This window comes from Geotrypetes seraphini, chromosome 13 (assembly GCF_902459505.1).
Source record: "Geotrypetes seraphini chromosome 13, aGeoSer1.1, whole genome shotgun sequence".
NCBI lineage: Eukaryota > Metazoa > Chordata > Amphibia > Gymnophiona > Dermophiidae > Geotrypetes > Geotrypetes seraphini.
Window position 1 is genome coordinate 23,713,207 of NC_047096.1, and position 129,510 is coordinate 23,842,716.

The window sequence follows — 129,510 nt, forward strand, 5'->3', positions numbered from 1 at the left end:
TCCCGCTGCCAAGGGGAGTTGGGGGTGTTGGTTGGCAGCGGGAGAAATTGGGCATCTCTCCCGCTGTTGTGATATTTTTTTTAATTGTTTATTCTGTTCATGTGCCCATCATTATAACCAGCAATGGGCACATGCAAATTTAGCGAGTCTTCGATACTCTCCGCCAACCTCATTTGCATGAGCGTTTTTTTGGAGAATGGCTCACTTTTTTACAATTGCTACTATAATGGCTGCGATAGCAGCCCATTGTTTTTTTTTTAAATCTACTGCTGAGGCCCTCCAGACACGGCCAGGAAGTCGGGGCTTTCCAAAACTGGGACATATTACCAGGTTTTGAAAAGTCTGTCCGGGCACCCAGACAAGGAGCTGCAGGGAATTGAATTCACAAGCTCGAGGTGCAGAGACAGCTGCTGTAACCACTAGGCCATGCCTCCACTCCAGGTAGATCTGGGGAAAAAAACATTGCTCATCCCTGGGGGTACATATTATTAAATCTTGCTACCAGAGGAAGATCAAAGATGTCGTTGGAAGCAGACGCCTGAAAGGAGGCTCTGCTACTGAGCCGTGACAACTCTGCTAATAGTCTTCCCTTACCTGAGGACATGGGGAAGAGAAAGGGAGCGACCCGCATTGTCCCTTTGGCGGTGCCGGCAACCCAGCAGCGGTTGGTGCAAGCGACGATTACGGAGGCATTCTCCCATGTGGGCGAGTCTGTACTTCCTACTTCGGGGGAAAGCCTGGCTTCTTCGGGCAACCCCTTGCATACAGAAAGGGCGTTATTGAGCCCTGAGTAGCGGATGATACTGCTCCGACCCGAAAGTACACTGGTGGAGGGAGAGCTGGAAGCATCGCTCCTTAGATTGGAATCCTCACTGTCTGACTTAGGAGGGAGCCCAGATCGAGCCCTGTTGGAAGTGGGTGAGCCAGGAGAGGATCAACAGCTCCACACTGGGTCTGAGGTGAGAGGTATTTCGGGAGGGACCAGCATACAGCTTGGAGTGTTGGAGAAACCCGCAAAAATTGATATGGAGGCACTATGGCAAGCTATATCTGTTATGGATGCTAATCTTAAACTATCTTTTTCTACTTTAACTACAAACTATGGGACAGCTTTTTCCATAGTTGAGCAACAGGGTCTAGTTATTGCTCAAATGAAAGAAAAACTAGAGAAACAGGAAACAAAACTCTCCGAAATGAAATAAGTAGAGTTTGGACTGTTAAAAGAAAGAACTTATATGGCCAGAAAAATGGAGAGTTTTGAAAATCAGCTGAGGAAGAATAATTTGAGACTTTTAAATTTTCCTAAATCTCCGGTGATTTCTCCTATTGAGATGGTTAGAAAATATCTTAAGGAAATATTGTGTATCCCACCTGATAATTTACCTCCTATAGTTAGAGTTAATTATCTACAGTTAAAAAATTTTGGGGAGGCTTCTACCCCTAATGAGATTCAAGGAGATAAAGGAGGGGATTTGGATTTGACAACCTTCTTAGAGAGTTCACTAGAGGTGGTAACTGAAAGGAGAACCCTATTAGTTACATTAGCTTTGGAAAGTGACCGTGACTGTATTCCGCGTTTGTATTTTCGCCATTTAAATGATCAGTTTTTTTGGGTCAAAATTCGTATATTTCCTGATATGGCTCAATAGTCCTAGAAATGGAGAAAGGAGTTTTTGGCATTAAGGCCAAGAATCCTTGCCCTGGGTGGAACTTTTTTGTTAAAATTTCCGGTAAAATGTTTTATTACCTATCAAACTAAGAATTTCTTATTTTTTGAACCCAAACAGCGGTTAGAGTTTATTAAATCAAGAGAAGGAGGAGCATCCGTAGCAACTAATGTATAACTTGCTATAACGGCTGTAGGCAATTCAGAATAATGTCGCTTCCCTTTTGTTCTATTTCTTATGACCTGTTGATCTTCTCAAAATAGGGTGGACTAAATATCTAAAAATTGTTTTTCCTGTCTTTAGTTGTTTCTATTATGTTTTATTGATCTATTCAAGTTGTAATCGTTCTGCTTGATTGTAATAAGAAAGTTGTTATAAATAAAAAATTGAAAAAAATAAATCTTGCTACCTTTTAAGATCCTGGAACGCCCTGAGCTAGATAGACCTTTGGTTTGACCCAGTATGGCAGTTCTTATATTCTTATAATGGCAGTTCAAGATCCATTGACCCATCAGTCTGCACAGATTAAGACACTTCCTAATTTTCTACTACTTAGAGGTAAAGAAGAGTAGAGTCCAAAAGATGACTTCATACCCAGGTAAAGTATTCAACTATGCATAGTTATTATATCATCTTGTATAAGTCCTTAACGCAACATAGTAATATGTTTTGGTGAAAATACACCTTCTTCAGGGATTAATATTAAAAATCCAATTCTGTCTGAAATCATACAAATGAGCCAGGTAAGACTATGGGCTCCTTTTATCAAGCCACGCTAGCGGTTTAATGTGCGTAATAGCGCATGTTAAACTGCTGGCCGTGCTAGCTGCTACCGCCTCCTCTTGAGCAGGCGGCAGTTTTTGGCCAGCGCGTGATGAAAAATTGTGTGGTTTGATAAAAGGAGCCCTATGTGAAAATAAGTTGGGATAACTTAAATGATAGTTTCTGGTGGGAATCCCTATGCCAGATTTATAAGTTTGAAAATATTAATTCTTTACAGTTGGAACATCATAGTAAATTTAAGGAAATTTGGGGCCCATTAACAAAATATTGCAAGATATGATTATGAACTATTATCATTATTATTACTGCTATTATTTCCCTTTGTTTCATGAATGAACATCATACATATCCAGGTGGGAGGGGGATAAAACAGTTTTATATTTTATTATTGGAATAGAGTGCAATATGGTATGTTACTTGAATGTTCATGTGTTTGCACTTTGTATTTGATATCAAAAATGAATAAAGAATTTTTTTTTTAAAAAAAGAAAGAAAATAATCATCCCAAAAGCAACAGCTGGTGTTCTCAGTATAATCCCACCCTTGGATACTAACAATTTTTAGTGCTAATTGGCAAGTTTGGATTTGTGCACACATCTTGCTAAGCACTAGTCCATAAAGATGTGCATACAAATCTTTTAGAGTATAACTGAAAAAAAGGCATAGCCATGAAAAGGGCATTCACTAAAGATTCACACCGTATTATAGAATTTGAGAGATCTGCACTTAGGGCTCCTTTTACGTTTTAGCGCACGCACCGGATTAGCGCACATTAGCCAAATATCTATCGCCTGCTCAAAAGGAGGCAGTAGCGGCTAGCGTGTGCGGCAATTTAGCGCGTTAAATCCCTAACGCTCCTTCGTAAAAGGAGCCCTTAATTTAGACCAGATTTCAGTTGGGGTAAATCCTCATGCACAAAGTTGGGCACAGATCCCAGCACCAGTGCTAGAGAATGACACGGTGACAAAATTCATCACCGTTTCCGTCCCCGCGGATAACCGCGGGAAATAATCCCATGTCATTTTCTAGTGTCTATTTCAGCCTCAGTCCTTCTACACCAGCATTATTCAAAGCAAAGCTTGTGGGCCGGTGGCTGTGGCCATTCATACTCTGATTCTTATGTGAGCCAAGGATAATGAAGCCATTGTGACATCACTGATGTGATTGGCTCTTAGGCACTGGTGGAATGAGGCATTATGACATCACAATATCTGCTCTGGATACCAGAAAATGTCATTCTGTAGTGTCTGTTTCAACCTCAGTCCTTCTACACCAGCATTCTTCAAAGCAAAGCTTGTGGGTCAGTGATTGTGGCCATTCATACTCTGATTCTTCCCTCTCTCTTTAAAGAATTACATGAAGATGGTTTCCCACGGTTATCCGCGGGGACGGGAACGGTGATGAATTTTGTCACCGTGTCATTCTCTACCAGTGGCGTAGCGAGGGGAGGGTGGTGCCCTCTTCACCCTCGTCTCCGCCCCCTGTTCTTACCCTGATACCCCCAAAGTGCGCACTCCCCTTCCCTCCCCCGTACCTGTTTATCTTCAATGGCGTACCAATGTTGGCTCTCCTTTCGATGTCACTTCCTAGTCGTGGGACCCGGCAGTAACATCAGAGGGGAGCACCAAGAGCTAGAGGTACAGTGGTGGGGAATTGAAGGCACACGCAGTGGGGAAGGTGCAGGAGAAGGAAAGGCGCCAGCATCCCCTCCAAGACAGCACCTGGGGCAGACCGCCCCTCCCTGCCCATGTACTAAGCCACTGCCCAGCACTGCATGCTGTTCCATAAATGGCACCTAACTTACAGATTCATTTGTAGAATAGCTCCCAACGTTCATTTTTTCAGTGCCCAAATCTGAGCGCCATTTACTGAATCTACCCCCTCTCCTTTTACAAAACCGTAGCGCGGTAACAGCTCCAACGCTCATAGAATTCCTATGAGCGTTGGAACAGTTACCTCTGCATCCAGCACTAAAAACTGTACTATGGTTTTCTAAAAGGGAGGGGGGGGGGCGGCTTGTCTTATAGGTGTTTAGTATAAGCTGAAGACTTTAAACGAGGCTTCAAATTATTATTTTTTGCAAAAGATTTACAGGTCAGGTGCTGGCCAAGCAGTACAAAAAAAATCTTATGCATCACATTTCCATAATACTGTATACCTTTCACTGACTGACAAGTACTTTTAGATTTCCTCTTTTTGTTAGCACTAGAATGAACCGACCTCTTCAAAGACAAGTGTTCTACTGCCTCCCACTAGACTCTTCCTGTTTGCACTGTCAGTTCAGGGTTTGCTCAGGTGCAGAATGAAGCTTATCAGATCCTGTGCACCTCTGCTGCTTGCTTGCTTGCTCTTTCTGGTGCTTGACACAGATTTCGTTCATGACATATATAAGATTTTTTTTTGTTGTTGTTGCCCTCTTAGCAATACAGTTCTGTTGGTTTGTTGTTTTTTTTTTTTTTTTTTGCTGGAAACATTACCTTTGTGGTAAAGCAGCAATCTCAGTTTCAGGCTTTCGTTATTTTTCACCTCAGACTTTCTGTTGAGAGCCACATGAACCGCAGGATGCCTGTAAATGGACCTTTCCATTTCAGGAGTATATGCAAACAGCTATAGGTGTCGGAACTGGGGAGGCCAGAGGGGCCATAGCCTCCCCCCCCCAAAAAAAAAATTCTCAGTCACTGTTTTTAGTCCTCCCACCCACCTTTCTCCTGGTGTTATGCTTAAATCTTTGTGCAGCCGCCATGCAGCGTCAAACAGCAGGCCTGCCCCAGAACCCTTCATACTACTTCCGGGGGCAGGCCTGCTCGTGGACACTGCGCAGCGGCTGCTGAAGATTTAAAACTAAAGCACCGGGAGATGATGGGTGGGGGACTCAGGAGTTATTGAGTGGTTGTGCACCATGGTGGAGCTCCTGGGCCATGCCCCCAAAGTAGCATTCCGCTGCCTATGCAAACAGCTCTCAATGCTGACAATACAGCCCCTGTGCTAGAAGTGCGATTGACCAGAAACCTGATGAAGGCAAAAGCTGCTTTTCAAAGCATTCCCCTTTACAGACTCCTCTAGCCAAAGGTAATGGTTATAGTAGAAGAGTAAAAAGGGAGCAGAGTCCAAAATAAAAAAAAGATCAGCTGTATATAACTGATTCCCATACACTTGATGACAAAACTGGAGTTTTGCTTTGATATTTTTGTTTCATTCTTCTGTTTGTCATCGCACTACTGTCTTTTTACACTTTTATGTTCCACAATACAAATAAACTTGTTAGTATTAATGGGATATAGTCAATTAATAGGATCTGCCCCCTTTGAAAAATGAAGGTGGTGCCTCAGTCATATGTAGGGTTAGCACATGGCTCCAGAAAAAGGACGGATTGAGACATCCAGGTTTTACGTCCATTGCTTTCAGTGGAGCTACAACCCAGGTGTCTGTCTGTCCTCCTTACTTCCATTGCTTTCAATGAAAGTAAAATCCGAATGTCTCAATTTGTCCACCTTTTTCTGGAGATATACAGTACTATACAAAAAAAGATCACCCAATGCATTAATTTCAATGGTCCAAACAAACTACTAAGAAGTGCAGCAGTGACACCCAGGGCCCATCATATTTTTATACCCCTCCCCTCTCATCTATATGAAAAACATGATTTTTAGTAACAATCCACACATTGCACAACACGAATGTACCTAGGAAAAGGCAGCATCTTATATACTCACCCACTGTAAAACTAAACAAGCCAGACCAGTACAGATTGATCCTGCACAGTCAGTGTAACAGAGAACCATGTGTTTCGTACACACAGAAGACAGAAAACACCTTCGCCCAGTATGGAATATGTAATCACAAACTAACCCCCCCCCCCCCTTTACAAAACCATATTGTGGTTTTTAGCACTGGCCACGTTAGTAACAGCTCCGACACTCATAGAATTCCTATGAGTCCATAGAATTCCACCGAGTCCAGCACTAAAATCCACTCTATGGTTTTGTAAAAAGTGTGTGTGTGTTTTAAAATAGAAATATGCAGCCAAAAGTTAAACTGAATCACCAAGGAGCTGGATTCTGCAACACCACAGAAACAATAATAATAATAGTTTTATTTTTCTATACCACCAACACCCAAAATGTTCTAGGCAGTTCACAGAAGAAAGAGGACTGAACATTCCATTGATGATACAAAGCATACAAAAAGGCAGTACAATATTTCAAAAATGAAAAATACAGTATGAAACTATGAGATAGTCATCAGTCAAGTAATACATTTTTTTTGAACAAATAGGTCTTAACCAGTTTTCTAAAGGTACAATAAGATGCAGATTGTTGAATCAGACCGTCTAACAATACTTCAACTTTACCTGCTTGATAAGCCAAAGATTGATCAAAATACTTTTTATAATGGCAATTTTTGGGATTAGGAAAAGTAAATAAACCAGTACGCCGAGTAGACCTATGGCCTCTTTTAGAAAGCCGCGACAGCAGCTGCACTGTGCTAATGGCCCCGAAGCCCATAGAGATTTAAAGGGCTTCGGGGCCATTGCCGCACGGCAGTCACTAGCATGGCTTTGTAAAAGAGGCCGCTAGTCAAACAGTACAATTCAAAATGAGAAAAGAGATATACTGGAGCTAATCCAAATAACATCTTATAGCAAATACAAGTACATTTTAAAAGTACTCTTGCTTTCATTGGCAACCAGTGTAGCCAACGGTAGTAAGGGCTGACATGTTCCTGTTTTTTTAAACGGACCGCTGTATTTTGGATTAGCCTTAATCTTCCTAAAATGGTTTTATAAGCTCCCAAATAGATTATATTGCAACAGTCAAAAATAGATAAAATTAATGCTTGAACTAATAATCTAAAAGAAGTAGGGTCAAAGTATTTTTTAATGGAACACAATTTCCATAACGCAAAGAAACATTTCTTAACAAGCATATCAGTATGTTCCCCCAGGGTTAAATGGCAGTCAAATATAACTCCTAAAATTTTAAGAGAAGAGACTATTGGATATTCTTGTCCTCTAATATTGTGCAAAATATAAAAATAGCAGATGTAAATTTGAAAAAACAGAGAAATAGCAATCATCATTTTACAAATTAACAAATAATCCCACCCCCTTTTATGAAGTTGCGTTAGTTTTTATTGCAGGCTGTGGCAGTAAAAGCTACAACGCTCATATGAATTCTATGAGCATGCTTTTATCGCCACTGCCGGTGATTAAAACCCTAATGTGGCTTCATAACTCCCCCCTTTTTATGAAGTTGCGTTATGTTTTTTTATCGCCGGTCTTGGCAGTAAAAGCTCCGGTGCTCATAGAATTCCTATGAGCATCAGAGCTAATATTGTCGTGGCTCCTCCTCTTGATTCAATAAACTCTAACTGCTGTTTGGGTTCAAAAAATAAGAAATTCTTAGTTTGATAGGTAATAAAACATTTTACCGGAAATTTTAACATAAAAATTTCACCCAGAGCATTAATCCAGCCTTGGACCTTTTATCCATTAAGTTCAGCATTCTCTCTGGTAGTTGCCAATCCTGGTCACCTACAAATACCCAGCAGATGTTAACATAGGAGAAGGAACATAGGAGAAGGAAAAGCCTTCTCCTATGTTCATTTCCAAAAATAAGGGTGGGGGAGGGGTTCCTATGTCTTATTAAATAAATAATCATTTTTCATGGGGTCCTAGAAGTCACAGCTCCTCTGGAGTTACCAAATAAAACTGAAAAGAAGGCAGAGCTCAGTAGGTTACAGGTACAATGCCTGATGATGTATTTTGGTATTACAATATCAGAGTGAAAGGGGAAAGGGTAGCAGAGCCCTGGAAGTTAAAGGGGAACTAATTGAAAGCTGGCCGATCGGCAGGGTTCTCCTTAGAATCCTTCCTCGTGTATCATACTGAGCTCTATTCTGCATGAAGGGCTGCTCCTATAGAATTCCTCATCCTTGGATTTGCTGCAGGAAACTAAGGGACAAAGTGCTAGCAATGGTGGCCCATGTCACTGTCTTCCCAGTTAAGATTTTGATGTAGAGACTGAGCTGCACAGGACTCCCATGGGATTCTTATGGATGACGTTACCATGGGATTCCTGCAGGAGTGTAGTCAAAAGCGCTGGTGATACCAGAATGAGGCTTGGAATATACTGAGAGGCAATTGGAGTGCCAGAATGAGGCTTGAAATACCCAGAACTGAGGCATGGAATACTCATTCAAATGTGGGAGGCTATAGGGGGTCAGGAGAAAACGCAGGGCTGCGAGCAAGTAATAGTGTTGACTTCTGCAAATACGAGTGGTGATGGAATGGATCTTAGTAGGCACAGGCAGAGTGGATGAAATTTCTGTCCTATTTTGATGGCAGTGCTATACTTTAAGCAGCATCTCTCCCCTCCACTTTCAGAACCAAAATGTGACAGTCAAAACCTGGGAGCAGACAGGAAAGATGTTGCTTAAAGCTTATGGGCGACGATCTGCTGCAGAGAAGCATAAACGAGACAGTGAGTGAGAGATTATGGGGGCAAGCGAGAATAAGGAAGGGGGTGTGATAATTAGGGGATGAGGGCTAGTGATTGGATGGGAGCAAGAAAGTGAGAAAATTTGAGATTTTTTTTTTTTTGGGGGGGGGGGGGGGGCGATAAGAGGACTGAAGGAGCTATGGCAAGGTATGAGGAGATGGAAGGGGCGTGGGGGCATTGAAGGTTGAGTGGAGTGTGAGAAGGGATCAGAGTAGGGAAGAATGTAAATATTCTCCCTCTCTAAACTGATCCTGGATCCCTTCTTTCTTTTTTCACCCTTCTTTTCCTTTTTCCTGATTCTTCCCCTCTCTTATATACCTTTATCCCCTATCTCTGTTGCATGAACTCCCTTTTCTATAATTACCTTCTTCTGACATCCCCTTTCCCAGTCTGCTGCGACTTCCCTTTTTCCTTCCCCTTTCCATTACTATCACAAAGTCTCTTTCTCTCTAAAAATGGATGACCAAAAGTAAATGGGCTATGAAAAAGACTTAAAAAAACCAACAATGCAAGTTTTTGAAAATTGCTGTGTAATTTTCAAAGTCTTGGAAAATCTGCAGCCATTTCAGAAATCAGGGGTTGTGGGCCAAATCTAAAGATTAGGAACGATTCCCTCCACTCCCGCCACGCCTTAAGTTAGCGCCCCGAAGCTGCTAAGTATTTCACGCGAGAACCCGCACAAGTTTCATCAAGTAAAGCTTGATATTTAGGCGCGCAGCGTCCACTTAGGGTCTAGCGCGGCTCGGCCGCGGTGATGTCTATTGTCTTGGCCGCAGGGAAGAAACTGCAGAAGCAAAGTATCTTCCAGATGTGATGAACTTTATATTTAGAAAAGTGTCCGAAGCAAGCAAGGCCGAGGTAAAAGACGGGCTCCTCGGCGATTTCAAGGCTAAAAACGCTAGTTGTCTGGTGGTTAATTAGTCCGCGGCGGAGGCGGCGCTAACCGCGTCACCGGCGGTAGAATCAGCTGACGCGGCGGGGGAGGGTTTAAAGGAGGAAGGAAGCCATCTTGTAGCTTCGAGTCAAAATAAAGAAGAAAAGAGAACTTACTTAAAAAAAAAAAAAAAAAGAGAGAGCGCGGAAAAGACAACAAATGAAAAAATATATATATCTAAAACAAGCAAGCAACTAACCAGCTGGAGGCCGGAACTGCTCCTCACTACCTGACACGGGAAAAATTCGCGGAGCGAGCTGGTCCAAACCTCGGTAAATGTGCGAGAGGGTGGCGATGGGGCTTGGGCCTGGCGCGTTCCGGTCTAGGGTGTCCGACCCCCCCCCCCTCCACTCCCTTGCGTGCTTGGCTTTGTCCGGACCCGTTCGGTTCGCGGGCGGGGGGGAAGTATGTGTTCGGAGGATCCGATGGCCTTGCGGTCGCTCTCTGCTTGTGGTGTTTAATTGGGAGCTAGGCCCGCTCTCGGAGTGCCCGCCCTGTCCTGGGGTGGGAGCTCCTTTGTACGAGAGCTCTTGAGAACACACGGGCCCCCTTCTCCTTTGGAGAGGGGACTTGTATCGTTTCCTAAGTTGATTTACTTCTCTCTTGGTGGGTTTTTTTATTTTTTTTTTTCGTTGCCTATTTATAAGGTGGTTTCAGTTTCTGATTTTGTAAAAACCATGATATTAAAAGATAGTGGCGTATAACTTACACGTATAAGCTGGGGCATCATTGTCTTTTTTTTTTTTTTTCTAGGAAGTTGAAAACATCATTTAGGTTTAAGATCGGTCGAATTGCCGCTACGTGGGCATCTCCTAAGCTCTAGTGAAAACAGTGTAGATATGCCCTTTAATGCATAGTACAGTTAAAAAAAAAAAATCAACTTATTTCGGTTCCATTAGACTTAAGAAGCCTTATGTAGCGTATTGTGAATGATATAACGCTTCCAGAATTTCCAAAATCTCTTTAGTTTTAGTTCGAGAAAGTGGCGTTTGCTTACTATTTTCCAGATATTGGTTTACCTTTTTTTTTCTTCTCAGGGGAAGCTTAGTCATTATGTAGTATATAATTACTACTACTATTTGTCATTTCTAAAGTGCTGAAAGGAAAGGTGTACATAGCACTGTACGTGTGCATTTAACATGTAATTGATGGTCTCTGCTTAGAAGAGCTTACAATCTTAATTTAGGCAAACAGGACTTATAAGGGGTTGAGGAGTTTCTCGCAGAGAATGGTAAGATGGCATAGGTATCTTGTGGGGGGAGTTGGGCGTTAAAAGCAGCCCTGAAAAAGCGAGCTTTTTAGTTTGGCCTTCAATACTGCTGGGGATGGAGCTTGATGTAATGACACAGGCCAACAGCACATCAAGATAGAAGGGATGGAGTCTGGAGTTAGCATTGGGGGAGAAGGGAACGGATAGGAGGGACTTACCCGATGAATGGAATTTGTGGGAGGCAGCATGGGGAGGGGGAGATATTGAGGGGCTTCTGAGTGAATGAACTCTATATTGTCTAATCTTTGTAATGTTACTATTATGAATCCTTATTAATCTTATGTAAGCCACAATGGTTCCTAGCAGACAATTGTGGGGTATAAGAAACCATATGGTATGGTTTAGCATGTTTAATTTATGAGGGTCACTTAGGCCTGAAAATTGCTTGTCTCTGTGACTTGTTCTGTTCTAGAAATTAAAGGTAAACCTGGTTTTACACTTTGCACATGATTACCCTCAAAGGAGCTTGGCTGTTTTTCTTCTATAGTCTTAAGTAATTCTGTGATGGTGGCACTTAATTAATTTAAAATAAAGTCCTCACTTCAGGTACTGACAACATTTAATGATAACTGCTGTGTCGTGACTTGTCTTAAAAGTAAATTCTTTGTTGGTATTAATGCTGGATCATAATTGCATTATATAATTAATCATAAAGGTAAACTATCATGAAGGTAAACTTTTTTAAATTACATGTTAATTTTTGTTTAAGTAAAAACATGAGCCATGAGTAGTAGTGTTATCTGAAACAATATGTAGGGCATTTTAATTAAATAAAAAACGTAACAAAAAAAATGAACATTCACAGTTGATCACAATCAGTTATTCTAAATATTTGCGAAACAGATATGTTTTCAGACTTTTCCTGAAAGCTTGGTAAGAAATGGAAGTTGATATAAAGTTACCAATTTGTTTATCCCACATGCCAACCTGATACCATAGAATCTTACCAAAAATCATTTATAGACACATCCTTTAACAGATGGAAAATAAAAAAATCGTAGACCACACAAATGTTTCCAAACTCGAAAATCATTCTTGCCTCTATGGACAACCAATTCAGCTTATGATAATACTGTGAAACATGATCGTTGGTTTTTTTGTTTTGTTTTTTTCCAATCCAAAGATCAGGCGGATAGCAGTGTTTGGAATAAGCTGCAACCTTTTAGTGTATGGAAGTGTGTACAATTGTATCAAGAAAACAATTTGCAATTAGAACATATTTTACTACTGCTATTGAGAAAGATGTGCTACTAGTGTCAGATTATTTCATGGTGTAAAGAAAACATTTTCATTTTATCTAGGCTAGGGTACTATATTTGTTATTTAAAGGAGTATTGAGGAACTCAACACTTTTTTCTGAATGTTCCCCTGTTTTGTCGTTTTCTTCTTTGCAAAGATGTTTTTGGCATGTATGCTTTTTTTAACTGTTTAAAACTTTATCCTTTCCATAATCTCAGAATGGTAAAAAGCATACTCTCCATGATCTGAACACGTGGCTTATTTTCAAAGAGCAGTATGGTCAACAGAATTAATAATAAAGTCTGATGTTAGTGAGAGAGAACAGTTGAAAACCTGAATTATGTGATTATGGGACAGATGCTTTCTTGGCAGTCTTTATTACGTGAAAAGCTGATGCTGTACATAGACTTCTACTGGTCAGCATGCATTTTTATTGTTTGAGTATGGAAAATAATCTGAAGTGTGACTGAGGCTAGCCCACCCTGTAATTATGATATAGGTTAGCTATAAAGGCATGTTGTATGTTAACTTTACATAACATTGTAAGATTAAGTTCCTCATTCCTGATTTTCCCTATTATTAAATGTCACAAATATCTTAACAAAATTGTCGAACTGTATTTTACAAAGGGAACCTGAGTAAATGCAACAGTTCTTAGCTTTGTTACTTAAATGAAATAATATATTTATCTACACCTGTGGCGGGCCATAATAATAAAAAAAAAGCTTCTAAGTTTGATTTGGGTGTAGGGCGCTAGTTGCCCAAAGTCGGCAGTGGCAAAATGTCCATTCTCAAAGTATGTCTTAAAACATTTTTTTCCCCAAAATCAAATCTATACGTCCAGACGTTTGATCATCCAGATCACCACTATGTCATCTTTATACCACATTCTCGACCAAAAATTTGTCTTAAGTCCCAAATGCCCAGAGCAAGACCTTTTGGACATGGCTTCTGTGGAGGCTCGAATTAAATTAAAATTTGGTTGCCTTTGTTATAAAGTCATCAGCATGTCGCCCATCTACTTATCTGAATTATTTTCCTTTACTCAATCCAAGCATTCATGCAGTTCATACAGCCTTTTTACTTTTCCATCTGTCAAAGGCTGTCGTTAACACAAAATACCACCAATCTTTGCTTCTTATTAGGTGGCTTTCTGGGACAAGGAACTGAAACCTTTGTTACTGAGTTCCATGTCTTACAATCATTTTAGAAAGACACGTTTGTTCACAAATTAATCAATTCTCTCTAGTTTGTATTTGTTAAATTTTGTAAACAACATCGAACTTACCGGTTATGTGGTATAGAAATGACCTACTCTGTTCTGTTCCAGCATTGTGATGGACTGGCCTCCCAGACATGGTAACAGAGCAGAGGGGCACCTTATAGGGCACTCCTGTGAACTTCACATAAACATCTCACCAAAACTCCCTTATAGGTTATGGTGAGCACCCCAAAACCCACTTTACCTACCTGTTTACAAGTACAACCCCAATTGCTGCAGTGGCACCTATATAGTTTCGGAGTTTTTTGGTGGGCTCGCATTTTCCACCATTAATGTAGTGGTTAGAGTGGCTTATGGGCCTGGGTCCTCCTCTTTTTGGTTCAGTAGCCCCCTCCCCCGGACTACTTAAGCCACCTCTGTTCAGCTCTACTAGGCTTTCCTTTAGCAGGTGCTGATGTTCCAGAGGCAGGGATGTACATTTTTATTCTGGTGTAGAGACTGCGATTGGGATGAAGCAGAGATCCTTGACTCTGTGTAAGCAGAGAAGGAAAAACTGGTAGAAGATATGGCTCCCTGCTGGTGAGTTGGGAGTACCATGGTTGTACCATGGGAGTACCATGGAGCAATTAGAATCATGGTGGCATGATCGTTCTTCAGTTTTACTAGAGTCTTGAGAATGAGAGGGAATGGAGGAAATGTGTAAAGGGACAGATTCGTCCATTCCAGAAGAAACGCATCTGCCTCGAGGCGGTGAGGAGAGAATATCTGGGAGCAGAATCGAGGCAGTTTGAAGTTGTGGGGAGCTGCAAAGAAGTCTATCTGAGGTGTTCCCCACTATGAGAAAATGTGATGAAGAGACGAGGAATGGAGAGTCCATTCGTGAGGTTGCAGTATACGGCTCAAGTTGTCCGCCAACAATTCTGAGCCCCTTGAATGTAGACAGCTTTGAGGAAGATGTTGTGACGAATTGCCCAGTCCCAAACCTCCAGAGCTTCTTGACAGAGGGAGGAAGATCCCGTTCCTCCCTGTTTGTTGACATAATACATGGCGACTTGGTTGTCCGTGCGGATGAGGACTACTGTGTCGTGAAGGAGATATTGAAAAGCATGGAGAGCTTTGAGGATCGCTCTGAGTTCCAATTGATTGATATGATACTGACGATCCGTACTGGTCCAGAGGCCTCGAGTACGGAGACCATCGAGATGAGCGCCCCAAGCTTAGGTGGAAGAGTCTGTTTAAGGACTTTCTGATGAGGGGGCGTTTGAAAAAGCAAGCCTCTGGAAAGATTGGAAGAGAACATCCACCAACGGAGAGACTTCTTCAAGGAAGGAGTGACTGTAATGTGTCGAGAAAGAGGATTGCAAGCCTGCGTCCACTGAGAGGCCAGGCTCCATTGAGGAATTCTGAGATGAAGTCTGGAAAAAGGAGTCACATGTACTGTGGAGGCCATATGACCCAGAAGCACCATCATAATGATATGTAAAACTAAAATCACAGAGGCTACCAGTGCCTCACATCAAAAAAACTATAATCAAAATCCCATATTTTATCTTTCAGAAGAGGTGTTTATTCATCATTTTCTTAAAACTACTCAAACTTGTTTGCTGTTGTAAATATCCCAGAAGCTTATTCCACTCCTGAGGACCCACACACGAAAATATGCTAGCTGTAGACACAGCTAGCCGCAGCTGTAGACACAGCTAGCCGCAGCTGTTTCACTGTTGGAATATGTAGGTCATCGTGAGTCACCGAGCGCAATACTGTGGTTCATATGGCAGAATCCATCAATTGTTTTGATGCCTTATTGTGTATGCAAAGATGCACCATGACCAATAATTTATAAAGGATTTGATGTTCTACACTTCTCCCTCCGTATCCATGGGGGTTAGGGGCAGAGCCAGCCCGCGAATATTCAAAAAACCGTCAATATTCGGGCTGGCTCTGACCCACTTCCCGCTTCCCCCCCCCCGGCATCCCTTAAGCCTTACCTGGTGGTCTAACGGGTTTTCGGGGCAGGAGTGATCTTCCTGGGCTCCTGCCCCATGCAGATTACTCATAGGAAATGGCTGCTGTGAGCTCCCGTTATAGTCTCGAGAGGTAGCCATTTCCTATGAGTGATCTGCACAGGGCAGGAGCGTAAGAAGATCGCTCCTGCCCCGAAAACCCGCTAGACCACCAGGTAAGGCTTAAGGGGGGGTCTAAGAGGGCTTAAAAATAGCCTGAAAAATGAAAACAGATCTAAAAAAAAAAAAATTGCGAATAACGATTCGGAGGGAGAAGTGTAATTTTAACCAATACAAAGATATATAGCAAGTCACAGCAGCCAATTCAACAGTGGAGATAGCATGGGCAGCCCCTACAACCCACAAGACTACCAGGCCTAGGAAGAGGGGGGAGGAGGAGATTGAGCTCCTTCAGTTAATGGTGGGGTGGGGGGGGGGGTGCAGGAAGGAGTGGGGGCTGTTCCCATTTGGTGGCCAGGCCAGTTTCAGCTAAAACTAAAGCAGTGAATTTTGGCTGCCCTCTATTATTCCAGTTTTGTGGATCTTATGTTTCATATTGTTTTGTTTCAAACTTGATTATATACTGTATTTGGTTAGTTTGCAATTTCAATAAAATATCTTCCATAAATTAAATATATATACACTGCCACAGAACTCAGCTGATTCTTATGAAATTTATTGTGTAGTATCCTGAATGAAGCTGATGTAAAATGTTGTAAATATTTCCCACCATACCACAACACTACCTTGTGAAAATTAATTGTTGCTGCAAACAATACACTTCTCCCTCTGTATTCATGGTTTTAGCAATCGTGGTTTTGATTATTCACGGTTTTTAGCTTGCTGACTCCTCCCTCCAAATTACGTCAGCTTGCATAGAGAAATTGCTGATTCCAAGCGTTTACAGAGAAAATCTCAGATTACCATCACTTTCTTCAGGAACAGGACAGGGTTCATAGACAAAATCGCGTGAGACAACGGTGCGCCGACAACTGAGCGCAAGGTTGACGGCGCGCTGAAGAAAAGCACTATTTTAAAGGGTTCCGACGGGGGCTGTTGGTGGGGAACCCCCCCTATTTTACTTAACAGACATCGCGCTGGCGTTGTGGGGGGTATGGGGGGTTGTAACCCCCCTCATTATACTTGAAACTGAACTTTTTGCCTGTTTTTTAGGGAAAAAATTCAGTTTTAAGTATAATGTGGGGGGTTACAACCCCCACAACCCCAGCGCAATGTCTGTTAAGTAAAGTGGGGGGGTTCCCCCCACGCCCCCCGTCGGAGCCCTTTAAAATAGTGCTTTTCTTTGGCGCGCCGTCAACCTTGCGCTCAGTTGTCGGCGTGCCGTTGTCTCGCGCGATTTAGTCCCGTCACCACAGGACAGGTCTCCCACCATGTTCGCAGTTTCACCATATTCACGATGGTTTTTAATAGAAAACAGCGAATAACACATGAAAAAGTTATTTGCGGTTTTTCTGTATTTGTGGTTCTCTTAATCCCCTATCACAGCGAATACGGAGGGAGAAGTGTATAAAGTAATAGTTTGATGTAGTTGGGCTATTAAGCTTGGCTTTTATGAATATTCAAGGACCTTAAACTTTTATATTTATTTTGTAGGAAAAATGTCTTGGAACTCTATTCTGGCACATAGTCTGTCTTTACCAGTAAACTTGTTGTTAGGAAAGTGCAAGATTATATGTAAACTAAATGGGGATTGGTACAATACTACTGGAAAAATAAGATACTTTGGAGTACAGTGAAGGAAGCCTCCCCTTCCACCCCAGATAATCACACTGGATGAATATGTTTATAAAAGCAGTTAATAAATCCTGAAAATGATATCCTGCTATGATGGAAATATAACTGTTTTCTGTCCTGTTATATTTGAACTATAAAAGTTCTGAAGCTTATTAATATGCCCTGGTGAAAAGCACTCGGATATCTTTTATACTAATGCACTCTTTGTTAGAAAGCAGATGTTATGCTTGTCATTTCAGAAAGACTGTGTTGGGAATAGTGTGCTTGTTTTGAGTTCTCACCAAATTTTCCTTGTAAATTTCTACCACACTGGTGATTAAAAATAGTTTTTAATAATTCAGATGGTCTTGATGGGCCTCTTCAGCATTGGGAACTGTATAACTTGGTACTTAAAATACTTGCTATGACTTCTGGATACATGGGTTGATGTTTCTTTGGACAGCCTGCCCAGGTCAAGACCCCATTCACAGTCATGACCTACAGTTTGGGAAGTCCTGTTAAAACCATTTGGTTTAAACTTGCTGCTTTTGCCACTCTTATCTATAATTACGCCTCATGTGTTTTTTGTCTGAATTCAAGAAGGCATGTGATAGGCACGTTGGATCTCTTAAAGAGAGGAAGAGATAATGGTTTCTGCAGATGGGCAGACTAGATGGGCCATGTGGCCTTTTTATCTGCCATCATGGTTCTGTTAGTTTTCCTTTACAGTCTTGTTGGAATGTGATGGTAATCATCTGCATTTATAATAGCCCTTTACACCCAAATGTATTTTTCTTGAGTTAAACTATACAGAAATTCCCTTTCAGATTTGGTACCTTGATTTGCTTCACTTTTGAGAGGTGTATTGTAATCAAACTGAGGTGCAAAGAAGTTACCGTAAATGACTGTCCAATGTTACATAATGAATCTTTATGCAAGACTTTGCCTTATCTATTCATAAATTGATCTGATTTATAGAATTTGTTATGCTGCCTTTCTTTATATATTAGTTTAAGTCTGGGAAATGTAACAATTTTAGCTCTTCAGATTAATAGTCATTTTTTTCTGTTTCAGGTTGACCTGAATACGTTCAGAAATAATTCACTTTTGTTTAGAAGGTTTTTTTCCTTTTTTTAAAGAAAGTGGTTTTGGTGCATCCAGAGCAGGTGACTTGACTGTTCAAAGACTCGCAAGTACGCTTTGCCTGTGCTGCAATAAAAAAGGACTCATACATTGAGCAAGACTTATCTCTTCATTTTGAAGAGCCTAATAAACTGTTATTACAGTTTCTTTACTGACTTTCAACGTTTTGAAGTTTAAAATATATGAAAGATTAAAAGGATACATAAGAGAATGAGCACCACAAGAACCGAAAACCCTGTTATAATGGGTCTGACTAGTCAGAATGGGCAACTGCGAGGCCCTGTGAAACCCAGTGGGGGTCCAGGAAGTGGAATACAGACTCAGCAACAGATGAATCAGCTGAAAAATGCCAGCACAATCAATAATGGCACTCAGCAGCAAGCACAGAGTATGCCCACCACGATAAAGTAAGTGAATACTGTACACTCGGCAGTGTTCTCTGTTTTGTATACAGAGGTGATATATGTTGCCCATTCAGTGGCTTTAATGCTGCTCAAGTTTTAGCTGATAAAATGAAAGTATTTTAGTAATTAGTAACTTGAAAGAATACTCTGAAAAAGTTGTAGAGATCAAATATAATTTGCGCTATAAGAATTTCAAGAATTGGTTCCTGGTCAGTTTTCAGCTTCCATACAACATGATCATTAAAGAAGCTGTTACAAAACAGGTTTACTTCTTGGTTGAAGAAAATAGGTTGCTTTTGATTGGGATGCTATGTTACCAGAAACATCCATAAGCCACAGGAATGTGGAGTAAAACAGCCAATAGATGACAGAGGAAAGCAAATATCAGGTAGAATGCATTAATTTTTTTTTTTTTGTCTTTAGCATTAGAAATTAAGATGTCCCTCGATTATACAAGTATCTTGAGTGGGAGCATCAGTAGTTCAGATATTTCAGCTTTTATTTAAACCAATATAAATGTGAAATGAATACTGCTTGACGTGTAGCTTTCTGGACACACATACTTAAATCTGAAATGCCGTTTGTAGTGGTGTATAGAGGATAGATGCGAAAGGCTGGTCTGTATACTAAAGATTTCCCAGTTGGTAAAGCTGCATAAAAAATAATTTGACTGTCACAGTAACAGTCCATTCTAGAAACAAAAGTGCAAAGACTACACCAAAAGTAATAGTTCATAAGTGGATAAATGGCCATTCCAATGCAACAGGAGCAGTGATCCAGAACTAAAGGGTAGTCACCTTGAAACTGCACCTTGTCTTGCGGAAGCTGCCAGTCCTCTTCTTGCACGGCTCCATCTTTCCTTGCAGAGGGCTGTGCTGTAGCCCCTCAACTTCTCAATCCATTAGCAAAAGTGAAAACGATCTTCTGATCTGCTCTGATTTATTATTTTGTTTTTTGGGGACTTTCTTCCCAAATTGAGGCTTTTGTGTTGCAGAGGTTCCCAGTGTTCCTGGGACAGCAGTGACTGTAAGAAGACATAGAATCTTGGTGAAGGAAGTCTGTTGCTAGCAGGCATCTCTGAGTACCTACCTAGTCTGCTTTACCAGTTTAGAAGGCTCGGGGGCTGTTCCCCTGGGAGCATAGCTTGCTCCAGTCTGTCTGGATCTTGAGTGCAGGCAAGCTCTGTGGATCTTGGATCGGTCCAGAGGACTGAAGTGGAGCAGGCTGTTTTTCTCCCTCCCCCTAGTTAAGCAAGTGGATCAGTGGGGTTTGGAATCTCAGCCTACCTTTTTAAGGTCTGATTGGCAGCTAGAGTCCTTGCATGCCTGAGGCAGAAAGTCTTCTCTTCATAGCTACACTGGCAGCTAAGCAGAAAAAGCAATTCCTAGCACAGCAGGCACATGCGAGTATTGGCTATTTCAGCCTATGGAGAAATTTGAAGGGGAGAGGGGTCGGAGCATTGCAGTGTTTAGGTTTCCTGGGGTCAGATTTGAGGGTCTCCTACTGATTTCTGTGATTTTTTGGTGGAGTTTCTTTTTGGCTTCCACAGGCTGTGATTTTTTTTTTGTGTGTGCGCGCGCCAAAATCACTAATGCAGTGGCTATCCTGGATATCCAGATTTTTATTTTAACTTCTGTCTGCCTTAATATCCCTCACATTTTCAATAATTCAGCACAGATGGACTCTTGGGCTTGGATACACTGGATTCATGCCAGATGTGTGCTGTATGGCCAGCTGAGAAGCATCAAAGTGCCCATGCATGTGAGGGAGAGGTGAGAGCCTCAGGCTCTGCCTCCTCTGATCCCTTGAGTGTCCTAAGACTACAGGTTGGGCAGCGTGGATGGACCATTCGGGTCTTTATCTGCCTTCATCTAATATGTTACTATGTTACAGATGGGTCATTCTGGAGGGTCCAGGTTGTTTCTAGAAGCGACAGAGGCTAAATCTGCATCTGCAACGAAATGGCGCTACACATAAGAACATAATAGCCTTACTGGGTCAGACCAATGGTCTATCAAGCCCAGTAGCCTGTTCTCATGGTGGCCAATCCAGGTCACTAGTACCTGGCCAAAACCCAAAGAGTAGCAATGTTCTATGCTACCAATCCAGGGCAAGCAATGGCTTGCTCCATGCCTTTCTCAATAACAGACTATAGACTTTTCCACCAGGAAATTGTCCAAACCCTTCTTAAAACCAGCTACGCTATCCGTTCGTAACATAACCTCTGGCAAATGCGTTCCAGAGCTTAACTATTCTCTGAGTGAAAAAATATTTCCTCCTATTGGTTTTAAAAGTAATTCCCTGTAACTTTATGTATCCCCTAATCTTTGTAATTTTTGATGGAGTGAAAATCGATCCATTTGTACCCATTCTACTCCACTCAGGATTTTGTAGACTTCAATCATATCTCCCTTCAGCTGTCTCTTTTCCAAGCTGAAGAGCCCTAACCTTTTTAGTCTTTTCTTTATCATCTTGGTCGCTCTTCTTTGAACCTTTTCTAGTGCCACTATATATTTCTTGAGATAAGGAGACCAGAATCAAACACAGTTCTCCAGGTGAGGTTGCACCATGGAGTGATAGAGGCATTATAATATTCTTAGTCTTGTTAACATTCTTTTTTAATAATTGTTTGCTTTTTGGTTGCTGCTACACATTGGACGGAAAATTTCATCATATTTTTTACGATGATACCCAGATCCTTTTCTTGGGCACTAACTCCCAAGGTGAACACTAGTAACTGTGATTTGGGTTATTCTTCCCAATGTGCATTGTCCACATTAAATTTCATTTGCCACTTGGATGCCCAGTCTCCCAATTGCCAAGATCTGCCTACAATTTTTCACAGTCTTCAAAGACTCTGAATTATTCAAAATTTGGCAGTACGTCTGATTTTCGGTTTAAAAAAAATGGGCACATATAAGTCCCTATTATCGAAAACTTCATTGGCTGCCTCTGGAAGCAAGAGTTTTGTTTAAACTTTCTTGTCTCTGTTTCAAATCAATCTTTGGTTTGGCCCCTGTGTACCTGGTTTCCCACTTTAATTTGGGTTGTGCTATTATGCCCACACGTAGAATCCACATATTTACCCACCCAACAATAAAGACCTGCCGATACAAAAGATTCCTGGACAGAACTCTAGTTTTCCAGGCAGGTAAACTGAACGATTGGCTGGGTAACATTATCATGCACTCCTCATCCTATTTTAGTTTTAGAAAATTAGTAAAAATGAAACTGTTTAACCGATTTGTTACCTAAGAATTTTTTGTTCATTATCTCTCCTATTCTGTATACTTGTATTCGTTGATTCTACATTGTAACTATGTCGCTGATTGTCCAGCTCTTCTTATTGTAAACCATCTCAAACTACCATGGCTTTGGTGGTATATAAGAAAAAAATTATTATTATTTAACCCTACCCTCTGTTTTCTATCCGATAACCAATTCCTAATCCACAACTGAACTTTGCTACCTATCCCATGACTCTTTAATTTTCTCAGGAGCCTCTCATGAAGAATTTTATCAAAAGCTTTCTGAAAATCTAAATACACTACATCAACCAGCTCACCTTTATCCACATGTTTATTCACACCTTCAAAGAAGTCAAGCAAATTGGTGAGGCAAGATCTCCCTTGGCTGAACCTATGCTGGCTCTGTTTCATTAAAAAATCCCACAATTTTATTTTTTATAATTCCACCATTTTTTCCTGGCACTGAAGTCAGGCTTACTGGTCTGTAATTTTTTTAAATCAGTGTAACATTAGCCACCCATCAATCTTCAGGTACTACAGACAATTTTAGCGACAGATTACAGATCACTAACAAAAGGTCAGCAATTTCATGTTTGAGTTTTTAGTATCCTGGGATGTATACCATCTAGTCCAAGTGATTATCACCTCCACAGAAGAGGCAGAAACTTCAAAAATCTTGTTGTCTGTCCCACAGAAATCAGCAGTCTTTTTGACATGCTTTTAGAGAGCATGGCCTTTACTACCAACCAAGCCTCTTCCCTAACCTATCAGAGGTTGATTACAGTATTATCGATGTTAGGCTCTTATCCAAATGGATGTTTGGGTCCAAAAAGTCATTGCAGAGGGTTACTCTATTTCAAAATGATACCTCCGAATCACCTTCCAAGAGTGTTCTCTTTCACATCTCAACAGACATCCCTTCTTCAGGAAATCGAAGCTTTGCTTAAACTAAATGCCATTGAGCTGGTTCCTCGTTCTCAGAAAAATCAGGGGTTCTACAGGTATTTTCTAATTACAAAGAAGACGGGAGGTCTTAGCCCAATTCTCGACCTCTATAAATTGAACAGATGTCTAGTAAAAACAATTTTGCATGCTATCCCTGGGGACTCTATACCCTCTTCTAGAATGAAATGAAAGCTATGCTCTCTAGACCTCAAAGAGGCTTACACACATCCATACACCCGGCTTACAGGAAGTTCCTGTGGTTCTGTATAGCTCAACACTTTCAGTACAAAGTTCTGCTGTTCGGCCTGGCTTCTTCTCCAAGAGTATTCACCAAGTGCAGCAACTCTATGTACTTACGGAGTTCAAGTATTCCCATATCTGGGCGACTGGCTAATAAAAAGCCACCTCCCCTCAAGAAGTACTTTCAGCAACACATTTGACTCTAAAGTTTCTTCAACAGCTAGGACTCGGTCAGTTTTCCAAAGTCTCAACTTCAACCCTTTCAAACTCTGGAATTCATAGAAGCCTTTTTCGATACTATACAGCAGGTTTCTTGTCTAAAGACCATTTTAGCCGGGCAGACTCTTGGGGGTGCATAGCATCCACAGTCCATGTTACCCCTCTAACAAGACTTCACCTCAAACCAGTTCAATGGACTCTATCCTCTCAATGGTCCCAGTCTGTCAATCCCTTCTCTCAAAAAGATTAGTCGCCTCATCTCCTCATCAGTTTCTTCAGTGGTGGCTGAATCCAACCAATTTTTCCAGAGGTCTACTATTTCACATCCCTCCGTATCAGAAAGTGCTCACCACAAACGCATCCATGTATGATTGGGGAGCTCACCTGGACGGTCTTCGCACACAAGGTCATTGGTCTGTTCAAGAGAGAACATTCCACATCAATCTGTTGGAACTCGGAGCAATTCGGTATGCTTTTAAAATCTTTCAGAGCAGCCTATCCAACCAAGTCTTCCTGGTTTGCACAGCCAGTCAAGCAGCAATGTATTACATCAACAAGCAGGAGGGAACGGGCTCTCTCCCTCTGTCAAGAAGCCGAGTACATTTGGAACTGGACGATTGCTCAAAACACTTCTCAAAGACAGCTCTAAGAAGTGTGTTTTGAGCAATCGCCCAGTTCCAAATGTACATGCAAGGATCTCAAACACACTAGGCAACAAACTCGACAGATTTCTTTGACCACACGAGTGGATTCTCAACTCCAAAGTTTTTGCACCACGTTTTTTCATTATGGGGAACTCCTCAGATCTGTTTGCCTCTTCCCACAATCATAAGTTGCCACGATACTGTTCCAGGCCGTATTCTCCTCAACCTCTGGAAGCAGATGCTTTTCTTCTGGATTGGACAAGCAAGTTCCTATATAAATTTCCTCCAATCCCTCTCATTCTCAAGACGTTAGTCAAACTCGACAAGAGTCGGCCACCATAATCCTCATAGCTCCTTGAGTGGAAGAGGTGGATGGAGAGGCAGTGGATGGAGAGCAAGTGACTCTAGGTTTCTTTTGGAAATACAGCGATTTTCTCTGCATTACTGGGAATCAGCGATTTTCTCTGTACTGAATAATTGTTGGTAATCAGTCTCTGCAATTTGGAATCGGCGATTTTCTTTGTAAAAGTTGTGAATCGCAGATTTCAGTGATGTAATTGGAGGGGAGGAGCCAGCATACTTAAAACCACGAATAATCAAAACCGCGATTGACGAAACTGTGAATATGGAGGGAGAAGTGTACTTGGTCCTCAATTCACACATTCACATCTCACTACTGCCTAGAATCCTATTCAAGATGAGGTGGTCATTTTGGCCAAGCAGTATTGCAGAACTTATTTTCTTCTTAATGGCCAACTTTCCCTCCATCCTATTATGTTTAGCTAGGGAGTCCCACATGTGAAAATATGCTGCCTGCTTGTCCTAGGATAAAGCACAATTACTTACCATAACAGGTGTTATCTGGGAACAGCAGGCAGATATTCTCACATCCCTTCCACCTCCCCAGGTTGGCTTCTTAGCTTGCTTACTGAACTAAGGTACTGCGAGCCTATGTTGGGTGGGAAGGCACTCACAAATGCGCAGTGCGGGCAGTCGTGGAGTTTCTTAAAACTTAGTGACAGTTCACTTTTCATACTGTCTGTACCGGTCTCTGTGGATGACGTCACCCATATGTGAGAATATCTGCCTGCTGTCCCCAGATAACACCTGTTACGGTAAGTAACTATGCTGTATGTCCCTTTAGTTCATAGAAACATAGAACATGACGGCAGAAAAGGGCTACGGCCCATCTAGTCTGCCCACACTAATGGTCCACCCCCCTAACTACCTCCATGAAGAGATCCCACATGCCAATCCCATCTTTTCTTAAAATCTGGCACACTGCTGGCCTCAATTACTTGTTGTGGAAGATTATTCCAGCGATCAACCTTCACCCTTTCGGTGAAGAAATATTTTCTGGTGTCGCCATGAAATTTCCCACCCCTGATTTTCAACGGATGCCCTCTTGTTGCCATGGGTACTTTAAAGTAAAAGAGATACTCTTCCACCTCGATACGGCCTGTGACATATTTGAACGTCTCGATCATGTCTCCTCTCTCTCTGCGTTCCTCAAGTGAGTACAGCTGCAACTTACCCAGTCATTCCTCATACGGGAGATCCTTGAGACCATCCTGGTGGCCATTCGCTGAACCGACTCAACTCTCCGCACATCTTTTTGATAATGCGGCCTCCAGAATTGTACACAGTATTCTAGATGGGGGTCTCACCATGGATCTGTACAACAGCATTATGACCTCGGGCTTACGGCTGATGAAAATTCTACGGATACAGCCCATGATTTGTCTAGCCCTGGATGAAGCTTTCTCCACTTGATTGGCAGTCTTCATGTCTTCGCTAATGATCACCCCCAAGTCACGTTCTGCTACAGTCCTTGTTAGAATCTCACCATTTAGGGTGTAAGTCCTGCATGGATTTTTGCCGCCAAGGTGCATGACCTTGCATTTTTTAGCATTGAAACTTAGTTGCCAAGTCTTTGACCAATGCTCCAGCAGGAGTAGGTCCTGCGTCATACTGTCGGGCACTGAGCTTTTGTCGGGCACTGTGCTTTTATCTGTTGTGCGGTTGCCTACTATGTTGCATAGTTTGGCGTCATCGGCGAATAATGTAATTTTACCTCAAAGCCCCTCAGCCAAGTCTCTTACGAAGATGTTAAATAGGATCAGGCCCAAGACCAAGCCCTGCGGCACTCTGCTGATCATCTCCGTCGTATCGGAGAGGGTACCGTTTACCACTACCCTCTGAAGTCTACCTCTAAGCCAGTCCCTAACCCATGCGGTTAATGTTTCACCCAGTCCCATCGAACCCATCTTGCTCAATAACCTGCGGTGTGGGACGCTATCAAACGCTTTGCTGAAGTCCAAGTACACGACGTCCAGGGACTCCCCTATATCCAGCTTTCTTGTTACCCAGTCAAAGAAGCTGATCAAATTTGATTGGCAGGACCTTCCCATGTTGGTGGGGATCTCGTAGATTCTCCTTGTTTAGGATCGTATCCAGTTGGCGTTTGATTAGTGTTTCCATAAGTTTACTCACTATCGATGTGAGACTCACCGGTCTATAATTCTCAGCCTCCGTCCTGCATCCCGTTTTGTGGAGTGGAATGACGTTAGCCATTTTCCAATCCAATGGGACTCTTCCTGTACTTAGGGAAAGATTGAAGAGCGCGGATAACGGTTCCGCCAGGACGTCATTCAACTCCCTGAGCACCCTGGGGTGTAGTTTGTCCTGTCCCATAGCTTTGTTCACCTTGAGTCTTGATAGCTCCTCATAGACACTGCTGGGCGTAAACTCGAAATTTCGAAACGGGTCTTCCGAGTTTTCCCTCGTCGGCAGCTGAGGGCTGTATCACGGCGCCTTGCAAGTGAAGACCAAGAAGAAGTATTCATTTAAAAGTTTGGCTTTGTCGGAGTCCGATTCTACATAGTTCTCGTCGGGTTTCCTAAGGCGTGCTATCCCATCTGTGTTTCTTTTTCTGTTCAGGATCGATGCTCCTGTTGCATTGGAAAGAAAGATTAGGTTCTTACCTCAGTAATCTTATTTTCTATAAATAGGATCAGAGATTCTGAAGCCTCCCCTCAAATGTTACTGTCGCCTGCTTTCAAGCATTGTAATAAGATTGCAAGTTCATATTAACAGCTGTTTGAATTCCCCTTTAAAGTAGGGTCACAGAATGCTGAGGCTGAAGTCTTAAGAGCCTATCCATCTTTGAACTTAAAGGTGGGATATCAAATTTTAATAAACCTTGAAATTTTAATAATAAACCTTAACTGGTTGCACTCAGGTAGGTGGCTAATGTTCCACCTTGTTTTGCATTTAAATGTTTATATCGTATGGTTTATACATATTACAGAGCAGAACAGAGTTATAACTATTTTGCAGGGAGTTACACTGTTTCCCTCCTTTCTGTGTTAGCTTGCTCCATTGCTTTGGGACAAACTGAGGGACCAAAGCAGAGCCCTCTGGGAGGAGAGGTAAAGCTATGCAAAAAGATGATTGGTAGCTTTTGCAAGGAAATTTGCGGTTTCAGGGAAACTACCCATTAGTTATGGATGTCTGCTCCCATTTATAGGAAACAAGATTTATTGAGGTAAGAACCTAATCTTTCTTTACTATCCAGCTGGTATGTACTTGGGTGCAGGTTTGATTTGGTAATAGTTGAAGAGTTCTTCAAATGTAAATGGCATGAACAAAAGCAGAACTTTTTCTCCATATCATCCACAAGGTAAAAGTGCAGTGCAAATGATTAAACTTTTACAATTCATGATCTCAAGAATGTTAACGCAAAAAAACCCAAACCTGTAGGTAGAACCAGTTCTGGCAAACATCTATCTTAAAGTAATTTACTTAGCTCAATAGGCTAGTCTCCATGTAGCCTTATGATCTTTGAGTGAGATGCAGGAAAGCAAAGTGTATGAATGCAAATTAGTGTTCAATGTGAAAGGTAAACGAGGAATGTACAATTAAAAAAAATAAATAAATAAAATTTTGTATTTAGCCTGTGGTTTTCAAGAAGTAGTAGCTTAATGTTCAGGTACAGTAGGAATTTATTTCCCTATCTCAGAGGATTGGGTTTTTCTGTGCTTTCTTTATTTTGGGTTATGTTCAGGTTAGGGTAAAACTTATAAAGAGACTTTTTCAAAATTGAGTTCAGAAGTTTATACTTGCAGTTCTCTGTGTAATGGTGGCTGGATGTGAATAACATGTATGTGTACCGTATATACTCGAATATAAACAGGTAACCTCCCCTCCCCCCCCCACACACACACACAAAAAAGGAGGAAAAAGGGTTTATTCGAATATAACTGAAGTTAGAAATTTGGGTACGTGAGTGTCATCCCCACAGAACACCTGGCCTCAGTCACACATGCAGAAAACAGAAAAAAAAACCTTTTCAAATACAAACCCACAAACTAAAAGTACTATTGTACACAAATGAAACCTTAATATGCCAGACTCTGCACATAGTACACCACAAGAGAAATAGAAAGAAATGCATTTCTTCCTGAACAGTCCAAAATATAAAAACAGATGTAAATTTTCAAATATTTCAATCACTAAATTGAAAATAAAAACTATTTTCCTACCTTTGTTATTGGGTAATATTATTTTTCTGGTCATCTTGCTCCATCTGTGCTCTTAATTCTATTTCCTTCCATTTTTCTGTTTCTTTCCTCTCCTTCACTTTTTGCACTGCATCCTTCTTTGGCACTGATTTTTATATTCGGTTTCCTTCCATTTTTCTGTCTCCATCTCAAATCTATCTTTCCAACTCTTCCCCTTCCCTCCATCTGTGTGCCACCATCTCTTCCCTCTTGCTGCCTGTGGCCTCCCCTGCACCGTTCCTTTGCTGCGGTCCACCCCAGCAGAAACAGGAAGTTGCTTCAGAGGGGGGTGGACCGCGGCATAAGAAAAGTACAGAGGAGGCCACTGTCTTAGGTACTAGTACCCTCCACTATCCACTCCTCTGTGCCCCAACCAAAATCACACTTAGTCCCGATGCTCTGGACGCCAATGCTCTGAGCTGGGTTGAAGGGTCTTGAAAGTCTGCTCATGCTCATGGCTTGCTGGACTCCCTTTGAGAATCCTGGAGAGGGAAAGAGCCAGTAAGCCTTGAGCATGAGCAGACTTTCAAGGCCCTTCAGCCCAACATAGCATCAGCATTGGTTTCTGAAGCATCAGGACTGTGTGATGTCGGTCTGGAGCAGGGGGGAGCGGGTAGTGGAGGATAGGAGTACCGATCAACAAAGGGGAGAGGTAGGAGTGCCGGTCATCGGGGGGAAGTGGGGGGCCATAGCAGTGCTGGTCATTGAGGGGGGGAGGAGGTCATCAATGGGGATAGCTATGCTGGTCATCGGGAAAGGGGAAGAGATAGCAGTACTCATGGGAAAGAGGTGGAGGATAGCAATGCTGGGCATCTGGAGGGGTGGAAAATAGCATTGTTGGTCATTGAGTGGGGAGGAAAAGAAGCACCATCATCCAGAGAACCCCATTTTTGGGCCTTTTTTTTTTTTTTTTGCCCCAAAAAATCTGTTTATTTTCTAGTGTATATGGTATAAACCTGATGTAACTTGTTGCTGTATTTGTAAGTGTTAACAATGTAATGAAGCCTCAATTTAAAAAAGTGATTCATCCCAGGTTTCTCTATTAAATATTTAAGTGTATATAGACAAGAAGAACCTTAAAGCAAGTGCATGTGTATCAAGGCAGGCTTTTTTTTATAGCAACATGCTACTAAATTTAGTTCTGCAAAATATGGAGGAATGAGTGGTACTTTTCTCTTGCAGACCTGGCGATGACTGGAAGAAGACTTTAAAACTCCCTCCAAAGGATCTGAGAATTAAAACTTCAGTAAGAATCTCTTACACTTAAATAAAAAGGGCAGGTCAAAGTGCATTTTAAATGTAATTGAGCAAATTAGCTGCTTGTTAAATCTTTTCTTTTCCCACAAGAATTAATGGTGCCAGCAATACATTTTCAGTTCATATTGGCTATTTTTTCTTTTTGCATATCTTAGAATGCCAAGATAAGAGTATCCAAGAAAACATCGTGTATCAGTGGCAAACCAATCCCGATTTCCTCCATAGCAGGATCATATCTGTCTCCTCATAAGTCACTCCAAATGCCTCCCTGCCCAGTGAAACTAATGTTTCACTTAATCATGAGAATCTTATGAGCAATATCCAAATGGACACAGTGATAAGCCTCTAAGGAAAATTAACCCTTGATTATTTCTTTATGGCAAATACTAAATCTTACCCTTCCTTGTCATTCTAGCAGATGAATCCATACAAGTGGGAATTATATCCTTCCACCAGCAGGCAGAGATAGAGAGCACTGGATGCATTGGAAATGGCAGCTGAACACATCAAGCACTGCTCCTGTTGTGGGAAGCAGAGTGCCTTCAGGCTTCTGTAGTAGCTGTTCCCTGGTGGCAGGGCCATTAGGGGCACTTAGAGCCACTCTAGCATCAATTTCATTGGTGATAGGAGGCATGTTTAGCCTTCTAAAAGAGTCTCAGTAAGCCCAGTACTTACTTTCAGGGTCATTGGATAACTATGGGACTCCACAGAGCCCTTTGAGACAGCAACAGTTTGTGCAACAGGACAGTGCTATGGTGGCTGAACTGCTCAGGTGACTTCTAAGTCGCTGGAGTCTTGGTGGCCTAACTACAGGAACCCCAGGAGGTCCAGAGAGGCAGGTCCCCTTCTCCCCAGAATTTATTTTCCTTCAAGCATACCTCCTGAAGCAGGCTAACCTAGCTGGACGGTCTCTATTGCCTATACCATCACCTGTGGGTGACCCGGCATCCAAATTCCATAGATTGGAGGCTGACAAGGTTTGCAATGGTCGTACCATTCCCAGGGACAGTCAGTGGACATGGAGTCGGAAATTTCTGTGTCGCTTGTGGGGGCCCTGGAAGGTTCTGATGACCCTTCCACCATTCAGGTCTTTAAGAAAGAGAACTACCTTCTTTTATCCTCCAGGCCCAGGGGGCATGCAATATTTCATCTTCTGAGTCAGCTGCCGCTAGCTTGGCTAATCCTAAAATGGTTAGTACTAGACAGGCTTCCAAATGTTTTCTCATTCATGAGGCGATTCAGGATCTGATCACTGCTCAGTGGTCTCCTCCAGATACAGGTCTGAAGGTAGAATGCGCTATGGCATGCCTGTGTACCCTGTACTGCAGGAGGAATTGAACAAGCTAAAGTGGTTGAAAGTGGATACATTGGTGGCTACCATTACTAATAGAACCATCAGACCTGTGGAGGGTGGCGTAGCACTTAAAAATGTATAAGATCGTAAGTTAGAAGCATCCCTTAAACTTTGTTTTGAAGTTGCAGCCCTTTCCCTGCAGACTGCAGTGTCTGCCTCAGCTGGGCTCAACAGGTGGCAGATGAGATGACAGTCTAATTTGCCAGACTTTAAAGAGCTCCCGTCGATGGAAATTGGGCTTACCTATCTGGCAAACTCCCTCTACAACTTGGTCTGAACATTAGCCAAGCAAATGGCACTGTCCGTCATGACATATCACATTCTCTGGCTGCACCATTGGGCTGCAGACCTGCATCTAAACGTTACCTAACTAGGCTTCCCTTTAGAGGGTGCTTCTTTTGGGGGAAAACTTGGAAAAGCTGGTTCAGGTACTGGGTGACTCCAAGCTCCAGTGCCTACCTGAAGACTGGCCCAGAGCGCCAGGAAGTAAATCTTAGGGCTGTTTCCGACTGCATGAATCCAGGACATATCGTCCAGGCCATGAAGGTTTTTATTTATCTTTTATTTATTTATTTCAATTTCTAGCCCATCCTCCCTGAAGCTCAGAATGGATTACATCAGTACATTCACAATGCAGACATTATACAAAAGTGGGGACATGACAGGTGTTAGGGAAGTGGGTACAACGGGAGAAAATTGTTGAAATTTCAAAGAGACTAAGTTTGAGATTGGTCATTAAATACAGGAGCACAAAGGCGGGCTACAGAAAGGAGGGGGCAGTCTGTTTAGATGAAAAAAATGGTCTTTGCTGCTTCCCCGTCGAGAGGTTTCTCGCTCAATGAGATCTTTAGAGCGGCTACCTGGTCTTCTTTGCATACTTTCTCTAGGTGCTACCAGGTGGATCTTGCCACACAGGTGGTCGTTTCCTTTGCAGCTTCAGTATTATCAGCAGCACTTGCAGATTCCTGCCCTAATTGACATTTGCTATTGCTACATTCCACTTGCATGGCTTTATCTGCTGGAATGACAGGGAAGGTAAAATTATTTATCCCAGGACAAGCAGGCAGCATATTCTCATATGAGGGAGACGTCATCCATGGTATGGACAGTGTAACAGTGTACTGTCACTTTAAACTTATTAGAAGCCTTGAGACCGCCCGTACCACACATGTGCCAGTGCCTTCCCTTCCAATGTTGGCTTGTGGAACTAACAGTTCTTATTTTTCAACAGAACTAGGAAGATGTGCATCTTTGGAGTCAATCCAGACGCTCTATTTTTTCTCTAAACTTTGCCTTACCATATTTTTTTTCTTTGATATATTTTTTCTTCATTTGAGACATTTTTGAAGTTTTCTTTTCCTGTGTTTTTGGGCTTTTGGCTTTCCATCAGTTGTTTTTTGGCTGGGGGCATCGAGCCATTTTTGGCCTCAAATTCAATCGACCTTTGGAGAAAAAATTGCTTCTTTCGATCTTTCATCAGTGGTTTTCCCATCAATGCAGAAGCCTTCTAGCAGCTTCAAGAGGTGTTCTCGGTGCAACAGGCCATATCATTCATTGATATGCACAATTGGTGTCTTCAGTGCCTTGGTCCTGAGCACCAAGTTGACTCTTGTTCTTGCTGCTCAAAACTCCAAAAACACTCTTTGAAGGCTCGATGTCTGCAACAGGAAAGGTTATTCAGGACTCGGGAACCATCAACTGTGTCTGCTGTGTCTGATGTGAATAATGCTCACTCTCCAGCAGCAACACCAACATCTCGTGCGACGTCATCCTCCTCTGTACCACCTTCAGCACTGTCTACTAAACAGGCTAAGAAGCATTCCTATGCCTCACCTCGCCATACGCCACCGGCATCTCCAGCTTCGAGTAAGTCAATGCATGGCAAATGAAAATGTAAGCAGTCTTGCCCATCTTTGCAGGTTGTCTTCTCAGAGGCGTGCCGCCTTATCGAGGTCACCAATGCCTCAACATCCTGCAATACTAGCTGTACCGATGACATCCTCGGTACCAGTACAGTCCATCCAGGATCAGCTTCAGGAGCTGCTTCTGAAGGAGCTAGCCATAATGCTTCAAAAGCAAACGACATTGGCTGCTGTTCCACCTTCTTCAGTATCAGCCCAGCCTGAGCAGCACTCTGAGGCCTCATGGTACATCAAAGTTACCAGGATAATAGACGTCAAGTATACAAGGGAATCCCTCTGGGTGAACCTTGCCAGGGGCAATGACAAATGCCTGTATCTTGGTGTTGTGTACAGACTTCCAAAACAACAAGACAACATAGACAAAGAATTAGGGAGCTAACTTTCAGAGCATGGGAGATTTTGTCTATGAGATGCTGCAAAACCAGGACACGACGGACGATGTAGAGGTACTGTGGTCGGCTCTGAAATCTACCCTGCAGGAAGCAACCAACTTCTACATACAAACCGTGAGTAAAAGATGGAGAAGTAATAGACCCCAGTGGTTCTCTGCAGAGATCTCGGAACTAGTAAAAAAGAAGAAAAGAGTATTTGTATCCTACAAACAATCACAACAACCAGAAACTAAAAAAGCCTATCTGGTTGAAATCTAGAACTGTTAAAACAGCAGTCAGGGAAGCCAAACTCCGGATGGAAGAAAATATAGCTAGGAATGTTAAAAAAAGGGGATAAATCATTTTTCAGGTGTGTTAGCAACAGAAAAAAAGAACACGGATGGGATTGTGTACCTCAGGAAACCTGACTGTAACTATGTAGACTCGGATTCAGATAAAGCCGAACTACTCAATGGCTACTTCAGTCTTTACCTGTGAAGCACCGGGATCCGGACCAAAGATGCAGACAAGGGAGTGCTTGGAAGACCCGTTCCGGAACTTTAAATTTACCATGAGCAACATCTACCATGAGCTATCGAGGCTAAAAGTGAACAAAGCCATGGGACCAGATAATCTACACCCCAGGATACTTTGAGAATTGAGAGATGTCCTAGCATAGCTGCGATTTTCAATCTGTCCCTAAACAAGGGAAAAGTCCCCTTGGACTGGAAAATTGCTAACGCCATTCCGCTCCACAAAAAGGGTTGCAGGTCAGAGGCTGAAAATTACAGACCTGCGAGACTCGCATCAATAGTGTGTAAACTTATGGAGACGTTGATTAAAAACAGATTGGATATGATTCTGGATGACGAGAGGCTGAGGGATCCCCACCATCATGGATTTACGAAGGGAAGGTCTTGTCAATCCAATCTGATAAGCTTCTTTGACTGGGTAACGAAACAACTAGATAGGGGAGAGTCCCTGGATATAGTGTATTTAGACTTCAGTAAAGCCTTTGATAGTGTCTCACACCGTAGTTATTGAACAAAATGAATACGATGGGACTAGGAGAAACATTGACTGCGAGGGTTAAAGACTGGCTCAGTGGTAGACTTCAGAGGGTGGTGGTAAATGGTACTTCCTCAGAATCGTCGGAAGTGACCAGTGGAGTGCCGCAGGGCTCGGTCTTGGGTCTGATACTATTTAATATCTTTGTATGGGACCTACCCCAAGGACTTCGAGGTAAGATCACATTATGTGCTGATGACGCCAAGCCATGCAACGTAGTGGACAGCGCAACCGTGCCCGACACTATGAGGCAGGATCTTCTTTTACTGGAAAAATGGTCAAATACTTGACAACTGAGTTTTAACGCCACAAAGTGTAAGGTTATGCACCTTGGTAACGGTAATCCCTGCAAAACATACACCCTAAATGGTGAAACCTTAACAAGAACTGTCACAGAACGGGACCCGGGTGTAATCATTAGTGAAGATATGAAGACTACCAATCAAGTGGAGAAAGCTTCAACCAAGGCCAGACAAATGCTGGGTTGCGTCCGAAGAAGTTTTGTCAGCCAAAAGCCTGAAGTTATAATGCCGTTGTACAGGTCCATGGTGAGACCTCATCTGGAGTACTGTGTTCAGTTTTGGAGGCCACATTATCAAAAGGATGTGAAGAGAATGGAATCGGTTCAGCAAATGGCCACTAAGATGGTCTCAGGACTCAAGAATCTCCCATATGAAGAACGTCTAAGCAGGCTGCAGTTATATTCTCTCAAGGAACGCAGAGAGAGGGGAGATATGATAGAGACGTTCAAATATCTTACAGGCCTTGCTGAGGTGGAGGAAGATATCTTTTTCCTTACAGGTCCCACGGCAACAAGAGGGCATCTGTTCAAACTCAAGGGTGGGAGACTTCAGGAAGTACTTCTTCACCAAAAGGGTGGTTGATTGTTGGAATGGCCAGCAACGTGCTCGACTCCCAAGAGACAATGGGATAAACATGTGAGTTCACTCCAGGGAAATGCTTAGGGGAGGGTTCTTTGAGTGGGCAGACTTATTGGGGCGTCGGCCCTTTTCTGCCGTCATACTCTATGTATTCTATGTAAGTCCTGATCTCCTCGGCATCACAAATCCAGATCTCGATTTTCTCAATGCCTGATCGTCATTGGAAGCGAGATAGGAGGAGTTCTCAATGCTCCCATTGGCACCATAGCTGACATGCCTTACAGCGTCGTCCTTCTAAAAACAAATTTACAAAATCTCTGGGCATTGAAGAATTTGACTCAGACCTCTCTACTCAAGATTTCTCTGACCCAGGTTTGTTTTCTCCAGAATCATCTCCTCAGATCAGTCTCCTCCTCCACCTAGAGACAGATCACCAGAAAGCCTTTTCTCTAAATTTTTTTAGATAAATGGGTCAAATTCTTCTACCAGAATGGAGTCTGAATCTGAACCAAGAACTGAACTTTTTGATGCTTTGGATGTTGAACAAATCCATAAAGACTGCTTAAAGCTTCCATTCCAAAATCTCATGCAAGAAACCATGTTTAAAACCTGAGAGACTACTTTACTTATTCCAGTAGCTCCAAGAAAGTTGGACTCCTCTTTATAGGGTACAATCCTTCCTGTATTCAATAAAATCCAACTGCAGCAGTCAGAAGGTCTATGGTTAATTCTTGACCTCTGTGCTCTCAACAAATATAGTCAAGGAAAAATTCCAAATGTTCTCCCTAGGAATCTTGTATCCCCTCCTAGAGAAGAACTGGCTTTTCTCTCTGGATCGCAAAGAATCGTGTACACACATCCCCATTTTTCCAGCCCATACACAGTACCTGTGTTTTTGAATAGGCCAGCATCATCTCCAGTAGAGTGCTGCCCTTTGGTTTTGTGCCAGCACCCAGAGTATTCACACAGTGTTGTGGTGACTGCAACACTCCGCTCTTTGGCCTTCATGTGTTCCCCTATCTTGATGTCTGGTTGATAAAGGCATCATCATCTCAAAGCAGATTGGACTGGAGTGAGCTTTGACGGTGACGTCAGTAGTTGGAACCTAAGAATAGTATTGGGCAGAGCTTTGGATTCTTGCCCAGAAATAGCTAAGATGAAGAAGAAAACTCATCCAACAAATTTTTAGATTGAATCAGGTTAGGCAGACTGGATGGACCATTCGGGTCTTTATCTGCCATCATCTACTATGTTATGTTACAGTACACTTTTTTACACTGTCAGTACCGGGCTCCATGGATGTCATCACCCACATGTGAGAATATCTGCTTACAGTCCCTGGATAACATCTGTTACAGATAAGTAATTGTGCTATATTTTCTGACTTTCCCCCCCTTAATTACAGCATACAAATCCAGCCCCCCTCCTCTCCCAGTTGCGTATTTCTTTCCTAATAGGTGAGCATCATGCTATATTTGGAGAGGAGGGAGGACAGGCCGTGCCATGGTGTTACCTGCTGCTTTGATATCATTAATACTGAACTGCTGGGGAGAATGCCATCCTATGTAACAGAGAGAAGTTCAGTGCTTTCTCTCCACCTGCAGGTGGATGGATATAATTCCCACTTTCATGGATTCATCTGCTGTGATTAAGGGAAAGGAAAATTATCAGGTAATACTGTACATAATTTTACCACCTTCAACCCCTCTTTTTCCATTGTATAGCTTAAATTGCTCTCATTGCTTCTCCCTGTTTATCCCTTGGCATTAGCAGGATCCGTTTTTCAATAGCTGTATGTCTAGCCTTTCTCAGCCATAGATCCATCTTTGGTACTTTCACCATCTTCCAATTTGCTGCAGTTACCATAAGTGCCACCAACAGCAAAATGTTATCTGGTGCTTTTTGTGGTTAATTTCATCCTTGGGGGAGTATCTTCATATTCTAATATGGTGTAAGAGTTAGTGCTATACAATTTTTTTTTTTGTATCTTTAACTACAGAACTGGACAATCTCACCACATGTGTGTTAAAAATCCCCTTTCAACCCCTCCAGCAAAGTTTAGGAATCTTCTGATTAAACTGGCATATCCTCTAGAGTGTTGCATGTATCCTAAACATAATCTTGAATTTTGTGTCCTTGTAGTTAGTGCAGGATGATACCTTGCCTGCATTCTCTCATATCCGAGTCCATTGCCTCTTGGTTTATCAATATAGAGAATGACACGGGGACAGAATTTGTCCCCATTCCCATTCCTGCGGATAACCACGGGAAAACATTCCATGTCATTCTTTGTGTCATCTCAACCTCGGTCCTACATCAGCATTCTTCAATGCAAGACTTGAGGGTTAGTGACTCTGCCCATTCATACTCTGATTCTTCCCTCTCTCCTTAAAGAATGACACGAAGATGATTTCCTGTGGTTAATCGCGGAGATGGGGGACAAATTCTGTCACTGTGTCATTCTCTATACCTTACAACTCCTTACCCCACATTAATGCTAGAATGATTTCCTGTATCTTATTATAGAATGTGGTCAACAATCCCCTGTTTCCATTTTATGTGAAATATTTTCTTTCCTTCGTGTCAGCAGCAGATTAATCCAGACTAGTGGGTTGTGCCCATTTACCAGCAGGTGGAGATAGAGTTCAGACCTGCACTCTGGCTTATTGGATATCGAGCCTCATGGACGATTTGTATATTCTGTCTCCAGCAGGCAGATGGCTATTATGTTTTCTTCCTGGGCTGGCCTAGTTCAGATGAGCAGGGGGGTGTTCTGGCTGAGCAGTGCCAGTTTTAGGGTATACTAGAGAGCACGGGAATGGGGCAGACGGGAATCCTGTGGAATCTATGGAGATCCCCCCGCAGGTGTTTCCTCACTAGTCCAAGCAGCATCTCCTCCTTCCTGCCTTTCAGCCATACTTGCTGCTTCACAAAATCATGTTCAGCGTTTCCTACATGCTACCCGCAGCTGACCCAGAAGCTTTCCCTCTGACGTCAAAGGGAAGGCTTCCAGATGAGGTATGAGCAGCATGTAGGAACTTCCCCTACTTCCCTTCCCATGCTATCTGTTGTACCGGTTGCCTCCCTTGCTGCTTTTAATCTTCAGACTACTACCGTGTTTCCCTGAAAATAAGATCTACCCTAATATAAGCCCTAACCCAAAATTAAGCCCTAGTTAAATAGATCCACAAAGCCCCTCCCGAATGTTCCCGACACTCCCAACTCCATCCCTGATAATAGTGCTGCCCAAGTTGCTGGCGCCAGCGCTTTCTCCCCCCCCCCCCATGTGCAGCATCTTTCCGTCCCTCTCACCCATCCCCTTGCACAGCATCTTTCCATCCATTTCTCCCTCCCATCTCCCAGTGCAGCAGAACTCCACTGACCCTCTCACCCATCCCCTGTGTAGTATTTTTCCATTCCTCCCTCCCATCCCCCCCCTGTGCAGCAGAACCCCGCTGACCCTCCCACTGCAAGACCAACATACCTCTGCTCCAAACAGAAGAGGCGGCAGCACTCTGAACAGGCTGCTTCACTGCCTTCCCCACTGGAGTCTTCCCTCTGCCACATCACTGATGTCACCCCACTGGAAAGGTGCACAACTTGGGACACAGAAAGGAGGGAAGGAGTGCACATGAATTGAGGCAAGGAAGGGAGGGGGTGAACTTGGGACAAAGAAGGGAGGGGGCACAAACCTAGGACACATAAGGGGAAGTAGGGAGTGCATTTGGACACAGAAGGAAGGGACTGGTCACGAATGGGACAGACGAGGGAGGAAGGGAGCATGAACTTGGGATAGAGGCGAGGAAGGAAATGAGATGGGGAGGGAATAGAAATTGTTGGGCATGGGTGTGAGTGAGGGAAAGAGGTGGTGCACATGGGAAAAGGAAGAAAGAGGGCATAGGGAAGGAGAGAATTATTGGACTTGATGGTGGGCGTGAAGTAGAGATGCATGGGAAGAGAAAATGAGGTAGAAATGGTTGATGTGGTGGAGAGGGAGCAGTGGGACAGATTGAAAGGGATGCAAGAGGGAGGAATGTTGGACATGGTGGTGGAGGTAATGAAGGGAGAGATGTGGCATGGTGCTGGAGAGGGGTGATAGAAAGAGAAATGTTGGGTATGGGGCTGGTAGGCAGTGGTGCAAAATGCTGCACATAGTCCAGGGGATATGAGAGGGAGAAATGTTGGACGTGGTAGTAGAGAGGTTGGAAGAGATGCACCCTGGATCCCTCTTCTTTTTTCCCAACTCCCTTTGTAGCAAAAATATCAGATATTTAAAAAGAAGTCATAGCAACAATTAAAGCTTTATCGAAAAACAAGTCAGCTGGTATCGCCGGTATTCCAATTGAATTAATAAAAGGCTCAGAAGGTGATATCATGGCCCTCACTCGACTGTGTTAATAGATTTGGAAAGAAAAAACATGGCCAACCATTTGATGATCACTGTTCATACCTATACTGAGGAAAAGTGACGCCAAGGACTATCTAAAGAATAATTTCATTAATTCCACATGCCAGCAAATTATTGCTGAAAATACAATGAAGGCTCCAATCATAAGTTGAGCAAGAACTACTCTTAAGTTCAGGCTGGTTTCAGAAAAGATTGAGGAAAATGAGATGACATTGCCCAATGTTAGATGGATATTGAAGAAGAGCAAATAATATAAAAAAATCTCTATACCTTTGCTTCATTGACTACAGCAAAGCTTTTTACTGTGTGGATCACAATAAACTATGGAGAACTCTAGTGCAAATGGGAATACCCAGACACATAACTCAGCTGTTGGAGCAAATAAGAAAATCAAGAACCTGCATTGAGAACTGAATATGGCAACACGATTGGTTTCCAGTAAAACATGGTGTCGGGCAAGGATGCATCTTGTCACCTTACCTGTTCAACCAGTACAGTTAACAATGAAGGGGATGAATATGTAGAAGCTGATAAGAAAAGGCTGACTTGCTTAACAGATATTTCTCTTCTGTGTTCACGGCTGAAAATTCGGGAGCAGGACCGCATAAGACAAATGCAAATAGGGATGGTGGAGTGGTAGACTTGATCGATTTTCAGAGGGCTGTGTTCGTGAGGATCTAGCTAAATTAAAGGTAGACAAAGTGATGGGGCCGAATGGAGTACATCCAAGAGTGCTGAAGGAACTTAAGGAAGTTCTGGCGGCTCCGCTGAATGACCTTTTCAATGCTTCTCCAGAGTTGGGAGTAGTACCGGAGGACTGGATAAGGACGGATGTGGTTCCTCTACACAAAAGTGAAAGTAAGGAAGAAGTAGGGAATTACAGGCCAGTAAGTGTGACTTCTGTGGTAAGCAAATTAATTGAAACACTTTTAAAACAGAGAATGGTGAAGTTTCTGGAATCTAGTCGATTACAGGACAAGAGGCAACTTCACCATTCTCTGTTTTAAAAGTGTTTCAATTAATTTGCTTACCACAGAAGTCACACTTACTGGCCTGTAATTCCCTACTTCTTCCTTACTTTCACTTTTGTGTAGAGGAACCACATCCGTCCTTATCCAGTTGGTGGCCAAAATATAAACAACCTGTGCTATGCAGATGATATGACGCTCATCACCAACAGTAAAGAAGACATGCTGTATCTACTGAGAAAGTCAAAGCTGAAAATCATAACATGGAATAAAAACAATATAAGATAAAGATCATGAACACGGAAATGAAGATTTTGAGCTTGAAGGAGGAAACACTGCAGAATAGCACTTGGTCGCTTGTCAATGAAGTCTCGACAAAGTATTCAAAGGCAAGGAGGTAACACTCCCAACGAAGATCAGACTTGTCCATACACTCATTTTCTCAGTGGTCAGTTATGAATGTGAAAGCTGGACAATATGGAAACAAGATAGAAAGATTGATTTATTTGATCTTTGGTGCTGGAGAAGGATTTTAGGCGTGCCATGGACCACCAGAAGAATTAACAAATCAATTCTGGAAGAGATCAAACTAGCTATGTCACTCGAAGCCCAAATGATGAAGTTATGATTGTCTTATTTTGGTCACATCATCAGAAAAGAGAGATCACTGGAGGACATCATGTTTGGGAAGATCAAAGGAACGAGGCAAAGAGGGCGACCTGCAACCAGATGGCTGGATACATTGAAAACAACCATAGGGATGACGCTGGAGGACCTTTCTGGACTAGCACAAAACAGATTTCTTTTTAGATCTGCAATTAATCAAGTTGCTAGGTTTCGTGTTCACGAGTCGATGGCACCTAACAACAACATTGTAGAAAGGGAGGAATGAGAGAGAGAGGGAGACATGTTGCACAGGGGGGGGTGGAGGAGAAGAAATGCTGTGCAGGAATGGGGAGAGGAAAAAGAGGGAGAATGATGCAGGATAGAAGGGCGTGAGGTTGCTGTACAATTAGAGGGAGGGAAGAAAGAAATGTTGGACCATAGTAGGAGGAACCAATGGATAGCAACCGCTTGAAGAACTTGCTGAAGACAGGAAAGCAGAAAAGATGAAGTGGAGCCAATTTGAGTTGGGGCAGGAGTGATCTTCTTACTCTCCTGCCTGCGCAGTCTTTATGAAAAATGACTGCCGCAAGTTCCCACAGCACTTTCACAAATTGCCATGGGAACTTGCAGCCATTTTTTTCAGTGAGACTGCGGAGGCAGAAGCAAGAGGATAGCTCCTGCCCCAACCCCGCTGGACCATTGGTGATTAAGGTAGGCCCGGGGGGAGTCCTATGCTGCTTCTCCAAGAGAAGGAGGGAGGGGATGCTTAGTGATTCTACAGCAGGGAAGGAACGCATATTGATTTTACAGCAGGGAGGGAAGAAAGGAGTGCGTGGTGATTCTACAGCCAGTTGCCAGCCAGGACAGGACCCGATACCTCACCTTGGCAGAAGGAGGGATTGCTCCCATCCTGGCTTGACTCACCACATCACTGGACCACCAAGATTTAAAGTGGACCCGAACATAAATGGAGACCCCCTATTTTGGGCCATTTTTATTTTTAGCCCAAAAATCTTTTTATATTCAAATATATACAGTATTTGCAGAGCAAAATGAAAACATTTACTGGTTATGGCTACTTGGATCTTGGAAAATATTGGAGTAGAGCAGCTGTTTCTAATATCCCCTTTAGTCATCAGCCTCCCATTCATATTGCTTTTTTTGCCTGTCTCCTTATTTCATACCTTTTCTTCCAGGGCGAGTTATATTGAGATATACAATAGTAAGTATTTTCCTGGTCTCTGTTGGACTCAAAATCTATGCTAACACTCTGTCCCTGCTAGTTCTACTTACAACATTACTTTCTTTATTAATCAGGATGTGACCTCCACAAAAGGCAATGAGTTTGAAGATTACTGCTTGAAACGGGAGTTATTAATGGGAATTTTTGAAATGGGCTGGGAAAAACCATCTCCAATTCAGGTAAGTAGAGATTTTATTGTGCATATTAAGATTTGCTGCATTAGACTGTGGTATTTACTTAGCCAATGTAGACATAATAGAATGAATTTTTACAAAAGTCAAAATCATGACTCTGGACTTGCTAGATAATTTCAGGTGGTATTTTATTTTTATTTTGCTAATTTATAACCCACTTACAACTAAGCGGTTTACAGTTTAAAACATACATAATTAAAACAGTAAACACACATTACACTCCAAAGCACAGGTAATATTTACAAAAAGCAGTCAATATAGGTAAAAATGCTCCATCAGATCTTCAAAAAAGATGTTTGAAGATGGCCTAGTATGCAGGACATAAGTACATAAATTTGGATTTAGTGCTTTGCTAGAACAAATCATATACACAGCCACAAAAACCTGAAATAAACATGGTGGTATGTATAGAATTTCTACTACCCTAATAATGGAGATCTGCTATATTGTGCTATGCAGTTTGTGTTATGCAGTTTTAATATTTTCAAAGAAAATTTTGGGGAACTGATCTTATCAATTTTTATGTAAAAAAATTATATTAAGAGCAATCCTTTATTCCTTGAAATGCTTTCCTAATATCAAGCCATTTTTGGCTTCTTGTCTTGGTGAGGTTAAGTTGTGTAACTTCATTTTAGAAATGTATTCTGCATTTTCATACCAGTGTAGAGTATATTTTCTTACCAGTTGCAGTGTGTGTGGTTTTTGGTTTTTTTTCTGGAACTTCTCTAGAAACAATTTGCATTGAAAAGCCATAAATCTCTGTATAGTACAGACTAGTACCACAACATTGTCTTCTGTTTGACCATCTCAATTTATGTATGTTAGGATATTTGCCTAATAATTTCATACTATTTCAGGAGGAGAGTATTCCCATCGCTTTATCTGGTAGGGATATCTTGGCTAGAGCAAAAAATGGAACAGGCAAGAGTGGAGCCTACCTCATTCCCCTACTTGAACGGCTAGATCTAAAGAAAGATAGTATCCAAGGTCAGTTGGATCTAAAATAGATTTGAAAATATATTTTCATGGAAGCATGTAAACCAAGTGTACATCTGTTAGGTGACAATTCTTTTCTGTTTAATTCTTTATCCCAGGACAAGCAGGTCACATATGGGTGACATCATCGACTGAGCCCGGATGCGGACGCCTCACAAGCAGACTTGCTTGAAGAAACTCGAAGTTTCGAGTCGCCCGCACTGCGCATGCGCGAGTGCCTTCCTGCCCAGTGCAGGGCGCGTCTCCTCAGTTTTCCGCGGAGCCGAGAAGTCCGTCTTTGACTCTCTGCGTTTAACTTTGTTACTTTGTGCCTTCTCTGAACCGCAGTTTGTATTTTTTTCCTCACAAATCAGTGTTCTTTTATTTCTTTCATTTTCAGTTTAAAAAAAAAAAAATAAATAAATTTTTTTTCCTCTTCAGTCCGTTTCCCGGGACAGGCCGCTCAGCCGCAGCCCGAGGGCTTCGATCTTGCAGCGGCTATTTTTACTTCTATGTCCCGGCCTGTCACGGGCTTCAAGAAGTGTAGCAAGTGCCAGCGCGCGATTTCTCTTACGGACCCACACCATTGCTGTCTCAAGTGCCTTGGGCTGAAACATCATCTGAGGTCGTGCCTGCGCTGTGCTACGCTTCAGCCTTGAGCCTTCAATCGTCGTTGCATTTTGGTGGACAAGCTCTTCTAGATGGCATCTTCTGATCCCTCGACTTCAGAGGTGACCTCGGCCTCGACTCCTACCGAGGTTCCTCCTGCTTCTACTGCTTCCACCTCAAGCCTCATCAGACCTTCGTCGTTTCCAGCGGCTCTTTCTTAGACGACATCTGCTGTATCTTCCCCTGTTTCCTCAGATCAGATAGCTCAGCAGTCAGTTCCAGCGGTAGGGATTAAAGTGCCTAAGACTTCCAAGTCAAAGCACACCCACACTACCTCGAAGGAACCTCCAGCCAAAGCAGGTGGTCCAGTTTCAGACGTGGATCCATCCTTGCCGGCTTCTTTCCAGACCATGTTGGAGAAGCAATTCATTCAGTTCCTTACTAATATGGGACCGAAGCGTCTTCCTCTTATCTGACCTGGGCATTCAGCAGACTCCCGCGAGGTCGAGCTGCTTCCCCTGCCTCAGTCTGAGCTTACACACTCTTTGCAGGGAGCAGAGTCTCTGCGAGTGTCTGGTCTGGCATCAAAGCTCGTACAGCAAGGAGCAGATTCTTTGGGAGTGCATTAAGGTTCCTCCACCAAGCCTCTGGAGCCTCTGGTGCTTCTGAAGGAATCCTCACACTCTATACAAGGAGCAGAGTCTTTGGGAGTGCATTAAGGTTCCTCCACCAAGCCTCTGGAGCTTCGATCTACAGCCTCCAGTCCTATACATTCTTTGATACCATCGGCTGCTTCCATCTCCGAGGCGAAGTCTCCTCGATCTTTGAGATCTTCTTCCAGGTACAGTTCTTATCGATGATCGAGGCCTTCTTTGAGGCATCCTTCCAGGCATAGTTCTTCTTCTAAAGAAAGACCTTCTTCCACTAAGCCTCAATCTACTCCAACTTCGACTAGACCACCGACTCCTCGTTCGAGGTCTCCAATGCTGGACTTTGAGGATGTCCCGGTTTCGATTGCCTCGTCCAAGTCACCATATTCCTTTGATGCCTTTTTTCCTGCTGAAGCTTCATCTTTGATCCAGGCTGCCTCGACGTCCTCGAGTCCTTCTCGAGGCAAAGCATTGGCAGATCAGCTATTTTTCTCATCTTTTCTTCGTCAGATGGCTGTGGACTTGGATCTTCAATTAGATACTGGCTCCAAATATTCTAAGGATTATCTAGAAGTCATGCATCTTCCTCAATCTCCGGCAGAGTCTCCTAAGCTTCCTCTTCATAAGCTTTTGAATCAGACTTTTGGTCGATGCATGGAAACACCTTTTTCCATACCAGCTGTTCCAGGAAACTTGGACTCTAGGTATAAAACTGTGCATCGCAAAGGGCTTGACAACTCACAGTTATCTCATCAATCCCTGCTTGTCGAATCCTCCTTGAAGAGGTCCTATCCTTCTAAGGCTTATGCCACAGTTCCTCCTGGAAGGGAAAACTATGGACATATTCGGACGTAGCATCTATCAAAATGCCACGATGTCCTCTAAAGTCCTCAATTATAATTTTCAGTTTATTACTTATTTTGAATTCCTCATTTCTCTATTACCAAAGTTCTTGACTTATTTGGATACTCAAAAGCACTTTGAATTTCAAGAAGTCCTTGCTTCTTTGTCTCAACTTGGATTACATCTCCTACAGTCATCTTACGATGCCTTCGAGTTGTCTGCCTGAGCAGCTGCTTGCTCTGTAGCTATGCGTCGTCTTGCTTGGCTTCGTACCATTGACATGGACCCTAATCTTCAAGACCGCTTGGCAAATATCCCTTGTGAAGGCAATGACCTCTTTGATGAATCCATCGAGGCAGCCACCAAGAAATTGTCTGACCATGAAAAATCCTTTGCTTCTATTGTCAGACCCAAGCCAAAGCCAGCTCCTACCAAACCTGCACGCCCTGCTCCTATCTATCAGCGGCGTTTTGCTCCGAGGACGGCTCCTTATAATTGCTCTCCTCTATATAGCAGCCTCAGCAGCAACAGAAACCTCAACCTTCTACTGCACCTAAGGCTACTCAGCTTTTTTGATTGTTTAAAACAGAGCATAACCTCCACCGTTCTGACTCTGTCTTATTTTCCCCCTATAGGAGGTCGTCTCCATCATTTTTACCATCGATGGACGACAAGACAATTACATCCGACCTTTGGGTACTTTCCATCATCAGGGAAAGATACTCTCTTCATTTCTCTCAGATTCCACCAGAGCTTCCTCCAAGAGACTATCCTTCCAATCTATCCCAGACCGCCCTTCTTCAGGAAGCTCAAGCTCTGCTTAGTCTCCATGCCATCAAACCAGTTTCCTTGGAACAGCAGAACAGGGTGTTTTACTCCCGTTACTTCCTCGTTCCGAAGAAGACGGGTGATCTGCGGCCCATTCTGGATCTCAGGGCTCTCAACAAATTTCTAGTCAAAGAAAAGTTTTGAATGTTGTCCCTGGCATCCCTTTATCCCCTTCTCGAGCAGAACGACTCAAGGGATTATTGTAGTGACCCAACGGACTACCTGGTTCCTACAAAGTTTGGGATTCAAAATCAACTTTCCCAAGTCTCAACTTCAGCCCTCTCAGAATCTACAATTCATCGGAGCTGTTCTAAACACTGTCCAACTCGGAGCATTTTTCCCACAACAACGACTGGAAGCTCTTCTTCAACTCTGTCATACAGTGTCTTCCCGCTCTTCCATCTCAGCTAGACACATGATGGTACTTCTGGGTCACATGGCCTCCACAGTACACGTGACTCCTTTTGCCAGACTTCACCTCAGAATTCCTCAGTGGATCCTGGCATCTCAGTGGACACAAGTTTGCGACCCTCTTTCTCGACCCTCTTTCTCAGTCACTCCTTCATTGAAGCAGTCTCTCCATTGGTGGATGCTCTCTTCCAATCTTTCCAGAGGCTTACTTTTTCAAACGCCCCCCCCCCCCCATCAGAAGGTCCTCACGACAGATTCTTCGACCTACGCTTGGGGCGCTCATCTCGATGGTCTCCGTACTCGAGGCCTCTGGACCAATACGGATCGTCGGTGTCGTATCAATCTGTTGGAACTCAGAGCGATCCTCAAAGCTCTCAATGCTTTTCAACATCTGCTTCACGACCAAGTAGTCCTCATTTGGACGGACAACCAAGTCGCCATGTGTTATGTCAACAAATAGGGAGGTACGAGGTCTTCCTCCCTTTGTCAAGAAGCTCTGAAGGTTTGGGACTGGGCAGTCTGCCACAACACCTTCCTCAAAGCTGTCTACATTCAAGGGGCGAAGAATTGCCTGGCAGACAACTTGAGTCGTCTACTGCAACCTCCCGATTGGATACTCCATTCCTCGCCTCTTCATCACATTTTTTCATAGTGGGGAACGCCTCAGATAGACCTCTTTGCAGCTCCCCACAATTACAAACTGCCTCAGTTCTGCTCCAGGATATATTCTCCTCATCGCCTCGAGGCAGATGCTTTTCTTCTGGAATGGACGAATTTCTTCCTCTACGCATTCCCTCCATTCCCTTTCATTCTCAAGACTCTGGTCAAGTTGAAGAACGATCATGCCACCATGATTCTAATTGTTCCTCAGTGGCCAAGACAACCTTGGTACTCCCTTCTACTTCAACTCAGCAGCAGGGAGCCATACCTTCTACCAGTTTTTCCTTCTCTGCTTACACAGAGTCAAGGATCTCTGCTTCATCCCAACCTGCAGTCTCTACACCTGACAGCTTGGTATCTATCAACATAACCTCTCTTCAGTTTTCATAAGCGCACCCTAAGCACAAATAAAAAAGCCAAAAAGAGAAAACTGTTACTGTTGGGGCATTCCATCATCAGAGGCATTAACCTTGGAACACAAGGCGAGGAGACCAAAATAGTGAAATTTCTTCCAGGATCCTCAGCTACCAGGATTTCCAGGCAAATACTGACTATAATTAAGGAAGAAACTAAGGATTTTAACACTGATGTTGTAATCCATCTGGGAACAAATGACCTGGCCAACAACTCCACACTTGCAGCACAGAAAGCTTTTCGGGAGCTTGGTGAGGGCGTGAAACTTTTTGTACAGACTTTAGCTTTTTCTGAAATACTGCCTGCATATGGAAAGGGAGAGCAAAGAGTGAAAAACATAGAGGACTTTAATAGATGGCTCAATGTCTGGTGTCATCAAGAAGGCTTCAGGTACATAGGAGGATGGGGAAATACATGGAAGGCAAGAAGCTATATTGCACTGATGGGCTACATATTACTACAACAGGAAAAAGAAACCTTGCAGAGAAATTTAGACAATATGTTTCAAGGCATTTAAACTAGAAGGTGGGGGTGGTGTATGTATGAAGGACAATTAGAGACCACCCCCGGCAAAAGAAAAGATGTGATAGTAGTAAAGATTGCAACATAAACAATATCAGCAACTCATTTCTTAGTATTGCAACGGAAAGTGAAACAAAAATCTATAAGAAAAAGGAGATTACCACTGAAAAATAGCTGGAAAGCGATGACCATAAATGCTCGCAGTCTAAGTAACAAAGTTCAGGATCTGCAAGCCCTGATGTTAGAGGCAGATCTAGATATTGTTGCTATCAGAGACATGGTTCAGTGAATCGCATGGATGGGATGAAAACATACCGGGATATAATCTTTTTAGGAAGGACAGAGATGGTCAAAAAGGTGGAGGAGTAGCTCTCTATGTAAAGATCAATATCCAAGCAACCAAAATGCAAGGGACCTGGGGAGAGGAAGAAGCGATATGGATTGCTCTGAAAAGAGAAGATGGAACTTCTATCTACGTGGGTGTAGTCTACAGACCTCCGACTCAATCACAGCAAATTGATAAGGATCTGATTGTGGATATCCAAAAGTTTGGAAGGAAAGAGGAGGTTCTGCTGTTGGGAGATTTCAACCTGCCGGATGCGGACTGGAATGTTCCGTCTGCGGAATCGGAAAGAAGTAGGGAGATTGTGGATGCCTTTCAAGAGGCTCTGCTCAGACAAATGGTGACGGAACCCACAAGGGAAAAAGTGATATTGGATCTGGTCCTCACAAATGGAGAGAGTATCTCTAATGTTCGAATGGGTGTTCACCTGGGAAGTAGCGATCATCAAACGATTTGGTTTGATATAATGGCTAAAGTGGAGCGCGGCCACACGATACTTAAAATCCTAGATTTCAAACGTACAGACTTTAATGAAATGGGAGAGTACCTGAAGAAAGAGCTGTTAGGATGGGAGGACATAAGAGAAGTGGAAAGACAGTGGCTTAAGCTGAAAGGAGCGATAAAAATGGCTAAGGACCTTTTATGTGAAGAAAATCAATAAAAACAAAAGAAAAAGGAAGCCAATATGGTTCTCCAAACTAGTGGTGGAGAAAATAAAGGCGAAAGAGTTGGCGTTCGTGAAATATAAAAAAACCCAAGAAGAGGAGTGCAAAAAGGACTACAGGGTGAAACTGAAAGAAGCCAAGAGAGAGATACGTCTGGCAAAAGCACAGGCGGAAGAACAAATGGCTAAAAATGTAAAAAAGGGAGATAAAATTTTTTCAGATATATTAGTGAAAGGAGGAAGATGAAAAATGGAATTGCTAAACTAAAAGATGCTGGGAACTCATATGTGGAGAGTTGATGAAAAAGCAAATGTGCTAAACAAATACTTCTGTTCTGTGTTCACAGAAGAAAATCCTGGAGAAGGACCGAGATTGTCTGGCAAAGTTACATGAGAAAATGGAGTGGATTCTGCGCCGTTCACGGAGGAGAGTGTTTCTGAGCAACTTAAAAAACTGAAGGTGGACCAGGCGGGATCCATCCCAGTATACTATGGGAGCTCAGAGAGGTTCTGGCGAGTCCTATTAAAGACTTGTTCAACAAATTTCTGGAAACGGGAGTGGTTCTTGGGGATTGGAGGAGAGCGGATGTGGTCCCTATTCACAAAAGTGGTCACAGGGATGAAGTAGGAAACTACAGGCTGGTAAGCCTCACTTCAATTGTTGGAAAAATAATGGAAGTGTTGCTGAAAGAAAAGATAGTGTACTTCCTTGAATCTAATGGGTTACAGGATCCGAGGCAACATGGCTTTACAAAAGGTAAATCGTGCCAAACGAACCTGATTGAATTTTTTGATTGGGTGACCAGAGAGCTGGATCAAGGATATATGCTAGATGTAATTTACTTAGATTTCAGCAAAGCCTTTGATACAGTTCCTCATAGGAGACTGTTGAACAAACTTGAAGGGCTGAAGTTAGAACCCAAAGTGGTGAACTGGGTTAGAAACTGGCTATCGGACAGACGCCAGAGGGTGGTGGTGGTTAATGGAAGTCGCTAGGAGGAAGGAAAGGTGAGTAGTGGAGTCCCTCAGGGTTCGGTGCTGGGGCCGATCCTGTTCAATATGTTTGTGAGTGACATTACTGAAGGGTTAGAAGGAAAAGCTTGCCTTTTTGCAGATGATACCAAGATTTGTAACAGAGTAGACACCGAAGAGGGAGTGGAAAATATGAAAAAGGATCTGCAAAAGTTAGAGGAATGGTCTAATGCCTGGCAACTAAAATTGAATGCAAAGAAATGCATAGTAATGCATTTGGGGATTAATAATCGGAAGGAACCGTATATGCTGGGAGGTGGGAAGCTGATATGCACGGACGGGGAGAGGGAGCTTGGAATGATAGTGTCCGAAGATCTAAAGGCAAAAAAAACAGTGTGACAAGGCAGTGGCTGCTGCCAGAAGGATGCTGGGCTGTATAAAGAGAGGCATAGCCAGTAGAAGGAAGAAGGTGTTGATGCCCCTGTACAGGTCATTGGTAAGGCCCCACTTTGGAGTACTGTGTTCAGTTTTGAAGACCGTATCTGGCGAAGAATGTAAGAAGACTTGAAGCGGTCCAGAGGAGGGTGACGAAAATGTTAGGAGGCTTGCGCCAGAATATGTATGAGGAGAGACTGGAAGCCCTGAATATGTATACCCTAGAGGAAAGGAGGGACAGGGGAGATATGATTCAGACATTCAAATACTTGAAGGGTATTAACGTAGAACAAAATCTTTTCCAGAGAAAGGAAAATGGTACCAGAGGACATAATTTGAGGTTGAGGGGTGGTAGATTCAGGAGCTATGTTAGGAAGTTCTACTTTACGGAGAGGGTGGTGGATTCCTGGAATGCGCTCCCGAGAGAGGTGGTGGAGAGTAAAACTGTGACTGAGTTTAATGAAGCGTGGGATGAACACAGGATCTAGAATCAGAAAATAATATTAAATATTGAACTAAGGCCAGTATTGGGCAGACTTGCACGGTCTGTGTCTGTGTATGGCCGTTTGGTGGGGGATGGGCTGGGGAGGGCTTCAGTGGCTGGGAGGGTGTAGATGGGCTGAAGTAGGTTTTAACGGAGATTTCGGCAGTTGGAACCCAAGCACAGTACTGGGTAGAGCTTTGGATTCTTGCCCAGAAATAGCTAAGAAAAAAATTAAAAAATTTAAATTGAATCAGGTTGGGCAGACTGGATGTACCATTCGGGTCTTTATCTGCTGTCATCTATTATGTTACTATGTTTTAGAAGTTTCTAGGAAGCCTTCCACTAAGCAATGCTATCACCAAAAATTGACTAGATTTTCTACGTGGAGTTTTTCTCATCATAAGGAGCCTCAACATTCCTCCTTATCTTCTGTTTTGGACTACCTTTTGCACTTACCTAATTCTGGCCTGAAGTCTACATCTATTCGAGTCCATCTCAGTGCAATTGCAGCTTTCCATCAGCCTATTGAAGGAAAAACCCTCTCTGCTCACCCGGTGGTTTCCAGATTTATGAAAGGACTTTTCAATGTCAATCCTCCTCTCAAACCACCTCCTGTGGTTTGGGACCTCAATGTTGTCCTTACTCAACTGATGAAGCCTCCATTTGATAAGGCTCATCTGAAGTATCTCACTTAGAAAGTGGTGTTTCTCATAGCCCTCTCTTCTGCTCGACGAGTCAGTGAGCTGCAAGCTTTAGTTGCTGACCCACCATTCACAGTGTTCCATCATGACAAGGTGGTTCTTCGTACTCATCCTAAATTCCTCCCTAAGGTGGTCTCGGAATTTCATCTCAACCAATCCATTGTTCTTCCAATGTTTTTTCCAAAGTCTCATTCTCATCCTGGAGAAGTTGCTTTTCATACTCTGTACTGTAAACGTGCTTTGGCCTTCTATTTGGAATGCACCAAACCACACAGAACTGCTCCTCAACTTTTTGTCTCCTTCGATCCCAATAAGTTGGGGCATCCTATTTCTAAGCGTACCATCTCCAACTGGATGGCGGCTTGTATCTCATTCTGCTATGCCCAGGCTGGATTACCTCTTCACAGTAAAGTCACAGCCCATAAAGTCAGAGCTGTGGCAGCTTCAGTAGCTTTCCTCAGATCTACACCTATTGAGGAAATTTGTACAGTTGCTTCTTGGTCCTCGGTTCATACCTTCACTTCTCACTATTGTCTGGATACTTTCTCCAGACGGGATGGACAGTTTGGCCAAACAGTATTACAAAATTTATTCTCCTAAATTGCCAACACTCCCACCATCCCATTCTGGTTAGCTTGGAGGTCACACATATGTGAGAATACCTGCCTGCTTGTCCTGGGATAAAGCACAGTTACTTACCGTAACAGATGTTATCCAGGGACAGCAGGCAGCTATTCTCGCAACCCACCCACCTCCCCTGGTTAGCTTCTCTGCTAGCTGTCTGAACTGAGGAGACGAGCTGGGTGGGAAGGCACTTACGCATGCGCATTGCGGGCGACTCAAAACTTTGAGTTTCTTCAAGCAAGTCTGCTTGTGAGGTGTCCACATCCGGGCTCCGTCGATGACATCACCCATATGTGAGAATAGCTGCCTGCTGTCCATGGATAACACATGTTAACGGTAAGTAACTGTGCTATATGGGGGGAGGGAGAGACATAGAAAATTCATGACCTGTCTACATCGCCAGTGCAATATGAATGCTAAAGTAAGATGATAGAGCACTTTGACAGGAAATCTGTAGTTTGCACTTTTGCTTTTAGTTGTAACTTGCCTATAATCCAGACATCAACAAATCTAGCATTTTAAACCTTTCTCACTTCTGTTTCCCCTCCCTTCAACATTTTCTCCAGTGGTTTGGAGGAGGTTTGGAATCCCCTTCCAGATTAGCAGTGGCTCCTTTAGAAATTAACTTGCCAATTTTGTGTCTGTAGGCAAATAAATTTTAGTAAATCAATTCCTTAAGGTGCCACCTCTAATCATTACAGAGGTTAATAAAGCATGCTGTCAACTGAGTGACAGCTCCCTCTAGATAGGTAAAGCAAAGATGCAGTTGCCTCTCTTTTGCTTCACCTTAGGCCAAGTCCCCATCTGGTTCTCTCTCATTCCACTTCTCGCAGCCCTCACCCAGATTGCCCGTCTCTCTCTCTCATATAACCCTCCACCCCATTTACCTGTTTCTCTCTGGCTTTCTTTCAGCAGCTGCCAGCTCTTGCCTCAGAAACTGCTTCTCTCAGCTCTGCAAAGCAATCTGGTTCTTGGTAGGCTTAAGCCCCTCGATGCAGGAGTTTGGGAAGTCTCAACCGTTTCAATTCTGTGAGACTTCCTGAACTCCTGCATCATGCAGAGAGCCTGATCACTGTGCTGAGCTAAGAGAAGTGGTTTGAGGTAGTTCTGCAAAAGGAGAGCCATTATCTTTGTGGTGGAATATCGGGTGCCAGTGTGCAATTTCTAGACACTATGACAACCTGGTGCCTGGGATTTGTTGAGCCCTGCTCTAATCAGTTGTATTTCTCTTAGACTTCTGTGACTGGCATCATGATTGTTGCAGTTGTCTGGGTCTCTCTGTGTCTGGGTAGGTAGAACTGATATTTCAGTCATCATGCTGTGGCTTTCTTCAGGGTGTGCTATGAGGTCTTTATAGATATGTAATGTAATTTATTTCTTATATACCGCTACATCCGTTAGGTTCTAAGCGGTTTGAAGAAAATATACATTAAGATTATAAATGAGAAGTAAGAAGGTACTTAAAAAATTCCCTTACTGTCCCGAAGGCTCACAATCTAACTAAAGTACCTGGAAATTAATAAAGAAGAGAAAATAAAGATGGTTGAAAAAAGAAAACATGCAAATCTTGAATCTTTTAGCAATGCCAATTCCTACTGCTTGGTGTTACCTTTAGGTGTTAGGTTCCATGACAGCCTCCCTGGAGGTTATTACCCTGGGCCAGGGCACACATGTGGCCTCTCCAGAATGCTCTTCTGTGTTGGTTGTCCCCTTAACATCATTCTCTTCAGCTGCAACTCCCATGGACAGAGACAGTGGAGAACATCTTATGCTGATGGCTTCAAGGAGACCACTCATCAAAGGGCATGCCTTTCCAAATCTCAGAGTGGGTGACTCTCGTGACCAATGCCAACCTATTTGGCTGAGGAGCCCATTGTGGGGACCAATCAATTCAGGGTCAGTAGACTCACCATCAGAAGAAGTGGTCCATAAACCGTCCAGAGTACCAAGCCATTTGGCTAGTGTTGAGAACACTAGGAAAGGTCCTGTAGAGAAAGGCAGTAAGCGTGTTCTCTGGCAACGCCACAGCAGTGGCATTTGTGAACAAACAAGGAGGCACTAGAAGTGCTCCCTTACATCTGGAAGCTCAGATGCACTTCTGGTGGAAGTCTGTTTGCAGGCTCTTTCTGCTGCTCACGTAGCCAGAGTAGAAAAAGTTCAGGCTGACTTTTTCAGTTGGCAGTTCTGGACCCAGGGGAATGGTCTCTATCCCAAAGGACATTCAATCTCATTGTGTGTCACTGTGGCAGCCCACTAATGCATTTGATGGCTTCTGCCAAAAACTCAAAAGTGAAACACTTCTTCAGCTGAAGAGAAGAACCAGGAATATTAGCGTTGGACACGTTGGTTCAGCCCTAGCCCAGCCAAGGACTCCTTTATGTCTTCCCACCTTGGCCCAAGGTGGGGTCATCCGCAGGATCACGACTCATCCAGGACTTGTGATCTTAGTGGCCCCAGACTAGCCTCACCGACCATGGTATGCAGTCCTAGTATGTCTCCATCAGGACAGGAGCTTCAAGTTCCCTCTTCATCATGGGCTTCTCAGTCAGAGGCCAGTCCCCATGGAGAATCCAAAGTGCTTTGGTCTTACTACATGACTTTTGAGTCCATGGCCCTACTTCACAAGGGATATTCGGATATGGTTATTGCCATTCTCCTTCTACAGTGGTGACCTATGCCAAAACTTGGAAGGCTTTTCAACAGTGGTGTGAAAGAAACCGGGTAGAAACGCTTCAAGTTCCCATTTCAGGTTGGTCTGGAAAAAGGTGTTGCAGTAGCTTCCCTCAAGGTGCAAGTGGCAAGTCTTTCATGCTTCCGGGTACAAAGAGGTAAAATTTCACTGGCAGCTGACCCAGATATAACCAGATTCCTAAGAGGTGCACTCCTGTTAAGGCTTCCGCTATGGAGTACACCATCAAAAGCGCGCAGGACTTTGGCACGACAACAATCCCATGGCAACATTTGCGCGCAGGACATATGCGCGCCGCCACTTCCACAGCCTTGAAGCCTTCCCGTTAGCGCTATAGGGGGTACCCCACCAGTATCTACAAGTCCTCACGCTCCCGTTTGGGATAGATAGTAGTAGCTCCTCACACAATACACCCTGAAGAAAGCCACAGCATGATGGCTGAAACATCTGTTCTACCTACCCAGACATGGAGAGACCTGAACAACTGCAACAATCATAATTTGTTGCATTTTGCAATTTTATCATAACTACATATTGAACATATAGTGTGTGTAGCCAAATCTGTTTTTGTTCTGACATGTTAAGTATTTTGAGAGAGATGCATGGCATCCAGAAGTGGTTAGGAAGACTTACAAACTTTTCAGTTTCACAACTGGGAGACACTTTACCTTCTTCCTGATTCATTTAACTATAAACAAGTATTGTTACAAAGGAGTCCATTCATTAGGTGATCATTCCCAAGTCACGAACTGGCTTTGCAGAAGTGTCGCTCACAGCTTTCTGTACCTCCCTCATTCCCAGTGGAGTGTGTCACTCACAGCTTTCTGTAAATCCCTCATTCCCAGTGGAGTTTAAGGCCCCCCTTCAGTTTTTTCTTCTGCAAACGATTGTGCTGAGGTGTTTCTCATCTGCTATGTTTAGTTTTTATTATTTTCAGTTGTATGTTTTTGAAATTTGTGTCCTCAGACCCCTTATTTGAGGGTTCTCTGCCTGGTAAAGGATTCAGGTTCTGTAGAAATGGTCTGCAGCTCGCAGGGCAAACCATCAGGTAGACCTGTGGAGCCAGCCTGCTGTTGCTACCTCAGGGCTCGGGGTCCGTTCCCATGGAAGTCAGCTCGCCTTCTGAATTTTTCAGAGGCTTGAGTACAGGCTATGGGCTCCCTGTGCAACAACCCTCAGGGTATCGAGGAGCTGGCTGTGAATTTGCAGCCCCTCTCTTGATTATGCTCAGGGGTTCTGTGGGGGTGGCAGCCCAAAGATTTCTTGGATTGAAACCATCTCATTGAACTGAGCCAGAAAGTCATTTCTATTCTCTCAAGCTGCAAAAAAGCTGGCAGGCAGGCACTTTTTACAGATTTATAAGTACAGCCCTATTATTTCCTATGGGAAAATCGGAGGAGGGGGGGGGGTAAAAAAATTCAATTTTTGAAGGTGTTTTGGGTCAGGCTTCAGGACACCACCTCAAATATCCCTATTTTTATTTTTCAAAAAAAGTCCCTATGGGCTGTTTTTGACATAATTTTTCTGGCAGCGGCCATCTTGGATTTTAAACAATTTTTTTTTCTCTGAAGCCTCTGTATGCCTTAAACCCCTCAATTTTTACTAAAATCGACTTTTTTGACACCATTTCATGTCAAGTTTGTCCTGATGGCCAATGGAAGAGTGTCCATGTACTTCATGCCACAGCACACACGAGGGAAGGGTGGAAGCCTCAAGCTTAGCTCCATCTGTGTCCTCCAGAACTGGGGAACCGCTGTGGGTCCGGGAGATTGAAAGAAAGTCCCGTTTGGAGCCTGAATTCAGCAAGCACAGATGCGTGGAGTCCATGGAACCCACGAAAGCCCAGTCTGAGGTCCTGCAGGGTTTCTTTATTCCACCTGCACATGGTTTTTCCCCAAATCATATGGAAAGTTGTTTGTTTTTTTAATGGGCCTGGAATGTGCTGCGCAGCCAGGAAGCACACTGCCATTTGTCTAGGGAACATCTCCGCTTCCCGAGACCTCTCTACCAAAGAGCTAGACTGGCAGGATTGGAGGTTAGGCTCAATGTCTTTATTGTCCCGGGGCTCAAAGGCTTTCTTGGAGGAATCTGGTTCCCTGTTCAAATCTGGCAGCCAAAGATGGTATTTGTGGCACTTGACCAGGGTGATTACCCATTGGTGCGCTGGCTGTTAGTCTGTTTCTGTCCACCATTTTTTAGTGGATGCAATCTGAATTGAAGCTGGAATGGCAAGCTTTCCACTTCCCAGTGCATGGTCACGAGCAGCTTCAATACTCGGACTTCCTTTTTTTCTCACGCATCCGGACATCCCTGCCTTAGTTAATGGGCATTGGGACACCTCAAAGGGCTCCCGCAGGCTATGTCCAGGCTCCTGCAGGCTCCCTCAGACTATGTCCAGGCTCTACCCGTTGATGTTGCAGTTCCAGCAGCTGTTTAAACAACTGGAAGTGCATTCTGCAGTGACTCAGTTCACCAGACACATGGCTCTCCTCAGTGAGGGAAGAGTTGTGTTAAAGGATAATTAAGATTGCAAGGTGGACATGGCTCTAAAGAAGCAGTTTGAAGTGCTGGCTTTGGGAAGTGGCAGCATTCTTTGCGGCACGGGCCTGTCATACCAGATTGTGATGAAGCCCATCTGAGGAGGACATCTGCCCCCAGCTGGTGCTTGAAGGGGTGGATTACATGGCGGACACTCTTTATGACATTTTCAGGGTCATAAGTAAGGTGTTGGCATATATGGTCTCTGCCCGCAGTATGATTTGGATTTGGCAGAGTGCTGTAATTCTGCCTCCAAAGCCACTTTAAGCAGATAGCTCTTCAAGGGGCAAACACTTTTTGGTAAAGGCCTAGATTACCTTATGGCAAACGTGATGTATCGCCACCCTAGGTCTCTGCTAGAGAACAGATCTTGCCCTCTGGAGGGAGTAGAGGTAATTTTTGTTCCTCTTGCCGTCTTCGCCAGTATTATGTGAGTGTGTGGCGCAGTGGTTGGAGCTACAGCCTCAGCACCCTGGGGTTGTGGGTTCAAACCCCGCGCTGCTCCTTATGACCCTGGGCAAGTCACTTAATCCTCCATAGCCCCAGGTACGTTAGATAGATTGTGAGCCCACCGGGACAGATAGGGAAAATGCTTGAGTACCTGATTGTAAAACCGCTTAGATAACCTTGATAGGCGGTATATAAAATCCTAATAAACTAGAAACTAGAATTACTCCACTCTGAGATCTTTCCAGGGAACCAGTTAACAATTTGACAATTCCAAACTCCAGCAACCCTCAGAGTCTCGCATCAACCCAACCTTCAAAAACTACCAATGATGCCAGGTTGGCTGCTGTGCCTCTGTCGGCATTTTGGAGGGAGTGGGAACAGATTTCCATGGACCGCTGGGTGTTGGACAACATCCGAGAGGGTCACAGGATTGAGTCTTATCATCTTTCAGCAGGTTTTTCTAGCTTCACCAGCCGGATAATCAGAAAGAGGCCAGGGTCTGAACGACAGTTAAGAAGCTCCTTGATATTTCAGCCATAGAACCAGTACCCCCAAGAAGAATCAGGCTCAGGCAGATACTTCATATACTACTTGTGCCCAAGAAAGAGAGACAAGACAGGAGGCAAATTTTGGATCGATGCGTGTCTAAGGATCTCATGTTTCCACATGAAAACAGCCCGTTCAGTCATTGAAGCAGTGGTTCTGGGGGAGTGTCTCGCCTTTCTAGATCTGACGGAGGCATACCTTCATATTCCCATTTTTCTGGGCCACAGGAAATATCTGAGGTTTCTAGTTTATGGCTCTCCCGTTAGGGTTGACAACAGACCCTTGCATTTTCACCAAGGTAATGGTGGCGATTGCAGCTCATTTCCAAAGAGTGGGGATCCAGGTACATTCCTATTTGCATGATTGGCTGATCAGGGCTCTGTGAATGCCAGGGTGCGAGTAGGCAGTGCGACAGTTAGTGGATCTACCACAATGACTGATCTGTATAGTCAACTTCAGAAGAGCCACCTAGAATCAACCCAGAATTTCCAATGGCTGGGAATTCACTTTGGCACAGCAAAGGGCCTTGTCTTTCTACTCCTGAGCCACGCAATGAGAACCTCAGAATACAAATAGAGCTCTTAGCGATGCCAATTCCTGCAGCCTGGCTTTACCTTCACATGGTGGGCTCGATGACAGCCTCTTTAGAGGTAGTTCCCTGGGTCAGGGTGCATATGCAGCCTTTCTAGGATGCTCTGTCTCAGTGGTCCTCTCAGTATCATTCTCTCTAGATGCAGTTCCCCTGATCAGGGACAGCAAAGAACAGCTTATGCTGTGGGCTACAGGGAGACTCCTTGTTAAAAAGAGTTGACTCTCCAAATCACATCATGGGTGACTTTCACGGCCAATGCCAGCCTGTTTGGCTGTGGAGCCCATTGAGGGAACCATTTAGTTCAAAGCCATTGAACTCATTCTCGGAAGGTGTGGTCCATAAATTGTCTGGAGCTCCGAGCCATCCAGCAAATGAGATCTCTGGCAACAATCCTGGAAGGAAAAGCAGTGTTTTCCAATAATGCCATTGCAGTGGTGTATGTAAACAGACGGGGAAGTACCAGAAGTGCTCCCTTACATCTTGGAGGCTTAGTTGCTGTTCCAGTAGGTTGACACCCATCTGCAAGCCCTCTCACAGCTCAAGTAGCGAGAGGGGATTGTTCAGGCTAACTTTCTCAGCCGGCAGATTCTCAGCCCAGGAGAATAGTGTCCCTCCCACGGGGGTATTCATTCATTGTGCATCACTAGGACAGACCGGTGATGGATTTGATGGCTTTTGCCAACAACTCAAAAATGAGGAGCTTCTACAGTCGAAGAGTAGAACCAGGAAGTTTGGGGTTAGATGCTTTCAGCCCTGGCTGAGCAAGGGTTTCCTATGTGTCTTTCCTCCTTGGCCCAAGGGGGGCCAGGCCATTTACAGGATTGCGACTCATCTAAGATTTGCGATTCTAGTTGCCCAGACTGGTCTCGCTGACTATGAGATGCGTACCTAGTAAGTCTTCTAAAGCACAGGGGCCTCAAGTTCACTGTTCATCCGGGGCTTTTCTGTCAGGGACCAGTTCCCATGGAGCGTCAAGAACACTTTGATTTTATGGCATGGTTGTTGAGCACATAACCGTAGTTTGCAAGGGCTATTCGGATATACTTATTGTTACTCTACTTCAGGCTAAAAGCCTTCCACAATGGCAGCCTATGCCAAGGCTTGGAAGGCTTTTCAACATTGGTGTGAAAGATTGGGTGGAGCCACTACAGGTTCCCACTCTAGTTATCCTTGCCTTTCTGCAGGTACTTTGGGGGGGAAAAGGACTTACAGGGACATCCCTCAGTTCAAGTGGCAGGCCTCTTCCGAGCGCAAGGAGGTATAGTTTTGTTAGTAGCTGATCCAGAATGTGACCACATTCCTAAGAGGTATGCTCCGGTTGCGGCCTCTGCTACATCAACCTTTTCAGTCCTGGCATCTTAACATTGTTCTTAAAGGTGTCACTAAGCCTCCATGTGAGCCACTGCAGGAGACATCCATCTCGGACCTCAACTCCTCTGGAGTGAAAACAGTGTTTCTGGTGGCGATCATCTCAACAAAACAAATATCTGAATTCCAAACTCGCTCTTGCAGAGAGTCCTTCCTCAAGATCATGGAGTCTGGGGTAGCTCTTTGTACTGTTCGTTCCAAAGGTTGTATCAGATTTCCTCATCAACTAAGATGTTTGTCTGCCTGCTTTTCAGCCCAAAGGCTCTGGTAAGCAGGATGGGATTTTACAGAAAATGGATGTGTGAAGTTTTACTTCACCACCTGGTAAAGACCAATTTTGTCTTTCAGACCATCTGTTTTATGCTAGCAAGTCAGTCCAGACAGGGTTGATCGGTATCCAAGGCCTCTAGCCAGTTGGATTTGGCGTGATTATTTTGTTAGCATACATCACATGTGGCAAGCAGCCTCCAGTTTCTCTTTAAGCGTGCTCGACCAGGAGTGCCACATCTTCATGGGCGGAGTTTCAGGCAAGATTTGTAGAGTGGCTACTTGGTCTACTCCATACTTTTTGAGGTTTTACAAAGTGGACGTGGCAGCTCGGAAGGATGCTGCTTTTGGATACTCGATCTTGCGGGCAGGCTCCTATGTCCCACCCTAGACGTCTGGCATTGCTTTGGTACATCACCTAACATATGGACTTCTGTGTAGGTGTAACAGAAAGATTAGGTTCTTACCTGGATAATCTTCTGTCTGTTAATCTTCACAGGAGTCTATATGGCCTGCCCTTGGTATTCCTGATTTGCCTGTTTTCTGCCTTGGATATTTTAAATTCCAGAACTGGAGTTCTTCTCCTGTCAGTCAGATGGCTAAGCATTAAGAAATCCTGTAAGTGACTTGCTGAGCTTTTGGCTCCATTGATGTTGGTGCTTATTGCATATAGCAGGTTGGTTCAATATTGCTTCTGTGTGTGTTATAAATGCTTGAACATGAGGATGAATCAAAAATTAAAGGCAATTGTTAAATTATGCGATAATCGGAACAGAGCTAGCAAAATGCAACATATGTACTCGTACAATGCCTGTTGGATAGTTCGTCCATGCACAGTACAGCACTCAGCCTTTAGTCGTGTGGCAGCCACAAGGTCAGAAATGTGGACGTTCCCTTGCAAGATTGCACCATCAAAGAACAACATGCAATAGTGCGCTTTTTGGGGGCAGAGGGAGTGAAACCTTTAGAAATTCACTGTTGGATATTGACTCAGTATGGGCATAGCACCATGAATCAATGAAAGGTTTGAGCAGGTAAAAAGGTTTAAAAGCAGGAAGAACAGGATAACGACAAAATTTGTTCTGGTCATCCATCAACATCGTGCACGCAAGAGCATATTGACAGGACAGATGCCTTGATTAAAGATGACAGACTGATAGCAGTGTCTCAGTTAGCTGCAAATTTGGATATGGACTATGGATCTGCATTTGCCATAATTCAAGATGACTTGGGATACAGGAAATGCTGCACATGATGGTTCCCAAACAGCTTACTGATCTAGGGTACATAGGGAGAGGTATGGTCCATAGGAAAAATGAGGTATTAATGCCCCTGTATAAGACTGGTGAGACCTTATTTATTATAACGTGTACAATTCTGGAGACAGCACCTTCAAAAAGATATAAAAAGGATGGAGTCGGTCCAGAGGAAGGCTACTAAAATTGTGTATGGTCTTCGCCATAAGGTGTATGGGGACAGACTTAAAGATCTCAATCTGTATACTTTGAAGGAAAGGCAGGAGAGGGGAGATATGATAGACAATTAAATACCTATATGGCATAAATGCACATGGGTTGTCATTCATTTGCAAGGAAGCTCTGGAATGAGAGTGCATAGGATGAAGTTAAGAGGTTGATAGGCTCAGGAGTAATCTAATGAAATACCTTTTTTTTACAGAAAGGATGGTAGATACATGGAACAGTCTCCCGGAAGAGGTGGTAGAGACAGAGTGTCTGAATTCAAGAAAGTGTGGGATCTCTTAGAGAGCGGAAGAGATGGTGGTTATTGCAGATGGGCTGACTTGGATGGGCCATTTGATCTCTATCTGCCATCATGTTTCTATGATCTGTAGAAATAACAGCGTATGGAGATTGACCCAGTTCCTGAGACAGTATTAAGATGATGAGTATTCTGAAGAGAATTGTCACCGGCAACGAGACAGTGCATCACTGCAGCCCAGAGAGCAAAAAACAAAGCATGATGATGTAAAGGAAGTGGTGCTCACCTGACTTCAGGATCAGCCACAAAACTTCTCTGCAGGAATGCAGAAGTTAAGTCCCCATACAAGATGACACATTTGTTGTACCGTTCAACTATGTGGAAAAGTGAGCTGTTCAATTGCTCATAGTTTCTTCTATTAAAGCCGTTAAATGTATTTTGTCTAGGTTGTGGATCCAAGATGGCGCTGGATGCCTGGTGACTGCAGAAACACTCTAGAGTGGGTTCTTCTGACTTTGTTTCTGCAACAATGCTGAAGAGAAGGGGCAGGAGCACTGCCGGAGCCTCGTAGCGCCCTGAGATCCCCCTCTAGCCACGATAGAACAATTTCTCAGCCGCCTACAGAGGGAGTCTGTTGAGTTGGGGAATCACCCGCTGGACACATCAGCACGTAGTGACGCTCACCTGGAAGTCCTAGGGCTTGAGGCTACTCTGAGCCCTGACACTAGGAGCCCGCCTCCCCTGCCTCAGCTGGCTAGCTCTCCAAGGGAGGAGAGCATCTCTGAAGTGGCATTGTTACTCCCTGAATGAGAGGCTGTCATCCGGGAGCCAGTTGATGGAAGCCTCGATGGACTTTTTGAGTCTCAAGGCAGGCGCTGAGGAAGAGAAGAATCAAGTTCAATGCCTAGAAGGCATGCAAGGTGAGACTATAAAATTAATGCATGAAAGCTCTTTTCATTTTGATAAACCAACTGAAGTTACCTTGGAGTCTATCTGGGACCTGGTTTCCAAACTGGGGATCTCTGAATGACTTGGAAAAAAAATTTGCAACTTCAGAAAATATAAATAAATGACACCAAAAGAGAAGTTTCTTTGATAAAAACTGTAGAAGGAAATATTGAGAAAGAAGTAACAACTATAAAACAAGTTCAGTCAACTATAATAGACAACCACAATCTCAGGAGGAAATTGAGAGCAAATAATTTGTCTCCTGAACTTTCCCAAAGTTTCTTCTATAACACCTCGGGAGATGATAAAGAAATATTTTATAGAAATTTTGAATGTTCCAAAAGATTCTATACCTCCCTTTACACAGGTTTACAACCTTCCAGGAAAATTTCAAGAGCAACAAGGGGCAGATCAGGCTAGGCTCCAACAGGAACCACAGCTAGATCTGACTGTATTTTTGGAAACATCTGATAAAGAATTGGCACATCCAGCTACGCTTTTATTATCTCTGGCATTATTGCCAGACAAGGACTGGATAATGAGAATATTATTTAAGAATAAATTTAAGAAGTTTCTAGGAATGAAAATACAGGTTTTCCCAGATGTAAGTAGAGACTCTAGAGTCGTAGAGGGTGTATTTTTTTTTTTTCTTTGATTCCCATGCAAATGTATTGTAAGATATGAAGATAAGAAATGTGTTCTTCGAACCATCTCGGCTTACTAGCTTTCTGGCATTGAAAAGATTTGAAAGGGAAGGAACATCTAGTTAGATAATATGATAAGCTCCATAGTCAGACACCTATGTTTTCTTTATAGTTTATTATTGTTCTTTATAATCACTCTGTTTACTCTTGGATCCCAAAATATGAGGACTTGAGATTGTTTGATATTTGATTTTACCTTGGAAAAAGTTTTTCTTTTTTCTTAAATTTGGTTATCATATTCAATCTTTCTGTACGAAATGTTTAATTTTGATAAAATTGTAAATTGCTAAATTAAAAAAAAGTATTTTGCCTTTACTTTTTGATTTACCGTCATAATTGTTATTTTTATAAGTTGCAGAGTAGAACAGATATGTATGATTATGGGGAAGTTTCCCGTACCCCTCCTTTGTATTCTGTTCCAATAGAGTTTGATTGCTTTGGAACAAACTGCAGGAGGGCACTCCATTCCATTGGGAATAAGGAAGGTACTAAAAACTTTAAGTGTAGCACTCCTGCAGAGCCGGTTCATAGCTTGGGATTGATCACCTAATGTACAGATTCTTATGAAGATTAACATAAGATTGTCCAGGTAAGAACCTAATCTTTCATTTGAAAGAAATGCATGTCTTTATCTGCCTTATTTACTATGTTAGGGTATTTTTTCCATTTAAATTTACAGCAATGGTAATTGTTCCCACTCGAGAGCTTGCCCTACAGGTCAGTCAGATCTGTATCCAAGTAAGCAAGCATATGGGAGGAGTCAAAGTAATGGCAACAACAGGAGGAACCAACCTACGGGATGATATAATGAGGCTGGATGATACAGGTAGGATCATTTCATAGCCTTCCTCACATCAATTGATTGCTGCTCTGCAGATGCTAAAAATATAGACAACTTCATATACAATATACAGAGTATTTGTTTTCTGCATAACTCATCAAAACTTGACTGACTCCAGTCCATTCCAATCTTTCGGTTTTTATACTGGATCATCCTCCAGTTAACAGAGGTTCGACTTGATTTACACAATAAGAGGGATTCCAATTTATTATTTATTTGTTTAGATTTCTATCCCGTTTGCAATAGGGTCATCCCATAAGTGGTTTAATTTTAGAAAAATGCCCCACATCACCATCACAGATTTTGATGAAAATTTGTACGTTGAATCTTTCATGGCTCAAACTAACTTTGGTTAAAATTTAAAATTCAGTGGAATGCTTGTGGAGATACAGCTTTTTGTTTGATACCTTGGTTATATAAGTAAAACAAATGAATTTTGGTGATCATGCACAACTTTTTACAATCTGTTCAATGGAACTAATTTGGATTTTCATTTTTTGAAACTGACATAGGTAAAAGCTTTAAAAGTGGGCTGAAAAAATGGATATGCTAAAAAAAAAACAATTCTGTGAACTTGAGGAAAGGCTCTCTAACCCTTATTTTAAGGCACCATTTGCTTTCATTAAAAACAAAACCAACTGGTTCAAAAATGTTTCTAGATGACTCTTGTTTTGCAAAAAAGCTGGTTGAAAATACCCCATTTTGACATCTTTTGAAAAAACATAAAATTTTAAAGTCAAATTTTAAAGTAGATTAATTTATAAGCTTACATCGTATATTTGAGAACAAAGTCATGTCACAGAATAGACAAAATTTTACGGGCTAGCTTCATTATAACAGGAGCAACAGAAGGCTAAATTTTGAAATTTTTTAGCGCATCCATTTTTTCAACCCTCTTTGAGGCCTCTTGTATATGTTAGTTTCGAAAATGAAAATCCACTTTAGTTCTATTGAATAGATTGCAAAAAAAAAAAAAAAACAACCCAAATTGTATAATATTGCCAAGTTTAATTTGTTTTGCTTATATAACCAAGGAGATCTTATTTGACTCAAAGTTGCAAAACTTTTGCAGGGATACTTACATGGTTGTGGTATAATATAAAACAGAGCTAGATCTCCACAAGTATTCCACTGGTGGATCTTAAACTTTACCAGAGTTCGGCTGGGTCATGTAAGATTCAGCACACAAAAGTTTCGTCAAAATCCGAGATGGGGAGTCCTAGACCACTTGACATGGAATGATCCAATAAGCCTACACTCATGCCGGCTACTTCATCTAAAAGTTACCACACTATCTGTTTTCAGTGCAAATTAGGCCCTGCTGCTTCCTGTTGGTGATCAGTTGAGCCCAATTCTTTGCGATTTCTTCAAAACATATTCTGTGCTTATTCTTTTCCATCTCTTTTCTGGAAAAGCTTGCTTCACTCTAAGACTCGTAGCCTTTATCAGATGCAAATTTTTATTAAGGATCAGATCCTCCTGATTGAAAACCATGGTATTTGAATTTTGCTTAAAAAAACAAAACAAATTACATCTATGTGTAGCATGATGGTGATAATCTCTAGGTGGAGGCAACCCTGTTAGGTGAGGTAGCTGATGTGAGTATAGACTTACTGCAAATTTATTCAAGATGATATATATCAGGTTTTATTGAAGTAGGTCAAGTTTTGACAGTTGTTTAAAACACTATACAAAGCTTGTTTTCTACAAGCATGTAAATGTTAATCTGCATACAGGTATACAACTAATTTGCAGGCAAGCATTTTAAGGTAAACATCTTTGTAGAGCCTTGTTACTCAACAGAAATCACATGTAATTTGGCATGTTTAGGATTAACTTTTTTAAAATAAAAGCACCCTTTTAACTGATTTTTGTTTTGTTTTGTTTACAGTGCATGTGGTGATAGCTACACCTGGCAGGATTCTAGATCTCATCAAAAAAGGGGTAGCAAAAGTTGACCAAATACAGATGATGGTATTGGATGAGGTAAGTCTCCTAGTTAAGTGCATATTTTTTTGGAGATATTATTTGTGCATATTTTTTGGGAGATATATGCAGTTTGTGCCTTTTCAGTAGTAGTTCAAGGCAAGTTACATCTGGATATTTTCCCTGTCCCTAGAAGACTTAAAATCTAATTTGTACCTCAGGCAATGGAGGGTTAAGTGATGTGCCCAAGGTCACAAGAAGTGTTGGTAGGATTTAAATACTGAAGTCCTAGATCTCAGCCTTCTGTTACTCAACTGAATGAAAACAGAATGTTAGGAATTATCAGGAAAGGAATGTAAAACAAAGATGAAAATTTTAAAATGCCTTTGTATCATTCTGATATGGCCACCTCGAATACTTTGTGCAATTCTGGTTGCTGTATCTCAAAGATATAGTGGAATTAGAACAGGTATAGAGAAGAGTGACAAAATGATAAAAGGGATGGGACAACTTCCTATACAGAAAGGCTAAAGCAGCTAGGGCTCTTCAGCTTGGAGAAGAGACAGCTCAAGGGAGATATAATAGAGGCCTATAAAATGCTGAGTAGAGTAGAACAGGTAGATGTGAATTGCTTGTTTACGCTTTCCAAAAATACTAGGACTAGGAGCATGTGATGAAGCTACTAAGTAGTAGATTTAAAACAAACCAGAGAAAATATTTCTTCACTCAACATGTAATTAAACTCTGGAATTTGTTGCCAGAGAATGTGGTGAAATCAGCTTTGCAGGGTTTAAAAAAAAAGGTTTGCATAATTTCCTAAAACAAAAGTTCATAAGCCGTTAAGATAGCATGGGGGCAATCCACTGCTTATTCCTAGGATAAGCAGCATAAAATCTGTTTTACTCCTTGTAACCTGGGTTGGTCAATGTTGGAAACAGGATACTGGATTTGATGGACCTTCAGTCTGTCCCAGTATGGCAGTTATGTTCTTATCTTATTCCACTATCAGTCTTTTCCATGACTTACAACAGAAAGTATCAGGGGATAGAGACTAATTTCTCTTCTGTTGGTTCAGTCTTTTGATTTTCATTTAGTGAAATAGTGCAACATTTTGCTGTTTTTCTGTTTCTTAGTAAATGGGAATCTAAGAGCTAGATGTAATAATAAATTTTTCCTTAGACAAAATGGGAGAAACCATACGATAACATCTCATCTGTAGAAGAGCCCACTATCTTCTACGAGACTAGCATCACTTGGATTCAGAGAAATTGGTGAAAAGCAAACTGAGGCACCATGAAAAAGCCAGATGTCAAACTCACTTGATATTTAACACTAAACTTAATTATACTTTTTGGTGGAATTCAGTATGCCATATACCGTATTTTCGCGGATATAACGCGCACCATTGTAAAACGCGCACAGGGGTATAGCGCGCAGAAATCACGATGATATGTACAAAAACTTTTCTATACCGCGCTCAGGCATATAACGCGCATGCTGCCCGACTCTCCTTTCGCCCGCCCTGACTTTCCGTGCGCTGTCCCGACTCTCCGTTCACCCCCCCTGACTTCCGTGCACTGTCCTCCCTTGAAGTCCTGTCCCCCCTTGAAGGTCTGTCCCCATCCTGAAAGCCTGATGCCCCCCCCGATGTCCGATACATCCCCCCCCCGGCAGGACCACTCGCACCCTCACCCCGAAGGACCGCCGACTCCCCAACAATATCGGGCCAGGAGGGAGCCCAAACCCTCCTGGCCACGGCGACCCCCTAACCCCACCCCGCACTACATTACGGGCAGGAGGGATCCCAGGCCCTCCTGCCCTCGACGCAAACCCCCTCCCCCCAACGCCCGCCCCCCCCAAGAACCTCCGCCCGTCCCCCAGCCGACCCGCGACCCCCCTGGCCGACCCCCCCACCCGCCTTCCCCGTACCTTTGTGTAGTTGGGCCAGAAGGGAGCCCAAACCCTCCTGGCCACGGCGACCCCCTAACCCCACCCCGCACTACATTACGGGCAGGAGGGATCCCAGGCCCTCCTGCCCTCGACGCAAACCCCCCTCCCCCCCAGCCGACCCGCGACCCCCCTGGCCGACCCACACGACCCCCCACCCCCCTTCCCCGTACCTTTGGAAGTTGGCCGGACAGACGGGAGCCAAACCCGCCTGTCCGGCAGGCAGCCAACGAAGGAATGAGGCCGGATTGGCCCATCCGTCCTAAAGCTCCGCCTACTGGTGGGGCCTAAGGCGCGTGGGCCAATCAGAATAGGCCCTGGAGCCTTAGGTCCCACCTGGGGGCGCGGCCTGAGACACATGGTCGGGTTTGGCCCATGTGCCTCAGGCCGCGCCCCCAGGTGGGACCTAAGGCTCCAGGGCCTATTCTGATTGGCCCACGCGCCTTAGGCCCCACCAGTAGGCGGAGCTTTAGGACGGATGGGCCAATCCGGCTTTCATTCCTTCGTTGGCTGCCTGCCGGACAGGCGGGTTTGGCTCCCGTCTGTCCAGCCAACTTCCAAAGGTACGGGGAAGGGGGGTGGGGGGGTCGTGGGGGTCGGCCAGGGGGGTCGCGGGTCGGCTGGGGGGAGGGGGGTTTGCGTCGAGGGCAGGAGGGCCTGGGATCCCTCCTGCCCGTAATGTAGTGCGGGGTGGGGTTAGGGGGTCGCCGTGGCCAGGAGGGTTTGGGCTCCCTTCTGGCCCAACTACACAAAGGTACGGGGAAGGCGGGTGGGGGTGTCGTGGGGGTCGGCCAGGGGGGTCGCGGGTCGGCTGGGGGACGGGCGGAGGTTCTTGGGGGGGGGCGGTCGTTGGAGGGAGGGGGGTTTGCGTCGAGGGCAGGAGGGCCTGGGATCCCTCCTGCCCGTAATGTAGTGCGGGGTGGGGTTAGGGGGTCGCCGTGGCCAGGAGGGTTTGGGCTCCCTCCTGGCCCGATATTGTTGGGGAGTCGGCGGTCCTTCGGGGTGAGGGTGCGAGTGGTCCTGCCGGGGGGGGATGTATCGGACGTCGGGGAGTCGGCCGGGCAAGAGGGCTTGGGCTCCCTCTTGCTCCGATCGTGGGTGCGGGTGGGAGCGCGTGCGAGCGGTCGTTCGGGGTGGGGGTGCGAGCGGTCCTGCTGGGGGGGTGAATCGGGCGTCGGGCGGGGTGGGAACTATGTTTAAAAACTTTTGTATACCGCGCTCAGGCATATAACGCGCGAGGGGTATGCGCGGTACGTAAAATCACGTATAACGCGCGCGTTATATCCGCGAAAATACGGTATATAAAATGGAAAGGGTGCTTGCCATGCAACAAGGAAATTATAATAAGTTTAAAAAGATTTGGGGGCCATTGATTATTTATTCTAATGATCAGACATCTTAAACACCTTAGTATTAGATAAGATATAGGGGGGGGGGGTTGTGAAAGGTAATGCATTTGGGGATTAATAATAGGAAGGAACCGTATATGCTGGGAGGAGAGAAGCTGATATGCACGGACGGGGAGAGGGACCTTGGGGTGATAGTGTCCGAAGATCTAAAGGCGAAAAAACAGTGTGACAAGGCAGTGGCTGCTGCCAGAAGGATTCTGGGCTGTATAAAGAGAGGCGTAGTCAGTAGAAGAAAGAAGGTGTTGATGCCCCTGTACAGGTCATTGGTGAGGCCCCACTTGGAGTATTGTGTTCAGTTTTGGAGACCGTATCTGGCGAAAGACGTAAGAAGACTTGAGGCGGTCCAGAGGAGGGCGACGAAAATGATAGGAGGCTTGCACCAGAAGACATATGAGGAGAGACTGGAAGCCCTGAATATGTATACCCTAGAGGAAAGGAGAGACAGGGGAGATATGATTCAGACGTTCAAATACTTAAAGGGTATTAACGTAGAACAAAATCTTTTCCAGAGAAAGGAAAATGGTAAAACCAGAGGACATAATTTGAGGTTGAGGGGTGGTAGATTCAGGGGCAATGTTAGGAAATTCTACTTTACGGAGAGGGTGGTGGATGCCTGGAATGTGCTCCCGAGAGAGGTGGTGGAGAGTAAAACTGTGACTGAGTTCAAAGAAGCGTGGGATGAACACAGAAGATTTAGAATCAGAAAATAATATTAAAGATTGAATTAGGCCAGTTACTGGGCAGACTTGTACGGTCTGTGTCTGTGTATGGCCGTTTGGAGGAGGATGGGCAGGGGAGGGCTTCAATGGCTGGGAGGGTGTAGATGGGCTGGAGTAAGTCTTAACAGAGATTTCGGCAGTTGGAACCCAAGCACAGTACCAGGTAAAGCTTTGGATTCTCGCCCAGAAATAGCTAAGAAGAAGAAAAAAAAAAAAAAAAAAATTTTTAAATTGAATCAGGTTGGGCAGACTGGATGGACCATTCGGGTCTTTATCTGCCGTCATCTACTATGTTACTATGTTACTATGTTTGTTATTAATGTATGGGTGGGTGGGATGGGACTCTTTTATATCTATATATTTGGGGGAAGTAAGATTGTCAAGTGATTAGTTAAAATTTTTCTGATTGTTTATTATACACTTGTAATATTTGAAAATGAATAAAGATTAAAAAAACAAAACACAAGTGGAAAGGTGCACACTTTTCTAAGTCTTTGAAGATGCTAATTGGAGTATTTGGTTTTGGAGGCTGTATCTCCTTAAGGACATAAAAGAACCTTGAAGCGGTTCAGAGAAAATGGTCTGGGGTTTGTGCCACAAGGCGTATGAGAAGAGACTTCATGAACTGAAGATATATACTTCAGAGGAAAAGAAAAGTATGGGTGATATGATAGACATTCAAATATTTGAAAGGTATTAATATACAAACAAACCTTTTCCAGAGATGGGTAGAGCTAGAGGACATGAATTTAGTTTTTAGGGGGACCAACTCAGAAATAACATCAGGAAGTACTTTTTCATGGAGAGGGTGGTAGATATCTGCAGTGATCTTCCATGGAGATGGAACTGTAACTGAATTAAAAAATGTATGCGATAAACATAAAGAAATCCTGCATGGAAAGAGAATGGAACCAAACAAACTTGGCAGTGCTTAGATGGCAACTTCAGTAATTGGAAAATAAGATCGGTACCAGTTAGACTTCTGCAGTCTGTACTCTGATCATGGCTGGAGTGGGGCTTTGACAGCTTAAGTGGTTGAAACAAGGCCAGGTGGACTTCTATGATCTGTGTTCTGAAAATGACAAAGAACACATCCAGACTACTACTCGGATATGCTACGAGTCCATCTTGTGCAGACTGGAATGGACCATACAGGTCTTAATCTGCTATCATCAACTGTCTTGTTAATGTATCAAATATCAATGGACTAGTGATTAGAGCCCCTACTGACAACTAGGAAACCAGTTTCAAATGCTGCTGTTGCTTCTTGTAATTTTGGATAAGCCACTTAATCTTCCATCGCTTAAGGTACAAAATTAGATTGTAACTCCCTCCTGACATATCATGTTTCAAACAACTGCTCTGAGCTCCCTTGGAAAAACGGTATGTAAAATTGAATGAATAAATGAATAAATAAATAAATAAATAAAATTGACAGCACTATTTTCTTCTGTTGCAGGCAGATAAGTTATTGTCTCAAGATTTTGTGCAGATAATGGAGGACATTATACTGACACTACCTAAAAACAGACAGATTCTGCTCTATTCTGCCACTTTTCCTCTTAGTGTACAGAAGTTCATGGTAAGTGCTTATTGGATTTGTTTCTTGGCCTAATTTTCATGCATATTTTGGTTGTCTAGGTTGCCTTGTATATACTATTTTAGATGCAAAATAGCATTTGAACATGTATTTACATCTAGTATTTGTATGTATAAGAACCTAGCATCTTGCCCTATTTTTACAGTATGCAAGACCTCTGTTTCCTATGTTCAGGACCTCTGACCCCTTTTGCCCTCAAGTCTTCCTTCTTCCTTTCCTATATTAGACTCTCTAGTACCATTGTAACTAAAACTGAGGAGTAATTTTTAAAGGAAGGGAGGTACCTATGAATGGATTGCTTGAAGACAACTGTCTACTACCCCCAGGAACATGGCAGCTGCCCTCTGGCTTAAGCCTAAACAATCCAGATGTCACAGTAAATGGAAAAACTGGTTGCTGGAGGCACCACTTGTATATCTGCTATTCCACGGTCTCCTACTACTACATAGCAGCCATCAGGCTTCACATGTGCTCGGACTAAATTCTTCTTCCTCTCACACCCAAGTATTCTGCTTCCAAACTTTAGATGTATCTTTCTCCCTAGGACACTTAAAAACAGTCAAGTTATAATAATCTTGATCCATTTTTCCTTCATATTTCACTTATTCAGAGTTACAATGTTATGTAATCTAAAAGATTTTCTGGGGTCTTCCCACCAGAATGTAATATTTCCCTTGTTGAAGACGTGTGGGGATGGATCTGCTCACTTGTTTGGGGTAGGTGGGTGTTTTGACAGCCATTCTGTATTTTTCATAATTCAGAAGGAAAATATAAACCTCCAAGATGAAGGCAGTTGAAATATTTCAACAAATGCCTCTGTATATGTACTTTCTGATTTATATTTGTTTGGTCAACACATCTGAAAAATTCAGGTACATCATTTTAAAATTATTCTTAAATTGGTCTAGGCTATTAAAATACTTAAATGGACAAAGATTTTCATCTTTTGCATATCGGGAAAATATATAGTGGTGTAGTGATCCATACTTTCTTGGATATGCGAAGGTTAGTTGAAAAGTTTCCAGCCTAATCAAGAAAATATTTTTGGGGATGAAAATGAAATTTATTTTCAACAGTCTCCTTTTAACTCAATACATTTGCTCCAGCATTTTTCCAGACCTTTCATGGCCTTCAGTAAAATACAAAACATCTAAACTGGAAAAATAGCTATTTCTTTAGCATCCCTCCAGACCAGCACAGACGGGTTTACATTCTTCTACCAGCAGGTAGAGACTGAGAATACAATGAAGTCTATCAGCAGTACAAGTGGGCTGTGCAGTCCCTCTTAGGATCAGTCTGTTCTCAGTCTCCAGCAGGTGGAGGTGGTAAGCCTGTGCAGTCCTGTAGGAAATGACTATTCTGTTAAGTCCCTTCCAGATTCATTATGCTAGATGTTCAATCTCTTCCCGCAATCTGAGAGTTGCAGAAATCCATACACTTTTCTGAGTACATGCTCTTCCTACCTCAGTGAGAGAGTTAGAGCCCCCTGTACTTTCAATTTTTGCAAGCAGTCCGTGCAGGTTTTTTGGATTGGCTCTGCATCTTTTTCTTATTTTTTTGTTTAAATTCATTTTTTTGGTGGCTTGAGTGCCTTGATACCCATTTGCGGTGGTCCTCTGTCGGAGGACAGGACGCAGTCCTGTGGAGCTGAACTGCTGCTTCACTGAGAAACTTCAGTGGATCTGTTGAGCCAGCCTGCTGTGTGCCACCCTTCCTGGACTTGGGGTTCATTCCCCTGGAAGCTCGCTTGCCCTTTGATCTTGTCAGGGGTTTAAGTGCAGGCTGTATGTGTCCTGAGTAAAACTCGTCCGGGTTTCAGGGCGCAGACTGCATTTCCTGCCCCCAGTTGTGTAGAGAGGATCCACGGGGCGGAGGTTAATCAGTGACCGACTGGCGGTCCGAAGATCTTCAAATCTGGTCATTTTGGAGCTGTTCTGAGGCAGAAAATCTTTCTATTAAGCTGCAGTGAAGAAGAGCTGACAGGCATGCACTTCAGACACTGAGTACACCTCCATTATTTCCTATGGGTACTTAAGGGGTGGTCTGTGAAACTCTCTAAACTCATTTTTGAGATTTTCTGAAGGTAGGGTTCAAGTTTCCCACCTCCCCAAATCACTGTTATTTTCAGATTTTGTTTTTTTGCTGTTTTTGGTGCAAATTTGCTGATGGTGGCCATTTTGGATTTCTATTGATCTTTTAGTCAAAGTTTTATTTCTGCCTCAAAACATCTGTTTACATAAGAACTTAAGAATTGCTGCTGCTGGGTCAGACCAGTGGTCCATCGTGCCCAGCAGTCCGCTCACGCGGCGGCCCTCTAGGTCAAAGACCAGTGTTCTAAATGAGCCCAGCCTCACTGGAGTACTTTCCAATTGAGCAGGAACTTGTCCAACTTTGTCTTGAATCCCTGGAGGGTGTTTTCCCCTATGATAGACTCCGGAAGAGCGTTCCAGTTTTCTACCACTCTCTGGGTGAAGAAGAACTTCCTTACGTTCGTACGGAATCTATCTCCTTTCAACTTTAGAGAGTGCCCTCTCGTTCTCCCTCCTTGGAAAGGGTGAACAACCTATCTTTATCTACTAAGTCTCTTCCCTTCAGTATCTTGAATGTTTTGATCATGTCCCCTCTCAATCTCCTCTTTTTGAGGGAGAAGAGGCCCAGTTTCTCTAATCTCTCGCTATACGGCAACTCCCTCCTCCAGGTCCTTAACCATTTTAGTCGCTGTTCTCTGGACCCTTTCAAATAGTACCGTGTCCTTCATGTATGGCAACCAGTGCTGGACGTAGTATTCCAGGTAAGGGCACACCATGGCCCGGTACAGCGGCATGATAACCTTCTCCGATCTGTTCGTGATCCCCTTCTTTATCGTTCCTAGCATTTTGTTCGCCCTTTTCGCTGCCGTCGTGCATTGTGTGGACGGCTTCATCGACTTGTCGATCAGAAATCCCAAGTCTCTTTCCTGGGAGGTGTCTCCAAGTATCGCCCCGGATAACCTGTATTTGTGTATGAGATTTTTGTTACCGACATGCATCACTTTAAACTTATCCAGGTTGAACCTCATCTGCCATGTTGATGCCCATTTCTCGAGCCTGATTATGTCACGTTGCATATCTTCGCAATCCTCCTGTGTCTTCACAACTCTGAATAACTTCGTATTGTCCGCAAATTTAATCACCTCACTCGTCGTACCAATGTCCAGATCGTTTATAAAAATGTTGAAGAGCACAGGTCCAAGTACCGAGCCTTGCGGCATTTCACTAGTGACACTCTTCCAGTCAGAGTATTGCTGCATGATTCCGATTACTGTGGATCGGCCCTGGCACTCGTGGTATGCAGATCTTGTTCAGCTTCTCATGGCAGATCATCTTCCGCTGTCCCTCTCGCCCGACCTTCTGACACAAGAGTCCCTTTCCAATGTTCGATCCAGGTCCCTTTTGTCTAACGGCTTGGCTCTTGAAAGGGAACACCTAAGTAGGAAAGGTTATTCAGATACAGTGATCTCCACCCTCTTGGGTTCCTGGAGACTTTCCACCTCTTGAGATTGTGTGAGTTTGGCATATCTTTGAGGAGTGGTGTTCCGCTCATGATATGGTTCCCCTTTGCGCCTCACTTCTTGGAGTTCTTGCATGATGACCTGGACAAGGGCCTTGTCTGGTCTTCCCTCAAGGTTCAGCTGCAGTTTGTTGCATGGTCAGCGTTTGGCCTCTTCTCTGGATGTGATTAATTTTTTTGTGGGCAGCTAAATTGCTTCAACCTCCGGTGTGGCCTTTGGTTCCAAACTGGGATCTCAGTCTGGTACTTTCTTTAAGAATAAATGGGATACCCATGTGGGATCCCTACGAGGGTCAAGATAAGAAAATTGGGTCATTAGGGCATAGACAGGGGGGTGAGTAAGCAGAGTGGGCAGACTTGATGGGCTGTAGCCCTTTTCTGCCATCATCTTCTATGTTTCTATATTTCTGTGCTAGTGCACCCTCCTTTTGAGCCTCTGGGCTTCTGCACATTGAAAGACCTTACTCTTAAGGCGATCTTCCTGGTGGCCATTACTTCTGTGAAATACGTTTCTGAGCTGCAGGCTTTCTCTTGTAGGCCTCCCTTCCTGGAGTCCTCTAGGGAGCGGGTCGTGCTGCGGCCAGTTTCTTCTTTTCTGCTCAAGGTGGTCAGCCAGTTCGTGGTCCTCCCGGTCTTGGGTAGTCAGGAGGACTTTTTGGAGCAGAGGCAGTTGAGCAAGTTGGATGTCTGTCAGGTCCTTCGCTCTTTTATGTTCAGTGGACCCAGGAATTTGGAAATTGGATCGTCTTTTTGTCCTTTTAGTGGGTCCTCGTAAGGGGGACAGTGTGTCTAAGGCTGATGGCTCAAGGAGGCTATCGCTTCTGCGTACCTTCTTCAGAAGAAGCCCATTCCGGAATTTCTCAAAGCTCATGCCACTTGGGATCAGGCTGTTTCTTGGGCAGAGTCTTCTCTTGTACTTCCGGTGGATATCTGTAAAGCTGCGGTTTGGTCTTCTCTCTATTATTTTGTGCAACAATACCATGTGGACATTCAGGCACTTCGGGACACAAGTGTTCGGGGAGCGTGTTCTTATGGCAGCACTTCGGAGGTCCCACCCATGATGGGTACTGCTTTGGTACGTCCCATCATTTTTTTGTGCTCGTCTGCTAATTTTCTTTTTTTTATCTCTCCAGATGAGCAAAGATCCCTCCCTGTCATTTTCCTGTTTGGATTGTTGCGCGAAGAGTGTGTGTTTTTTCTGCTGTGTCTTTTTGTTCAGAAGTTTAGGGAGATTGATAATACATGAACATGAAAAAAAAAAAGAGAGAACAGCAGTGTTTGGTTCATCTGGTCTAGCTGGCGAGCTGTGGGGACGTTTTTTGAAGGTTCTTATTCTATTCAATATCCAACAGTATTTCTCTGTTCCTGTTCTCCTGGGAGTGTTGTTGATTCGTTTTATTAGTTCTGCTTGGCTATTCATCAGACTGTGACTGTACTTGGGACTGCACAGCCCAATTATACTACAGCCACAAGTTTGTTTCTCAGTCTCCCCCTGCTGGTCTTGGTGAGCTATTAACCATCAGTTTCTGTGCAGGTCTGAAGAGGCTGAAAAAGAAAATTAGCAGGTAAGAACCTGATTTCTCCTTTTAACCATACAGACTATGTATCAATCGTGGTATGCAATAGAGGACAGTCTACTTCTGCTCTGAATGGCCCAACTTTCCCTATTCATTCAGATAATTACTCCATAGATCCTGTTGTCTGTAGGATCATTGACCCTTGATATTCTTGAGCCATGCAATTGAGAAGCTAATCTTACAAGGTAACGTTTATGCATCAGAAGCCTAGATTTTTGCACATTTGAATTGAGGGAAATGTATTCGGTAGGTGGATAGAATTTTTTCCAAATTGGGTAAAATGATATATTTTTGTTTGTAGAATTCACATTTGCAGAAACCCTATGAGATTAACCTGATGGAGGAACTGACGTTGAAGGGAGTAACTCAATACTATGCTTATGTTACTGAACGCCAGAAAGTACACTGCCTCAATACGCTTTTCTCCAGGGTAAGAAATCGGGTGCAATTTGGCTGTTTGTTCTTGTTGGGGGGTTTTCAGCTGAGACTGAGCCATGCTGGAATGTGATATCATGAGCCACCCAGGGCTTTTTCTTGAAAATTCATAAACTACTAATCAGGTAGACTTGGAAATATGCTGCTTGATCCTGATGATAAACAACATGGCTTGGCGGTATATAAGAAATAAATTATTATTATTATTATCTGCTTTTTGATATTTGCCAAATACTTGTGACCTGAATTGACCACTGTTAGAACAGGAGATTGGGCTTGATGGATCTTTGATCTGACCCAATATGGCAGTTATGAATGTTGGCTTGCAGCATCCTTAAACCTGGCTGACCAAAGGAACATGATTCCTAATCTGGGAAACAAATCAGGGACTTCGCATGTATTGCACAGGGCTTGTCATGCATGTCACTGGTTCATCCTATGTAAATTCTCTTTAATATTTTAAAAGATCAAGTGTGCAGTTTTTCTGCTATACAGCAGGCTGTCCTTCCAGAAGTGCTGATGGTTTTTTTGTCATCTTTTTCAATGTCCAGCTCCAGATTAACCAGTCAATAATTTTCTGCAACTCCTCTCAGAGGGTGGAACTCCTTGCTAAGAAAATCTCCCAGTTGGGCTATTCCTGCTTCTATATCCATGCTAAAATGAGACAGGTAGGTTACACAGTTGTCAGGGATTTGATTTCTTGTACAATCCATCCCCAGGTTTCTGTTGAGAACAAATTAGTGAAGCAAGACTTTTTAAATTTTTTTTTTTTAATTTTACATCAGAGATCCTCTGAAGTGTTCATTGTCTGTTCCCACTGTTTCTATTTTAAATAAAAAGTAATGTACAAGGGATTAGTGACCTATATGGTTTTATCAGTGTAAAATTTTAAAAACTTTTAAAGCTTGTTAGTTGATAGTAACAACTCGACAGACATTCATACTGATAAAGTGGTCTTATCATTAGTATTATCACTCTTATCATTAGTAGTGCAGGGGTTATTCCACGATAATCCCAGAATATAGGGATAATCTATTTTTGGAATCTCTTATTATACGCCCTTCCACAATTTCAGCAATCCTCAGAAACACCACTTAGTGTTCAATAGAATTTCAGTTATACTAAGGGCTCTTTTTACTAAGGTGCATTAGCGGTTTTAGCGCGCACTAGACGCTAACGTCTCCATAGAGCTTGCGTTAGTATTTTCCGTTTAGTGCAGGGTTTGCATACGCTAATCTTCAGTGCGCACTAAAAATGCTAGCGCACCTTAGTAAAAGGAGCCCTTAGCTTTAAGTGTTAAATCGTCACGGGATCAAAATTTATTAAGTATATCTAAATAAATAGTTTTAAATATTTCTTAAATAGTTTTTGCTAGTCAAATTTTAAATTAGTAGTCTTTTTTTCTCATTTCTCCAACATATTTCATTTATATAATATAGTATGTATTAGCTGTTACTTAGCTTTTTCTTGTGGTCTGAATCGGGGACATGAAATTCACCGACATGTTTAGCTTTCTAACTTTCTGAAGGTGAAGTCCCTCATAATCTAGTCACGTTCCTCATAGACCACTTTCTCTACGAAAATTAGATGCCATTTTTCCCACTGGGGTCTTTCTTCTTCTTTTTTAATTTTTTAAGAGCCCTCTAAATTCTAGGTAAATGCAAAGAAAATAAGGTTTTATATTTCTCATAACACAAGATGCAGTTCAATATTGTCCCTAAGTTGGAACTCCGGATTAGTATCTCTGTGGAAGAAAAAGGAAAAAATGGTTCAGAGCTTTGTGTCCCTTTTTTAAAAATTTGTATTTTTGTAAATTTCCTGTAGCTCCTGGAGTAATTTCTTTTACAGTTTATAATACAAGAAGCTGAAGATAACTTAGGGCTCCTTTTATCAAGGCGCGCTACGGGGGTTAGCGTGTCAGACATTTCATCACACGCTAACCCCCGCGGCAGCCTAAAATCCTAACTCCTCGTCAATGGAGGCGTTAGGTACTAGTGCGGCAGGCGGTTTAACGCGCGGTATTCTGCACGTTAAACCGCTACCGCACCTTTGTGAAAGGACCCCATAGTGTGTCCCCCTCCCCCTGCTCAAACCATAAGAATTTCTCTAGGGGTTTCCCTTCCAATAGTAAGTTGTAAATTGTTTTGGGGGTGTTTTCCCCTTTTTAGGAGGCTTTTAGAATAATTACTGTGAGCTTCCTGTATTGGTTGAAAAAGAAAATGACAACTCTGGTATATAAGCTGTGTTCTTGAATAAAGTGGTAGCTAGACCCATCCTCGGTCTAGCAACTGCTGAGTACTAAGTAAAAGCAGATAATTTAAATTACATATTGCATATATCTTAAGAGCTTGTTGAAACCGGGATATTTTGTTTTCTCGGTAATTATATATTTTTCTTTTCTGCTAGGAGCATCGTAATCGTGTCTTTCACGACTTCAGAAATGGTTTATGCCGCAATCTTGTTTGCACTGGTGAGTTTTGCCAGCCTTTTTTTTTGTGCATGAAAGTTCTAATAGTTGTCAATTAGTGCCTAATTATTGTTGCTAATTGGTTTGGTTAATTAAATTGCGCATGCCCAAATTTATGCTCACATTTTTGAGCACCATATATTGAATTGAGGGGTATTGTGTAAGAATATACACTTTTCATATGTGTATTTCATACATTCAGTTCTATGAAAGCCCTTTCCTGCATGTCAAGAAAGATTTATCCAACGAGCTATATAAAATTACCCTTTAAGTAGAAATCTTCAAATACAAGTCTAATCTTCAAATACATTTTTGGCCTCATTTTTTTATGTAACTTAGTGACTAAAACTGTTTTCTAGCAAGTCTCTAAGCCTTATGTATTCAGTCATTTAGTACAAACAAGTTGTCTTAGCATTCTCTTCATACATGCCATTCAGTAAATTTTCATTGAACCATTTTAGTAGATCTATACTATTTTAATGTTGCTACTTGGGGTAAAGTTAACCAGTTTAAGGAATACTCCCCCCCTTACAAAACAAAATAGTTTTCCCAATATTAGAACCTGGTTAGTGACTTGTTTGCACTGATTTATCCTCTTGTGATAATGTGATGAACAAAGTTTGGTACTCTGAGTCTTTAAAGATACAGCTAGATTATTGCTTAAGACAGCAGTGTTACTTAGGGGATCTTTTACTAAGGTGCACTAAATGCTAACGCGCCCATTATATTCTATGGATGCGTTTGCATTTAGCACACGCTAAATCGGCTAGAGCGCCTTAGTAACAGACTCCCTTAGTAACTTTAATATTTTTATTTTTTTACAAGTTATTGCAAGGAAAAAGTTGTGTATTGCAGTTACTAGTTACTTATTTAATGATGTTACTTTTTTTTCTCAATAAATGTTCATATTATATATAAAGACAAAGGAACATATACAAGTCTCTACACAAACATATCCTTATATTCTCTACCTAATACACAGTGTTCTCTCTAAACGGCATTTTAGAAAGTTACATCCAGCTTCAAGAAATCGATGTTAACTTTTCCTTTCCTTTTAATTCTTTGATATAAATAGTTGTTTCAACATTACATAAAATTCTAGAAATTGGATGATTCATCCTTTATCAAAGAAAACATCTAAACAGAAATGCTCAGGTTCTCAGATATAGGGATCCAATACAATTAGAGAGAAATCAAAGAAAAAATAAAACCCAGGAAATTAACCAGTATATGAGCAGTGCAAAATCAAACGTTATCTATATTTAGCACCACTAGCCTTCTGGTGTCAATACCAGCAAAGACACACAAAAAAATGTTCAATCTGAATGACTGATCATAGGGTTTCAGGCTTGAAGTGCCATTTAGAAATGGGTCCAATAAGTTTCCTTGTATCAAGGCACTGTTTGAAGTGTAATATCTGCTAATGTTTTAACTAGACAGTTGCATTATCTTGGAGTCATAATTTGTCAACCCATGCTGAAAAGCCTTTTAACAGGAGCACTTGTTCCCTGTTGTCTCCTTTACTGTTTAACATTTATATGACTACATAAAAGTACCTCAATTTAGCCGCTTCTGAAACAATTTTTATATATGCGGATGATATTTTTATTCTATTAGAAGTAGATCCAAAACTGAGAAACTTTGATCTAAATATAAATTCTTGTATTTCCAGACTTCAAATGTGGGCTACCTCTATTCAAATGAAACTTAATGCAGCCAAGACAAAATTATTATGGTTTGGCCCAAAAATTGAACAATTACTTCTCTGTAACTTTGAATTCTGGAGAATCTTTGAAAATTGACTTTTCATGTAGAGTCCTGGAAATAATATTTGACTCTTCTTTATCTTTTCAATGTTAGGTTAATCACCTTTCAAAAGAAATGTTTTTTCAGCTTACGAATGTCAAGGAAAGTTAGTCTCATGCTTGCACCTTCTCCTTTCTGTAAGGGGCTGTCACTCTGCACAGTATTGCATTGACTAGCTTCAAGCATTTGCTATTTTCCCTCTCAAGGACCCTGCCAAAGTCTAGACAACCACTCCAAGATTAGTTATCCCTCATGTTTTCCTATCTTCAAGGTGTTTGTCAACCCTTTTGCCAATTTGGTATACACAAAAAAGGCAAATCTTTCCTAGCAGCAGTCCCCAGGTTTGCCACATCAAACATAGGCAGGTTTTCTATATTTCTCTAAAAGTTCCTAATACTGTTTATCACTGAACACACCTGTCATTTTAATTCTTATGTAAGCAAAAAAAAGTTGTTGAATCCAGAGACAGTTAAAAGCAGTGTTTTTCCTAAATGTGGCATGATGTTGTGTCTTCAGATTTGTTTACGCGAGGTATTGACATCCAAGCTGTGAATGTGGTGATCAACTTTGACTTTCCAAAGCTGGCAGAGACCTATCTTCATCGCATTGGCAGATCAGGTAAGAATCTTGAATTTGTAAGAAGGTGTATGTAAAGATAAATACCACTTTGTTGCCAAGCCACATTTTTATGGATTTAAATCACTGAAAGCATTCCTGATATTAGCAGTAAGCAACTTGCAGTAAAGCTAACATCTTTGCACTGGTTTTCAAATATGAATTCTACTGTACCTGGACACACAAAATAAGTTGTTGACTGACAACAGTATTAGCCTATATACTCAAATATAAATTGATCCGAATATAAACCGAGATGATATTTTTCCCTCCAAAAAGGAGGAAAAAAGGTTGACTCGAATATAAATGGAGGGTTTATATTCAAGTGCACCCAGGCCCACCTCCCCTGCTCTGCCCAGCTCTGCACCCAGCCCTCGTCCCTCCCATGTCTGGCACTGCACCCAGCTCCCCTGCTCTGCCAGGCTTTGCACCCAGCTTCCCTGCCAGGATCTGCACCCTGCTCCCCTTGCAGGCCTCCCCCAAGCCTGTCATAAGCCCTGGTGGTCCAGCAGTGGGCCAGGACAGGAGGGATCACTCCTTCTGTCTCAGACAACTCTGACATGTCCCACCTCTCTTCTGTATCCTACACTTTTAAAAAACCTACCTTTAAAGCCCTGGTGGTTCAGTGGTGAACCGGGGCAGAAGCGATCTTCCTATGTTCCTTCCCCATTCAGAGCCACCTTCTGAATGGCAACCGTGGTTCAGAGCCACTATCTGGATGAGTTCCCGCAGTCTTGAGAGATTACCATGAGAACTCAGAGAAGCTATTCAGATAATGGCTCTGCACGGGGCAGGAACGTAAGACCAGGGCTTTAAAGGTAAGTTTGTGGGGGGGTTTTTGTTTTTGTTTTTTTTAAAGTCTGGGAGGTAGGATGTGTCAGTTGGCTGGGATAGGAGGGATCCCTCCTGTCCTGGCCTAACGTTGGACCACCAGAGTGTACAGCAGGCCTGAGGGAGACCTGCAGCAGGTTGAAAGGAGGGTGGGTGGGCACTGAATATAAACAGACCCCCCTCCCCACCATTTTTGGCCCAAGAATCTCAGTTTATATTAGAGTATATATGGTATATAATTCTGTGTGTGTTATAACAGCTTAAATATTCACATAACACTTGCAGTTGTATAGCAGCAATGTGGTTTTAAAGTGACAGTCAAACACAAGTATAATAGAACTAAATAATATAACAATACAAAACTCATCCAATAAAATGTGCCAGATACTAAACAAGCTAGATAAAGAAGTTTAAATATGCACACTCTTATCAGTGAGCAAATAATGTGTATACAAGAAATTTAAAGAGCGCACTCTATCAAAAAAAACCTAGTGAGGAGGAAAAAGCCTCAGATTCCTTCCTTTGTCCTTTGACCGGCAAAAGGTTGTAGGATAGCAAACTTAGTTGGAATAAAAAAACTTCCTCTACTCGTAAAGATAGCTCTGTGCGGTGCAAACATTCACAGCAGGGTTCTTCGCGTGAAGATTTTGCTTTTACTGCAGGTTCTAGTATTTTCCTAGGGCCAGAGAGATCAAAGAACAGCGGCTGTGGCTCGGTTGGATAGTTGGCAAGCTGTGGGGACATTTTACTGCAGGGACCTATCCTATGCATCTTCCAACAGCATTCCCATATATTAGTTACTACTCCTGTTCGGAGTGTTGGTGTTGTATATGGTTAGCTGCTTTTCTTGGTTCTGTTTGGCTATTCGGCAGACTGTTAGATAGAGGGAGGAACAGCTATTAAGTACTATAACCAAATGTTTGGTCTCGGTCTCCACCTGCTGGTCATGATGAGCTATTACCCATCAGTGAAGCCTGTACCGGTCTAAAAGAAAGAAAATTAGCAGGTAAGAACCTAATTTCTCCTTTCAGATGTGGTGACGGGTGTGAGAAGCAGCTGCAAAAAATATGCAAAACATGTCTGCTCTGTCCCCAGGCTGCTTCAATACTGATCTCTCCCCCCTGCTCCAGTTTGTAAAGACCTCTAAGAAACCAGAGGGTTGCTGCATGTATGCCACTGCAATCTTCCCCCCCCCCAGGAGGAGAGGGACTAGAAAATGGGCTGACTTAAAGCTATAAACTGTGTGTGTGTGTACAGAGATTAGGCTCTGTGATAACTGGACGATAGTAATGGAAGTGGGATATAAGAGGACAATAGATCTGGGTTTGATAGTGATGGTCATGTAGCATGTGAAAACTGCTAGGTTAAAAAGACTGAGTGGGTTTTGTAGATCTTTTTCTAATTTCAATAATACATGTATTCTGGAATATTTCCTTCAAATATGCATTGTTCTACAGAAGTAGTTTAGGAAACAAATTGACAAGTGATACTGTTGCTATTCAGATTCTCTCCATTTACTAACTTAACAATTTTTTTTTCAACTTTTTGATTGCCTGTGTCTTTTAAACTCCTCCTGCTCCTCTGGACTTCCAGCTTAACTGGAAAAATGATCTGGGACCTAGTGCTTTCAATCTCTGCTATTCTGGGATTTTTTTCCCTTTATCTTTGATCCCTTCTAATTTAAGCCCAATGATTGCAGATAGTCTGTCTGGGACCACACATCGGAGTTCTTCCAGAATCCTGTAATATTTGGCTCTAAATTTCATGCTTCTCCTCTCTTTCAGACGCTCTGAATGCTGCCTCTGCAGCATCCCTTGTCATGGTTGACCTGGGAAGTAAGAAGACCCGAGTCAGGAATTAAACTTATGTTCCTCCTGATGGCATTGTACAGTACTGTGTTATGGCTTGTACAATACAAAATATGTGGAGCCTATGAGAACTTTGTTGCTTTTATGACATGGAAGAAAAATCTGACCCACGCAATCTGGAGTAGCCTAATTATTAGAGCGATGGGCTGAGAACCAGTGGAGCCCAATTCTAATCCTGCTGTGGCTCCTTGTAACCTTAGCCAGATCACTCCTCCATTGCCTCAGAAGCAAACTTTAGATTGTGAGCCCAGTATGGATGGGGAAAATATGTATCTGAATGTAACTTGACTTAGAAAAAGGCTTGAAGTAAAATATGTAATGAAGTGTTGCTTAAACTTTTAAAATGGACTAGTATAAAATTCATTTTTTTCTCATACAGATATTTTAATATAATCACCTTTTCCCTATAGGGCGTTTTGGACACCTTGGCCTTGCCATCAACTTGATCACCTATGACGATCGATTCAACCTGAAAAGTATTGAAGAGCAGCTAGGAACAGAAATCAAACCAATACCCTCTAACATTGACAAAAGCCTGTATGTGGCAGAGTACCATAGTGAACCGGTTGAAGATGAGAAACCTTAACAAGCATGTAAGTGGTGCATTGTGCGCTAGCAAAGAGGACTTAGTATTGTGTAAGTAACATTGGGTTTGAGAACTGTTCTATGGCAACTAGAGGTCCAGATGAATGGGTTATATGTCTCTGGCAGTAGATGGAGACAGAGAAACAGCTTAGAGCTGACATTGTATCCCTTCAGGAGTCTGCATGTTTGGGGGAAAATCTATAATGTATGCAAACTTGTTGATTACTGCTCTTCAGCATGAGTCATGAAAATATTCTTTGTTTTCTCAGGAATTGTTAGTGTTCTTTAAAATGATTGTTAATGATCATTGTGGCATCATAACTTAAATTCTATTACCGTATTTTCACGCATGTACCGTGCACCCGTGTAAAACGCGCACACGGGTATAGCGTGCGGGAAACCTAAATTTATGTAAACAAATTATTATATAGCGCGCACACGCGTATACCGCGCATGCTGCTCCCTGAATTTAAATCTCCTTCTGCCGTTCCGACTCCCCTCTCGCCACCCTGCCCTCTGCCCCGAGTCTCCTCTCGTCCCGACTTTCCTTTCGTTGCCCTGTAAGTCCTGTCCCCCCTTGAAGGTCTGCCTGTCTCCCTTGAAGTCCTGTCCCCCCTCGAAGTCCTGTCCCCACCCTGAAAGCCTGATGCCCCACCCTGAAGGACCGCTGGCACCCCCCCCCCCGCACGGAGAAGCTGCCTACCGTTGGTTCCCGATGCCAGTGAACCCTGCTGCTTTCTCTGCCGGCGGTCCCGCCCCTTCTCAGCCCTGCGCTGCTTCCTCTGCCACGGTCCCGCCCCTTCTCTGATGTCAGAGAAAGGGTGGGACCGACGGCAGAGGAAGCAGCGCAGGGCTCAGAGAAGGGGCGGGACCGCTGGCAGAAGAAGCAGCAGGGCTCACTGGCATCGGGAACCGAAGGTAGGCAGCGTCTCCGTGCGGGGGGGAGGCTGGGGGATGAATCGGACGTCGGGGGGGTGCGAGTGGTCTTTCGGGGTAGGGCATCAGGCTTTCAGGGCTGGGGGATGAATCGGGGGTGGGGGGGGAACTATGTAAAAAAAATTTGTGCAACGCGCTCATGCATATAATGCGCATGGTTATGCTCGGATTGTAAAATCGTGTATAACGCGCGTGTTATATGCGTGAAAATACGGTACATCCACTCAGGAGTGTGATCAATCTGTTCCTGCAAACTGGACTTGTAGAAGTGAGAATACTTAGCTTTGAGCACCACCCTCATGGAGATGGAGTCCAGAGTCTCATTTCAATTTTTCTTCTGTAAGCTAATTGTGCAGAGTTTTTCTGCTTAGTTTTGTTTTTCTTTTCGGCCTAAGTTAGATTTTTCTGAGGCTTTGGTACCCTGAGACCTCGTTCTTGGGGATCCTCTGCCTGGGAAAGGACGTAGGTTCTGCTGAGTCAGATTGCAGCTCTTCAGGGCAAGTCTTTGGGTGGACCTATGGGGTCAGCCTGTATGTCTTCAGGGCTCGGGGTCCAGCTCGCCTTCTGAGTCTCTCAGTGGCTTGAGTGCAGGCTGTAAGAACCCTCAAAAGTATCAGGGCATTGGCTGTGTAGTTTGCCCATCCTCGTCACGCTGTGAGGTTGCTGGAGGGGTAGAGGTCTCAGTCAAGGTTGGTCCAAATGGAAGCCCGAAGATTTTTTAGTTTGGAGTATGATTTGGAAATAACTGAAACAAAGTCCTTTCCTTTTCTCCAGTTGCACTGAAATAGCTGACAGGCAGACACCTCCACAGAGCTGTGAGTACAGCCCCATTACTTTCTATAGGAAAATCGGGATAGGTCTGAAAAATCTCAATTTTGAGGGTTTCTGGAGCTAGGATTTAGATATTCCAAAAACCCCTTTTCTGTATTTTTTAAATTTTCAATTCAGTCTCCATGAGCCGTTTTTGGCACAATTTTACTAGCAGCGGCTATCTTGGATTTCAGTTGTGTTTTTTAGGGGGGGGGGGGTGGTTCTCAAAAGACTCTAGCTGCCTCAAAGTCTTTGATTTTGATTTTAATCGACTGGGATGGACTCCTCAGGATGTGAGGACACTGTTACTTGTAAAAATTGCACTGGTAGTTTGGCAGTGTGTCCATGAACATCTTCTCTCGCACCAAGCAGCATCATGGGGTAAAGACCTAGAACAATTGCTTTCACCCACTACTTATGAGGAATTTAGGAAACGTCTGAAAACACATCTGTTCCTAAAGTATCTAGACAACTGATCCTCTCTTCTCTCTCCCCTCTATAGCGATTAACTTGTTCTATTGATCACTCTCTCCTCAAAAATGGATTTCTTGTCCTATTAACCCTCTTTCTTCCTCCCCTCTTAAAGTCAATCAATTTGTACCTTTGCTTAATCTTTGTAAACCGCATAGAACTTCACAGTATTGCGGTATATAAGCTGTTATTATTATTATATACCGCTTGGCACAGTGTGAGGGAGGGGTGGGAGCTTTGTGCTTAGCTCCATCCATGTCCTCCAGGGCTGGTGAACCGCTGTGCGTCTGAGAAACCTTTTACCCATATCTCACAGTGATGCGAAGCGGAGGCGCATGGAGTCCACAGAACCCACAAGAGCCTAGCCAGAGGTTCTGCAGGCTTCATTTGATTCCCCTGTACAAGGCTTCTCTCCAGAATTTGTAAATCTGATGTGGAGAGTAGAGACTGGCACAGGGACAAATTTCCTCCCCCTAATCCCCATGGGAATTCATTTTCCTGTTCAGGCGAGTTCTTTTCCTTCCCCTGCCCTATTCCTGCAAGCTCTGTCCTTATCTGCACAAACTTTAAAATCATAAGTTTGAGGTTTGTGCAGTTCAGGCACAGCTTACAGGAATGGGACAGGGACAGCAACAAAACTCACAGGGACAGGACAGGAAAATTGAGTTCCTGCAGGGACGGGGAAAAATTTGTCCCAGTGTCATTCGCTAGTGGAGAGCCTTTCTGGTGAGACCTGGTCAGTTTGCACAGCCTGCAGGCGTGAACCGTCGACCCAGGGAGTGTCCTTTCTGCTAGTGTCTGCTTCTCAGTTGAGCAGGCTGGGTCTGAGCTCCAGTGACCTTTCAGAACCATACTGGCTGGATTGGAGGTCAGACTCCATGCCATTTTGTCTTAAGACTCAGACTCAGTCCTGGATGCTCTCTGTTTGGGTCCAGCAGTCCAAGAGGTCTCCCTGGCTGCTGACCATGGGTATGACCCTTGAATCTGCTGCCTCTTCAAGTTGGCCTCTGTCCACCAATTTGTTGCCGATGTTGTTAAAGAATTGAAAGCTGGAGGCTCCAATTTTCACTTTCCAGTGCACTACCATGAGTGGCTCTAACACTTAGATGTGTGGTGATCCTGTGTTTGGGAACCACCTCCATCTTGAATGCATCAGAGCCTGCATAAGAACTGCCATATCAGGACATAATAGGCCTGCCTTTAGACTTCAGAGCAGCCTCCCCTGGAATTCATGCTGGTCATATACAAGGCGTTGTGCATGTTGTAGCCCAAGTTGAGGAGCTGCTGGGGACCTGGCAGGAGTCCCTAGGGTGCCCAAGCATCTTCAGGTTTACTATGAATCAGACTTGGAAGTTGATACTTCAAACCCTTCGGAGGGTGACTGGGACCAGTTTGGAGAGTAGCGGCAGGAATTATCTGAGCAGCTCAGTTTAGTTGTGCATATTTTTCATAACGATCCTCAGGAGTTATTTGCCAAGTCTCCTTTTCTTTTAACCTGTCTGATGTTAAGGATGAGAGCTCTCAAAAGATGGTTTATTGAGGGGGGGGTTGAAAACAATCCAGGTCTTTACTGATACATCAGGTTATTGATTATATGATTACAAAACAGTGGAAGACTCTGGACACACATTTTAAGCATGATAGAGCCATGGCCTGGCTATATCTTGTCCTAGGGGAGATCAATAATCTTTTAAGCCTCAGTTCTTGGTGGAATTCTGTGCAGACATTTTAAAAATTATGCACACAATATTTCAAAATTCTGCAAAGTTGATTTGTAGTAGTGTTTTGTGTAGAATTCCCCAATCATAGAGCCTGAAATCTCTTCCTGCCTTTTTATTTCTCAGTCTCTAGCCTCCTCAGTTCCACCTCTTACTCTACCTGCAGTTTTGTCTCCCTCTGAATCCCAACATGACCAATAATTGGCTGCCCCTAAAGTCTTTTCCCCCGTGCAGTACCCCAACCTCGCATTCTTTCTACTAATCTCCCCATCTATCACTGTATCTTCTTCACCATATTCCATAGAAAGTCGTCAGTTTACTGCTCCCAGCCCTTAGGCATATTCACTCTTTTACTCTGCCTTTTTTTTCTGGCCCCCCATCTTGTTTTCAGCCACAGCAGTAGCTCTGCTCACTCTTTTCCCCTTCCTGCTGAGCTCCCATGGCAAAAAGGTCACGCTCCTTTTCCGATTTAGACCAGACTGGTTATAGGGAACCATGGGATTGCTGTTCATATAAACAGTTATCCCAGGACAAGCAGGCAGCACATGTGGGTGATGTCACCAGCGGAGCACCCTAGCGGACGTTTTCGCAAGCAGATTTGCTCGAAGACCTTCAGGCTTGTGATTGGCCCGCGTGCCCCTCCCGCCCTGCCTAGGGCATGCGTCTCCTCAGTTCTCTGTTTTCTACGGAGCCAGAAGCACTGCTCCCTTGTTTCGCGCGATCTCGTCCCTCTTGCACCGCGGCTTGTTTGGTTAGTTTCTGTTGAGTCGCTGTGTTCGTGTCTTTAATTTCCTTTATTTTCATTTTTTTCAGTTCGTATATTTTTGAACGGGTTCCCGGGCTTCCTCTGGCCGCCTGGCCTCGCAGGACCGCGGCCATCTTTTTTATGTCCTGGCCTCGTTCTGGATTTAAAAACTGTACTCGGTGCAACCGGATCGTTGTTGTGTGGAGTGCCTAGGTGCAGAGCACTGGGCTGAGTCATGTCCCCGTTGTGCGACTTTACAACCGCAGGCTCTTTGTCGAAGGGTGGCCAAGATTCTCCAACTCTTTGACCCTATGGATCCTGTGGGACAGGCTCGAGCTTGGCCTCGGCTCAGAAGTCCCTGTCGGCCTCGAAGGCTCCGACCTCGGTCCCTCCTGCTACTCCGGCCTCGTGTAAGTCTCCTCTTCCCTCCTCAGGTGTGCCGGAGAAGCCTACCTCGGAGTTTCATGTCAGCGCCGCCTCATCGGCGTCTTCGAGACATCAATCTAAGCATGCCTCCTCATGTAGGGAATACTCTTCCTCGAGGTCGCCCCCGAAGGAGCGCACTGTTGCACCTCCAACCCACCTACCTTTGGTCTCGTTGCCTATGTTCAAGGACATGCTTAAGGCTATTATTACCACACAATTTTCCTCAGTGGTAAGCCAACTAGTCCAGATTTCGACGCTTTTGACCTCAGTCTGACCCGGTCGCAGTCTGACCAGCATGAGTGTCCCCTTGTCTCTCAAGGCCTCACCCGTAAGACTCGTCAGATTCCCTCGAGCGAGTCTTCCTCCCCTGAGTCACCGGTGACTTTTCGGGGGTCCAGGCCAGTTTTACCCTCGCTACTGCAGCGAGGCTCGCCTCTTCTAAAAGGCCCCGGTCTTCCCCGCCCTGTCGGGGCAGGTCTCTGACCTTGAGACCATCCAAACGCTTGTCCTCGAATTGGACTCTAGTGTATGTTCCCCATCGAGACGATTACCAGCTTCTAAAGGGCCTACTTCGAAGCCAGTTGGGGATTTTTCCTATACCCCATCTTCTCCGAGATTTCCTCGGACTCCGGGGTCTTCCCCGATCCATTTGGCACGGGGCCGTTCCTCGATGCCCCCTACCCGCCTTAGTCGAACCTCTTCGGTCTCCCGTTCACGGGACTCTGAGGCTCCGGCTTACTATTCCAGGTAAGTTTCTCCCTCTTTCTCAGCTGCACCCCGATCTCGGTCGAAGTCTCCCCCGGAGGATGAATCTTCTTCTCGGACCTCCTCCTTTTCTCGTTTCATCTCTGACATGAGCAGAGCTCTGAACTTGGATCTTCAGTCCGACTCCCGCTTTACCCAGGAATACCTGGCAGAAATGGGAGTTGACAATCCGCCTCGTGAGGTGCTTCGCCTCCCTTTGCATCAGGTTCTCTGGCAGACGTTTCTCCAGAACCTGGAGACACCCTATGCAGTCACGGCTATTCCCTCCAAGTTGGAGTCCCATTACCGAACTATTCCAGTGAAAAGGTTTGAGAGTGCTCGGCTTTCCCACCAATCCTTTGTGGTCGAGTCTTCCTTGAAGAAGTCTAAACCCTCGAAGGTTTATGCTGCTGTCCCCCTGGGCAGGGAGGGCCATACGATGGATAAATTTGGTTGCCGCCTTTATCAGAATTTGAAGATGGCAAATCTTAAATACAATTTTATCTTCACGTCCTACCTCCGGTTCTGTATAGATGCCCTCCGCTCCTTCCAGGAGATCATACCAGAGCCTCAGCGTCGGGAGTTTTGTCTCCTCGAGGAGACCCTCTCCCAACTCTGCCTGTATATGTTTCAGGCCTCTTACAACGCCTTTGAATTGTCCTCGAGAGTTACAGCCTTTGCGATCACCTCGCTTGGCTCCGGATTGTGGATATGGATCCGAATCTACTGGATCGTCTTGCCAATCTTCCGGGTGTGGGTCATGAGCTCTTCGATGATTCCATCGAGGCGACCATGAAGCGCCTCTCGGACCACGAGCGGTTCTTTGCGTGTCTGGTGAAACCTAAACCAAATGCCCCTCCGGCTTGACAAATATAAAGTTCCTCTCTGGAGGTATCCACTGAAATCCACTCCTGTTTTCTCTAAGCCTTTGAAACGTCCACTGCAGCTGCAGCAACGTCAACCTAAAACCCGGCCCCGGCAAAGGCCAGGCTGTCTTTTTGACAATTCCAGTCAGAGCCTTTGGGCTCCCTTCCTCCTGGAGCCTTCCCCATCAGGGGTCGTCTCCATCATTTCTACACCCAGTGGGAAAATCTTACCACCTACAGTTGGGTGCTGTCTATCATCTAGGAGGGGTACTCCCTCCACTTCAGTCGCATACCCTCGGACCTGCCTCCAAGAGAGTTTCCTTCTGCTCAGTCTCAGTTTTATCTCCTTCTGCAGGAAGCTCAGGCCCTTCTTCATCTTCGGGCAGTTGAGGAGGTTCCCAAGGAACAGTGGAACTCTGGATTTTATTCCCGGAACTTTCTGGTGCCCAAGAAGACAGAGGATCTATGTCCGATCCTGGACCTCCGTGCTCTGAACAAGTTTCTGGTCCGGGAACGATTCAGAATGCTCACCCTTCCCATGTTGTATCCCCTCTTGGACGAGGGGGACTGGCTGTGCTCACTGGACCTCAAAGAGGCATACACACACATTCCGATACACCCGACCTCTCGCAGGTATTTGAGATTCAGGGTGGGGGATCTCCATCTCCAGTATCGTGTTCTTCCCTTTGGCCTGGTGGCCTCTCCGAGGGTTTTCACGAAATGTCTGGTTGTGGTGGCTGCAGCCCTGCTCCTCTGCGGCCTGCAGGTGTTTCCCTATCTCGACGACTGGTTAATCAAGGCGTCCTTTCGCGACGAAGTCTGCGAGCGACGCAGCAGACCATCTTACTCCTTCAGAGCCTCGGCTTTGAGGTGCACTTTCCAAAGTCTTACCTCTGCCCGTCCCAGTCTCTTGAGTTCATCGGAGTGGTCCTGGACACGGTTCGTCTCCACTCCTTCTTGCCTCGGTCTCGTCAGGAGGCCCTTATCAGTTTGTGCTGGAGGGTGACCCATCTGCCCTTTGCGCCGGCTCGGCTCCTGATGGTCCTCCTAGGTCACATGGCCTCCATGGTTCACGTGACTCCTTTTGCCAGACTTCACCTCTGTATTCCTTAATGGACTCTGGCATCCCAGTGGAACCAGGATCGGGATCCTGTCTCTCGTCTCATTGTCGTGACTCCTTTGTTGAGGCAGTCTCTCCGTTGGATGCTCTCTACCAATCTTTCCAGAGGTTTTCTGTTTCATGCCCCCTCTCCACAAAAGGTCCTCATGACAGACCCGTCGACCTATGCTTGGGGGGCTCATCTGGACGGTTTGCGCACCCAGGGTCTTTGGTCCCGTGTCGACCGCCTTTGTCATATCGATCATCTGGAGCTTCGGGCAATTTTCCTCGCTCTGCAAGTCTTTTGTCACCTGCTTTGCGACCGAGTGGTGCTGGTTCGCACGGATAACCAGGTCGCCATGTATTATGTCAACAAACAGGGAGGAACGGGGTCCAGGTTCCTGTGCCAGAAGGCGATGGGCGGTTCTGGGATTGGACCATCCGCCACAACATGTTCATTCAAGCTGTCTACATTCAGGGCAAGCGAAATTGTCTGGCAGACAGGTTGAGTCGTCGTCTTCAGCCTCATGAGTGATCCCTCCACTCCGTGACCCTGCGTCAGGTGTTTGCTCGTTGGGGGACTCCGGATATCGATCTGTTCACATCCCCCCCTCAATCACAAGTTGCCCTGCTTCTGCTCCTGGGTTTACACCCCTCTCAGGATCGAGGCGGATGCCTTCCTTCTGGATTGAACGAACGAGTTCCTGTATGCATTCCCTCTGATTCTGAAGACTCTCGTCAGGCTCAAGTCTTCGCATGCCACCATGATTCTGATAGCTCCTCGGTGGCCCCAGCAACCGTGGTTCTCCCTTCTGTTGCAACTCAGTTCCAGAGAGCCTCTTCCTCTGCCTGTTTTTCCTTCTCTGCTTACGCAGAGTCGGGGTTCTCTGCTTCATCCCAACCTCCAGTCTCTGCACTTAACAGCTTGGTTCCTCGAGACTTAATACCCTCGTTCCAGTTCCCCCAGCTTGTTCTGGATGTCCTGGAAGCGTCTCGGAAGGAGTCCACTCGCCACTGTTACCATCAGAAGTGGACCAGCTTTTCTTCTTAGTGTGCTGCTCGGCAGCAGGAGCCGCTGTCTGCCTCCTTATCTGCTGTCCTGGATTATCTGTTGCACTTGTCTGGCGCTGGGCTCAAGTCCTCTTCAGTTCGAGTCCACCTTAGTGCCATTGCTGCTTTTCATCAGCCGATTAACGGGAAGCCTATTTCTGCTCATCCTGCCTTTTCCACGTTCATCCGCCCCTTAAACCTTCTCCGGTGATTTGGGATCTCAACATGGTCCTTGCTCAATTGATGAAACCCCCGTTCGAGCCGCTAGTGCGGTCTCACTTGAAGTATTTTACTTGGAAGGTTGTGTTTCTTATTGCTCTCACTTCTGCCCATTGGGTCAGTGAGCTTTCAAGCCTTGGTAGCGGACCCACCTTTCACTGTCTTCCATCATGATAAGGTGGTCCTCCATACCCATCCTAAGTTCTTGCCCAAGATTGTTTCTGATTTTCACATCAACCAATCCATTGTTCTTCCTGTGTTTTTCCCGAAGTCCCATTCTCACACTGGAGAGGTGACTCTGCATTCTCTTGATTGTAAGCATGCACTGGCCTTCTACTTGAAGCGCACCGCTCCTCATCGTACTGCTCCCCATCGATCCTAATCGCTTGGGTTGCTCGGTTTCTAAACGGACCATTTCAAACTGGTTGGCCGCTTGTATCTCTTTCTGTTACGCTCAGGCTGGTCTCTCCCTGCCGGGTCGAGTCACGGGCCAAAAGGTCAAAGCAATGGCGGCATCTGTTGCTTTCCTCTGCTCGACTCCCATCGAGGAAATCTGTAAAGCTGCCACTTGGTCCTCGGTTCATATGTTCACCTCGCATTACTGTCTGGATGCTTTTTCCAGGCGTGATGGCCATTTTGGCCAGTCAGTGTTGCAAAATCTGTTCTCCTAAATTGCCAACTCTACCTCCATCCCATTATGTTTAGCTTGGAGGTCTCCCACATGTTGAGAATATGCTGCCTGCTTGTCCTGGAATAAAGCACAGTTACTTACCGTAACAGGTGTTATCCAGGGACAGCAGGCACCTCCCCGTGGTTGGCTTCTTGGCTAGCTATTTGAACTGAGGACATGCTGAGGAGATGCATGCCCTAGGCAGGGCAGGAGGAGCACGCACGCACCAATCGCAAGCCTAAAGGTCTTCGAGCAAGTCTACTTGCGAAAACATCCGGTAGGGGGCTCCGTCGGTGACGTCACCCACATGTTGAAAATATCTGACTTCTGTTACGGTAAGTAACTGTGCTTTTTCTTCTTGCCCCAGAAAAAAAGATAAAATTTGTTGCACAGTTTTATTGAAATAGTGACTGACTACCTAGGGACCTCACAGAACATTTATAGACTCACTGTGAAATCAGTAGTAATCAGTCTCCATCTTCTAGCAGGAGTTTCATAACCCAAATATCTGGACCAGTCTATAGGGACTAAAGAGAAAATTAGCATATAAGTCTCCTGCAAACAGTTCTTTTATTGTGCTGATTTGACTGGATGTAACCTGGTGGTAAATAATAATTTTTTTTTTACATGCGAATTGAACTTTCTCATACTTTGAATGTTAAATTGATTTTCAGTTACACTATCTTCATTTTGAGCCATAATTCAGCAGTAGCTATACTATTATTGTGTTTCCCTGAAAATAAGACCTACCCCGAAAATAAGCCCTAGCATGATTTTTGGGTTAGGTCTTAATATAAGCCCTACCCCCAAAAATAAGCCCTAGTTGGTGGCAGCAGTGCTACCCTCCCCCCACAGCACAGCTGAACCCCCACTGACCCTCCCATCCGAACCCTGCGAACCTGCCATCCTTCCCTCCCATCTGAACCCCACCAACCCTCCATCCTTCCCTCCCTCTGAACCCCACCGACCGTGAGCCATACCTCCCTCCAGAGCAGCTTCGGGCCGGCATCACTCTAAACAGGTTGCTTCATGGCGTTCTCTCATCAGGGCCTTCTGTGTGCCGCGTTACTAATGAGATAAAAATAAAGCGGTCTGGAACAAGGAAAAAGAATAATTAGCTAAAAGCTAAGTAATAGTTTACAAGTTAGAGGCTACACAGGCTGTTTCAAATGATGTGAAAACAGAACTTCGATTACTCACTGCAGTGTTTTCTGGTTGAAAATGAAATGAAATGGAAGTGATATGATCTTTTCATGAAGATATTGTAACAACTACTAGTTCCTTTACTAAGATGAATCATGAAGGATTAGGAACATTATATGATGGACTGAATATAAATCTTATGAATTTATTATAAGAAGCAATTAATTCTGTTCTTTGATGAAATTGATCCCCCATATAATGGATAAATTTTATGAAGTACAGTGGTACCTTGGATTACGAGCATAATCCGTTCCAGGAGCATGCTTGTAATCCAAAATGCTCGTTTATCAAAGCGAGTTTCCCCATAGGAAATAATGGAAACTCGCTTTGATACGTTCCCCCCCCCCCAAGAACCGGCATTGCTCCCCCGACGCGATCGGGCACCCCCCTGATGCGATCGGGCACCCCCCCTCCCCCCGCCGCTTCTTACAGTTATCTGGGCACCGGCATGTCCTGTGCTTGGTGCCGGTGCCCGAAGATCGTCATCCTCTTCTGCTGGGCCTTGAGCATCTGCACATGCTCAAGGCCCAGCAGAAGAGGAGGACAATCTTTGGGCACCTGCACCAAGCACAGGACATGCCGGTGCCCAGATGACTGTAAGAAGCAGTGGGGGGGGGGGGGTGCCCGATCGCAGTGGGGAGGCGCTCGTAAATCGAGCCACGCTCAGTTTCCGAGGCACCGATTTTGCAAATGTTTTGCTCGTCTTGCAAAACACTCGCAAACCGGTGCACTCGTAAACTGAAGTACCACTGTATATTAGATACGATATAAATTTAAGAAAGATAAAAAATTTTCATAGAACAAAGGAAAAATGACAAAAAGGTTAAAAAGGATGAAATAAAACATTTAAAATGGGGGAAGGTAGTTAAGCCTATGATTGAAACTACAAGTGAACTGTTGACATGCCATACAACCATACAGTCACTTGATTCTGAGGCTATCAATCCATCTATACACTTCTCCCTCAGTATTCGCGGGGGTTAGGTGCAGAGCGGGACCGCGAAGTGTGAAAAATCACAATTAATTTCTCGGCCAGCTGTGACCCACCCCCGCCTCCCTCCTGCATCCCCAGAACCGTACCTGGTAGTCTAGTGGTGAAGCGGACAGGAGCAATCTTCCTATGCTCCTGCCCCATGCAGAGCCGCCATCAGAGTGGCTGCCGTGAGTTCCCGTTGTAGTCTGGAGACTACAACAGGAACTCACAGCAGTTATATATATCTCATCAGTGATGTGGCAGAGGGAATTCCCCGACAGAGGAGGCTGCAAAGCAGCCTGTTTAAAGTGATGCCGGCCTGACACTGCTCTGGAGGGAGGTATGGCTCGTGGAGGGGGGAGGTGCTCAAGTGTTCTGCTGCACAAGGGGAGGGAGGGAAGTAAGGATAGAAGCTGGGCAAGGGTTCTGCTACACAAGGAGAAGGAGGGAAGGAAGGATAGAAGCTGGGCAAGGGTTCTGCTGCACAAGAAGAAGGAGGGAGGGAAGGAATGATAGAAGCTGGGCAAGGGTTCTGCTGCACAAGAAGAAGGAGGGAGGGAAGGAAGGATAGAAGCTGGGCAAGGGTTCTGCACAAGGAGAGGGAAGGATAGAAGCTGGGCAAGGGTTCTGTACAAGGGGAGGGAAGGATAGAAGCTGAGCAAGGGTTCTGCTGCACAAGGGGAAGGAGGGAGGGAAGGATAGAAGCTGGGCAAGGGTTCTGCACAGGGGGATGGAAGGGAGGGAGGGGAGGGATAGAAAGATGCTGCAGAGGGGAAGTCACAATGAGATGGATGAGGGGAGGAAAGATGCTGCACATGTGGGAGAGAGAAAGGAAAGAGGAAGAATTGGGCTGAAGGAGAGGAAAGGAGAGATGATCATGTACATGAAAAAAATAAGCCCTACCCCGAAAATAAGACCTATTGCGTTTTTTGCACCCAAAATTAATATGACACGCTCTTATTTTCGGGGAAACACGGTTCCTTGGAGTACCTGTTGCAGTGCTTTAGTAAGACAATGCAACAAATATATAAGCAGTATAAGTGGCTTTTTTGTGGGTCCCTTCCCCACCTCTTCCAGGAGAGCAGTGGTTTGGGATGGAGAACACAGTTAAACCACACCAAGTCAATTGTTAGACACGGGGTGCTATAATTAGGCTGGATTTTAATTTTACGTTGATGTAATGCTCCTTTTTTTTCATGTGCTGTGGAGAGAAAATATAACTTCTTTTCTTCCTCTTCAGGCTTTGATTGCAAACTCCCAAAGCTGAAGCGCTTTACTCCTGATCTGTGATGCATCATTTCTTTGGCTGTTCTCCTTTCTGAGGGGAATTCACTTCCTTTTCATTTTGGAACTATGAAGACAAAAGAGCTCAGACCATGTTTTAATCTGGGAGAGAGGGGAAAAGCTGTCTGGCAAAGAGGAAATCCTTTTCTTTTCTTTTTTTTCCCCTACCCACTTTGTTTGCACTGTGTGCTGATGAACATTGGTTGCACTAACTTCCAGTTTTAAATGTTTTTCCCCCCTGGAGGCAGGAGGGTAAGAATCTTTTGAAAGCAGAATCTGGATGAACAAAAAGCATTTTTCTGCAAATTCAGAATTCCCCACTGACATCTTGGAATGCATTTCAACTTCTCCCTGATCTCTCCTCAATTTCTGAAGTTTAAAGAGCTTGTTACTTCTACATGCAAAGTGCCTTATGCTATGAGACCATTTGAATCATCACCTTTATGACTCCGCCCTTGGAATACAGCAACTTTTTTTTTTTTTTTTTCCAGGTCAGACTCCTGTTCCCATCCAGGAAATTCAGAGCAGGGCTAGGAGGTGAAATTTCAGTAACTTAATAGTATTTAAATTTTACAGTTTTAGGAGGAGTTGATATGCAACAGGAGGTTTTCAATACAGTGTAAATACATGTACTTACAAGCAAAAAATGGCCAATCTAAAAAAAAAAATTATCTGCGCCCTAAAGGGGCAACATCATAGCTCCAGAAGGAAATGGACTTTTTTTTTTTTAATTTGAGTTTTCATTTTGGGCAAGAGCTGTTGAGAGAGCTCCCTTGTGTGCTAGCAGAACACTAAGGACTGTTTTTTCAGCCTCCAGTTAGCAGCTACAGCACTTGACATGTAGACTTTTAAAGCTAAGGCCCTCTTTTCTGGCAACGTGTCTCAATGAAAAAAGAAAACTCTGTATATTATGTAAAATTTGTAAATATGTTTTTTTTTTGGGGGTGGTTCATAATTTTTTTTTTTTTTTTAGTTACTGGAAGTTAAAGGAATTGTAGAAGATTACAGCAGCAACTAAGATGAGAGGGGCTCAGTTTTTTGTAACACCAGATATCATAAGGACCTATGGCATGTGAAGAAGGAGAACAGGAGATGTAATTTGGTGAAGAAAGTTTTAGGATGCACTAGTACTATCATGAGATCTGCTTGAAGGCAAAATACTTTGAGCTGCTCTATAAATACTTCCTTAAGAACCAGGATTGTTAAAATAAACTACAGAATTAAAGGAGCCAAACTCTCTCTATAGCAGGCATCCTGCTTGTAGAAAAATGTAGCAATTCATGTCAGTATTGTAGGACATGATTTATAAGGCTTTGATGTATTTGCAAGTATGCAGCTGAAATTCTCCAGTTGTATGAGCTAATACTTGGAGAGCTCTGTTCTCCTAGTTCACATCTGCAGGCTGTGATAGTCACCCAGAGTATGCTGCCATAAACCAATTCAGAGGTAGGAGTTTCAAGATTTGTCCCTGCCTTATCTTCTAATGTGCTGCTTTACTTTATGAATTGGTATGGTCTGCATTAACTTGTTTGCTTATGGATTTCTTTATATGGTTGTAAAGTGTTACTTTAAACTGTTCCCCTCCCAACATGCTTGATGTTTGGCCTGATATACAGGCGACAAGAATGAGACTAATCAATACCAGTAAACTTTGGAATTTTTTCCCCCCTCTCTAGCCTAGCCAGTTGTTAGTCCAGAGGCACCTGAAATATTAACTGGTTTGGCTCATCATTCTTTAATTCCGCTTAAAACGGTCATGAGTTCTTTGTGCTTGCTTATGACAATGGTGGTGCTTGTCCCCTTATTTGAGGTTGTTGCATTTGGAGAGAAAGGTGTAAAAATTTGATATTACTATTTTCAAGGTTCCGAACTAAATTGCCTCAACCATGCATTTTATCATACAAAGATTATTTACAAAAATTCTGTATAGCAAAAGCTGCACTGAATGAAGTACAGACAAGAGACCAGTCACAAGCTCTACTAGTGCCTAGTGAATTAAATCCATCTGGCAAGTAAGGAGTAATGACTGTAGATTTGAGGGGGGTTGGGGGGATGTATAGGTAAATTTTTTTTAACCAAAAGTCAAATCTTGTTGTACTGCAGCTTACTTTTTTTTTTTTTTTTCAAAAAAATAAAAGAAACAGGGATCAGAGTGCAGGGATTAAAAATGAGAAGTGGTATAAGTAGTTTTGTACCTTTTTGGTGGTAGTATGCACACAACACATGTGTGAGAGCAGTATGCTCTTACAGATGTATTAAATGTATGCTTTCCTGATGGTACTAAACTAATTCCTGTGCTCTGTTGATCCCTCTTGAAGCACAGAACATATATTTAAGTATTACTATAGCTTGGCCCTGATTGAGGATTGCACTTAACACTAGACTGTGGAGATAAGGGACCCACTTTTTAAGGTGGCTTCTCTAGAAGCAGTTACTTAACTGCTGTAGTGCTGTCTTATTGATCTGGGTTTGAGATCCAAATGGAAAGATGCTCCATATAGGACTTGCAGAGTTCTGTTTTTCTGCCCACTAACAGCAAAATTAAGTCTTGATATTCTTGGGAGTCCTTGCAGACATTTTTTGAACAACCCTGTGGTACCTAATGGTACCATAGGGACATTTCAAAGGACTGTTATATTTTCAGAAATGATTGTGTACCAGAGGGTAAAACAGTAAAAATGTTGCAGGCATACATCCTATGACAATGTTTACTTTGAGTCTTGGTTTAGCTATTCTCTCGAAATGTTGTTTATTTCTGCCAAATAGGATATCAAGACTAAATTTACTGTTACCACTTCCAGAATATGAAATTGCATTGGTCCTCTTAATCTGCATAACAAAAGCAATTTATATGTGAAAACTCTGGATGTGGTTCTGATAAAAATTGGTTCTTAAGAGGGAGATTGTCCTTTGGGAGGGTGGGATGGGTTTTGTGTTTTTTTTTTAAATTAGTACAGAATGAGATGGGAGCATCTTTCCTTCCCCTTTTGTGCTGTGTAGAGCTAGTTCACAATTTGAAAGCTTTCACATCAAGCCTTCTACATGCATATTGCTTAATCATCTCATTCTGATTTTATTTGGGAAAGGGTGGTAGGGAGAGAGTTTACACAAAGGATGCACAAACAGCCCAGTTATCTCTTGTATTTTATCTGTGGCTTAATCACTCCAGTCAGATTAGTGGACTTCTGATTATATATTTAAGCTGCTTGTCACATGAGTCCATGGTATCTTTGATTCTTGGACAGCAAATTGGATGTCATTTATTGATTCAAACATAGCTGGCATCCTCCTAATTTTAAATTTGGTAATAGTTCACAACTGAGTAACAGGAAAAAAACAGATTGATCCTTAAAATAAAGTAGCTGGTGAATGATGTCCCTCTTGGATAATGTCTTTCCTGTTTTTGCATATTTTGTATAGACATAACTCTGGGGCGAGGGGGAGAGATAATAAAATACAGACTTCTACTGTATTTTAACCAAAACATGGGGTAGGGGGTGGGAGGCATTTGGATGTAAGTCACTGTTCCCTTAATAAATCAAATGTTTCCTTATGTTTGGGCATGTTTAAAATTCACAGCAATCTATTTTTTAGGGGACGGGGATTGGGGGAAGGTATATACTATGCTGATGATGAGCAAAGTATGGACAAAAATTGGGAAATGGGGGGGGGGGGGGTGCAGTGAAGAATTGGCTTTCTGTTAATAATTGGCAAACAGTCCAGTGGAGCAATTTTTATTGTTGGGGATTTTCCTTTTGTATTATGTGCATCTGTGGAAGCTGGTAGCCCAGTGAGAGACCATCACGGAGTTTGTAGATTAACAGATAAATGGTAAAACCTGATTTTGTTCAGTTTGGTATCTCAATAAAAAAAGCCCACTGGAACTCCTGTGGCGTGTTTTAATTCTTACCTCTATAGTTTGGAAATGGTGGCAATCAGTAAAGTATCTGTTTTTTGCATAGCAGAAACCAGCCAGTGGTTTTGGTGCTTCCTCGGGAATCCTCAGATTGGTGGTGGTAAATTTAAAGTAATTGAATCACATCAAATTGAGAGGAGGGTAAGAAAGGAATTGGTGTGCTTACATACTAGAGAATGACATGGGGAAAAATTTGGTCCCTGTCTCCGCCCCGTCCCTGTGGGCTTGGTCCCCATCACCATCCCATCCCCGTGAGTTTAGTCTGTCACTATACCATCCCCACGAACTCGGTCTCCGTCCCCGCAAACCTAGAGAGAAGATTGTTCTTTAATCCTACTATCTTATAACTCCTCGAGTCCTGACTCTACCAGACCTGCCCAAAGGTATAAACTATCCTTCCCCTCTCTACACGGTATTCGCTATGCAGGCAAATTGGGAAAATCCTCGGCTCCCTCCAATTATTCCGCAAGCAACTGAAAACCTGGCTTCTCACTAAAATGTAATTCTATCCCCCCTTACTCTTCTTTTCTATATATAAGTTCATGTAAACCTTTTTTTTCCCTTCTCTTCCTATATTTTAAGTTCTTGTAAACCATGCCGAGTTCCACATCCGTGGAGATGATGCAGTATATAAACTTAAGGTTTAGTTTAGAAGGAGTTAACCAAAGTGGATGGGATTGGGGAAGGGAGGTGGGGAGGTAAGGAGAAAAGGCAGGGGAGATTGATAGGAAAGAGTCCAAAAGGGGATAGCAAGTCAAATATTATTAATTTATCCTCTTTCCCAGCGTCTTCTCCCCACTCTCTCTTCCCCGCTTCCCAGCGTCTTATCCTCTCCATCCACCCACCCCCAGCACCCTTCGCACGGTCCAGCAGTTCCTTCCCGCCGGTCAGCCGTGCATCTCCCTCCGTCTCTTCCCCTTACCTTCTCTTTGTGGCACTTTCTATAAGGCTATGTGTTGTATTGCAGCCGGAGCCTTGAAGTCGTGTCACGTTGGCTGCTGGAAAAGTCTCCTCCGATGCAACTGGAAACAGGAAGTTGCATCAGAGGAGACTTTTATAGCAGCCACACGAGACGCGACTTCAAGGTTCCGGCTGCAATACAATGCATAGCCTTATAGAAATCACCACAAAGATAAGGTAAGGGAGGGAGGGAGGGAGATGGACGGACGGCAGCAGAGAGGGGGCTGCCGAACCGCACGCTCGTTCACCATGTGTGCTCACTCCTTTAACTGCAGAGACAAGACCATTCATCGCTCCACAGGGCGGTGAATGGCCTTGTCCCTGTACTTGCGGTGACCCTTTTTTTTTGGTCACCGTTTCGGCGAGTTACCCACAGCTAGCCACAGGTAACAACTACCGTGTCATTCTCTACTACTTACTGGAACTACATCTTTATCTCTCTTCTGCCATGGATTGAAGTTGACCAAGACCATGTTGTCTCAAGTGTTTGAAATTTTGACTGATACCAACATGGAACCAAACGTTGAGATGTGGGATATCTCCTATATATCTATGTGACTTGGATATTTTTCAACATTGGACTGTTGTCCACATTCCCTGCTGCTGTAGTGGTTTAAACTCATGCTACTTTACTCTTGACCCATCCATACTTTTGTAATATCAGCAAACGTCCATCTCTCCTAAACATAATTATAACTGGCACAAGTCAGGCTGTAGTAGATATGCACATAAATTGTTTTGCCCCATGGAGTTGCTTCTTACCGCAATGTGCTTCTAATTTTCTGAGATGAAAATTACACTGCCAGGTGAGCTGTGCTTTATTCCAACATCTCATTTATCTAAGCTGGAAGAAAAGGAAACAAGTTTTCCAGTGCAATAGGTGAGACATTCTAGACAATCAAGTTATTTCCCCATACCCTCATGCTGCAGAAGAACCACCCTAGCTATTTGGAGGACTGCTTTTGTAGGTCTCAGCTGTCTAGAATGTCTCACCTATTGCACTGGAAAAATAGATTTTTATTATACAGATATTGAATAAGTATAATACACTACTGAACAATAAGTAAAAGCAACACGATGTAACTGATACAAAAATTCACACAAATGTTATTTGACACCTGTAAAATAAAAAGAAATAATGAATACATACTATATACTTAACCCTGGTAAGCTCTTTTCCAGTAGATAGGTGAGACATTCTAGACCAGTGGTTCCTAACCCTGTCCTAGAGGACCACCAGGCCAGCCAGGTTTTCAGGATAGCCATAATGAATATGCATGGAGCAGATTTGCATGCCTGGCACCTTCATTATATGCAGATCTTTCTCATACATATTCATTAGGGCTATCCTGAAAACCCAACTGGTCTGGTGGTCCTCAAGGATAGGGTTGGGAACCACTGTTCTAGACTCTCCCGCTCTGTCCTTCCTGTGCCTGCTTAGTTTTCAGCCTGTTTATGCTTCTCCAAGCTGATCTTGAATGTTTGTCAGCCCTTGAAGACCGGGAAGAATTTGTATACCATATTTCCCCATAGATAGACCACGGCCTATACATTGATTTTGCAAACCGGACTAATGGGTGCAGCTTGCTTAACTGGAGCAGCTATCTTAAAAAAATCATTCTCTCCCTCCCCCTCCCCCCCCCCCCCCCCGATGAAGACTGCTTGACACAGCATCACCCTGTTCCCAGCACACAAATCTACTTGGACTGCTGTAGTCAGACAGGACATTACCTGCTGGACGGCAGGGCAGGAGCAATCTTTTCGGCATCCAGCCTGGCCCCGTGCGCTGCCTCCTGAATGGCTGCCATCAGTCCTCGCAAGAACCAATGGCAGCCATTCAGGAAGTGGCACGGGGCCCTGTTGGATGCTGAAAAGATTGCTCCTGCCCTGCACCGCTGGCCATGAGATTGGAGGAGGCAACCGTCCAGCGAGGGAGGTGTTTAAGGGGGGGGGGGGGATGATTTAAAAAGTACTGATAAAATAAGCCATGGCTAATACTATGGGGTGGCTTATCTACTAATTTTAAAACATATATCAGCATTTGCTGTGGCCTATACAATGGGGTGGCCTATATATGGGGAAATACGGTATATGTTCCATTGGTTGGGGAGTAGTTTCTGAGCTCATTTGAAGCATGTGTTGGTGGTTAATAGTATAACTTAGTTACTTTTGAGCAGAACAATTTGATTTGCCTGTTGCTACAGGTGCCTCTACTTCATGCATATTAGGTGCTCCTCAGTGCTTCGGTACTAACTCTAGAGCAGTGGTCTCAAACTCTTGGCCCGCCAGGTACTATTTTGAGGCCCTCGGTATGTTTATCATAATCACAAAAATAAAAAACAGTTTCTTGATCATATGTCTCTTTAGCTATAAATTACAATATTATTATTAAGACTTAGCCAAAAGGAAAAATTTATAAACTATAAAGAGTTTTACCTCATGCAAAATTCATTTCTTTAATAAAACATTAACTATTTTTTCAGAGGTCCTCCAAGTACCTATAAATCAAAAATGTGGCCCTGCTGTAGAGCAGTGTTCTTCAACCTTTTGACACCTATGGACCGGCGGAAATAAAATAATTATTTTGTGGACCGGCACCAGTCCGCTGACTGGCAGTTGAACACTGGACTAAGTCGTGCCCATTTCATTATATATATATATATATATATATATATATATATATATATATATATATAAAATGAGATATATTTAATGAGACTGGTGCATATTTAATGAGACTGGTGCCATCTCATTATATATATATATATATATATATATATATATATAATGAGATATATATAATGAGACTGGTGCCGGTCCACAAAATAATTATTTTATATATTATTTATATATTATTTATATATATAATGAGATGGGCACGAATGAATGGGCACAAAATGAAAAACTAAAAGTACTAATATTTACAAACAAACCCTAAGATGCAAGACTGCAAGCAGTACAACCCCAGAGGAAAAGAAGCAAATGTGGACTGGCAGAAAATTTCTGCGGACCGGCGGTTGAAGAACACTGCTCTAGAGGGAGTTAAACAGCACAGTGAAGTACATCACAGGCAGAGTGGATTCCTTCTGCAGAATGCAGGTATGGTGTCTAGAATATCTCACTTTTCTACTGGAAAAGAGCTTACTAGGGTAAGTAGTAAGTACATAATCTTTTAAATCCTCTCGGTATGTCTATCCCTCACCCATCATCTCCTAACCCACTTCCAGATTATTTTCCATCCTTCTCCTGCTGTCCTCAAACCATTGGGGCTGCAGATGTAGCAAACCTCACAGTAAAGCCACAGCTCTTCCTTAAAAAAAATTATATACAAGGTGGGCAAAAAATAGGTATACAGTTATTTATTCATTTCTTTTTCATTTTTTTTTTATTATACAGATACTAAATAAGTATAATACACTACTGAACAAAAAGTAAAAGCAACACGATGTAACTGATACAAAAATTCACACAAATGTTATTTGACACCTGTAAAATAAAAAGAAATAATGAATACATACTATATACCTACTTTTAGCCCACCCTTTATATTGCATGCTGCTGTAATCAATGAACATGCAAATTACTGTTGTGTTTAAAATTGTAGCAGTATTCTGCAGCTCATTGCAAAATGCCACCGCCTTAGTAGTGCCTGAGCAGTAGGGTGGTCCAAAATAAATAATACATTTTCCAGTGCAGGTGAGACATTCTAGATAATAGGGTTTTCCCCATACTCGCATGCTCTGCAGAAGGAATCCACTGTGGATTTTTCATTCTGCCTCTGTAGTACTTCACTGATCAGTTTAGCACCCTCTACAGTCTTTCCTTCTGCACCCATGTCTGCAGCTGTCTATGTTCTGCTCTCCCCATTTTATTGTTTTAATTTTAATGTATTTTTGTCTCCTTTGCGGGTATTTTTGTGTTTGAAGCAAATTTGGAGCTCTGCCTGCTTGAAAATTCATAGACTTTGGTCTGTAGCTGACAGGCCAATCGATCTCTTTTGGGTACCTGTTAGCCAGTCTGCATAGTTTTCCTTGGAGCTTAGGGTTGTCCCTGAAATAGTCTTACCTTCTGTTAAGCAGGGATCAAGCGCAGACTGTTCGGCACGCTTAGGGGACTCAGCGGTGTTCCTCAGCGTGCTGGCTGTATTTTCACGCCTCCCCATCCTGGTGCGCATCCAGTGGTCCGCTGGGGTGGAAGCATAGTCAGACAGTGGAGTCTGACTGGCAGCCCAAAGATCAGCTTTGTGAGAGCATTCCTAGCATTGTGGCAGTGAATTCTACTGAGTAAGATCTGTGAGCAGGTGGATTCCAGTGTATCAGGTTACAGTGAGTACAAGGAGCTGACAGCTTGTGAGAGACGGGGAAAGTTTTAAAAGTGGGGTTTTCTGAGTTTTGGCAAGTTTCCCCTGTGTCCGCCCCTCCTGAAAAAACCTAAAATCACTGTTTTTGAACTTTGGGAAGTGTGAGAAATATCACGTTTTTGGCATGAATTAGGTGCCACCATCTTGGATTTTTAACTTATCTCTTTTTTTTTCTCCCCGCTGATTCAAAACTTCTATTTTTGCCTGGAAAACTGCTGGGATGGAGTCCTTGGGGTCTCCTCATGTAAATTCATGCCAGGATTGCGCAAATTTAGCGCTTGGAGCATCCTTGCACCATGTGGCACAACTAGGGGGGAGGGGGGCTATAGCGACGTTAGCTTTCCACTGAAGCAGGTGATCAGACGATCAGCCAGCCCAGTGGAGTGGCCTCCATTACTGTCAGGGCTCGGCTGGTTCTTCAGTCAGCCTGGCTGCGGAATCTCTGCAGTTTAAGACAACGCAAATTTCAGTCATCTAAGGGTGGCTTCATGCCCCAGGAGCTGGATACCTTCTCTAAAATCATGAGGTTTTGTACTCTTGAGTTAAAAAAAAAAAAAAAAAAAATTGTGTTCTGCAGAATATCCTTTCCCTCCCAGGGCATTTTTGGGTGGCGTGGTACCTTTGGACATGTCCTCGCCTCTGCCTGAATTGGCTGTTTATCTGCCTGCTCCTGATTTGGGGGATCCGGCTACTGATCCTGATCTCTCTGATTCCTTGTTTGACAGTGCAGCCTTTCCAGGATTGTGGGATCTGGGCTTGTGTGCTGGATCCTTTGGGGACTCCGGATCCTGGTGGTGATCCTGTGCTTAATCAAGTTTGTGGCTCTGCCTGTTCTTACTACTGCATCTTTGCAGGAATTGAGCTTAGCCACTCAGCCGGCTCTGTCCAGGATTTAGTAGTGGACGCTCGCATTCTGCGACAATTCCTTAGCATCTTGGATGAGTTTTATGGTCTCTGAGCAGTTAAACTTTCCGGAAGGTCCTTTGAAGAGTGCTAGAACTATGTCCCGCTTGTATCCTCTGGTGCAGGAGTGTCAACAGCTTTTGGGGCAGCTCAAGGTGGATTCCTTGGTGGCACAAGTGACTAAGTTCTGGAAAGTCTGGATGCCATGGGGGATCCATGATAAAGTCCTCTCTTGGATTAAGGGAATTTTAGAATCTCGTTTATACCAGGCTAGATTCAATAACACACTCTACTATTTGGAAGAACCCTTGTGGAGTCCCTCAAGGTTCATTACTCTCGCCTATACTGTTCAATGTATACCTTTCCTCTTTGGGCTTCAAACTGAACAATTTAGGAATAAAATTATTCAGCTATGCTGATATTACACTCATGATTCCTTACAATACTACACTGGTTCAAATCACTCACACCATTGAACTTGTCATGAATCTGATGGACTCATGGATGTCGGAATTTAAACTTAAATTGAATAATGAAAAGACCAAATTTTTTCTTGTTTCCTCCCAAAAGAACCTCCAGCTATTGTGTTAAACACAATTCAATACACAATTTGTTATTCTATAAAAATATTGAGTCGTTTTCGATCAAAATCTAACTATGAAAAATCAGATTGACACCGTAGTCCAAAAGGGGGTACTACACATTATAGAAGATCCATACTATTAAATCATACTTTGAAATTTCTGCATTTAGACTTATGGTTCAATCATTCAATCAATCTTCTGGACTATTGTAATATTGCTTATTTAACGACGACTAAGCAAAATATTACCAGATTACAACTGATCCAGAATACTGTGGTATGATTGATTTATGGTCTAAAGAAATATGATCATGTCTTTCTACTGTGAGTTGCACTGGCTCTCTTTAGAGGCATGCATTATCTTTAAACTGGGATGCAAATGCTACAAAGTCATCTATGGCCAATCCCCACTTTATTTAGCGGACAAATTTTCAATTGCATCCCATAAGAATATTAGAAAATCATATGCTTTGTTTGTATTTTCTTCTGTTGAAGGCTGCAAAGGCAAGAAATACCATGATTGCTTTCATTTCAAGCAGCTTTTCATGACAGACTTTCATTCACTGTTACTTTAGGAAACACTTTAGGAAACAATTGAAGTCTTATCTTTTCCTTAAGTACTTTTCTGAGTAGTTATCTATGGCCCTTTCTTGTAGATTATATAATTTTTGTAAATCGCATTGAACTTATGGCTATGCAGTATAGAAATAAGATATTATGTACCTCGTTTCCCAGTGCAGGAGGTGTTGTGTTGAAAGCTTTGCAGGACCTCTGTGTGGCTATGGTTCTCGGCAAACTTTTTGAAACAATTTGAGCATCACAGCTGCTGTAGTGACTTCTTTTGTTGCATGCATCTGTCTCGGCTGCACATGCCTAGATACCGATGTGGTGGAGCCTCCTCCTCAACTGCTGCTGGCTGAGACACTTTATATAGTGGACGCCTTTTTGACAGTGCTGGCAAAGGTGTCTGCGTTCCCCCTTTCAGTCCGCCAAATACTCTGGGTCAGGAAGTGGGCTGGTGTTTCCACTTCCACAGCGACTTTAGTGAGGCTATATTTTAAGAGACAGTTATTGTTTGGCATAGGCCTGGAGGTCTCATGGATTCAGTAATGGACTGTCGCCCAGAGTCCCTGCCTAATAGTAGATCCAGACCCTCTAGGGGTTCTGGGCATTCTAATTTTCATGGCTCCAGACAGTATGCACATTCCATGTTGCAGAGATTTTCCCAGAGCTCCCGAGGTTGGTATGCGAGCTACAGGAATTCCTAACCTTCCGCCGCCCATCCTGCACAACCTACCAGAAAGATACAATGATGCCAGAATACCGAATGCCCATTTGTGGATAGGGGGCTGGCTCTTGGAGTTTCTGCCTGCCTAGATGCGCATTACAGCAGACCAGTGGTCTTGGACATTATTCGATCAGGATGCAAGCTGGAATTTGCTCAACCTCTTATCAGTTTGGTTTGTTGTTTCTCTGTCTGGACGACCGGACAAGGTGAGTCCAAGCTACTGTTCAGTGCATGCCGGATATTCAAGCTATAGAGCTGGTGTCACGCGACCTCTCGGGCTCAGGCAGATACTCTGTATACTTTAGTATGCCAAAGAATGGCTCTGATGATTGCAAGCCTATTCTGGATCTTCAGCACGTGAATCAGAAATTAATAATAAATATTGAAGAACTAAGGCCAGTACTGGGCAGAATGGCACAGTATGTGTCTATATATGGCCTTTTGGTTGAGGATGGGCTGGGGAGGGCTTCAATGGCTAGGATTGTGTAGATGGGCTGGAGTGAGCTTTTACGGAGACTTCAGCAACTGGAACCCAAGCACACTACTGGATAGAGCTTTGGATTCATGCCCAGAAATAGCTAAGAAGAAAAAAAAAAAAAAAAATTAAATTGAATCAGGTTGGGCAGACTTTTTGGACCATTCGGGTCTTTATTTGCCTTCATCTACTATGTTACTATGAATGCGGCTCTCAAACTTCTCTGCTTCCGAATGGAGACCATGTGGTCGGTCATTGCAGCAGTGGCTCAAGGGGACTTTTCTGGCCTCTGGATCTTACGGAGGTGTACTTACACATTCACATATTTCTGGCCCACTGCAAGTTTCTGCAGTTTTATGTTCTGGAGCAGCTTTACCAGTTCTTGGCCTTTACCTTTGGGCTTGTGACAGCACCTCAGACCTTCACCAATGCAGGTAGTGGCATCTTGCCTGAGGAAGATGGGTCTGCAAGTTCACTCTTATCTAGATAACTGGTGGATAGAGCTTCCTTGTTGGCTGAGGGACATTGCACAGTGGAGCAGGTGCTGAAGGACTTGAGCTGGATCGTCATCCTTGGAATGAGTCCTCTGTAGTCCACACAGTCATTGGCATGCTTGGGAGTCCTCATTGGTATGGCTTTGGGCTATGGCTGCCTGCCCAGGACTCCCAGACAGAAGCTGTGTGTACAGATTTTTATGCTTTTGGAGCGGCCAGCTCCTTCAGTGTGGGATTATCTTCAAGTTCTAGGCTTCATGGTTGCCACACTGAATGTAGTTTTCTTGGGCGAGGGCGCACATGCGTCCTCTTCGGGCTGCCTTACTCTCTTGCTGGGCGCCATGCTAGATGCCTTGCAGATTTGTCTGCTGTGGCCTCTATAGACTCGAGCAAGCATGGACTGGTGGGATTCACTCAATCCCTCTGCAGGGGCATTCCACTCCTCATTGTCTCCTGGGTTGTGGTGAGGGCAGATGCCAGCCTTCAGAGCTGGTGAGCTCATTGCAATCATCCTGTTCAGAGGTTGGACATGCTCTCACAGAGAAAGTGGTCCATCTGCCCGGTGGAGCTCAGGGCCATTTGTTTGGCTCGGATGAGGTTTCAGATGCAGAAAAAGTGGTCCATCAACCGATTGGAGCTCTGGGTCATTCGTCTGACCTTGATAAGATTGCTGAAGATCTTGGAGAGCCAAGCAGTCGGGTTCTTCTCCAACAATGCAACAGCAGTAACCTATGTCGATTGCCAGGGAGGGCCCAAGAACACTCATCTGGCTCAGGAAGCCTGCCTGCCTTTTTCTTGGGCAGAACATCTTCTGGCACTGACAGTAGCACATGTGGCGAGAGTGGACAATGTGCATTGGGCAGTGTGTTGGCCTGCCTTTCTGCCGACAAGTTCCTCAACTCGGTGCAGACTTGCAGGAACTGGTAGTACGCAGGGTTCTGTGTTATTTGATGGTCACTAATGAGTTTCGCCTCTTTGACCATCTGTTTGTGCTGACTTATTCAATTAAGCGGGGTGCTACCGCTTCTAAGACCACGATTTCCAGATGGATCCATAGGGCCATTTTGTCAACCTATGTTCTTTCTGGAAAACAGTCCCCTGTTTCCATCAAGGCACTTTCTACCAGGAGTGTGGTTTCTTCATGGTCCAAAGCTAAATCTGTCCCTCTTGTAGAGATTTGCGAGATTCAATGTGGTCTTCTCTTCCCATGTTGATCACGTTTTATAGAGTGGAAGTTGCTGCAGGGCAGGACTTGGTCTTAAGGGCTGGCATAGCAAGCTCATCCTAGTTCTTTGGGGGGGGGGAGGACTGCTTTTGTACATCGCTATTGTCTAGAACACAGTTCTTCAACCGCCGGTCCGCGGACCGGTGTCAGTCCACAAAAAAATGTTGCCGGTCCGCGAAGGATTCGGGTCCCCAGCCACAGCAAAAAATGCCGGCGTCAGCTGACGTGCAACTTCCTGTTGCTGTCGCTATGCCGACACTCCTGCCTTCCACTTCCTACTCCTGCCGCGTATGTCTCCACACCCCCAGACAAGCAGGGGCAGCTTTGTGTGCTTTTAACTTCGGCACACAGCTGCACCTAGGCAGTATTTTAGCGCGGTTTCATGAGGCAGCCTTGGGGCCTTTGATAGGCCGGCCCACATCGCATCATCAAAGTGGGCCGGCCTACCAAAGGCCCCAAGGCTGCCTCATGAAACCGCGGCTAAAATACTGCTTAGGGGCAGCTGTGTGCCGAAGTTAAAAGCACACAGAGCTGCCGCTAGCCTACATAGAGGAAACATTTGCTGGAGAGGGAAGGGAGTAGGGATGCTCCTGGAAAAGGGAGGGGAAAGGGCTACTGCTGACAGGGGAGAAAGGAAAGGGAAGGGACGAGAGTTACTGTTGGATAAGAGGAGGAGGAAAGGGAGAAGGGGTACCCCTGGACAAGGGAGGGGAAGGGGCTACTTCTGACAGGGGAGAAGGGAAAGGGAAGGGATGAGAATTACTGTTGGATAAGGGGAGGAGGAAAGGGAGAAGGGTTACTTCTGGACAAGGGAGGAGAAGGAGCTACTGCTGACAGGGGAGAAGGGGAAGGGAAGGGATGAGAATTACTGATGGATAAGGGGAGGAGGAAAGGGAGAAGGGGTACTTCTGGACAAGGGAGGAGAAGGGGCTACTTCTGACAGGGGAGAAGGGGAAGGGAAGGAACGAGAGTTACTGTTGGATAAGAGAAGGAGGAAAGGGAGAAGGGGTACTCCTGGACAAGGGAGGGGAAGGGGCTACTGCTGAAAGGGGAGAAGGGGAAGGGATGAGAATTACTGTTGGATAAGAGGAGGAGGAAAGGGAGAAGGGGTACTTCTGGACAAGGGAGGGGAAGGGGCTACTGCTGACAGGGGGGAAGGGACGAGAGTTACTGTTGGATAAGAGGAGGAGGAAAGTGAGAAAGGGTACCCCTGGACAAGGGAGGAGAAGGGGCTACTGCTGACAAGGGAGAAGGGGAAGGGAAGGAACGAGAGTTACTGTTGGATAAGAGAAGGAGGAAAGGGAGAAGGGGTACTCCTGGACAAGGGAGGGGAAGGGGCTACTGCTGACAGGGGAGAAGGGGAAGGGAAGGAACGAGAGTTATTGTTGGATAAGAGAAGGAGGAAAGGGAGAAAGGGTACTCCTGGACAAGGGAGGGGAAGGGGCTACTGCTGACAGGGGAGAAGGGGAAGGGATGAGAATTACTGTTGGATAAGAGGAGGAGGAAAGGGAGAAGGGGTACTCCTGGACAAGGGAGGGGAAGGGGCTACTGCTGACAGGGGAGAAGGGAAAGGGAAGGGACGAGAGTTACTGTTGGATAAGAGGAGGAGGAAAGGGAGAAGGGGTACCCCTGGCAAGGGAGGAGAAAGGGGCTACTTCTGACAGGGGAGAAGGGAAAGGGAAGGGATGAGAATTACTGTTGGATAAGGGGAGGAGGAAAGGGAGAAGGGGTACTTCTGGGCAAGGGAGGAGAAGGGGCTACTGCTGACAGGGGAAAAGGGGAAGGGATGAGAATTAATGATGGATAAGGGGAGGAGGAAAGGGAGAAGGGGTACTCCTGGACAAGGGAGGAGAAGGGGCTACTGCTGACAGGGGGGAAGGGATGAGAATTACTGTTGGATAAGGGGAGGAAGAAAGGGAGAAGGTACTGCTGGACGGGGAGGAGGAACATTGGAAGGAAACAGCTGGCAGGGAGATTAGAGGAGGGGAAGGAGTCAGGATGGAATGGAGAGATCAGATGAGGGAAAGGGGAGAGACAGGAATGACAAAGTAGAAAGAGATTGATGCTGGGAAGGGGGATCAGATGAAAAATAAGGAAAGAGGGACAAAGATGCTAGATCTGGTGTAGGAGAGAGGGGCATAGAAAGAACGCAGATACCATATGGAAGGGGGAGGGGTAGAGGGCAGACAGTGGATGGAAGAGGCAGATGCTGGATTGAAGAGACAGAGGGCAGACCTGGATGGAAGAGAGTGAAAAGAAGATGAAAGCAGAAACCAGAGACGACAAAAGGTAGAAAAAAATAATTTTATTTCTATCTTGTGATTAGAATATATCAGATTTAAAATATGTATCCTGCTAGATGTTAGACATAACTGGGGAGTGCAAAGCCCAGGCAGTGCGTCTTTAGCTTCCAGCTGGCTTAGGGCTCTCTCTGACCAGGAGGCAGTTGCCCTAGTTCCACTCCCCTAACACCATTCCTGCCATGTGTGACTGTGGTATTCTGTTAGCATGATATTTGTGTAGCATTCTGTAATAATTTGGCTTATTCAGTTTTCTTGATAGTAGAGGGGATATATGTGAAGGGGAGGGGAGACGGGGGTTTTGTTGATCCTTGCCCTGTATTATTTATATTTATAAAATGACAATTGTACAGAATATTGTTTCTTTTTATACTTTAATAAAATATGTTCAATATAAAATCATAACTATTTGAGGCTTGTGCGGATGGGATCAGATGGTTAACGGGACCGAGCTCGCGGGGATGGGGCGGCAATGGGGTTTTTAAAAATTTCAGTCTTATTAGTTTGCCGGTCCACGAAATAATTATTTTATTTCCGCCGGTCCATAGGTGTAAAAAGGTTGAAGAACACTGGTCTAGAATGTCTCACGTATTGCACTGGAAAAAAGATTATGCAATTACACTGATAAGCTCTTTTCCAGTAGATATTCGAGACATTCTAGACTTCCCGCCCTGTCCTTTTTGCACCTGTTTACAGTTTTGTCTGTTTATGCTTCTCCATGCTGCTTCTTGGAAGTCTCTCAGCCCTTGAGGGCTGGAAAGAATTTGTATATATGTTCGTTTTGTTGGGGAGTTGTGCTGCACTCATTCGGAACCTGTGTTGGTGGTTAATGGTACTGTTTAATTCCTTTCAGCAGAACATGTTGTTTAGCCTGTTATTACAGGTGCCTCTATGTGCTTTGGTTTAGTGCCTTCTACAGTCAGTACCCATCAGTGAAGTACTACAGAGTAGTGTTGCCCGATTCAGAGAAAAATATTTCAATTCGATTCACCCTGTTGAATCGATTTTTCGATTTGATTCACTGTTAATGACACAGCTTTTTAAGTTTAATCATGTCAAAAATAGGAACATCCAAACTATAACATAGCTTTAAAATTAGTTAGAAACATGGATTAAATAAATTACATTTGCCAGTTCTTATTTAGAAATATCAGTATGTCAGCTTTGGCTGGCTTCAGACAACTTTGCTGAGCAGCAATTATTTGACCTGCTTCCATCCCCAGCCCCCAATACTCACCAGCCACCCTACCAATTCTCAGCATCCAGCCCCCAAGACTCACCAGCCCCCCCTGCCAATTCTCAGCTTCCAGCCCCAAAGAATAAAAATAACATCCCCAAGACTCATCAGCCTCCCTGCCAATTCTCAGCTTCCAACTCCCAAGACTCACTAGCCCCCCTGCCGATTCATTTATTTACTGGACTGGATATGGAATCGCGGGGAGAGAACCAGACAAAAATACCATTTGTTGCTGCACGAGATCCGCTCGCTCGCTGCTTGATGCTCCCACGTCCTTTCATTTCTTCTGATGTAACTTCTGGTTTCGCAAAACCGGAAGTTACATTAGATGGGAACACGAGTCCGGCGACCGGTGAGAAAAAGCCATAACTTGTCTCGGGGCTGAATCGGCGAGTCCGGTTTTACACAAAAACAAACCGATTCACCTGATTTGAATTGGTGAACTGATTCGAATCGGGCAGTACTACTACAGAAGCAGAGTGAAAAATCCAGAGTGGATTCCTTCTGCAGAGCATGTGAGTATGGAGAAATAACCCTATTGACTAGAATGTCTCACCTTTCTACTGGAAAAGAGCTTATCAAGGTAAGTACATAATCTTTTTGTTTGGCCACAATACTAGTTTTATTCCTTTATATAAAAATTAAAAACAAAATTTTAAAGTAAGCTTATGGGTTGCCCCACCTCACTGTTTTTTTTAAAACTACTGCTAATTCTTGTGCACTTGACAAATAATTGGCAATGACATAAGAGCCACATTTGATGTAGAAGGAAACTTTTGGTGGCTGGCCACTAGCTGAAGAACAAATTGCTTCTGCATCTTTTGTCAAAGTATCGTGTTTTTAAATGAGACTTATCCTTATCTGCTGCATCATTAACAGTTTGGATGCCTAATTCCAAAGTTCCTCGAAAAAAGGATCATCAGTCCACTCTGGGGGATGTTTCTTTTTTTGCTTTTGTTGATCATCCTTCAAGCAAGAGATCAAAAAATGACTCTTCTGTGTTAAGATTTTCAAAAGTCACAAGTTCAGTTTCATCTGTATGCATGAGACATTGTGGAATGTCTGGTGACAGTGGATGCTGTAAGTTTGCACCATTCATAGCTTTGTTTCTGGTGTGATTGTCATCAAAAAAGGCAAGTGCTGCTAGGTACTCAGACAGAAACCAACAATCACAGGAACTATCAAGATATTTTTAGGTGCTTTTATCACTAATGTAGTACTGGCAACTTCAGTAGACATTGATTTTATAGCCCGATACTCATCTTCACTTTCAGACTCTGCAGATGCTGTTGAAGAAAATACAGATGTTATATGGGTAATTGCTTTTGGTCTGCCTTTCCTCATACCTTGCGTTTGTCATGATTTTCTTTTCCTTGCACTACCTCTTTCTTCATTCTTTTGTAGTTGTTTGAAGGTCAACTTCACTCATAACAGCAAGAAAACACATTCTACCTTTGCTTCTGTATGAGTTCTCTATCTTCTTTAGTCATAAGTTCAGTCATAAAATCTTTTTTTGAACTATCAAACTGAGTTAATCTTTAAAGATTTCTTCATTTTGTCTATTCTCGTCAAGTTTATTTAGGGACATACTCTTTGTGTAGTTTCTTTAACTTCCTAAAGTAAGAGTTTAAGCATTATCAGTATATTGGCTTGATCCCATACCACCTTCTCTGCCTCGCATGCCAACTTGTAGCTTTCCAGTAAATGTTTTCCTTCATCACACTGATGAAAATTGATCAGTTAAAGAGTATCCAGTCCATGTGGCAATTGACCGCTAATAGACTGACTTCCCAAGGAGCTAGTTTTGGGTGCAGATTGCAAACTAAATGCCATACAAGCCATACACAAGCAAACAGTCCATGCTAGTTTGACCTCTAAATATTTTCTAATAAAGCTGAAATTTGATACATGAGTAAAACATACCAAGTGGACAAAAATAAGCCTTTTGGCGACAAGATTTGACAAGGTTGATTTTATTTTTTTGCATTCTCCCATGGGCCCCCTACTGAGCAGGCACTGATAGAAGTGGTGAGAATTAAAAAAAAAAAAAAAAAAAAATGTTGGCAGCAGTCTGCATTGGCCTCAAGTGTCCTATCAGCTCCCCCTGACTTCCAACTTTCCTTCATGTCTTGTGTATCTTGACCCTGACAGTAAATATATCCCAACTTTCCCTTGGTGTCTAGTCCACTTCCCAACCTACCGCACAGGTGAAAGGTGCAAGTGCCCTTCATTCCTACCTCCTTTGAGGTAGGAACTTGGGATGAAATGGGAAGATGGGGGGGGGGTGCTCTACACCAATGGTTCCCAACCCTGTCCTGGAGGACCACCAGGCCAGTCGGGTTTTCGGGATACCCCTAATGAATATGCATGGAGCAGATTTGCATGCCTAGCACCTCCATTGTATGTAGATCTCTCTCATGCATATTCATTAGGGCTATCCTGAAAACCCAACTGGCCTGGAGGTCCTCCAGGACAGGGTTGGGAACCACTGCTCTAGACACCAGGGAATGATTTTTTTTAAACATAGGAGTAAGGGGTGTGAGGTGAAGGGAGAGAGAAGGGATATCACTACCCTACCAGGGGTAGTGTTTGAAGGATGGATGGGCCACTGCACTACCCTGTGAATTGGGGAGGGGGGTGTTGCTTCTCTTCAGCTTTCGTCATTGGGGTGGAATGGGATGGAGTCGTTAGACCTCCTGGGAAGGCTGACATCAGCTAGCCAGAGCAGAGAGGGCATGCCATTAGGCACTTGCTCTGCTAGGCCAACCCTTCTGTGTTTTCCTGGATCCTCTTGTGATTTTTTTCCTATGATAGTCATGCAGATAAAGCTGCTTTATCATTCCTGTTGCATGCAAAATAAATAAAATGTACTGCATTTGCATGTGTTTCAGTGCAATCTGTCTCTGTTTCTGTGCACGTTAATACCTGTGTTGAAACCCTATCTGCTACGTTGTCCTGTGGTAAAACTCTGTTAAATCTACAGCACAGGTGTCAAAAGTCCCTCCTCGAGGGCCACAATCCAGTCCAGTTTTCAGGATTTCCCCAATGAATATGCATGAGATCTATTTGCATGCACTGCTTTCATTGTATGCTAATAGATCTCATGCATATTCATTGGGGAAATCCTAAAAACCTGACTGGATTGCAGCCCTCCCAGAAAGACTTTGACACCCCTAATCTACTGTAACTATGTGTAAATTTTTTTGTCGGTATCTGTTCTTGCAATAAGCATTAGTTTGGTGGATGTTGATTGCAGGAACCTTTCAAAGCATGTAGAGCTTGTTCTAGAACCTAGGTGAGGCCTTTTGGGGTGGGGTAGAATCATATGATCCAGGATTCCCACCATACCCACTTCTATGTGTCTCAAGGTGAACATGTTATTCTACTAGCTAAAGGATCGTCTAATTCTATAAAATCCCCTCTTCCCTCATACCAAGGCCTTCCTAACAAAGAACTGAGCCCCCTTCCTCTGTATATTCAGAAAGTATAAAATGTGAAAATTGCTTCTGTCACTGCAACCCATTATCCTTCCCAAAAATGACACCTTGTTATGAGGCTTGTATCCTACATAGTTCCCAAAACAATGCCCCAACATGCCAGGTGCTGCTATACCTTTAGGATATCTATCAGATTGTCTCTAAATGCCCAGTAAAGAGTCATTCCAACCCTTGACTTTAGATATCCTGGTCAATATTTCTACCCTAAGGGTTCCCAGCTAATGCAACTAGTCCTTCATGTCATTCACATTTAATACTAAACCTTCAATTCCAGCTCCCTTCCCCAATGAACTAAGCCATTTGCAATTACTCAGCACACCAAGACCTTCTCCACCTCCCCCACCCCCCTTCCCAGCAACTGTCCTAATATCAGCACAATATCCTGAGGAATAGGGAATCCAAACCCTCTCAAATTCCAGCCAGCATCTACAGCTTCCCAAGGAAAAGTCTGTCAGTTTGAAAGTGGCCCCCACAATATTAGGTGGTAGGGGTTAAGTGAAAGGCGTACTGACAAACGCCAGGTCCCAGGTTCAGTTCCCTCACAGATGACTCACCAGGAAGTAGAATAATAGACACAACCAGAGGTGATTGCATAAAGAATATATTATAGAAATAGTCTTACAGAAAAGTAATATTTATAAGCATTACAATTAAGCAGAGAGCAAGCAGTCTCACTGCCTTACAGAGGTCAGAGGCAGAGAGGGACATAGAAGCTTGTAGTTCTAGGAAGCTTCGTGTTAGATAGATAAAGGGAAGGATAGGCCGAGAGAGGGGGAGCCAAGACAGAATCAGAGTGCCAAGCAAAGAGCCAAGAGGTAGTTAGATAGAAAGAGAGAGAGTTAACTTGATAGAGCAGAGAGCAGGCTTTTATACCTTGGAATCTTATTCTGAATAGAGAAAATATTGTATCTCCCAGTATCTTTCTGTTTAGAATTTGTAAACTGTTTGAGACAATGGTTAATTTAATTAACAAAGGAGGGTGAGAAATCTGATGGGATTAAGTCTCTGGCTTGATCTGTGCACCATTGTCCTAAGCACCCTCTTAATCAGACATTAACACCTTTTAGCTAGCCATGATTCAAGCAGGGCTACTTGAAACTTAAAATATATCAATCAGGGCTACTTAAAACAGTTTCCCTGCACTAAGGGTCTATCTGCCTTCCCATGCCAGGGTCAGATTGATATAATCTCCCAGAGGCCTCTAGGCTGACAAAGTCCAAGTTAGTAGCTTCGTTAGCTCCTGTTCTACATAATCTGATTTTCCTGGCCAACTGTAGTGGAGTTTGCATTTGTTTGATAGTGGGCCAGTGGGTCTTTGGTATGATTTAGCTGGACTTACCTAGACTGTGCTAGCCCCCCTCCCCCCTCTATGCCTTTATGGTGTTTGCACTTCAGTGGTTTGAAAAGCTGCTTTGTCTTGGGATCCTGGTTCCTGTTCCAGTCGGAGGATGGTATCATAAATGTTAGCTGGCCAACTCTGTACTATCATGAGCTAACTTTAAGATATAAAAATATTTGAAATAGTCATTCACCAAGGGCACAAGTAAACTGATGTCATCTGCATTGATACAGTAGAGCTAAATCTATTAAGAGTCTAACACGCTTCCTAATGATTGCATCATTACATTAAATAACAGAAGGGGATCTCTGAGGGTGCCACATTCTAGATTCCAACTTTCAGAAAACAGTGCAAGTAGGTCTCTGGAGTAGTCTGGACTGCAGAGAAGGGGGACCCAGACCCCCGTGCTACCCTAACTAGGGCACTTTCGGTGGAAAAATCCACTATACTGCTATAAAGGTGACACCTGCATGCATACAGGCTATTGGTTTGGTAGACGTGGGTACAGTAGATTTGGGGGGAATTTTGGAGGGCTCAGCATATAATTTAAGGGGGATTATGGTGAGGTGTGTACTTGGCACCTGTAATGTAAAGTTCATAGCAGTGCCCCCTAGGGTGCCTCACTGCTCTGCTGGCATGTCTGGCCAGTCCATTAAAAATGCTGGCCCCCTCGTACATGCAAATGGATTGTTTTAGACATTTTTAATTTAGACTTTTTTTTTCAATAACAGAAAAAAAAAAAAAAAAGACATCTAGCTGGACAAAATGTCTAGCTGGGCCATTTTCAAAAGAAAAGACATTTGTGGGTTCAAAAATGACCATTTTTTTCCATCCGATATTTGGACATCTTGTGGGAAATGTCCAAATTTAGACTTGGATGTCCTATTGAAAATGGCCTTCCATGCCATCTCATTACCTGAATGATATATTAGAAAGTCACTGCATAGAAAAATCTAACAAGTATAAGCTCAAATATGATTGGTTTACATTTCTGTGCTTAGAACTCTGCTCAGAGACATGAAGGCTAGTTTTTCCGCCTCACCACCCAATCATTGCAGTGTTCAGTATAAGCTGACTCTGAAATGTGAATATATCAAAATATTAAGTGCTAGTCTTTACAGCTATGCTGATGCTTTCAATTTTGCATTTTGATGTTTATAAATATAAACTTAACTTTAGAGTAGGGACTGGTTCCGACGTGCCACGTTTTGATGCTGCGTCAGGGAACCGACAAAACAGCTACACAGCTATATTTTAAAGCTGGAGGTGGTCACACTGAGTTTGAAATTCACTTTCCTGCTCTTAGTTTTAATTCTTCTTGGAAAACTCATGGCTTTGTGCACTGAATCAGTTAGGAAGAGGGAGCTGGCTCGAAGATAATGCCACATCGATTGCACCGTGGACCGGCGGTTGAAGAACACTGTTTTGGGCCCGATACATGTGCTGGCCCTGTGGACTGGCAGGAATTTTCTGTGGACCGGCATTGGTCCATGGACCGGTGGTTGAAGAATACTGCTCTAATGGACAGCATAGGGCGTAATTAAAATGGAAGCTCTGGCATGAGAGGGCATAGGATGAAGTTAAGAGATGATAGACTCAGGAGTAATCTAAGGAAATACTTTGTACAGAAAGGGTGGTAGATGCATGGTAGAGGTGGTGGAGACGAAGACTGAATTCAAGAAAGCCTGGGATAAGCATGTGGGATCTCTTAGAGAGAGGAAAAGATAATGGTTACTGCGAATGGACAGATTGGATGGGCCATTTGGCCTTTATCTGTCGTCATGTTACTATATTTCTATAGTTCAAAAAATAATCACCTTATTTCCACATAAATAAATAACCATATACTTTTATAGTCACACAGTGACTCTAGATTTCTAAGTGAACGCTCAGACCCATAACCAAACTCTAGTGAAAAGTCACGGAGTCAGTTATAATAGAGACCATCACTGCAAGTTCACTGTCTCTGCCACCTGCTAATAACCTACAAGGAAAAGATAGGTAACATCTGAATGCAGGATGGCACTGCTGTTGCTCTTTCACTGCTCCCAGTACATATTTAAAATACTAACACATTGCAACTGCCATAAGCCATAAGTTGCAATGTGTTATGGCAGTTGCAATGTGTTAGTATTTTAAATATGTACCCGGAGCAGTGAAAGAGCAACAGCAGTGCCATCCTGCATTCAGATAAATTATCTATCTTTTCCTTGTATGTTATTAGCAGGTGGCAGAGACAGTGAACTTGCAGTGATGGTCTCTATTATAACTGACTCCATGACTTCACTAGAGTTTGGTTATGGGTCTGAGCGTTCACTTAGAAAGCTAGAGTCACTGTGTAACCATAAAAGTATTTGGTTGCTTATTTATGTGGAAATAAGGTAATTATTTTTTGAACTGTTATATGGTTATCACCTTTGAAGAAACCAGGTCCCTTATATTTTATGTGTGCTGTGTTTGTATAACCATAAAGCTCTATGACATCATAATGCAGGTGTAAAGAGCCCTAGCCAATAGGGAGAGAAAGAAATAATGGTTACTGTGGATGGGCAGACTGAATGGGTCATTTGGCCATTATCTGCCATTATGTTTCTATGATAGGAGTTAGAAAATAAGGGGACTAATTTAAAGAAAGGTACATAAATATAATCTCAGTTACAGTAGGAATGATTAAACATATTCTGCTTCAGTATGTGCAGCCAAATTTACTTGTGTGTGTGACTAAAGACCTAGATGAAGAGCCAAGCTTCCTGAAAAAGAGCATAGTTTTGTGTTGAGTGAAGCCTTGCAGGGAGTGTGTCCAAGCGTTTGGGGGCTACTCGGAAGAAGGTTTGCTGGTGAGCATTGGCCTCAGCACCTTCCTAAATCATGGTGCATATTTCAAAGAGTTTACCCAAAATAACTATTTCAGAGTCCAAACATCCCAAATATAATTCAAAGACTTATTGCAATAGAATATTTATCTATCCTACATAAGAACATAAGAAGTTGCCACCACTGGGTCAGACCATTGGTCCATCGCGCCCAGCGGTCCGCTCTCGCGGCGGCCCGTCAGGTCCATGACCTGTAATGTGGTTCCTGTCCGTTTCTGTAACCTACCTCTTCTTTTTTATCTGTAACCCTCAATCCCCTTTTCTTTTAGGAACTTGCCTAAACCTTCCTTGAAACCCTGCAATGTGCTCTGGGCTATCACAACCTCCGGAAGCGCGTTCCATGTGTCCACCACCTTCTGGGTAAAAAAGAACCTCCTAGCATTTGTTCTAAACCTGTCCCCTCTCAATTTTTCCGAGTGACCCCTTGTGTTAGTGGTTCCCCACAGTCTGAAGAATCTGTCCCTGTCCACCTTCTCTATGCCCCTCAGGATTTTGAAGGTTTCTATCATGTCTCCTCTAAGTCTCCGCTTTTCCAGGGAGAAGAGCCCCAGCATCTTCAACCTGTCAGCATACGAATAGTTTTCCATACCTTTTATCAATTTAGGTGCTCTCCTCTGGACCCCCTCGAGTACTGCCATGTCCTTCTTGAGGTACGGCGACCAGTATTGGACACAGTACTCCAGATGTGGGCGCACCATTGCACGATACAGCGGCATGATGACTTCCTTCGTCCTGGTCGAGATACCCTTTTTAATGATACCCAACATTCTGTTCGCTTTCTTTGAGGCCGTTGTGCACTGAGTTGATGCTTTCAATGTTGTGTCCACCATCACCCCCAGGTCTCTTTCAGGGTTGCTTACCCCTAGCAGTGATCCCCCCATTTTGTAGCTGAACATTGGGTTCTTCTTCCCTACATGCATGACCTTACATTTCTCTATATTAAAACTCATTTGCCATTTTTTTGCCCACTCTTCCAGTCTTGTTAGGTCTCTTTGCAGGACCTCACAGTCTTCCGCGTTTCTAACCCTGCTGCAGAGCTTGGTGTCATCAGCAAATTTGATAACCTCACATGTCGTCCCCGTCTCCAGGTCGTTGATGAATATATTGAACAGGATTGGTCCCAGCACCGACCCCTGTGGAACTCCACTCGTGACCCATTGCCAGTCTGAGTAATGGCCCTTTACTCCAACCCTCTTAAGTAGTCTTTCGTGAGGTACCTTATCGAAGGCTTTTTGGAAGTCAAGGTAAATGATGTCTATGGATTCCCCTTTATCCACCTGGTTGTTTATTCCCTCAAAGAAATACAGTAAGTTCGTGAGGCACGATCTTCCCTTGCAGAAGCAGTGCTGGCTTGTCTTCAGTTGTCCATTGCCTTCTATGTATTCGCAGATTGCGTCCTTGATTAGTGCTTCCATCATCTTTCCCGGAACCGAGGTCAAGCTCACCGGCCTGTAGTTTCCCGGGTCACCCCTTGATCCCTTCTTAAAGATGGGCGTGACATTGGCTATTTTCCAGTCTTCTGGGATCTCCCCAGTTTTTAAGGATAGGTTACATATTTGGCTTAGTGTATCTGCTATTTCGTTTCTCAGTTCTTTTAATACCCTTGGGTGGATGCCATCCGGACCTGGTGATTTGTCGCTCTTTAGTCTGTCTATCTTTCTGAGAACATCCTCTTTGTTTACCTCTAGTTGGACTAGCTTCTCATCAGGGTTTCCGTTTATATGCTCCTCAGGTTCTGGAATGTTGGATGTGTCCTCTCTCGTGAAGACTGACGAGAAGAACTTGTTTAACCTGTCAGCTATCTCTTTTTCTTCCTTTACTACTCCCTTCCTGTCTCCATCGTCTAACGGTCCCACTTCCTCCCTGGCTGGTTGTTTCCCCTTCACATACCTGAAGAATGGTTTGAAGTTTCTTGCTTCCCCCGCCAGCCTCTCCTCATATTCTCTTTTTGCTTTCCTAACCTCTCGGTGACAGTTCTTTTGGTGCCTTTTGTGTTCCTTCTGGTTGTCCTTTGTTTGGTCCTTTTTCCATTTTCTAAATGATGTTTTCTTGTCTCTTATCGCCTTTTTCACCGCATTCTCCAAAATCATTCTCCCTCAACTCATCCTCTAGTACAGGGGTAGGGAACTCTGGTCCTCGAGAGCCGTATTCCAGTTGGGTTTTCAGGATTTCCCCAATGAATACGCATGAGATCCATTTGCATGCACTGCTTTCAATGCATATTCATTTGTCAAGTCGCACCTGGCTGGGCCTCCGTGTGAGCGGATCACCGGACTTGATGGACCCAGGGTCTGATTTGGTGATGGCAGTCCTTATGTTCTTATTGGGGAAATCCTGAAAACCCGACTGGAATACAGCTCTCGGGGACCGGAGTTCCCTACCCCTGCTCTACTGCTTCAAATGACAACCTATGAAACTGGTTTCGCTTGAGCCCCTTTTTATTACATCCACACACTTACCCTTTTCACCACTCCAACTCTGCACATATGCAAATAATTTATGATGTCATCACTGAGCAGTATTTAACCAGGCACCCAATCACGTGTGCCATTTCATTTTTCTAGCTACACGCTCGAGGAAAACATTCACCTACGCTGGTACCAAGTTTATTCTCGTTTTTTTAATTTCCTGTTTTTGGGGTACATTGATTAATTGTGCACACTTTTAGAGAGTATCTACCATCAAGTTTCAAGTTTATTAAAATTTTGATATAAACACAGTATCAAATATATTCAATGTGTATAACAATAATAAATTGAGGGGACAAATAAAACCATTTAAAACAATGAACATACAATCATATCCATAATTAATTAATGATACATAAGGAAGAATTGTTAAAAAAAAAAAAAAAAGGATTTAGAAAAACATTTAGGGAAAAACAACATCTGACGGGTTATTAGAAAATTTTAAGATAAGACTTGGTCTAAAAAGAAAATTATCTAATCTAAGACTCATAGGCATCCTTGAAAAGGTAACTTTTTAGTTTGCTTTTAAATTTATCTAAAGAGCTTTCAGCACGTAAATAGATTGGTAACTTGTTCCAAAGCTGGGGTCCCAAGATAGAAAAAATTGTAGGTGAAGGTGCGAGTATTGAATATTGCACCTGCTTTTAGACATGTTTTAGTTTAAACACTTAGTGTTATTCTCGTGTGCTTTTATTCATTGTTCAAAGTGTGAGCATTTTAATATTGCACTAGCCTTTAAATCAATTTTGGTTTAGGCACATTAGTGTTAAACTTCGGTTCACATCTACCTCCCCTGTCTTTTTCAAGCCTTCAGTTTGGATCTGTAGGTTCAACTAAGGACTTTTTATGCAATTATCCCTGTACCATTTTTCTGCTATCAGTTTTATAAATTCTGAGCAACCAGTCCCTCCTGCCAGAAACCCACCCACCCACTGAGACATTCTGCCCCCCCCCCCCAAATGTCCACAGAAGAAGGAATGCCCAATTCCTCCTGCCGCCACCCCTTGAGACATCCCGTGGCCGGAGGGATGCCCAGTCCCTCCTGCTGGAAACCCACCCACCCCCGAGACATTCTGCAGCAAGAGGAGTGCCCAATTCCTCCTGCTGCCATCCCTGACACATCCCCCGGCAGGAGGAATGCTCAGTATCTCCTGCCAGAAACCCCCCCACCCTCCCAAGACATTCCCTGGCAGGAGGGATGCCCAGTCCCTCCTGCTG

At 43.6% G+C, this 129,510-nt stretch overlaps 1 protein-coding gene across 1 annotated transcript; it reads left to right on the plus strand.

Annotated features, from left to right (window-relative positions):
* The first annotated feature begins 9,937 nt into the window (after window positions 1–9,937).
* On the plus strand, window positions 9,938–102,694 carry DDX6 (DEAD-box helicase 6). Its single transcript, XM_033918320.1, has 14 exons — window positions 9,938–10,156; window positions 18,427–18,902; window positions 29,940–30,003; window positions 42,910–43,014; window positions 43,887–44,016; window positions 65,665–65,811; window positions 67,718–67,812; window positions 73,287–73,409; window positions 78,855–78,983; window positions 79,540–79,656; window positions 81,395–81,458; window positions 83,778–83,879; window positions 86,986–87,168; window positions 100,331–102,694. Exons 2-13 carry the CDS (start codon window positions 18,706–18,708, stop codon window positions 87,159–87,161), a joined length of 1,449 nt encoding a protein of 482 aa, XP_033774211.1. The 5' UTR covers window positions 9,938–10,156; window positions 18,427–18,705; the 3' UTR covers window positions 87,162–87,168; window positions 100,331–102,694.
* Window positions 102,695–129,510: the final 26,816 nt, after the last annotated feature.

Bases quoted from the DNA above. Each gene is read 5' to 3' on its own strand.
- DDX6 (XM_033918320.1), top strand. From the start codon at position 18,706: ATGAGCACCACAAGAACCGAAAACCCTGTTATAATGGGTCTGACTAGT. The intron at 44,017-65,664 runs GTCAGTTGGATC...TTAAATTTACAG, and splicing joins AAAGAAAGATAGTATCCAAG to CAATGGTAATTGTTCCCACT. The intron at 67,813-73,286 runs GTAAGTCTCCTA...CTTCTGTTGCAG, and splicing joins AGATGATGGTATTGGATGAG to GCAGATAAGTTATTGTCTCA.